Source organism: Dasypus novemcinctus, chromosome 11 (assembly GCF_030445035.2).
Source record: "Dasypus novemcinctus isolate mDasNov1 chromosome 11, mDasNov1.1.hap2, whole genome shotgun sequence".
NCBI lineage: Eukaryota > Metazoa > Chordata > Mammalia > Cingulata > Dasypodidae > Dasypus > Dasypus novemcinctus.
In genome coordinates, this window is record NC_080683.1 from 73,963,853 (window position 1) to 74,108,031 (window position 144,179).

General features: G+C 40.9%; 1 protein-coding gene and 1 long non-coding RNA gene across 5 annotated transcripts; one reads left to right on the forward strand and one right to left on the reverse strand.

Moving 5' to 3' along the window:
- Window positions 1–12,514: 12,514 nt before the first annotated feature.
- Window positions 12,515–98,245, reverse strand: FAXC (failed axon connections homolog, metaxin like GST domain containing). 4 transcript variants are annotated; one of them, XM_058307174.1, is made up of 7 exons: window positions 97,817–98,093; window positions 97,226–97,347; window positions 92,244–92,379; window positions 68,346–68,542; window positions 57,220–57,443; window positions 24,193–24,309; window positions 12,515–21,914 (listed from the first exon to the last, which is right to left on the reverse strand). In XM_058307174.1, the coding sequence occupies exons 2-7, from the start codon at window positions 97,330–97,332 to the stop codon at window positions 21,625–21,627; spliced, it is 1,071 nt and encodes a 356-aa protein (XP_058163157.1). In that variant the 5' UTR covers window positions 97,333–97,347; window positions 97,817–98,093; the 3' UTR covers window positions 12,515–21,624. The 4 variants fall into 4 exon arrangements, with proteins under 4 accessions (XP_058163157.1, XP_058163155.1, XP_058163156.1 ...); XM_058307173.2 differs by lacking the exon at window positions 97,817–98,093 and adding an exon at window positions 98,096–98,245 and having other exon boundaries at window positions 18,667–21,914; XM_058307172.2 differs by lacking the exon at window positions 97,817–98,093 and having other exon boundaries at window positions 13,093–21,914; window positions 97,226–97,614.
- Window positions 98,246–98,602: 357 nt separating this feature from the next.
- On the forward strand, window positions 98,603–104,118 carry LOC131280415 (uncharacterized). Its single transcript, XR_009187998.2, has 3 exons — window positions 98,603–99,676; window positions 100,291–100,364; window positions 102,779–104,118. It is a non-coding gene; the product is annotated as an uncharacterized lncRNA (long non-coding RNA).
- Window positions 104,119–144,179: the final 40,061 nt, after the last annotated feature.

Genomic DNA, 144,179 nt, shown 5'->3' on the forward strand with positions numbered 1-144,179 from the left:
AATGGCTTTAAAACAGCTTTCAATCTGATCCCATGAGTATTCACACTAGAAAGGTCTGTTTTAGGAGCATCCTGCATCTCCATATCATCATTGTTTCCATTCTAAGGCTGGTTCATGCAGCAATCAATCAATGGATTTATATTTTTCTTACCTGATTGACTGTCCTTGCACACAGCTTCCTATTAGTGATTCCAGGACATATCTGATACATCACTCATCTACCTAGACTCTCTTACAACCCCCCATTTTCTTGAGATGTGCTGTACCATGTGGTAGCCACTAATTATGTGTGTCTATTTAGATTTATATTTTAATTTAGTAAAATTAAAATCCCTCCTTTGCATTAACCACATTTCAAGTGATCAATAGCCCCATGTGGTTATTATATTGGACAGTGTAAAAATAGAACATTTCCAAAATCATAGATTGTTCTCTTGGATGGTGCTTCTCTCTGGGATATTGTTGAAAATCCTTGGCAAAACAAACCAGGCCCTTTACAGCCTGGTGCCACTTGCCTTCTTACTCTCCCCTCTGCCTTCTCCCTCTGAATATCCCCATTACATGGCCCCTGATCCCACCACTTTGGCTGATCTCTTTAGGATGTCTCCTTTCTACTTGCCACCCCCTCTACCTGGTGAATAACTATCCATCCAAGGATTAGGTTAAATATCACCTCCCCCTGCAGCATTCCATGATCCACTTTCCCCTATGGCACAACCATCAGGTTAGTTGGTCTCTGTTGACCAACCATAGCTGCTTAGTTTTTCATAGAATAAATATTTGTTAATCGTTTTAATAATATCTTTTGCTAATATATTTAAATATTTTCTTAGGTATAGTATCTTCAGAAAATTTATGAAAATATTATTTAAAAGAAAATAAATGCTAGCAGCCATGCTCCCACCCTAGTTTGAAACATAGCTCTCAGAGAAACACCTCTTCTATCTTCAGGGTCAGGGTGAAGTGGAAAAAAGACAACTGGACTTGGGAATTTCAAATCCCAGCTCTGCCTTAACTAGCTATGTGATCCCTGGCAAGAAATTAAGCCTCTCAATTTTTTAATTTATCAAATGAGAATCTGGATTTGGTGATCTCTAAGTTCTCTAAACAGGCAGCTAGGGGGAGAATGGCAGGCAACATAAGACGATGGAATTGGGGGCTCAGAACTCTCCCTCTTCCTTCTGAAGCTTCGGAAAGCAAATACTAAATCTCTGCTTATTCTTTCCTATTCATACCTAGCTGGATAACACCAAGGGTTGCTGCCTGAGCCAGCAGAATCACCAGGTTCTTACAGCCAAGTCAAGATTCACTGCTCAGAGCAACCTGCTTAGGGCTGAGATGCTCAGACTTGTTATGCTTGTGACTAACTTTCCAATGCTAGGATTAATGGAAGCAGTTAAAGGAGCTAAAACCTCAAAATAACACTGAACAAGTCACGTTAGCTCCCTTCCTTCTGCCCCCAAATCAACACATGGCAGCCCCCGGAAATCGTCAGGGCTTAGCTCAAATGTCATCTCAGAGAGGCATTCCCTGCCCACGCACCACCCCAGTCAGCCCCCTTCACATGACCCTGTTTTGTGCTCTTGCAGCACTTAATGCATCTGAAATTATTTTTCTTGTTTGTTTCCTTGTCTATTATATGTAAATTCTATCAGAGCAGGACTATCTCTGTTTAATTCACCCTGGTATTTCTAGCACAGAATAATGACTGGCACATGGTAGACATACAATAACTATTGGATGGATGGATGGATGGATGGATGGATGGATGGATGGATGGATGGATGGATGGATGGATAAGGTCAGCAATAATTATGGTAGAAATCATTCCTAGAGTATAAAAAACACTGTAAACCTTTCATTATGCCTTCGGTTGTCTTTCAGCCCTGTGGCTGTTTGAGAAATGCACTTTATTGCCCTGACTTTGCTTTCATATACTAATAAGGCTACATTCTCACATGTTCAAATAAACACATGCTCTTCCTTTGGCCTTCACTTTATATTAGCTGTATCTTTAGTAGCCATTCTTGGTAGTGGCTAGTTTACATTCCCCATCACAGGAGTTGGGGTCTGGTAATTCTGTGGCTGTGTAACAAACCCTGACCCAGAGCAGAGTAAAAAACAAGAGTGGGAGGGCAGAAACCAGGGTGGCTCCAGGGACCTCAATGGCATCCAAGCAGGATCAATCAGATTCTTTCTCCAAGAAGTTTTAAATTTAAAATGGAGGGACCCAGAGACCAAAAGTCACCAATCTCTAGAAAAAAATGTCATGAACCCACACTACCAAATTGCCCATTCTTGGGTTTGGTTGCCCCATTCTTCCTCTAACTTTGTGACACATGACAGAGTTCTTCCAATTGCTTCCTGTTGTGTGTAATCAAATGAACATTAACAGATACAATACAAGGTATTCTGTATTCAGCTCTGCAGCACATGACTTTTGATTAACATCTTGTCTGGCAGATATGGCTGTAGAATATGGACACTTGGTTCTAACAAAAATAAACATAGACATTGATCAAAGTTGCCATTCACCCATGGGAAGCACTGTAAGCCACGAGAACAGGGGAGAAAGCCACCAACCTACAGAGTCCAGATCACTGGGAAAATCATACAAAACCAAAATGATCAAATTTTACAGGAACAACTTTTGAGATGTAAATTAATGTTATAACCATCTACTTAATCACATAATAGAAGCAGGAAAAATCAGACTATTTGACAGCTTAAATGGAAGAGACTTAAAGCTTTCAGCTGAGTCTAATTTCAAGATGAGTCAACAAGTTACACTAAGAAATTTATAAAATTCCCAGATAATGATAATGACTGTACAGTCATTAATGATTGTAACTCTAGTGGACAGAAGTAGGATCAGTGGAAGAAAATTACAAGGAGTCAGATATTAATCAGAATTCTCCAGCAATACAATAATGCACCTAACCAAAAAGTGGGCTATCCTCCCTGGAAATATTCCCAAACAGGTAAAATACTTCCAGATATTTTAGAAAGTGCTCCTGCATTGGACAGGTCCAAGGTACTGATAGCATGTCAATCCTTTCAATACTAAGAAATGGTACTTCTTGGGCAGATCCTATCACTCACTGACCAAGTAAATTAACTTTTCTTGGGTTTTTAGGCCTCACCTATAAGCATCAGAGACTGCTGGATGATCTCAAGTTCCTTCACTTTGCAAAAGTCTGTAATGTACAATAGAGAGGAAACAGGGCATCTGAGGTGGAGGAAAAGTCAGCTCACAGAGCAGGGCAAAAGAGATAGAGGAGGAAAGGGTCATTTAGAAGAAGGAGATAGGTTGATGAAAGACTAGGGGGCATAAAAGTTTTCAAAGGGGAAGAAAAAGCATACACAGAGTCATGTAATAGGAAAGAAAAAGGAGGAAAATAAAAAGAGGAAAGAAAAAGGTGAAAAGAGAATTGAAAAGTTCTGCATTTCCCCAGCCTTCCCTAGATCTATTATTAGCTTCATCTCCACCTTCTTTATTGTTCAGCTATTTTGAAAAATTTCGACTGGTATTAATGTAAAGCATGTGGTTAATACTATAGTTTTACCACCCAATTCAATTTTATTACTGAAGGCGTCTTTTCCCAAACAAGGATTTCTCTGAGACCCATTGCATTTTCCCTTTATATTCATCACATATCAAGGGTTTCCAGGAGCCACTAAATTTCCCATTTATGCTGATGCTCCTGTTTGGTATGCTGAAGGTACTCCATCGCCATTCGTTATGAATGAGCTACAACAGTATTGCAACAGCGCTCAGCAAACAGCTCCTGACTTTCAGGTGTCATTACATGCAAGTTAAACTAAATGGATGAATTTTTAGCAGGAATAATGTAGTTCATGTTGACATTATTCACAGCTTTCCCAAAAAGACAGCTATTAATCAGACAACACTCGTGTGGCTCTCGGTATATAAATATTTGGGCGTCTGGCTAAACAGTGTCCTAACCTTTAAAAGGCATATAGACCATATGTTTTAAATAGGATCATCAGCATAAAGGGCAATTTAAGACAAATAAAAAGAAGAATTTCTTTGCACAGGAGTATGGATGGGGGGAGGGGAGGAAGGGGGGAAGGGAGGAGAGAGGGAGTGGAGGGAAGGGGGAAGAGAGGGGGAAATAAATAAATCTTAAAAAAAAAAAAAAGAACCAAATCACACAAATTTCTTGAGAGGCAGACTACGAAGGTAAGACCTCATGATATAGATGATGATGAGTCATCAAAGGTGTCTAAGCAGGAAATTATGACAAGAGGCAATAAGGACTCAGGTAACAATGTGAATAGAAAAGAAGGAACAAATATATAGGACATTCTGCCCTTCCTTTTTAATGCATACTGCGTTATGTGTTTACCAGTTTGTCAATCTTCCACTCAGAAATCCTCATTGGTTACCACACAAAACCCATATTCTTCCACTTGGCCTCCGCCATGCTCTACAGTCTTGCACAGATCCAATTTACTTATCTGCCACTTAACACCCGACAGGATCCTTCCACTCCATTCAACCAGGCAGTTCGTTGCATACACACACTTTGCTGGTAACAAACATTTATAGGACATCCATTTTGTGCTCAGAATTGCACTAGATGTGAAAATAGAAGAACGACAAAATGCAGGGTTACTCCAGAAGAGCCAAAGTCAAGTGGAACACCCCTTCCACTGCTTTTTACCTAAAGCCTACTCATTCATCCAAAAGTGCTTACTTCTTTCCCAGAGCCATCATTGATCCCTTCTGCCCACACTGGTCTCACTTACTCTGAATTCACCTACATGTATAATTTCTACTACTTGTTTTGGTATTTTAATTTTAGTTCATCATTTATCATTTTAACATGTCAAAAGTTGTAGCCTTTTTTTCCCCTACAAATTCAGTACTGAAAATCAATTTTTGTTCCTGGACACTGCCCTTGTAATTTGCAAATACTATCACCAGGAAGCAATAGTATGCCTTGGGCACAAGAGCACATGGCACCCAGACTTTAAAAAGCATGCATTTCTATGATTTGTCTATCTAAGTGTTGGATTAACCTTAAGCAAACACACAGGCATAATTAAAACACAAATCACTGTGAGTTCCTTGAATCATAATTTGGGAATAAATCCCCCACAGGCATACATATGCTACAGTTTACAGGATGTTAAACTGGGACTCTGCCCTCACCTTCAACTAATGCCAACTAACCCCACTCTCCACAGTGGGGCCTTGACCATGTAAGCATCCCTGGCAGAGATGGATGAGTTGAGTGAAGGGAAGAGGAAGTTCCCAGTCACCTCAAATTTAGGGAATGGGGCTCGGTGGGAAGCTTGGCACTTGCTCCCCATAGTCTACATTTCAGCTTAAAGAGAGACCAAGATAATGCCACCAACTTACAGAGATTTTGCCCAAGAGGACTTTGGAAGAGTGGTAGATTTCCAACAAGGGGCAGCAGCAAAGTCACAGGGGTTAGAGAGGAGAGGCATGGGAAATGCATCATGGGAACCGACAGCTGAGAGATTCCATTATTAGAGAGTGTATCAATCAGGGTTCTCTAAGGAAACAGAATCAATAGGGAATAGCTGTCGATAATAAGAGATTTATCAGAGTCTCTCACACAGCCGTGGGGATGCACAAGTCCAGGTTCCGCAGGCAGGCTGCAACCAGGAGCTCCGATGAAAGTCCAATGAAGATTCTTGACAAGTTCTGGGAGATGTTGGCTCTCCAAAGACGAGCTGCAAAATTCTCTCTCAGTCCTGTAATCACTTCCCCTTTTAAGGGATTCAACTGATTGGGTTAAGCATCACTTGTTGCTAATGGCAATCTCCCTGACTGATGTAATTATAACCAGCTATCTATGATTTACCACTGCAGTAAAGTCAATGGTGACTAAAGTCTATAAATGCCCTTGTATTACAGCTAGCACAGTGCTTGCTTGACCAAACAACTGGGCACAATTACCTGGCCGAGTTGACACATTAGCCTAACCATCACAGGAGGATGCCAAAGTGCCCACAAGAGTGTCATATTTGAACATCTGTAAATATCTACAACCATTTTGGTGGCAGTCAAATTTGACATGCCCTTAAACTCTTCTCTGTTCCTCTAACTCTAGAAGGGTCAGAAGCTGTGGCTAGCTAATGCATATATGGGGTGGGATGGGGAAAGGGATGTAAAAGAAGTTGAAAAAGGAAAGAAAATAAAAATACCATGCCCTCCTTCTGATGGAGATGCAAGCAAAGCAGACAAGCCACTTCAACATCAAATGTATCTCAGATTTTTTTTATTATTACCCTAGACTGAACATATTAATGGCAGAATGGCAGTGGTTTTGAGGGACTAAAGAGATCACTGGCATTTCTCTAAAAAAGCAGATCAACCATGGGACTTGCCTGAAATTTCACAACCATCAGGGTGGGGGAGGGGGGGCGGGGAATCAGCCCCACACAATAACTTTGCAGAAGCAGTTACAAAAAAAATAATAAGTTGCTTTTTAATTATATCTGGCATGTCTGCTTTTAGGGTATTAGTTACATTTTTATAAGACAGCATAGAAAAGAGGGGTGAATTCAAATTACTAATATCAGGAAAAAGCGGCAAGAGAGGAGGAAAAGGTTAAAGAAAAATTCATCTTCAACTACCAGAAATTTCTCCCTCTGTATATGTATACAGTGATCAGGCTGAGTATGTGTCAGTACTATAGCACAGAATGAATCATAAATCTCACTCTGCTTCCTATAGGATGCCAAAACAGATAGTTAAAAGAAATAAATTTCCAGGACCCCCAAGGAAAAAAACTATACACAGAATTTTAATATATGTAGTCTTATTAATAAGTTAAATATACAGTAATACCTAGAAACAGTATAACATAAAGAAACAAAATTGAATGTAGTTAACATTAAAGTCTCCAACATAAGAACTAATTGGGCAGTCCAAGAGTGTGGGGCTGGGAGAGAAACATGGCGGCAACTCTGGGTGGGATTTGGGATTCAGATCCATGGTATGTGTGTGTCAAGGAAACAGGAGCTATTTGAATTATAGGGCTATAATTCCATCGAGGGCTGCTGAGGACTGCATAAACCACTAGAGCCTACAGAAATCACTACCCCATATTTCAGTCACCTGAGGTTTGTACATGAGTAATTTACTGGCTGCCTTTGCACAGTATGTCACGTCAAACTTCAAACTCTGGACGTTTCTTTGCAATTTGATTTCTCTTTTACCTGAGAATCTGTCCATTCCTGTAACAAATCTTTATTGAGCATTTACTACATGTATCAAGCTGTGGGGAGAAGTGGATTGTGTAGTCCACTTTGGGCTACGAGCTGCTGCGTGCTTTAACTCCTTCATGTTATCCAACACCAGAAATCAGCCATCCTATAGCCACTGTCCTGCCTGTGCAGCAAATGCCTATCAGCAATACCAATAAAACAAATGTTTAACGAGGATGCAATCACAAGCATCTTCGGGTGGGATTCCCAGAGTACTCCATCCTCTGAGCAGTTTCCCAGGGCTTCATATGCAGGGAAAGGCTGTTACACAGTGATTTGGGAAGCTGCCTTTAAGGACAAAGGGGGTGACTTGGTTGTCATTAGGCTCATACCTCCAATCAGTCCATACCACCTGCTTCCAAGCCTCTAGCATTAAGTCACTGAGCAAAACCTTGTCCCTCCCTGCCATGGATGCCCTCCATGTCCTTTTTTTTCCCTTAAACTTTTTATTATGAAATAATTTCAAACTTACAGGGCAGATGTGAAAATAATATAAAATCCATACAGGGAAGCAGACTTGGCCCAGTGGATAAGGCATCCGTCTACCACATGGGAGGTCTGCAGTTCAAACCCCGGGCCTCCTTGACCCGTGTGGAGCTGACCCACGCGCAGTGCTGATGCGCGCAAGGCGTGCCGTGCTACGCAGGGGTGTCCCCCATGTAGGGGAGCCCAACGCACAAGGAGTGCGCCCCATAAGGAGAGCCGCCCAGCGCAAAAGAAATTTCAGCCTGCCCAGGAATGGTGCCACACACATGGAGAGCTGATGCAGCAAGATGACGCAACAAAAAGAGACACAGATCCCGTACCGCTGACAACAGCAGAAGCGGACAAAAAGAAGAACACGCAGCAAATGGACACAGAGAGTAGACAATCAGGGCAGTGGGGGAAGGGGAGAGAAATAAATTTTTAAAAAAATTTTTTTAATCTTAAAAAAAAAAAAAATCCATACAGAGAACTTCAACATATCCTCCCATACCCAGAATTGCCAATTTCATCATTTTGCCACATTTGCCATATAGTCTATCAACTATTTATATAGCCTTCAATGTCCATTTTAACCCTTTTAAGATACTTCTTTCCTTCCTTTATCCCTTCATTGCTAGAGTTATTTACCTGTATAAGATGCTGCTGGTGGTGAGAGGATCTTGGACAGTGTGAGTCATACCGGGAGGATGCAGCAGAGGCTTACACTTATTAGAACTCAGATCACAGGGTCTTTGGACCACCATTTCTTAGATATCTGGGCTTCTGAAAGTCTCTTATGTGTCTCCTCCTTTCGATGACCTCAGCACATCTTAGAGACGTTACGGCTTGGAAAAATTAGTTAGCGTTCAGTGCGATGCAAGGGGAACTCCGGAAACAGGCAAAGGGCCTGGAAGGTCGCTTCCAAGAGGTCCTCCCTGGCTTCTCCAGCTGGAAGACCCTCGCCCCCAGGGGGTTCAAAGCATCTTATCTATCCCTCCCTTGTCTTTTCCCTGTAGCTTGGGTCAGTGTCTGATTTCTCTTTCTATCCCTCACCATGGTGAAGAAATGAAACCGAACAAAGTATAGTACAAAGGCTCTCCTAAGTGTTCCTTCTCTCCTTGGGGAGATCTTGAGGTGAAATGAAGACATTCAGCAGGGAACTTAGAAAAAAAAATTAACTGCAGTCAACTGTTTATCTATGCAAATAGAAGATGCTCATAATTTTGTAAAAAACCAGCATCATTCTTTCAGCGATGGATTGTCTTTTGAAATAACATGGCAAATCTGTTTGGTAACCCTGTAGTATGGCGTATGGAGTGAGAAGGCCAGTGATGGGAAATATGGCAAGCAAGAGAGCAAGGCCCCAGGCTATGAAGAGCCCTGTATGCCTGGACTTTATCTTGAAAGACATGGAATAATATTAACAGCTTTTCCCTTTTTTAATAGCTTGGCAGTAAGGTAGAGATTTGATTTGTAGGAGATAGACCAGAAGTAAAGAATCCAGATAGAGAATAGCAGACACAGAAATTCAGGCTGAGCTGAGGCAGGAGCTATAAGATTTTAGAGGAGGAAAGAGATAAGTGTTTTCAGGAAGCAGAATCAACAGGACTGGGTGACCCTGTAATATGAAGGCAGAAAATGGGAGCCCTGGATGATTCCAGAGGTCTTGCTTAGACATTGAGTGGATTAGAAACACTGGGAAATAGCAGACCAGCAGAAATACAATTGAGTTTACTTCTGGATTTGTTGAGATATCAGAGGCAGTTTTCAGGAGGTTTTTTGATCTGTGGGTCTGCAGATGGGAAGCGAGGTCTGGGATGAGAGATGCAAATGCAGGTGTCATCTGTATATAGATGGTGGAGAGCAATGGGTAGGATGAGCTCCTCAAGGCAGGCCACCGCAGGCAGTTGGTGCCTAAGAACGCTGTCACTTAAAGGTATTCTCTCCTTTCTGTTTCTTAGTCATTGCCCCAAGAAGCTCTAAGGATCCATGGTGAATGAAATATGTGGAGTCACTAGCCAGGACCACCAGTAATAAACTGAATTGATCACAGATAGTCCACAAATCAGACAGACCACGTGACAGAAAATCAAAGCCTGTCCAAATATGGCCTGAGGTCTTGATGAGATGGGTTTGCATGCCTTCCGTAAAAAGTCCGCTGCATGACACAAATGTGACTAAGCAGAAGGTAAGTAAAATCATTCCAGGGTAGGCACAAGCACCTTCCAGTCTTCACAGGCTTTCCATTTAAGAGGTTGCATGGTACAATTGTGGAAGGTCTAGTATGATGTCGAGCTAATGGTGGATAGTGATACAAGACCAAGACTTGTACACCCAGACTCTCCGTCTAACCCCAGCTCCATTGTTCCCTTGTCATGAGACCCCAGGCAAGTTGCTTAACATCACTTTGCTCTTTAGTAAAATGGTGATGATGGTGGGGATGACAATGGTAATGATGATAATGGTGATAAGATGGTTGTGAGGATTAAATGAGTTAAATATACGTAGGGTGCTTAGAACACAGTGCTTGGCACATAGTAAATGACATGCAAAACGTAAGCTATTAATTGATTTGGTTAATAAACCCCTTTATAGCACTATAAGAATCAACAAATCAGTATTTATAGAGGTGTGATATTCAACGTCAGGGAAGGATGAAATGAGGTTTGAGTTGAAAGATAGCTTAAAGATTACCTCCCAGTCCCCTCATTTTATAAATGAAGACAGTGACATGCTTTCAGAGTTACTGACTCTGACAATATCTTAAAGACAATTCAGCATTATACAAATGCAACTTGCTAACTTCTGGTTTCCAGTTGTCACACCCATCCTCACAGCAAGAAAAAAGCTGAAAAACTGAAAGTCAACCATTCTTAGATTCAACAGGGAACTGAAGTCATAAGGCAAACCACCATCCTGAAAACCGGAGATCCCCTTCCAAATTTCCAATCCCACGTCACCTACTGGTACCTTAAATCCCATGAGGCTAAAACCAAACTCTACTCGCCCTACCCCCAAACCAGCTCTCCCTCCCACGCATTTCCTGTGGCTGACAGCAGCATCTTTGTGTGGTAAATCCAAAGACTCTCACCATTTCCTTATTCATTGGAACTGCTCTCTCCCTCCCCATTCCCACTACCCTCACCCCATATCACATCTCTAATTCACTCCAGACCACCAAAATCAGGTCGTTGCTCTGCTACAACCTCTTCTCTGACTAGTCCTGTCATTCAACAAATCTTATTTAAAAACTCTTTTCATCACGTTTATCCCCTGCTCAAAAACCCTCCTCACCCCCAAACGGATGACTTCTAGAAAGTCTGGCACCAGAGCCCATCTTCCTCCCTTCCCCAGTTCCTGATGCCTAGGCCACCAGCTATTCAGGACTATTCGATCTGCCCGAGTAGCTCTTAAAACTGCTGGCATCTTCCTTTGACAGTTCCAGCTAGAGATGGAGAAGAGTGGAGGGAAAAAAGCAGGTCTCCCAGAGTCAAGGCACTTGCGCACGCAGAGTTGGGGAATGGCCTAGGCCTGCCCCCGTTCACATACAGCTTCCATCTCTCTGCCTCCTCCCTTTCCAGGCTGCCTTGGATGCTTCTTTTAACATCCAGGTTTACTTGGATATGATGTTGAAGCACGAGCGATCCAGTGTGCTTACCCAGGCCAAACATAGCCCATGATCAGTAAACCCGGCCTCCTCTCCTAGCTGCTGCTCAACTATGCATCTCCCAGAACTCTATAATGAGAACATCTTCACTAAAACACACCAGGTACCTAATAGGCAGAGAGGGCAGCAGCTCTGCAGTAGTTACCAAGAGGAAGGAAGCTGTTTCTTTTTGTGTTTTCTAAAGTTCCTTTTTTATCCAAAGAAAACTCCTTTAACCTTGGCTGTTTCTAAAAGAAAAGACTGTTGTTTGTGGGAACCAACCCAGCTGGGTATCTACAAATGAAGCAGGCAGCTCCTGAGAGTGCAGGCAGAAAATTGTTCCACCTCTCTCCTCTGTCACATCTGACAGCCCGGCACATTAGAAAGGCAAACAACTCCCTTCCCTGTAATGGGTTCTAAAAGCAAAGAGAGCAAAGCTGCCCTAACAGGACCCTCACACATGCTCTAGATGGGGTCTGGAGCCCACTTAAGGCAGATGGAGATTTGTCCCAAAGCACTTCTGATTGGGTCTATGTTTATAAGCAGGACTGAAAAGTTACGATTATAGATAAGAGAGAAGATCTAAAAGGTATTTCTGGAAGGTAGGTTTAGGGGTTCTCTCATTTTCAACTTTAAAGATATTCCCATCGGTGGGGGGTGGGACTGGAATTTTGGATGTTACCTTTCTGTACTTGTTCTAAGTGTTGAGTATTTGAACATTAGCTGGCCAGATTTTCAGATAAGATTTTAAACATCTTGAATCTCTTTATATATCCTATTATTCTAAATTCATTGCCATACACCTATATATGGAGCATTTAGTAATAAGACTTGCATTTTCAAACTTCACTGTGAATCTCTGATCCCAAGACGTGACTTTGTCACATCACCCTAAGCAAATTTACCTCCCCAACTCTCTTTCTTCATCTGTAAAATAGGAATCATAATTACTTCACTAAAGAGGTATAAAAACTAATTGAGATCATATACAACAAAAATAGTCTCCCAATTATCTAAGAGTCTACCACTTAGTGTTTTAGATGCAAAATTTTCAGATTTTCCTTATGGCTATAAAGTCTAAACTTTCAAATATGCAAAAGAGAAGCGAACAGGAATAAAGTCATTCACTACAAGCTATTTCATATCCATTAGTTATCATTTATACATCAAATAATACATCATTAAGACCAAATATACAGAATCTCCACAATTATATACAGTAATCAACATAGTACACAATTCAAATCTATCTTACAATCAAGTGTACAAGTTTAAATATGGCTTTATAAACTACTAACAATAACTGTGCTAAAATAACATAGGTTTAGAAATCAACACTGGAATGACGCATCCACATCAAGGTCCTCATTCAGTAAGATGTCGTTTATCATGTTTGCAAAACAGATGGTACAGGTAAATGCTTCCAGGCAGTGTGCATCCATCGGCCCCCAAGCAGCTGAAATGTGGGTTCAAATTATGACAACATTGACCCTTCCTATCTCTGATACTTGAAAAGAAATCTATATCTGTTCTACATATTTGCAGACACCAACTTATTTTAAAAAAGGAAGAAAGACATACAATTAGAGAGAAGATGATGACCAGGAATGGTCAAAACATGCTTTTCTGAAAATCAGACTGGTTACAGATTAGTGCTGAAATTCTCAGGCAATACATCCTGTATTTGTATTATTTGGGGTTTTCCCCCCTTTCTCTTTTTCTTTTGCTTAAATCAGGGCATTGTGGAATCATTTAGGAACTTTCAAGGCATTCTAGAGCAAGAGATCCAGAAAACAGAATTAAAAAGAGCTTTATCATAAATGTGATATCAAATTGTTCACCCTTCTCTTACCCTAACCAAAAATGCCTGTTTTACATAAACATAAATATCTTAACCTAAAATCATGCTTCCATGCCTATTTTACATCTGCTTTGCCACAAATATTACACACACTCTCTCTCTAATCAATCGCAGCCTTCTAGGTTTTACTGCTAAGCACTTCTTGCCCCATTCTCTAAAGTGCATTGAGTATAGGAGAATATTCTTTTTAATTTTCTATGTTTGCTATGGTTTATCATGTACATAATATATCAGTACAGCAGTGTAGGTATATATGTGTGTGTCTATATGTCTGTGTTTAATTTGTAAATAAACACGCTGGGGGACATGCTCAGAAAACCTACCGATAGGGTAAATGAACAAAAAGTTTTAGAGGCCACTGCCTAAATAGGGATGCTTTGAGATGTCTCCAAACATTTAGAAGACTTCTCTAAAACAAAACATACATGACTTTCTAGATTTTTATATTTGTAAAATGGAAAGGATGCCCCACATTTTTGAGTAGCCAGAAAGAAGTTCTGAAATCCAAGGAGAACGTTGTAACTCAATATCCTGGGGCCAGCTAAACTAAGCTGCTCCTCCAAGCTCCTAAGCTCCAGGTGGGGCAGGTTGGGGCCACAGGCATAAAAATAAAATAAAGATAAACGTTACCCCAGTACTTCCTGCACTGGCCACTTGTACATCCATAGGCATTAGGTCCCTACATAGCTTACATTTGTTTTTAATGTACGAGCCTTTACTTTTTATTATTGTAGTAAAATGACAACACTTAGAAAACATTCTATGTATCTGAGAGAAAACAGAGCCATACCACGTGGCTGCTTGAATCCCCAATATCTGCTTTTTCACCCTCTCCTTCTCTCCTCCCACTCAGTGAAATTCTAATACCACCAAATAGAAGGACTCAGAGCCTCATTTTCCCAAACATCACCATAAAGAAACCATCAAGCTCACCAGTGTTTGAGCTGTCACCCTTCTGCATGATGCAGACGACTGTGGGAAGCATGTTTACAGTAAGCAGGATCCCAGGGGCTTCTCCCTGGAGGTAATCATCATTTTCACAGGAGTAATGCAAACATGTCACCCCCACTGAAGCAGAGAGCCCTGAAAAAATTTGAGCATTGTCTTTATTCTTATTGCCGCAAAACATTTTAAACATGATTTTTCAGAGGTAAAAAAAACACAACCATTTGGACATGGTTTGTGTTTTAATGTACCATATGTGATTCTTATGGCAGGGAAAAGCAAGTATGAGAGAAGAGTTCTAATATTGAACTATTAAAAGGAAAATCCATAGATTTAAAAAAAAAAAAAAAACAGAGGGGAGACTGTAAATATCCAGAGCATTCCTGTTTACTAGCGTTCCGACATCCAATATACAATTATATTATATTCCTGCTGCTACCTGTTGAACCACTGCTAATTAATATGACTATTCAAACAACTGGATTTTTTTTTTTAGTTTTTATTTTGGGTCATGTTTATTTTTAATGCCAAGCATAATATTAAAATGATACTAAGGAAGGCAAAAACTGTAAATATGACTAGTAAATGAAATCTACTCTATTTCAGTTTAAAAAAAAAAGATGGAGGTAGAGACTGAATTGGTCACATTTACTAACACTTTTCAAAATGTGCAGTTAATGGATTATCTCATAATATTTAAAGCTGTAATAAGGGATGGTAGCACTATAAGAAAAGTAGAAGAAATAAGGGCCATCAAGTTCATTGCTGAAATTAATTGTGTACAGAACAACAAAATATTATTTCAATCTTTTGCTCTTAGGTAACTTCTTGTTTGCCCACCAAAATAACCTGGAGTTTGAGGCTGGGTTAGACCACATTCATACATTACTAGTTTTATTATTGCACTGTAGGCCCTCTTTATTTGTGCACAAATTTGATAACTTTAGGGCAATACTTCTGAAATTTCAGCATCCTAGTGCATCATGGCTGAGCTAGTAACAGAAGTTTCAAAGAGCCTCGGTTTGGGGACAAATTCTTGCTACATCAAGAACCAGATGGTTGAGGAGGTCATACTCTCAGTCCCAGAACAGTGGAGGCACTTTCCTTTAAGCTATTTTCTCAGTGCCCACTGAAATTATCTCCAAGGGGCAAGACTAATATGTCATTGGTTCCAGCAATCTTATCTTAAAGATTAAGGGGCCTTAAATATCTTTATGATATTCTTTAAAGTCAGGGACCAATAACCTAAGTCTCTCATAAGGAATTCTAATGAGGAAAACATCATACACGTTTGCATCCACCACTGGCACCAGCCAGAGTCCAGCAGACAAAAGAACACTCTACCCACCACAAGAAACTTTTGAACTTTGCAAGTTTCATCCAGGCACTAGAAAGAACTGAGTAAGAGTCCTCCACTTCACAATCACACACAACTGACCGCTGGCCTTGTGAAAGATGGTGCCAGAGCTTAGCCTTTAGACTTAGAAGTATTTGTGGTGGAAAGCACTTTCACCAGTTCTTACTAGGCTTAAGCAGCACTACCCATAAAGTAGAACAAAGGATCCCTGGTCATAGTCAGAAGCAATAAAAATAACTACAGCCTGCCAAAAAAAAAAGAATGAAATAACCTGAGTTGTTCCCTATTGACACTATCAACAAAAGGCACATCCTTTTATCGAAAATATACACACACAATTTTGTTCAGTGGATGGATGGATGGATGGATGGATGGATGGATGGATGGATGGATGGATGGATGGATGGATGGATGGACGGATACAGGAAAACCTGATTGCATGGGTTTGAAGGGCAGACCAACACTGTATGGGAAATTCCATCTCTTCTCTCCCACCTTTTAGCCCCAGGCTGGCAGAAATGGTGGGGTTAGGGCTGAATTCACTAAAATGACTTTTGGGGTAGTTAAAAGATAAAATGACAACAACAACAAAACACTGTTACTTCCAAAATGCCAGACCTGTCAAAACAAAGGTATTTTCTCAAATAATGTTAGACAGCTCTTCTTCCTTCCTTCCCTTTCACAAAACACACACTCAACATGAATAATAATAGACATCACTTTTGCTTACAGATCTCATGCCAATTTTTCTCTCCTCTGCCTTCTTCTACTGGGGTCCACAGACCCCCTAAGGAAACCAGATCTCTTAAATTTCCTGAACTGAGATATAAAACTTCACATATTGTATTTTTCTGGGGTAGGGTAAGGATTTTCATTAGATTATCCATGGAGTCCCTGACACAAAAAAGTTAAAACTTCACTTTCTGAGCATACTTTTCCCAGGCAGTCTTCAAGGGTGGAAATGATGAATGCTGTAGTTATAAAGAAAGTCTACATGCAGTACTGATGAAACCAGGCCTTCAATGATAGGTATGATATGGGCCAGGGGTGAGGAGGGACAGGTCATTTCAGAAGCAGATAATGTTATGACCAGAGGCAAAGATATGAGGACACATGAAGCATTGGTAAAAAAAACAAGCTGGCTAGACTGGCTGGCTCCCATGGAGGAGCCGCAGGAGGCAGGTAAATTAAAGGTGCCCACCCAGAAGGGTCAGGGAGATTTGCAGAAAGATTCCTTGTGTGGTGATGGGTGGGATGGATCAGAGGGGTGGTCAAACATGTTGAGGAGGTTATTGCAGAAGTCTCAATAAAAGAGGAAGACAACATAAAATACCATGACTTTAAAATGCTGTTTGACCTAAAGTAAGGGGGAAATGGAAAGGAGAAATGAGTTTATATGGCTACGAGTTTCTAAAAAAGAGTCTGGAGGCTGGCAGAAGGTTTGCCCTCATGCACAACTGAGCAGAGTCAGAGAGACAGATAAAGCAGATACAACCCCCAGATATTGGTTCCTTTGAGGGCTAAAGAGACCCATGGGAGTTATGGTCATGGCCGATGGGGTTAACTACCAGGGCAGATGGCCCCTCTTTGGAAATGGTGTTTATGTGTGATGAATCTGGACTCAGATGGGATCTCCCTTCATAAGACTTTCATGCTAATGTGCTGGAGGTGCAGTTAATGTTGGGGTTTAAGATATATTTAGGGGATTTGAATCTCTGGACTGACAATGTGATAGCCAGATCCTGAGCCTCAACAGACTCCAGCACCTACAATCTGATTTATTGGACTTACCACACTCAGCTAAGATTGAGTTGAAGAAGGACAACCACCACACCATGGAGCCTAGAGTGATTACAACTGAAAATGGGAGGATTGCATCCAGCATCCAGGTGGAATCTGACCCTCCTCTTGACATAGAGGTGCAATGGACACAACCAATCCAATGTCCACATAGAAGAGGTGGCATTGGATTGGGAAAAGTGGACATAATGGACAAAGGGTATGGGGAAAGGCAGGAAGAGATGAGAGGTGGAGGCGTCTTCGGGACATGGAGCTGCCCTGGATGGTGCTTCAGAGGTAATCACCGGACATTGTAAATCCTCACAGGGCCCACTTGATGGAATAGAGGAGAGTATGGGCCATGATGTGAACCAATGTATATGAGGTGCAGAGGTGCCCAAAGATGTACTTACCAAATCCAATGGATGTGTCATGATGATGGGAACGAGTGTTGTTGGGGGGGGGGGAGGGGGGGGGTGGGGTTGAATGGGACCTCACATATATATTTTTAATGTAATATTATTACAAAGTCAATAAAAAATAAAAAAATTTTAAAAAAAATAAAAATAAAAGAGGAAGACAATAAATCAAAATGCCATGTCTGTTTCATCATTCTATAACACCCGTACAGATCCCAGGACTAAGCTCAGTAAACGATCACTGACTGAGTGAATGGGCAAGCGACATTTAAAAGATAAAGAAGAAAGAATGATGAGTCCTGGTGATTTGGATATCCATCTTGGTATCATTCACAGGGTCTTGCACAGAGTAAATAAGGAAGAAAAGTCTCTTGAATTAGTGTAGAGGGGCCTGAAGACAGAAGAGACAAGAGTAGAGAAGGATTCCAAGCACTCTCTGAGAAAAGCTAGGGATGTACTGGTTCAGTGAACACAGTATCATTTCTTAGCAAGCATGGGTTTTAAAAGGAAAACGAGGCAAGGAGGCATAATGGTAAAAACCATCTATGACCAGGTAAAAGACCTCATCTCTACATGCTGCCCTTCAAATAAATGTTACGTGACACCAAAGTCTAGGGCTGTCTTATAAGGAAGGGGGGCTTTGTAGAGCTAATCCTGGCCCAGCTATACATTTCTATGACTCTACACTCTCTCTCAAAGTAATCTATGCAAGACCTAAGGGGCTAAAACCCTAGTGATTCCTTTCCTTGCAGCCTACTTACTTTATCAAGACATTAAGTAATACCTAAGAATACACAGGCAGGGCCCACTTGAATGCTAGACTCCGGTCATACTCAAGTCCACCTTGTTCTCAGTCTGCGATCAGTTTTCTGGGAAGCCCATGGCCTTGGAAGTTCCTGTTCACAAAACACTATATTATACAAAATGGTAAGCTCTGACAGTATAGTTTATTTCTGCATAAATTTATATCATCCTTACATCCCCTCTGATGGCTCAGTGGAAGCAAAGCATACCATTGCAGCCCATTAATCTTGATGAGTTGGGGATGAGGTAGGGAGATAGATAGAAGGGCAGAATTTATTTTTACAACGAGAGGCAAAAAAAAAAAAAAACAAGTGGCCCATGGGTCTTTTTGTCTAACCAAAGCATCTGTTAACATTAAATATCATACTTTCTTAAGTGATTATTCTAGGGAAAAAAAAAACAAAACAGTATTTTTTGGACAAATGAGCCAGACAATCAAAATGGCCCCTAATCTCTTATTGTATTCTCTTATAAGTAGCACCTATTCCTCAAATTGGGGAACATGTCAAATCTGTATAGCTTAAAAATGAAGCATATAAATTTAAAGCCCTCCCTACAATGATGACATATTATCACCCACACCACCATCCTTATTTGTCTTGATCATTTTGTTTTCATAACCCACCTTGGAAGAGTAAAGCCTGGGTATATTCTAGGGTTCCTAGTCCAGTTTACACATACAAAATTTTGAGGACCCAGTCATAAACTCTCAGGCAAGTACCCAAGAATTTAGCTGGCAACGTCCTTTCAAACCACCTGCATGGGACTGTGAATTATTTTACAATTTCACTTTGAAGAGTGGCTCTCCATATTCTTGTTCTCCAAGTAATGCATATAGCTAGCAATCAATAAAAAATATAAGTGAATCTGCATATGTATAACCTAATCATCCTTAGAGCAAAAATACATCAAATTTGGTGCTATACAATAAGAAAAAGATGTTTGTAGGTAAAATTTCAAACACATCTCTTCCCAGCCCAGGGTAGGGAAAGGGCAACTCAGTCTTTGGAGAAATAGGTCCACAGTCCAGTGTTTATTATATTCACATTTTCAGACCTGGGGTTTTCCTAGTCATACAGAACAGCCACCATCTGACTTACAAGAGAGAGAGGAGGCAAACAATCCTTCTAAGCAACTCTGGAGACTTATGAAAACAGGCTTAATCCAGTCACATCTTACTACATTCTCATTAGGCATCAAACGGTCCTCTCAAATATGAACAGTTCTAATAAGATATAGACGACTGAGTTTTCTGAGGAAAAAGAATTTCTAACTTCGGGTATATTAAAATTTATTCCCAGTTACATATACCCTACATAGTAAACAGCTCCTTTACTTCCTTGTGAATCCACAACAGTCTTTTAGGATTGCTTTGCAAACGCTATATTCAAAGATAGGCTTTTTCAAGTAGAAGTACATGAGCTTCTCAGAAGTAGTTGCTGTCTTAAGAAGTGGCTCTTGAGTGAGTAATCCTTACCCAGCCAGTCAGTTGCAATAAGAAGCAAAGTAGTTTTGCTCACACTTGTAAGTATTAACACCAGCTTTCCCAGCCCAAACCCACAGCCATCACCCAGTATCTTCGCCCTGTATTGCCCTGAAAAATGGTCTAAGCCAACAAAAACTATGTCTTCAGAAACCAAGCACTTTAGCAAATACAGGTAACTGTGCCAGTTCATGTGCTCCATGGTGTGGAGCCCCCTTCAGAACATTACGTTTGTCCTCCACTGTTGCCCTCTTCCCACTGGGCAATGGCTGAACACACCAGAAAAGTTGCATCAGTAAAACTGCATAGAGTACTATCACTGCACAAAGTGCTTTGATACAGGTAACATGATCCTCCTCCTACTTCATCTTTTCAAAACCTCTTGCAAGGTTTTCAAAAAGATATTAGAAGTTGACAAGCTTCTGCTTACAAAAAATCGACCCAATACTTTCTCCTGCATTTCTTTCAAACCCACCATATTCCTGAGCTTTATCCCCTCCAAATAAGTCAAATAAGGGCAATATTAACACTCTGGAGTCAACAAAGGGCCACATTCTTCAGGCAAGGAAAGAAACACTTCTCTGCAAATACACGGCAGGACTGAAGACAGTTGGTTGCGGTTGATGACGTGTAAAAATACATCCAAGTCTCATTCAACAAAAGATTTCACTTCAAGCAAGATCACAAAGAGGAATGACAGAGTCCTAACTGTGCCTCTGTGTGTGTTTCACCCACTCTACTTTTGTGATTGGTTGCCTGCGGTTGCTGTTGCCTGGATATGGGATTCCTTTGCCCTTGAGTCTTCACCGGCATGAAGCACAACCAAGAACAAAATATGTTGACGTCACGCCACTTCCAAGAGGTTTAAAGCGCCTTACGAATGTGAACACATGAATCCTCACAACACCCCTGTGAGGTAGGTAGGTGGAGAGTATCATTATCCCCACTTTACAGGTGGGGGAAATGAGGCACACAGTAGTTAAGGGGCTTGCCCAGAATCACACAGCTAGCCACTGGCAGAGCTTAGAATAAAACTTATACTGATCGGCACCCAGCACGGGGCTTTGCACATAGCAGGTGTTCATTGAATATCTATGGATTTTATTTGACTTATATCTCAACATACAATATACACATATAAAGTACAAGCAGCCACCATAGAACATTTATCTCCTACATTTTTTTCCTGATGTTATCTCTCATTGCTTCGGAACCAGGTGACTAAAGGATGTTCATAGATCCATCTCACAGCTAAGCCCTCAGCTTGAAAAGGATCGACCCAAACATTATCTACTGACAAACCGCTCCTTCCTCTGCTCTACCATATGATACTGGTTTTCTAATGAAAACAAAAATGGGTTTCAGGAACCATGCTGACATTGTTTTGTTGTTCCCTGTGTGTTTTAAATGGAGCCGTCTGAGTGGTTCTGTGTCTGTTTTTACCAAAAAAAAAAAGAAAGAAGGCGGCTACAGTCCAGTGAGCGTGTCAAAACTGTGCCAAACACAAAGACCTCTTCCCAGCTCCAATGGTTTTCTACCTGGGAAACCGGACCCTGGGGAGTGGCAACTGGGACAGAAGAGGGTCAGCGAGGCTGGACGTCACTTGCACTGTTCGTGGTCTGTGTAGTCATCCATGTCCACATCAGAATCAAACAGCGAGTGCCCAGTGAAGTCTGTGTCCGGGGTTCGGGAAAAACTGTTCTCTGCTCCCTCATCTTCAAAGGTCTCTGTCCTTGAGTAAAAGCTGAAATCCAGCAGGGGTGTGTGGGTTTTGCTGCCTTCGCTGCTCTCCTCGGACTCGTAGATGGTGTTGTCATCATCGTGGTGCCACTCTGGCCAGAATTTCCTCCTTATCCTCTCACAGTACATGGCGAGGTTGATTAGCTCCCCTGCAGCGTGGTAAGGAAAGCAAAGGTTAGTTCTCAAAGGCAACAGCCACTCAGCTACCTGGGAAATTTGGAAGAATGGGGCAGGATTCTCAAGAAGTTAAAGTGTTTTTCCAGAGATACTGCCAAAATATGTAGACTTTCACATACAAAATGAGAAAGGTGAGGGGGAAAAGTTAAATTCAGTGAGTGGGCTGAATGAAATGGAGGAATCAGCCCCATGGTGAACTTCGGATGAGAAGCAGAGTACAGGTAGTTAATTAAAAATGGCAGATAAACTACCATTGTCTGGCTTTTGTAATGCATTTTACTGTCTTAGGTTTGCGTATCAGGAGAACTGGTGCTTAGTTAATTTAGATTCCATGAAAATACACCAGCTGTTGGTTGGATTAACTCATCATTCATTCCATAAATACTGGTAGAGTGATATTATGGGCTGGGTACTATGCCAAGTAGCTGAATGAAATTATGTTAGAATGAAAATTTTGCCCCAGATAATCCATGAAATGGGTAACTTGGAATTGTCTTTACGGATGAGTGTGCCTGCAAACACATTTAGTAAAACAGATATTTTTAAGTTTTTTTTAAAAGAAATTAAACAGCTGTATCCATGACTGGGTTCATGCTCAGTCTCAGGATTACTACCTTTTCATGTGAATCTAAGGACACTTTCATGAAGTCTCTAAAATATCCAGGCATTTGCCTAAAACAAGGCATACAGCATTTGGCTCTCAGGCCATAATGTCAAATGAAAAAGGAAGAGGATGAGTTTATGCCTTTGATCACCAGATGGCAGCATTGCTTATAGATATGTTGCCACTTTTTTATAGGACTTTATAACCCTAAGAATATTCCTTGAGTGTTAATATTTTTAAGTCCCTTATTATGCAAGTAATCCATGTTTATTGCAGAAAATTAGAAAATACAGATAATCAAAAAATTCTCTGTAACAGCATAATAGTTCATATTCTCCCAAAACTTGATACATTTTATATATATTACACATGGAGGATTTGCTACATATTCTGTTGCCTACCTACTTTTCCCTGCTCTTGGCATAGCAGTTTTGGACGTCACAGAATCTTCATGAAATCCCTGTGCAATATTAACATCTTTAAATGTATACACCTTAAAATCTGAGGTTATAGAACAGGATCTAATACACACAGGGTTGAAAGTCAGGATAAACCTCTTCTCCTTACTGACACAGACTTCAATTTTGTTCAAATCAAAACAATGATTTTTAGAAACCCCTTCAAAGAGATGACTTCAAACAGTTCCCATGCACCAATGCAGGGGAAGCTTCTCCCAGGGGTCCCTGCTGCCATGGATATCCCTCCACCCCAGTACACACACACACACACACACACACACACACACACACACCAAGATCTGGTCCCTTCACATCAGCTCAAGTTCAAATGATTTCCCCTGCCTGTTAGCTACCAGCTCCACTCCTATCCCCCCACCTATGTTCATCCCCAGCTCTTGCTCCATTCATCACCACTTCCTACCTTTTCCCATCTAGTCTCGAACTGTAATTCTGACAGCCCTTAAAGCCAAGATCACATGGCAATGACAGAAAGATTATGTTTCTTTGGTCAATGTGCACATGCAATAATATTATTAATAATACTTAGCATAGCACCAGACTTACAAAGCACTTGCTGACACTTTTCTCATTCTCACATAATCTTGAACCTTCCAAGCTCTACTACTCCCAATGCATCATCTACAGCCACCTTACTGGGCTAGGAGGAGGAAATACCTTGAACTTGAATGACACAGAATCACATGTGCATATATCTACATGTGAAATTATCCAAGACCAGTTCATACTCAGAAAGAACAACCAAGATGGGCAGGAAGTCCTTTGGCCCCAAGCCCCCTGGGACTCTGCAGCACTGAATATACTAAAGAAGTTGTGAGCTACCAATGGTTAAAGGAAATTAAGGAAACCAACAAATGAGGGTCCTAAGTGGAATTCAAGCCCTTATTTAATGATAAGTATTAAGTCCCACCATCTCAGAAGCTAGAAGAAAAGCCCTGGTGTAAAACATATTAGCATTGTTAAGAACATAGCCTGGGTAAGATGGTAGGCAGGAGGCCCAGTCTCCCCTCCACTCCCCATCTCTCCTGAGTGCAGAGAACGGACCTGAGTCTCAGACACCACAGCCTGCTATCTACATAAAGGTCAGCCAAGCTCACAGGCATTGGCCTGCAATTCTCCACTGTGTTTCCCCTCCCCATCCCAGTGATCCCCAGAACCTGTAGGGCTTGCCTTTGATCAGTCGCTCAGGTCTTGTCCCTGGTAAGGTCCACATTGCCTGTGCCAAGTGCCCAAAGATGGTGGCATCAAGAGTGGAAAGCTTGGGCCCCATGATGTACTTCTTATCACCTGCAGGAGATACAGCAGAGGTCACTGAGCTGGCGCACGCTACCCCAGAGGGTCACAATGGCATTCAAGACACTGACACCACACATGCTTTTTACTGCATTGTAAAGTTTTGCAGATGCATGCACCCCCTTTTTCCAAAAACAATTTTAAATGAAAGGAACAGATTAAACAATTCTGGTAGACATCAACCCATGTTACAGAAAACTGGTAAGTCACTGGGTATGTATTTATAGAAGCAGATGAAGGAGGGTGTTCATGGAAAAAAGGGAGAACTGATTACCAACCAACTTTTGTGGGAACCTCCTTGTCTCAAACCCTAGTAATTAAAGCTGACATGGTTGAGAACATTCAGAAGTTTGCTTAACCCATCTCTATGGTAAAACAAAGCACACCCAACCTAAGCACTTACATGATTACTTTCTTTGGGAAAAACACAAGAAACCTAAGCTACTTCAGAAGTTTGGCAGCAAGGTTTTCCAGGATGCCACCATGGTCCTGGCAAGGTTCTCATCACTGAGCAGTGGCTTCCACGGCAAAAGCTGAGCAAAGCAGACATGTCTGCAGGCATCTGAAGGCTAGAAAATCACAGGCCTCAGCCCTCTGGGATCCAGCTCCCATACAAGTCTCACCTGGCTGCTCCCATGTCTCCACTTCTGATGGAGCTTAGGCCTCGCCACCTAGACTAGTACGTGTGACCTATTAAAATTGCCCTAAGGATTTTCAGAACTTGGAATTGACCTGAATGACTGCAATGACAGATACAGGCCATTATATATCCTGCCATACCTATGGAATTGAGTGGAAGAGAGAGTAAACTACAATGTAAACTATAATCCATGCTTAGTGGCAATGCTCCAAATGTGTTCATCAATTGCAGTGAATGTACCACACTAATGAGGGAGGTTGTTGGTGTGGGGAAGGGTAGAGGGGGTGAGGGATGTGGGAATCCCTTATATTTTTTTATGTAACATTTTGTGTAATCTAAGTATATTTTAAAAATAAATTAAAAATACATATTTTTAAAAATTGCCCCAAGGTATCTTCCAGGCAACTGTCAGGCCCTGTCACATAACAGAGGGAGCACAGGTGAGGGTGGTTCAACCTGGTTCACACACTGGCACTGATATAGCACCACTGTTATTTGTCATGGGAACTTGGTTGTTACTTAACTTTCCAAAGCCTCAGTTTCTCACCTGGCAAATGGAGATGATATTAACAGTGACTCTTTCATAGGGGTATGGTACCTGTAAAGCACTTAACACTGTATCTGGGTATAGCCCAATAAATGTTAGCATTTATAATACAGCCCCTCCCTTCTTCCAGTCCATTCCATAACCCATCTGAAACTTAAATCACCTTCAAACACTCTTTTCATCATGTCACTCCCTTTCACACAAACACTCAATAGTTTCTAATAGGGTCTATGAAATACAGTCCAAGTTCAACTTGGAACTCAAGGTCTATTTTAATCTGCCTCCAGTCCACACTCCAGTGTTATCCCTCATTCCTCCTTCACTCTAGCAAAACTGGGAAACTTATTCTCCAGCACACCTTATTCTTCCTAATGCTATACCTTTGCACATGCTGTGCCCACCCATTTCCCTGCCCCCCACAACCTAGATGTGCTCCCCACTGCTCTCCACCTGATAAATCTTATGCATCCTTTGAGGTCCAGCTCAAGGCCTCCTTCAAAGCCTTCTCCATCTACTCGATCTGGTGGTAACAGGAGCTTTCGATTCATACAGACCTGTGCTCAAATCTCACACACAGACTTCAATTAAGGCATTTAATACCTATTAACCTAGGTTCCTGAACTATAAAATGGAAAGAATCACTATATTGAGAGGAATACCTACAGCAACTTGAGCAGAACACATAGCTGGTTCATCCTGCCTCTTCTCTCCTAGGTCTCCCCGAGGGGCACTTTTTCCAGATCTCTCTGCACTAGTTGTTTTTTCATTTGTGCCTGTCATCTTTCCAACTAAATGATAAGCTCCTTGAAGGTAAGGATCATGTCTTATATTTATTTAATAGACACTTGCATGGTGCTTACTACCTGCCAAGGCATGGTTCTACATGCCACAGTCTATGAATATTAGCCCATTTCACCATTCTCCTGATTCATTCATCAGATGACAGTATACAGGTAAGATAAGAGGGGGAAGGAATGGCTGGAAGAGGGAACAAGAGTTAACAAACCAAGGTGGCACGAAGTCAGAGTTAAAGAAACAAAAAGTCCTATCTACTGCATAAGCCAAAAATTAGCCTAAGATAAAACAATATCTGAACCTAACCAAACTGACTTTTCTGGTGAGGACAACCAAGTTGTCCATACTAGAGCCCTCAGGTATAGCCCATTGTCAACCAACTTCTCCATCATTAGAATCTCTCCATGGATCTAGGCCTATTACCCATATGGAAAAAATATTGCCTGGACAAAAGTAACACAGAAAAAAATGGTATCATTTGTTTACTCAAGAAGTCAGTTTCAATTTTCCTGCATGACAATGCACTAACAGATACAGGCTCTTATACATTTTGTCATAACCTAGAAAATTATGTGGGACAGAGGGTAAACTATAATGTAAACTATAGTCCAGAGTTAGTGTTCATCAATATGTACCACACTAATGAAGGATGTTAATGCGGGAAAGTGCAGGAGGGGAAGGGTGGGGTATATGGGAATCAACTATATTTTTTATGTAACATTTGTGTAATCTAAAGCTTCTTTTTAAAAAAAAATTAAAAATTAAAAAAAAGTTCCTTCTCAGTGGTGTGGGCCTGTTGCCTCCTTGCCTGAGCCACACCCCTGGGAACATTAAAGGAATGGGGGTGGGCAGGGGGACCTGCCGCCAGGCAGGAGGAGCGGGCCAGCCAGACGCCCAGACAGTCTTCCCTCCAGGATGGTGCCAGGGCTGAGCACATCACGGCTGGGTCATGGGGCAGAACACAAAGTAGAAAGCAGAGGAGGCATTAGCGCTATCTGAAATGTTTCAGGAAGAAGAAAAAAAGAAAATTAAGGATAGAGAAGAGCAGCAATGGCTTCCTGGTGCACACGCGCGCTCACACACACATACACCCCAGAAAAGGACAACACCGGCTTTGCTCAATTACTAACTAAGGGCTCTAAGGGAAATGCAAGAGTACTGTCTGTAAATTGTGGACTCCACTTTAGAATTCACAGACTTTAGGGGCAAGACGAAAAAACGTATGTGGATAAAAGACTCAGAGAACACAGAGAGAGCACATTGGACCTTAATAAAAAAGAAAAAAAAAATACATTTTAAATATTAGAATTTGAAGCCTCACATCAACTAGTACAAACTGCACCCAGAATTTTCCATTGACCCCAGAATATTAGACCTGAAAGGACACTGAGCTAGTGAGTGACAGAACCACTCTGAGAATGCCGGCCTGGATCGCCTGACTTCTGACCCAATGCTCTCTGCTCAGAGATAAAGACCTTGAGGCTCAGCAGGAGGGTGGAGCTGTGAAAGTTTATAAAGGGATGTAAAGAGAGAAAAACCTTAAGGGTTTTAAAATATATATATGGGTAGAGTTTATCATTTGTGGGCAATGTTAAGAGGCAGATACATAAATTATATTTGTATACACACACAGAGTTGTAAACTTAAAGGATAAAAAAAGTCCTCTGCTCTTAAGAAATACTCATGGTACTTATTAGTGGGAAGCATTTTTTAAATTTTTTATTTTGAAAATAAGAAGTGATGTGGTAACCTTCTCAGCCAATCACCCTAGGAGACACATGATGACTGATGTCAATCTTGGTCACCTGGTAAAATGGCACCTGCCAGTTTTCTCCCACTGCAAAATTACTATTTTTCCCCCTTGCAGCTAATAATCTAGGGGAGATACTTTGGTGCTGTGCAAATATTCTGTTTCTCCTCAAATGTGGCCCACTAATTTTAGCATCTATTACTGGATATTACCTGAAACAATTATTACTGTGGTTCTGCCAAATAGTGATTTTCTACTTCTCTCACTCCTTCTCCATTTATTGATTGGAATTCAATAGTCCTTTTACCCTCATTTACTAACTTATTCAATTATTTATTTATGTAAGTATGCTCTCATGGATATAATCCTAGGGGTTAAAATCCAATACTCTCAATGTTTTTACTTCGTTGCTCAAACTGTTCCAGTTTTGGCCTTTGGGAGCTTGGCAGGAAGCATTTTGAAAAGGGAAATTGAATTTAGACTTGACTCTATTAGTCAAAGAGGCTAAACCAAAGGTTTCAAGTCTGCAGTGCTCTCAGTTTTCACCAAGTGGTCCAGATCTCATGACAGGAGGGATTAAGAAAAAAAAAAAAAAATACAAAGGACACTCACTGAAGGGACCAACTTAGGTGGTGGTCATCTCGAGGTTTGTTTTCAGCAGCTGAACCACGCGCTGGCTGGTTTAGGGACAGAGAGAAGCAGCTTAGGGATATGTGAGCACCAGTAACTCTCTTGCTAGCCTCAGGGTTGGGAGCACAGACCTGGAAGATAAGAGACCAGGGCACATCCGACTCCAAGGGATGCTCCGGCAGAGGCCAGCTCCCAAGCAGCCAAGACACCTCCTGATATGAGGGTGAGTCCAGGTCCCAATGTGGCTGGGTGGCTTCAGGTGATTTCACAGACCTGAGGCTGGGTCTCCATGGGGCCATCAGGGAACAGGGACCCGTAAGCAACTACGAGGACAGTGACTAGCAGCCAGAGGGGAGCAGCCATGTGGAGCTGGGAAAGGAAAGCTTGCTAGCAGGAGCACAGGAGCCAGCTCTACTGAGGACTGGGAATAGTCCCTGGTCCGGGGGGTTCTAGGATGCCAGCCTACCCCTCCCAGTGGCAGCTTCACTCTGTGAGGAAGACCACGTTGTAGATTCATGAACCCCTGGGACACCTGAGGATGGCAAACTGAGTGGGGAGTAAGTAATCATGAATAACAAGGATGTCTGGGGGCCCTGAGGGATATTTGCTCTTTGCACTCCAGACTGGAACTCCCTTCAAGTTGACTTTATCATAGATAATTGATCAAAAACTTTCAGTGACTCCCATTAGCCTAAGGCTGTTTATCCTGACCTTGAAGTCTGATCTCTGGCCTTCCCAAGTTGCTCTCGACTTCCCTGTCATGGAAAGTGAAGCAGGAGACACCAGGACAAAACAAAGGTAAGAGTATAGGGAAGAGAACTGAGCATGTAGGCTAGGGGTGTCTACCTAACCCTCACCCCATTAGCACTGACTGTGGTGATGGCTGGAGGTGAAGGGTGAATGTGGGGCAAAGCCATGCAGCCCCGGGCGGGGAGAGTCGAGGTAGAAATGAATCAATATGGAGTCTGGGAAGACTGGCCAGAATCCAGACCTGAGGAGTCAGGCCAAACTGAAGGAACAAGCACACTGCAGAGTTGAAGCAAGCTAGGCTTGCAGAACCGGGAACCAAGGAAGTAGGACAGGACAAACAGAGAGCCATATGGATTTTAAAAGTGGGTAGTAGAGGGTGGGTTGCATTCCATTGCAAATGAGGAAATGCTCCTGATGCTAGGCTGCTTGCCAGGTACCTGACTTAAAGCCTACTCTGTGGGGAGGTCACATGAGAGCTGATGACACATGACACTCTCCAGGTCTAAACAGAGCAAGCTGAGGTCTCCCTCCTGTGAACCCTCACTTGGGTCAAAACCTGCCAGGTGCCTTTTGTTCATCCCATCCTCCCTGTCTGAAATCATCTCCACTTATCTAAGCCTAAACCGTCCTCTAAGACTCAGATCAAGTCCCACCTCCTCAACTCCATGAGGGCTTCCCATGCCGTGCTAGTGCTCAGGGCACCTCCCACTGCCCACTCCTCTGCTAAATCCAAGATACACCTTGCTTAGAGCAGGGCTAGTCAAAGAATGGGCCAGGGACCAGCACCAGCTGTATCACCTGAGAGTATGTTAGAAACACAAATTCTCAGGTAACATTTTTTAATAAGAATTTATGGGGGTGGGGCTACAAAATCTGTTTTAACAAGCTTTCAGTGCTTCTCAAACTTGAGAGGCATAAAAATCACCTGGAGACCCTGCAGTTCTTGAACTACACTTTGGATGTCGCTGTTACACGTGATTCTCAGGCACATTAAAGCTGGAAAAGCACTGGTCTAGAAGGGAGTCATCTACAAGGTTTTTTAAAACACAGATCGCTATGCCCCAAGGCACCCCGCAAGAGTTTCTGACCCAGTAGATATGGAGCAGGACCCAAGAATTTGCATTTACATTACTAATAATCTGCTTTTAACTACACTTTGAGAACCTATGGTCTAGATTGCTCTTTAGGTATAATATCTGCCTTCTTGTAGTCTTATTTATATGGATGTCCTATATCCTCACGTAGTTTTTAAGCTTCTTGAGGACAGTGACTTTCTGCTTTACTTCTCTGTCTATCTGGTACCTACCATGGTAGAAACCATTAATTAAGGTGATGGTGATATCTATTCATCATCAAATGCCAGCTCAGGAGGCTGGACTTAATTATATTTGATCTCTCTCAGTTCTTAGAATGAAGAGTTGCTGTAAATCTGAAAGACTTTTGCAAACTGGAAGGTTCTATTCTAGCATAAGGAATTATTTTATACTTATCACCAGTAATCAAAATGAGTAATTGCTTGTAGACAAAAGTGGTCCAACTTCTCTCCCAGTATATAAATCTCTTCTACCATTCCCCTACCATATCTTCCTCAAATGTAACCCCACTTGGGACTTCTCCAACATTCCCTGGGCAGGACAGACTATACTACAGTTAGAGAACTCCTCTCTTTGAGACAAAATACGTATCCTTAGAACTTCCACCAGTTCTTTCCTCTGGAGTCACACAAAGAATTCATGGCCATATTTATTCTACCATAGCACCCACTCTTAAGAAATAAATCTCCACTAATATACTTTTAAGTAAAAATCTATCACCTATTTTCACATTTATCATTGTTTATCACTATGGGATGGTGAACAGAACATTTATTTCAGAGCAGTGGAACTTCTGAATCGCATCTCCTTCCTCCCTTACTAATTCTGTTCCCAGTTTCACTGGTCACAGTAAGCTCCACTTCTGCTTTCCAAGTGCTATAAATGGCAGAAAAGAAAGATTGGCTCTGCTAGAAAAGATTAGTTCAAGAGAGAAATAGTCCAAAGATTTTCAAGGACTCATTTGTTTTTCCCATTAGAATAAGAGTGTTTAATCTACAGGGAGTTCCTTTAAAAGCAGATAATTCCAGTGACATCAATGTGGACACCATTTATACTTTCCATTTTCCATCTCTCTCCACTGTTAATTAAGAATTGAAAGAAAACTGAGAAACAAAAATTTGGGGTGCTTTATCCCATGAGCTCACAGTAGTCTTACCAGCCAAGCAGCAAAGCCCACTCACTTTAAGCTCTTTTCTTGCATGTGAACCCTCAGAGGGCAAAGGTACAGATAAAATAAAATCTACATCCTGTTCATGCTTCCACTTCTGATCAGAAATAATATGACAGGTCATTTCCCTTAAAGAGTCCTTGTTTGCATTGCCAGGGTGCTCCAAAATCACGAAAGAGCTCTTTCAGGGATGTAGGACAGAGTGCTATCTTATACCTAGGTTATGCATGGTCCTTACCAGTAAATCTCAGAATTAAAGTCACTGACTTTAACAACTTCTGACATCTACTAGTTGCACCAATTTCCTATGTTTTCCTAAAGCTCTCACTTTAGGAAAACATAAAAGGGAGGGATGGGGGAGGAACATCAGAAGTCCTTTAATCTGGCGGCAGACTTGACCCAGTGGTTAGAGCATCCATCTACCACATGGGAGGTCCATGGTTCAAACCCCGGGTCTCCTTGACCCATGTGGGGCTGGCCCATGTGCAGTTCTGATACACGCAGGGAGTGCCATGCCCCGCAGGGGTGTCCCCCGCATAGGGGAGCCCCACGTGCAAGGAGTGCACCCCATAAGGAGAGCCGCCCAGCGCAAAAGAAAGTTCAGCCTGCCCAGGAATGGTGCAGCACACACGGAGAGCTGACACAACAAGATGACGCAACAAAAAGAAACACAGATTTCCATGCCACTGACAACAACAGAAGCAGACAAAGAAGATGCAGCAAACAGACACAGAGAACAGACAATCAGGGTGGGGCAGGGCGGGGGTGGGGGGGAAGGGAGAGAAATAAATCTTTAAAAAAAAAAAAAAAAAGAAATCCTTTAATCCCTCCACAGATTTCACTCTAGAAAACAAGTAGCTACTCCTGAAATTTTCCGTAAAGATTCTCTGAAAGGGCACACAAGATTTTTTCTCAGCCTTTATAAACTATCTTGACACCTTCTTCACTGACCACCAGTAACAATCATTCTGTTCTTTCCTCTCAATCTTCTCTTAGCTGATTTCACCTCTTAACATTCCCTGTGGATGAGACCGGGAAATCAATCCTATGAATGTGTCTCGGCACCTTCAGAACTCCATACACTCAAAACATCCATAGACTTATACTGTAATTTTAGGGAACTTGGATGCCAGGTCTTGTATCAGTTGTGGATAAAACTTCACATATGGGAAATCTTAGTTAGGAAATTATACCACAGGAAGAGGGAAATGCCTGCTCAGACTCACTATTATTATAACTAATGGCATTAGACAGCAACTCCTGGAAGTCTTAAAGGCTCCTACCTACTGGTCTAACAGCCTTTGGGGGGTTACTGACTCACTGGTGATTGGCATTTTTTCCCTCTCTCTTCTTGAAGTGGACACAACACTGTTGCGTCTGAGTCTGGGTATATATACTATGCTGAAATGGTGAGGCTTGGGAGTTAACAGTTTTATGGGTCTCCCAAATTTCACTTTCCCAAATACACCTTCTACAGGTTAACAAAATACAGCAGTTTATCTTGCATTCTAGGATAGGTTTTCACCTTAATTTTATTTCCATTTGGCTGCCCAGGGTTTTGGCAATCAAAGGAAGCAGGTGTCCCCTTTTTTTCAATAAAGACTAGCTGTTAGCCCCCAAATTCTGGCTTGATTAAGGAAACAACATACCTAACAGAACTCAAAGTCATGCTGAAATTTAAGTTCAAATCCTTTTTTTTTTTTTTAAAGATTTATTTATTTATTTAATTCCGCCCCCCCTCCCCTGGTTGTCTGTTCTTGGTGTCTATTTGCTGCGTCTTGTTTCTTTGTCCGCTTCTGTTGTCGTCAGCGGCACAGGAAGTGTGGGCGACGCCATTCCTGGGCAGGCTGCTCTTTCTTTTCACGCTGGGCGGCTTTCCTCACAGGAGCACTCCTTGCGCGTGGGGCTCCCCCACGCGGGGGACACCCTTGCGTGGCACAGCACTCCTTGCGCACATCAGCACTGCGCATGGCCAGCTCCACACGGGTCAAGGAGGTCCGGGGTTTGAACCGCGGACCTCCCATATGGTAGACGGACGCCCTAACCACTGGGCCAAAGTCCGTTTCCCCAAATCCTTTTATTAGTAACTTATCCTTAAAAGAAGGGGGAGGTGGGGAAGCTGAATAGTAATAGATTCTACTGGGAGGTTTTGTGTTCAGTCATTAGGGCCATCAGGAATTCAACTCTGCAAGCAAGTTTCCACATTCCTGGAGGACCTATTTTCATTTTATAGAGCCCAGGTTTTGTCTTAAAATCCAGAATCTTCAACCACTTTAAAATACCAGAGCAATCACCAAAAATTATTCCCCCAGAACTGTTTAGAATCTGCTGAAAATGGTGGACCTTACTCAAATTAACTCAACAGGTCCAGGTCCCTTGGGATGATAACAAATTGCTATCTACTTCATCTTTTAAAAATAGGAATCTTATACCTTCTCAAATGATATACCCATCAGTATGTTGGACATTATGTCAAAATTCTGTGTGATGCTTCTTTTTAAGAGCAGCACTGATTTTTGAGCTCCAACTCTGTGGTCCTCACTGGCTATCATCCAGAAATGCTAGTTCCCTGCCACATACCCCTCCACAGAGCAGCTCACAACAGATAACCAGCTTCCATCAGAGAGAATGAGCACAGAAGAACAGGAAAGAGATGATGCCCAAGATGGAAGCAACAGTTTTTTGTAATCTAACCTCAGAAGGGATATCCTATTACCTCTCTCATATTCTATTTGGTAGAAGCAAACCAATAAGTCTAAACTACACTCAAGGGGAGTGGATTACACAAAATGACGAATGCCAGAACATACCAATCATTGGGGACCATCTTTGAGGTTGCCAACTACAAGAGGAAAATACCTTTTTTTCTCAGAGGTGCATTCAGAGTGTTTGGACATTAACTGCCATGATATCTGCAATTTAAAACACTTCCACAAAACCAATAGATGAAACAAATATGACAAAATGTTAACAACTATTAAATCTTGGCGATGGGTATAAAGATGTTCATTGTACTAGCCTTCTATTTTTCGGTGTGTTTGAAAACTCTCTCATAATGAAAAAGTCAAAACCTGCTCCTGTTCAACTAAGAATAGGTGAAGGAAAAAAAATTAGTATCAGCTATGCTATATCTTAAATTACAGCATTCGGCAGATACCCTCCAATGTTTAAATAGACAATGCCAGATAACCTTACACAAAAGATGAATGAATTCAACTACTTAGGGTTTATTTGGTACCTAGATGACCTGGCAGTCTTATCAGAATGGTTCTCTTATGATTTTGTCTAGACTCTTAATTCAGTAAAGATAGAAATCACACTAGACAATGAGCTCTACATGTGCCCCTGGACCATGTTCTCCCGAATCAACACAGTGCCCAGCACACAGTAGTTGTTCAATAAGTGTTTTGTTTTGTTTTTTACTGAATGGCAACTATCTCATAATACCTTGCTCTTAAATTTTTAAACCAAAGTTGTCCCTTCCAATACTAGGACTCTTTGGTCTAGAACTTTGGGGCTCAACCAAGAACTTGTATCAGTGCTTGAGTTAAGATGAAGTTCTTCAAGAACAACTATTATGGTCCCCACATTGATACAGCCCACTGTCCTGTAGAGGTAAGATGGCCTTCCAACCAGGTCGCATCTGGACTAGCCAGGATCTTAAGTTCTCATAACAATTCCAAGGCTGGACCACGTGGTATCTAACAAAATGAGAACACTCTTTAACAATCAATATGGAAAAGCTATACCTCTTATGTCATCAAAAAATTAGATACAAAATGGCTGACCTGGGATTTGCTAAAGCTTTCCCTGCCCCCCCCCCCGCCCCCAAAATCACTTTGATTAGAAAGTAGGTATAGGGAAACGGACTTTGGCCCAGTGGTTAGGGCGTCCGTCTACCATATGGGAGGTCCGCGGTTCAAACCCTGGGCCTCCTTGACCTGTGTGGAGCTGGCCATGCGCAGTGCTGATGCGCGCAAGGAGTGCCGTGCCACGCAAGGATGTCCCCCGCGTGGGGGAGCCCCACGCGCAAGGAGTGCGCCCGTGAGAAGAGCCGCCCAGCGTGAAAAGAAAGTGCAGCCTGCCCAGGAATGGCGCCGCCCACACTTCCCGTGCCGCTGACGACAACAGAAGCGGACAAAGAAACAAGACGCAGCAAATAGACACCAAGAACAGACAACCAGGGGAGGGGGGGAAATTAAATAAATAAATAAATCTTAAAAAAAAAAAAAAAAAAAAAAGAAAGTAGGTATAAAGTATGCCTGTGTTATAGCTATGGGGGAGTTATCAAAAATTCTAGGATCTCTAAGCTCTATATTAAATCTGATCAGCAAAAAAGATATATTAAAGTAGGTCCCCAAAGAAATGCCTTTGGTGCTGCAATTCAGGTTAAACCCTGAGTTTATATTAGGAAAAAAATTTCAAAATGTTTATATTCAAAAACACTCTCCCTAAGGGAATTTGCTCTGTAACTTCCATGGAAGCATCTCTTCCTAAAATTCAGTACCAAGAAAAAACTGTAGCAAATGAGGGGCCAGTATGTTTCCTTTTATTAGAAAATAAACATGAATTGACTCCTATCTATTTCATTTTTTATCTTGGTTGTCAAAAGTTCAAAATTAAATTGTGCCCAATTCAAGGAATTAACTCATCCCAACAACATGATGCTTTTCCTAATTGGTTTCTAAATTTTTTATATTGTTGAATACATTATATTGCCCTGTCTTATATGTATTTTAAAATTGTGAAATGCCTTAAATTCCTTTTGGAAGTTAATATTCATTCAGAAAATAATTTTTTAATGCCTACTATCTACCTGGCCTCTGCTAGGTTAAAGGAAGGCAAAACAAATCAATCAATCTATCAACAAATTCCTTTAAAATTAAAACATCCACAGACAATGTTGAGGAAAAGATGGAGGAGGAAGGGCTGTATGGGAAGAGCCAGAGAAGTACAATATAGTAATTCCATGATGGGGGTATGCATGAAATGAAGTAGAGGCACTAAGAAACACTCGGTGCAGGGAGCTCCACGGGGCAGGAAGAGGTTAGGAAGAACATTAAGAAAGTTCCTAAGTAAGCAAAAATAAGTCTTGAGAATCTGTCAAATTAAGCCAGCAAGGGAAACAGCCCTTGTTAGACATGAAGGTACAAGACAGTGTGGTGCAGACATCCAGGCCCACGGGTAATTTGATGTGGTAGGAGAAAAGGTGCTGATGGTGGAGAAGCAGGCCATGAGGGTGCAGGGGCAGAATTCAGGTTGGGAAGATAAAGACTTTGGATTTTAGCTTAAAAGAATTGGGAGTCTACAGCTCTGATTACATTTTAGATTAAGCACTCTAGAACTAGAGGATAAAAGTGGGAAGCCCTGGCAATAATCCAAACAAGAGCCCTTGAGTGTCTGTGCTAAGGCTGTAGAAGAAAGGATAGGAGGTCAAGGGATTTGAAGGGCAGCCTGGTGATGAGTTTCCCCAGGCATTGGGCTTTAGAGCCAGACTCCCAGGCTAGCCATGTGTACCCCTTTATAGCCGTGGTCTTGGGTAAGTGACTTAACTGCTATGGACTTATTTCTTCATCTAGAAAATGGGCATACTACTACTACTATGAATACCTATCCTCATATGGCTTTGGGTGTGAAGTAAATGAGTTCTAGTGAAACTGTTGTTCCGATTCATTTAATCCTCACCAAAACCATATGAGCACAGGTGTTGTTACTATTGTTCGATTCCTATGAGGATAATGCACCTTTACTCCTACCATATCAGATTACCTGTGGTGCCCTGAGGTATATACGGTACTGTTTTACACCTTCCTGCTTTCTCATAGGCTTTTTCCACTGCCAGGCTTAATAGGTAATACATATTGTACTACCATGTGCCTAAGAACACTGTGAGTCCTCAATAGCTCTTATCAATGCTATTTTGATAATAATACTGCAAGACACCACTCTGGTACAGTGATAAACAGACCTGATTAAGTGATTGCTCTCACAGAGCTTTTAGCATGTGGACAGTTAATAAACAAACCAATTAATAAATAAGAAAACATTAGATCTTGATGAATGCTATGCAGAGAATTAAAGTAAGGTGATGTGATAGAGGGTTACTGACAGCTGCTTTAGACTGGTGGTCAGGGAAGGCCTCTTGGTAGAAGAGATTTTTACACAAAAAGTACCAAGCAGTGTGAAGGTCTGGAGGAAGAGAACACCAAGCAGGGGAATCACCTAAGACAAATGCCTCAAAAACAAGCTTGGGATATTTATAAAACAGAAAGAAGCCCAATGTGGCAAATAGTGATGAGGGATGACCGTTAAGAAATGAGCTGGGAAAGGCAGACAGGACCCAGGGCATAGAAGATAAAGGAGAAGGAACTATCCAGAATGGCTTCGTGGCATCCACTGAATTTATGGTGGCTCTCACTGAGAGAGGACACCAGAGGGGATGCTGGCTTAGTAGAAGGTGATATGTTCTGTCTGGGGATGTGCTACCTTTGATGTGGCTGTGGAACATCTCAGTAACAATCTAGGAAGCAGCTAGGATTCAGGAGGGAGGGGAGATAAACATGTGGGAGTGTGCAATGTGAGATAAGAGGGTGGAATCCTGGAGACCATCAGCATCAAGGTACCTGAAAAAGAAGAGCCAGAAGGAAGGGTCAGAAAGACCCAATGAGTAAAATAAAGGCTAAAAAGTGTTCAGCAATAACTTCCAGCCACTACTTAGCTGATTTAGGTTCAAATCTAAGCTTCTCCATTTACTGCTGAGTGTCCTTGGGCAAGTTGCCTCTTTATGCTTAAGTTTCCTTATGGATAGGGCCACTGTGTGCAGTCAATGTGTTACGGTGCTCGTTAGTAGTTGTGATAGCAGTAGGTACACCCACCAACCACAAGCCAGGGATCACCTGAAATAATGAGATTAATTGCCGCCTCAGGGGAGCCTGGGAATCTGTACTGCTGAAATGGCAGATGAGGTCTCCAGGGAAAAAGAAGGTCTGAATCCTTTGTACTTCAATATACCCAGAAAATTCATTTCCATTGACATTAGAGCCAAAAGGGGGGTGAGGGTGGGAATCGGCTTTTAAATGGTTCTGGATATAAGACAACTTATCAAGAGCAACTTCAGGGAGTGGAAGTCAGGATGCAGAGGCTCAGGAGTAGATGAGGGTTAAGTGAAGAGTCTGACTGTGGCTACATTTAAAATAAACGTCTGTGTGAAGGCAAGGCAAGAGACAGGACAGCTGCTTGAGAAAACACAGAATGGGGGTGGTACTTTTTAAAGACACGAGAGACTCAGGTGGTAAGTAGAAGGAGCCAGTAAAGAGATAGGGTTGAAGACAGGAGAGAGGGAACTTGTACTCAAACCCCTGAAGAGGGGTGGGGTGGACCTAGTGAGAAGATGGAGGCTGGACTGAGCTGACAGGAGTGGTGCGGGATGAGGAAGGGGCAGGGTCTGGGTCAAGGGAGGCAGAGAATGGTTTCCATGATGACTCTCAGTCTAGGGTAGTAAATAGCAAAAGGGCTGCTCGTGAGGGGAGGGGGTGTGGGAAGATGGAGAAGAGAAGACACTTGAGGTCTGGAGAGCTGTTGGTGATCAAGTAGGGGCACAATGGCAGCCTGAGAGGCCATGTCAGGTCTTTCCAAGTCTGGAGTTGGCCAATGGGAGAAGGCAGCTCCATGGAGGGAGTAGAATTGGCCACAGGCTTGGGCCTCAAGGCTGTGAGGTGCTGGACATAGCACCCACACAGGCACACGGAGGCCTGTGGTGGGGTCAGGATTGATGTGAAGAAGACAACTATAAATCATTTGCCCACCCACATAAATCTTTAAAATTGCAAGGCAAGGGAAGCGGCTGTGACTCAATCAGTTGGGATCTCATCTACCTTATGGGAGGCCCTGAGTTCACGTCCCAGGGCCTCCTTGTGAAGGCAGGCTTGCCTGCATGCTGCCGAGAGCGGCCAGCCTGGTGCCATGGAAAACTGACTCAGCAAGGTGATACAACAAAAAAAGGAGACAAGCAAACAAACAAACAAACACAGAAGAACATGCAGTGAATGGACACAGAGAGCAGACAGCAAGCAAGCTGCAAGGGTGGGAATAAATAAATTAAAATAATAAATACAGACACAGAAGAACGTACAGCAAATGGACACAGAGAGCAGACAGCAAGCAAAAAGCGGCAAGAGGGGGATGAAAAATAAATTGCAAGGCAACTGATAAATATTTGTCTCAAACACCATGCTGGGATAATATCTATAAGATACTAATAGATCAATTATGTTTCAAAGAAAACCTCAAAATTTAATAGAAAAATGTACAAAGGATAGGAACAAATGATTCACAAAAGAAACAATAGAAAACTGTTTATTCTTAGAAGTGATTAAAGAATGACCAAATGAAGCAACCTTAAATATGTCAATACAGAGAAGATCAGAAATGAAACTACAGAAAAATACAAGGAAGAGACACAAGGAAATAGAAAATAGTGATTGAGTTAGGTGATAGAATGATGACTGTATAACCAAGAGTTAAGCATTAACAAATAATTATGGGGAAGCGGACTTGGCCCAGTGGTTAGGGCATCTGTCTACCACATGGGAGGTCTACGGTTCAAACCCCGGGCCTCCTTGACCCGTGTGGAGCTCGCCCAGGCGCAGTGCTGATGCGCACAAGAGTGCCCTGCCACGGAGGGGAGCCCCACGCGCAAGGAGTGCCCCCGTAAGGAGAGCCGCCCAGCACGACAGAAAGTGCAGCCTGCCCAGGAATGGCACCGCACACACACAGAGCTGACACAACAAGATGACGCAACAAAAAAAAGAAACACAGATTCCCGTGCCGCTGACAACAACGGAAGCAGACAAAGAAGAACACGTAGCAAATGGACACAGAGAACAGACAACTGGGGCGGGCAGGCAGGCAGGAGGGCAGAGGGGGAGGGAAGAGAAATAAAAATAAAATAAATTGATTTTTTTTAAAAAGTAGATGTTTAAAAAAAATGATTATGATTACTGAATCATTAAATAGATGCTTTTTTCCTTACTTTTCTAGTATATTACCGAATGGCAAAAATTTAACACCTGAAATGACTGAAACTCCCTCGATTAGCCTCACCCTTGTTTTCAGTTACTATCATGATGGTTATCCTAAACTGGTCTCGCCTTTGTTTTGTTTTTGTTTTGAGGTACGAAAAAATGGGACCTTGTATGTGGGAAGCCAGAGCTCAGTCACTGAGCCCACACAGGCTTCCCTGAGTTGGTTTTTTCGTTTGTTTTGCTTGTTGTTTGTTTCTATTTTTTCAGGAGGCACCAGATCCGAACCTGGGACCTCCCATGTGGGAGGGGGGAGCTCACCTGCTTGAGCCACATCCACTCCCTCACCTTGTTTATGGTTATTCCAAACTAGTCTCAGCCTTGTGTATACTTGCTTTTGCAATGGTAACCACTCCACCCTCCCCTGTTTGAATCCATAAAAACCCTAAACTCCTCAGATTCCGGGAGACAGATTTTGGCCCAATAGGCCCTCTGAGCTCCTTGCTATGCACTAGCAATAACCTCTCTCTTTGAAACTCCAGTGTCTCAGGAATTGGTCATTGGGAGCACATAGGGCAGAAAAACCCACCTTTGCTAGGTGACAGCAGATACCTAAATTCTTTTAAATTTTCTAAATGTTGGCTTATTGACTTTTTAATACAAGTTGAATAATTTAAATAAATTAAAATATGACGTTGGGTTCACCAAGGGCCAAACAAGTGACAACATATAAGGGTGGCATCGAGCCATCACTTCCCCATAACTCTTCCCCGAGTTAGGAAATCTAGTCAGTCAATTTCATCTAGGTTAATCACACAACAGAACACACACAGGGAGTGCTTCCATCTCTGGCAACACCAAGGACAGCACCAAGCCTTCTCATTCTGTACTCATCTCCAACACATACACATCTAAGGGATGTGCACTGAAAAAAATATTCTTTAAAAGCCTATACATGGTACTATCTTGTGGGTTTGTTTGTTTTTTTCAGTAACCATTCAAGAATTGGAATTCTGAAATAAATCAAAGTCAATTTTCCCAGAAAAGGAAGAAGTTTGAACCTCGTCCCCGCCCCCCAAGCTTAAAACAGAGTCTAGATTGCTTCTGTCAGAATATACCAACCAAATTTTTTTAATTAAATTTTTTTTTTAAGATTTATTTATTTATTTCTCTCCCCTTCTCCCCCCACCCTACGTCCCGGTTGTCTGTTCTCTGTGTCTATTTGCTGTCTGCTTCTGTTGTTGTCAGCGGCACAGAAATGTTTCTTTTAGTTGCGTCATCTTGTTGTGTCAGCTCTCCATGTGGGCAGCACCAATCTTAGGCAGGCTGCACTTTGTTTCGCACTGGGCAGCTCTCCTTATGGGGTGCACTCCTTGCGCGTGGGGCTCCCCTATGCAGGGGACACCCCTGCGTAGCAGGGCACTCCTTGCACGCATCAGCACTGCACATGAGCCAGCTCCACACGGGTCAAGGAGGCCCGGGGTTTGAACTGCGGACCTCCCATGTGGTAGATGGACGCTCTAACCACTGGGCCAAGTCTGCCGCCGGATTAAAGGACTTCTGATGTTCCTCCCCCATCCGTCCCTTTTATGTTTTCCTAAAGTGAGAGCTTTAGGAAACCACTGGGCCAAGTCTGCTTCCCCAAACCAATTTTATGTTGCTAAAAAAACCACAAAGATTTCTAGGAACTTAGTACTCATTAGGGTTTAATTTTATCCTGATGAAATTAATTTTTGTTTCCATGAATAATCAACATATTTTTACCAACTGGGATAGCAGCAATGAAAATGGGAAAAAAAAGTAAACACAACTCAAGGCTGCAATGGCCTAGTCCCCATAAGAATGCAAACACTTTAACAAAAGCAGGCCCAGCCCCACCAGTCCAGGGCTATTTAAGGATATCTGGACCCCCAGACCATCCATGCCTCCCTCCTCCCTTAGGTAGTGTGGAATGGAGAAGATGCATAAAAGAATATCTGCTCTTACAGTCTTGTCCATTAGCACACAATAAGCTATTTTTAGAATCATGACTAATATGTAAAGACCGTTCAGAGTAAATTACTTCCACTTCCTTCGGTGAGTACAAGACTCCAGTAGGAACTTGCAAAAACTTAGGCTCTCACCAGAATCCAACTGAGGTAAAAACAGAATTCATGGTTTCCAGGCCAAATTATTACTATTCTTAATTGTGATTTTAATAAACCACCAATGCAAGCAATAGAGATGTCATACTGGTACAAAAGAAAAGCACTGGCATTAGCTAAATGGCCTTAGACCAATTCCCTAGCCTTGGTGGGTGTTCTCATCTGTAAAATGAGACTGTAATATAACTAGGTCTCAGAGGTGCTAACAGACTAGAACATCTCTGAGATGCTATTTAGGGAAGAAGTTGTGGCTCAACTGATAGAGCAGCCACCTATCATATGGGTTCTATACCCAGGGTCTCCTGACTCAGTGCTGCCACGTGCAAGCCGTGCTGTGCCACGCAGAGGTGTCCCCCACGTAGGGGAGCCCCACACGCAAGGAGTGCACCCTGCACGAAAAAAATGCAGCTGGCCCAGGAGTGGCACTGCACACATGGAGAGCTGATGCAGCAAGATGACACAACAAAAAAGCCACAGTTTCCCAGTGCCACATGAGAAGAATGCAAGCAGACACTGAAGAATACACGGTGAATGGACACAGAGAACACACGATGGGGGAAGAGAGGAAAAATAAATAAAATATATCTTTAAAAAAAAAAAAAAGATGTTATTGAAAATGGTATCCAAAATTTGTCCAGACAAAAAAAAAATGCAGTCTACATATCGGGCTTTTAACATGGAAAGAAGGAAGAACCGAGCTAAGTATCATGCAGTCAGACCCAAGGGCCACCCCTCAACAAAACTGTGAGATAAGCCCAATTTGTTCTGAATATTGTTATCACCTCCCTGACAAAAGCCTAGAATTTTCTGTTCTTGCCCAAACCAAGACATAGGACCGTCAGGTGGCCCCTGCCATGCTGCTCGCCTGCCTGTGCTCTTCCTAGCACCCAGGCCCTTAGGATGTCTGCCCTGGCCGTATAATAACAGACAGGTTTGAATCATCTGCTGAGTTTTAAATTACACCTTTTTCCAGACCCCACTCCCCGAGACTCTGGACTAATTGGTCTGGCCTGGGGCCTGTGCAGCTGTGTTTTTAAAAGCCCTGGAGGTGGTTCTAATGCACAACCAGGGTTGAGAACCACTGCTCCGACAGGTCGCTGTACTTTGGAGAACATTAAGAAACACTGCTTTGAGGTTCCAAAATGTTCCTTTCAGTGTCTGTTTATTTTCTTCTTGTATCTGTGGGTTTTATCTTCTAGCTAGGTTGACAGCAGATGCTCAGTGTGCTAAAATGTCCATGGATGTAACCTGTTGTTCCTCCTTCTTTTCCACTGCCTTGTTCTGAAGTCCTTCCCCTGTCCCTTTCACTCAGTAGCGTGGTGTGTGGCTGCCGTGTTCAAAGTGGCTCCCAGCTGTGGCTTGAACATCTAATGTGGAGATGACCTAGGCATCTCCAGTGGGCCCATTTGGATGATATAATCAAACCAGGTAGGAAGAGTAGATAGTAAAATAGCCTCTTTTCAAGCACTCTTAGAAACAAAAGCAGTTTTGCTACTGCCCAAGTCAAAAGCCTTTAAGTAAAAATCACTTTGAATGAAGTGGAAGATGAGAAGAGAGGTTTATTGGAAATTAACAGCACTGAATTATATATGTGAATGTGGTTAAAAGGGGAAATTTTAGGTTGTATACAGGTTACTAGAATAAAATTTTTTTTTAAAACACAGGACCATACAATGCAGTGTTGCAATGAGAACTGAAGAGACTCCCAGAGACCATTTCTAGTTAAACATCTCGCCAACCATGAAAACAACCCTCCTTAGCTCGTGGTTATCCTATCTCATCCTGGGGAAATTGCAAGGAACAGTTCTCCAATCATATCACAAGCAAACGCCTCTGATTCTGGCCAGCTCTGATTTAAAGTTCTGCCTTAGACTGAGTGGTGATCTGTTGTCACCTCCCCACATCCACATCCCACTGTCCTCTCTATCCTCATCTCCTCTCCCCTATTACGCCTACCTGCACCAATACCTAAATCACTATCCACTTTCGGTATCCAAAAAAGGCTACAATATGACCCTTGCATCTTCCCTTTTCCAGACTATATCAATCCAAGTGTTCTCAAATCAAGTGAAATTATTTTGAGACAACCCACTTTTTCCACCACCCCCCTCTGGATACACATTAGTTTGACCATTTTCCTCTTAAACATGGATTCCAGAACTAAATATGCCACTCCTTTGTTCAGCAAACTTTGGTTGGATGTCAAATGTGTGCCACGCCCTCAGCAAGACCTGGCATAGGCCCAGTGGGGCACTGAGTCCAGCTGAGGAGACAGTCAAACCCAGTCATTGCAAGGCAGTACAGAGCGTTCTCTGAGAAAGAAAGTGAACACCAGGGGCCTGGAAGCATGGAACAGGTAAGCCTGACACACCTTGGGAAAGAGATTCAGAAAGGCTTCCTTGAGGAAACAACTTTTAAGCTGAGACAGCATGTTCTGTTTACAAAGACCAGGTTTTTATTAGCTTCTTTGGCAGCCCATCACAATGGGGACATACAAGGAGGTTAAAATAAACTAAATTGCATGATCTTGCAATGATGAAAACAGAACATTATACATTCTGTTAACACCTATTGAAGTGTATGGTGCAAAATGTAAACCATAATGTAAACCAGAGACCATAATTAGTAGCAATGCCCCAATATCTGTTCAATTGTAACAAATGTACCATACTCATGTAAGATGTTATTAAAAGGGGAAAATGTGAAAGGTAGAGGAGGTGGGGTATACAGAAATCCCCTATATTTTCTATGTGACTTTTCTGTAACCTAAAGCTTCTTTGAAAATAAAGTGGAAAAAATAAGACACTGAGGGAACATAAAGAAGAAACTGTCACTGTACATAAAAAGAGATCTTACAGTGATGAAAGACACAATGCAAACACTTTTTTTTTTAATATATATTTTTTTATTTTTACTTATTTATTTTTGGCCTTGTTTTAGGGGAGGTTTTGGCTTACAGAAGGGTCACAACTGTGGCAGGTAAGGATGACTGGTGTGGGGTGTTGATGGTGGGGGCAACTGTGGGGAGGGGTACAACTGGGGCATGCCTTTATGGAATATGAATCAGTTTAAGTGGTCATGGGGTGTTATTACCCACACAATAACCAAAAATATATTGAATTGCCATCCTGAGAAGTCCTGCTACATTCTCTAATAGAATAGCAAGAATCCCTAGAGTATATTGGCAGCACCTAGCAAAGGACAGACTAATAAACCAGGCCCATGATATTGATGCTTGTATACCTTGTTCTTGTGAAATTGAAACTCAGTCTAGTAATATATATTGCCTAAGAGTTACCTCCTGAAAGCCTCCTTTTTGCTCAAATGTGGCCTCTTTCTAAGCTAAACTCAGCATATAAATTCACTACCTTCCTGCCACCATGGGACATGACTCCCAGGGATTAGCCTCCCTGGCACCAAGGGATTATTACCAAGCACCAACTAGTGATGCATTTGGAAAAAGATCTTGACCAAAAGGGGTTAATATTAAATGTGAATGAGTTTTTGTGGTTAAGAGATTTCAAAGTGAGTTAGGCAGTCATTCCAGAGGTTATGCTTATGCACATTTCAGAAGGATCTCATTGACTGTAACAATAAACAGTGCCTCAAGCACTCCTGGGTGCTCTAGAGACATCTAGACACTATAGGCAGGGTGGACAACCCCAGGAATTTGGCACCTTAACTTTGAATATATGATAACATATCCCCCAAATATATCAGAGTTAGACTCATTTATAATTTTCCTACACATGATTCTTCTGCCCCTTTTATTTGAACCTATAATTAGAACTATACTCATTAAATATGTGTCCTGGAGACTTAAGTCTTTCAGCTGTTTAAATGCTAGTTGAGCCCGGAATCCCAGCAGCCAGCACCTACTCTATAGTTCATTGGACTCGCCCAGACAACCAACAAAAGGATGATGATGGACAATGACCATCCCCTAAAAAAAGAGAGTGTTTACAACGGAAAGCAAGACATTTCTACCCATCACTCCCATGGGATCTAAGCCACCTCTCAACGAGAAGCAGTGTGTGTTATCACCATCCCCAAATCCTCAAGACTGAGGAACAAACAAACATAAGGGAGAATGCAACTCTGGACTAAAGCAGACATTATTATTCTAGTAATAGAATAACTTGTAACATTGATATAAAGGCAGCGGTCACCAAAGGTTCTGAGGGGAGGGAGAGGGAAGAATAGTGTAACATGGAGCATTTCTGTGACATTGAATTCCAATGTCATGCATAATGTTCTGCATAACACTGCAATGACAGATACAAACCATTACACATTTTATCAAAACATAAAATTGGGTGTTGCAAAGTGTAAACCATAATGTAAACTATAGACCATCGTTAGTAGCAAGGCTTTAACATGTGTTCATCAATTGTAACAAATGTAGCACACTAATGAAAGATATTGTTAATGGGTAAAAGCAGGGGAAGGGGAAGAGTGGGGTAAACTGGAATTCCCTATATTTTCAGTGTAACTTTTATGTAATCTAAAACTTCTTTTAAAATAAAACAAACCTCTAAATTTTGTTTCATGTTTTTCAAGGAAGGAAGGAAGGAAGGAAGGAAGGAGGGAGGGAGGGAAGGAGGGAGGGAGGGAGGGAGGGAGGGAGGAAGGAAGGAAGGAAGGGAGGGAGGGAGGAAGGAAGGAAGGAAGGGAGGGAGGAAGGAAGGAAGGAAATCCACTCAGTCAAACATAGGGACAAAGTCCTGCTGCAGAGAAGAGCTAGATGAATCTCAAAACCTTGCTGAGTAAAAAAAGTCATGCATAAAAAAATGCATACTACTATGTTATTTCTTTTATGTGAAATTCCAGACAGACAAAACTAATCTAGAGTGACAAAAGAGGGGATAGGATTGACTATAAACATTTGGAGTATCTTCCTTCCTTCCTTCCTTTTGGAGACTGTAGAGTTGTCCTAAATGATATTGCAGGGTCAGATGTTGGACATTATATATCCTGCCATAACCCACTGAATGTACTGGGGGAAAGTGTGAACTACAGAGTGAACTATTATCCACATGGCGCAGCAGTGCTCCAAAATATATTCGCTGAGTGCAATGAGTGTGCCACAATGATGGGGGAGGTTGTTAGTGTGGGAGGAGTGGGGTGGGGGGATGAGGGGTACAGGGGAACCTCATGTTTTTTTTAATGTAACAATGTATATGATCTATTAACTTTAATAAAAATTTAAAAAACAAACCAAAACCAAAAAAAAACACAAAAGGCGGCCTTCGTCATATACTGCATCTCCAGTCAAGTATTTATCTTGCACAGATCTCAAACTCAGCATATCCAGAAATGAAATTCATAACTTTCCCTTTCTCCAGTGCTCTCCAACCCTATGAATGACTACTCTTGGTTATTCTTGATCTTTGCCCTCTCCCTCACCAGCCCCCCTACAAACACACATGTACATCAAATCAGTAAACCTTGTCAAGTCTGTCTCCTAAATACTCATCACTTTCTGCCCATATCCACCCCAAGGTTGTAGTCTAGACACCATCTGATCTTTCTTGGACTTCCACAGCCTCCTAACTGGCCTCCCCAAACTGCTCTTTGCCCCTCCAGCACTTTAAGTGCAAATCTGGTCATGCCATTTCCCTACTTGAAACCTTTCACGGCTTTACTGCTCTTAGAACAAAGTCCAAAGTTATTCAGGCAGCACATAGGCCCTTGCATGATCTGGTCCCCTGTCTCCCTCTACCTCAGGCCACTCTTCTGCCCTTGTACTATCTCCAACCACATGGGCCACCTCTTCATTCCTTGAATGCACCCAGCTGCTTTTCCCCTTAACAGGGTTTCTTAACCTTTTTTGTTCCACAGACCCCTTTGCCAGTCAGGTGAAAACCATGGACCGCTTACTAAATCCACACTACATTGTGTATTATTTAATAAATAACATCATACTACACCAACACATCCCCAGAAGAATAATGTTTTTCTGAATTTCGATTCAAGCTCATGGACCCTTTGTTAAGAACACCTACTTTAGGGCCTTCGCAGGTGATAGTCCTTCTATGTTCTGAGCTATTCCCCTTCTTAATCCACCCCTCCTCCCCACTCCACAGATATGCCTGCCTAACTCTCGCTTGTCTTTGAGTGCCCAGCTTGTATGTCACCTCCTTAGTGAAACCTTCTGTAATCTCACTGACCATGTTCGTTTCCCCTGCAAAAATGCCCTCATTGTACCTTGTATGTCTCCAGTGTGACACTTCTCACAAGTGTAGCTATTTTATAAGCTGTGCTTATTGATGATCTCTCCTTCAGGCAGGAGCTCTGAGAGCTCAGGGCTGTACTAACTCATTCACAAGCCTATTTCCAACCCCTCGTGAATGGCCGAGCACTCTGTTGAATACATATGCAGTTGACATAGCCATACAGTCCTAAGTCAAAGGAATTACCCTCTGTCTAAAATGTAATTTTTATAAGTATATGCTCCCTCCTAAGGTCTCTACCCATGAAAAATGGCTGAAAACATTCTTTGATAGGAAAAGGGTTATATGAGTCCCACCATGATCTCTGATCCTACCCCTCAAATGCATTTCACAAATTTAATAATTTTCCTCAGAAAATATGCCCACATCCACACATCCTGGCCTATAGGGTGCGCTGTCACTAAATGTGTGGACATTCATTCTTTCTTTCATTCATCCAACAGATATTTACTATCAAACATGCATAGCTGGATCTCATAACTGAAAGTGGATTTTTATGAGTCTTCTTCATTACAACCATGTCTCCCAAACCACTAACTCAAATCACTAGTTATTCATTTGCTTTTCCCATGAGATAACTGCTGTCTCACCACCAAGGGTTTATAAAAGTTCAACTAAAAGCAACAGTTTTCAGTAGCTTGTTCTGCCCCATCATGATCAGGTAAATGCACAGCTGCCTTGAGATGCCTTCATAACAGTTTATACAATTACCAACAACCCTATCCTGATGCCTGTAACCCCACCTTGATTCCTAGAGGTCAGCAAGATGGAGGCAAGAAACTTCAACCAACCCCCTCCCCATATAAGGGGTGGCCACTTTAACTTTCCTTAATAATTTTTAGATCTGGTCAACTTTATGAAAGTTATTTTTCAAAAGAATCAAAATGCAGTCTTGACTGTGACTGAGAGAAGTTTAAGAACCACAAGACAAAGAGTATGAAACCAAGAAAGGGTGTGGCAACAACCCATTTTTTGTTTTGTTTTCACACACTCATCAAAAATGGAGCACCCAACACTATTTCCTGCACATATCCCTCCCGCAGTCCAGTTCTTACAAAAGCCCATGTTTCTCCTTTGGATTCCAAGCTCACTGAGACCAATCCCTCTTCTCCCAGGATGCCCAAGGAAGGGAGTCTGCAATGCAACACCCTGCCTTTCAAAGATTTCTGATCTAGACTTCAAGGCATAATTGCAACTATCTCATCTTTACCTTATACTGGACACATATTCGCCCCTAAGTTTCCTGACTTTGTTATAGTGCATGTGCTTCCTGAACTACACCCCCACTTTGATCCATAGTGAGGTTTTCCAGTATGGAGGTATGGAGCCCCAAAAGCATGTCTGGTTAAGAAAGGCTGGAGATTTTCTATTACTAATCACAAAAGCTTTAACAAGGGGAGCAACTGTAGCTTAAGTGGTTAAGCACCTACTTCCAGTGTACGACATCCTAGATTCAATCCCCAGTACCTCCTAAAAAAAAAAAAAAAAAACCGAAAAACCAACTCTCATTGGGGAGCAGATGTAGCTCAATAGTTAAGCACTCGCTTTCCAAGTATGTGGCCCTGGGTTCAAGTCCCCGTACCTTCTTTTAAAAAAAAAATAGCTTTAACCATAATGCTCTTTAAGAATATTCTATATAACTAAGAACTAAGTGATCAGACAAATACTTCTGTACTTAAAAGATTTGATTTTTTAAAAATTCTACAGCAAAATACTATCGCTCTGAAAAACTATACCATGTTGTAATTATACATGCATAGGAGGGCAACAAAGCACACATATCGAGTAACTTGTTTTTACTGTCTTTGAAAGGAAGCATTACTTTATATCTCTTTACTCTTTATTAAATAGTCAAGCTCACATACTAATATTTGTAAAAATAACCAACAGATTTGGCTCTTATAAATGTGCTAACCCAATGTCAAAGAGAACTTTTAAAAAATAAAGACTCTCCCAACCACTTTCTGATTCAATAAAAAGCTTCAAACTGGCAAAAATTAAAAACAAGGTGGCGGACTTGGTCCAGTGGTTAGGGCATCCGTCTACCACATGGGAGGTCCGCAGTTCAAACCCCGGGCCTTCTTGACCCCTTTGGAGCTGGCCCATGCACAGTGCTGATGCGCGCAAGGAGTGCCCTGCCACACAGGGGTGTCCCCACGTAAGGGAGCCCCACACACAAGGAGCGCACCCCGTAAGGAGAGCCACCCAGCGCAAAAGAAAGTGCAGCCTGCCCGGGAATGGTGCTGCACACACGGAGAACTGACACAACAAGATGATGCAACAAAAAGAAGCACAGATTCCCGTGCCACTGACAACAACAGAAGCAGACAAAGAAGACGCAGCAAAAAGACACAGAGAACAGACAACCGGGATGCGGGGGAGGGAAAAGAAATAAATAAATAAATCTTTTTTTAAAAAGAAAAGTACATTCCATTTTTTTATCAGTCAAGTATAGTTGGCTGGAAACCAGCTTGTTTCTCTCACTTACATTTACAAATTCTACTTCATCATTTTCAGACCATTTCTCCTTAAATCTTGTGTACTTTAACCTAGAGTTTTAATACCTCTTTCTGGTGGGGAATAAGCTGGATAAAGAAGGGTACAATTTCAACTCACAAAGGTCAGGAAATCTAAATTAATCAGTAGCAAGCCATATTTAATTCTGTATTCAGCTTCCAGGAACAACAAAATAAAACATACTTTAAAATTACTTTGAAGACCACATTTTAACTTGCCAGTTAAAGGAAAAAGCAGTTCAACCTGACATAACACAACTTCTTCATTTTAAATCACAATACATGAAGAACTTCGTGGTAGTTGCAGGGTCAGAAAACAACAGAGATCTAGAGGCAGCCTCAATTTGAATTCATGCTCCTGTCACTGGTTGTAACAATGGGCAAGTCACTTAACCTTTTGTGCCTCAGTTTCCTTATCTGTCAAATGGGTAGTGTTACTTTGACTGTGCACTAGATTCCATCTTCTATTCTTGCTTTAGTCTCATATTTAGTGGCCACAGTTGGAGATCTCTGCTAACAATACAGACACAGTTACCCATTTTTTATTGTTATTGTCTTATTTTCCTTCTGCCTCAAGGTCATACCTGTGGGTGCAGGATTAATAATAGAACAAAATATAAGAGGTAGAAGACAAAGTAGGGTTTTGGCTGATGTATCTAACTTGTTTCAGTTTTTCCAGCACTGAATGTTATACCAGGCACATAGTGACCCACACATTGGGATGGGGAAGGTAGCATAGTATAGAATGTTTAATAATAGAATAAAATGTTTGCAGTATATTAAGGGGAAAAAGACAAGTTGGAAATAGTATATATATATACAATATACTTGATTTTAAATTATGCATAAAAATGATGGAACAAGATGTGTCAAAATGGTAACTGTGGTTAACTATAGGTTATAAGATTATAGTGATATATTTTCTTCCCCTATTCTTTCCTAAACCTTCCCAAATTTCTAAAATTAACTACTAAATTTAAAAATTAGAAAAGAATGTTTGCTCACAAAGTCTTTTTCCCCCAGGAAGCATTGTTCCTAATGAAGTTGTGTTAAATATAAATTCTGTGAAAGCGATAATTATAATAGCTAAAATTTATTTAGCATATATTGTGTGCCAGACAACCCTGTAACAAGTACTCCACATAAATTATCTCATTTAGACTTCCCAACTATATAATGTGGGTATTGTCTGCTCATTTTGTAGATAAAAAACCCAAGTGTCCTATCTGAAATCACACAGCTGGCAGGCGGTGGAGCCCAGGATATGAGCACAGAGATCTAGCCCCACCCCCACTGGGCTCTCTTGCCTGATCCACACTGCTCCCCACAAACCTAACCTCTTGGTTCTTGATTTTTATGTCTTCCATGCTCTTTATTGACTCTCGCCCATTTTGGGGGGGAGGAAGGAAATACTCAAAGTATCGCCTTCTTCCACATGGTGAACAGCAGGCACATATATATAGCATCTCTCCTTTAAACATGCACACAGGTCCGTTTTCATGGACCAGGGAAACAGAACCCTCACAGCACCATGAGCCTCTCCTTCCTAACACTTACGGCAGTTTTACATTTACATAGGCTTGCTATTCAATTGCTTACTATGGTCAGGCACTATTCTGAGCACCTTACATGTATGAATTTTTTTTTTTATGAGATACTGGGGATTAAACCTGGGACCTCATGCATGGGAAAGCAGGTGCTCAACCACTAAGCTACATCCGCTCCCAAGTATATTAATTTTAGTCTCATTGTTATTGTCACCACTTTACACTTATAAAAACTGAGGCCCACAGAAGTTGAGAAACTTGGCCAAGGTCACAGAGACAAGTGATGGAGCTGGAGTTTGACCTTATCCCAGAGTCATCACTTATGAATGAATGAATGAACAAATGAACCAATCTCTGTTTCCCAAAAACATCTTACTATCTCTTATTAGAATTGTCTTCCTATAAATGCTGAATATTTCTTACAAATCATATTTCTAATATTTTCTTTTTATTGCTATTGGGAATGGGATTTTTTAAATTATATTTTCTAACTTGTTATTTGGGGTACTTAAGAAAACTGCAGGCCATATATGATAGCTCTGTAAACTTTGTAACCTTACTGAACTCTCTCATTAACTGTAATAACTCTTCAATTGATTTTCTTCCTTATTTCAGCTACATAATTTCCTAATTTCTATGAAAAATAATTTTACTTCTCCTTCCCAATATGAAAATATTGTCTTTTTCTTTTCTTTTTTTATTTATTTATTTATTTATTTAATTCCCCTCCCCTCCCCCGGTTGTCTGTTTTCTGTGTCTTTTTGCTGCGTCTTGTTTCTTTGTCCGCTTCTGTTGTCGTCAGCGGCACGGGAAGTGTGGGCGGCGCCATTCCTCGGCAGGCTGCTCCCTCCTTCGTGCTGGGCGGCTCTCCTTATGGGTGCACTCCTTGTGCGTGGGCTCCCCTACACGGGGGACACCCCTGTGTGGCAGGGCACTCCTTGCGCGCATCAGCACTGCGCATGGGCCAGCTCCACACGGGTCAAGGAGGCCCGGGGCTTGAACCACGGACCTCCCATGTGGTAGATGGACGCCCTAACCACTGGGCCAAAGTCCGTTTCCCTTTTTCTTATCTTGCCCAACTACATTGATAGGGCCGCCCAAAACTACATTAAATACTAGTGTTAGCAGGCATCCTTATCTTGTATTTTATCTTACTAGGGTTACCCTTAGTGACTCATCATGAAGTACGACCCTGGCTATTGATTTATCATCACGTTAAGGAACCAGTCTTTGGTCCTATTTTACTAAGAATTTCTATCAGGAGTGGATACTGGATTTCATCATTAAATGCCTTTTCAGCACAGAGATAACTATGATTTTCTTCCTTGTTGTTAATAATAAATATTAATGTATTTTTATATCATCAGACCATAAAATTTTCTATTCAAATCCTACTTAGACCAGCTATAGGTATTTTTTTTAAACACCACAAGAAAAATTAACTCATTTTTTAATTTAAATTTGATTTTACCTTTTACTTTAATTTAATTATAATTATTAAGCCACACGCATAGATATTCATTCCGTCTTCACCGTCTCTTTGCCCCCTCCACCCAGCCCCAATCCATCCCCCACGACACCATTTCTAAACTGCAAATATGGCGACTTCGCGCCTTTGCTCATAAATCTTCAACACTGCGATGTGGTCTGTATGACAGAGTAAACATTTCATACATGATAATTACCACCCTTTATGATATGGCCCCAAACCACCTTTTAATCGTCGTTTTCAACCACGATCCTGAAGCACCCCCTTGCTCATGATCTGCCTGGAAGAGCGTCCATTATTTTCCTCATGGGGACAAGTGTTTTAATCTCTCAGGCCAACACAAGTGCATCTCCTCGGTGGACTCTCTTCAGCCCTCCTCCCATTTCTCTGTCCCCACTGAGTCCCCAGAGACCTGAGCACAGGCCTCTGGCACGGACCTGCCACAAGTCAGCTTGTACAATGACAGCACGGGGCGGAAAAGTTCTGTGAAGAGTCAGATGGCAAATATTTCAGGCTTTCTGGGCCTACATTCAGTCTCTGTCACATTTTTTTTTCAATGTTTTAATAGTGTAAAAAGCATTTTTAGCCCACAGGCCATACAAAAACAGATCTGACAAGCCATGAGACACAAGTTGCCGATCCCTTCATAGGGTCATCCCTCCCACAAGGCCAGAAGCTATTTGAGGGAACTGAGTTTTGTATTCCCCAGTTCTTGGCACATAGAAGGTATTCAAATTATTATAAAGTCAACAGAACTGAAATAGCAGTAATTAATTTAGCCTGATGAGTTAAATACATACCAGGACAATTTCCCCCAAATCTTAAGTTATCTCGAAAAAAAAAAAAAATCAATTTTGGATTTTGCATCTCTTACTCATCTGGGCTTAAAAGTAAGCCAAATCCCAGGTGTGGGAGTGGGGGTGTTTTTGCCTCATTTAGTAAGAAAAACTACAATGTTCAGCCAAAGAGATTCCCCAAATGCAGGAAAAATGTCCTTCCTCTTGGAGAGTTCAGACCTAGACTGCTCCCTGGGATCCATATAACTTTAGCCAACTCCTACTTTTCGAGCAGCCCACTCAGCTTCTCATCTCAGAAAACCATCTAGACTTTTGATGCAGCTTTAAATCCTAGCCAGGTTTCCAGCCTAGCCACCAGCAATTCATTCATCTCCCAACCCACTACAACTGGGGAAAAAGCATTTTCTAAGTTGTTGAGAAATGTTAGCAATTATCATTATCGTTCTTCTGGTCCTCTTCCCCAGTTCTGCTCCACCCAACCAGGAATGCCCCAGAAAGGTGATACTTGCCCCTCCCTGGTTAGGAAACTCTAAGTTGTTAAAAGATGAGTGGCACTTTACTGGCATAATCTGTGTCATGACTTCAGGGGCTCAGCTCCTTGTCCCAGCTTGCTGGGACTCCCAGCTGCAGCCAGTGGTAAGGAAGAGGAGGAAGCCAGGAGCAGACATAGCCACAGGTAAGGAAGAGTTGACCTAGCGTGGGCCTGATTTCTGAGGCTAGGAGTCAGTCCAAAGCCTTCAAAGGAATGAGGTGAAAAAAAGACCAGTTCCACTCATTTCTATATCAAGCAGGTCCATGGGGACCCAGTGGAGCAAAATAATGGAAGTTCCAGATAGTGTCAACTCTTCAAGTCAAATAGTGCCTTTGAGTATCAGCGTCTCTCTCTCTCTCAAACTTAACTCTACGTCGATGGGTAAACAGTCCCATCTCCTGAGCAGATGTGCTCAGGAGCAGCCTTTTAACCTTAACCTGCATTTAAGGAGAAGAGCTTCCTTGCCTAAACCATTCTTTCCTCACAGAAATGCTGGAGCACTTCCATCTAGGTATTGAGGCTGCACCCTGTTTCACACGCACTTCACCTGGGGCCTTGCCACACCACAACAGTCACACTCCAGCTGTTGAGGAAAGAGGCTCATGCTCATGGAAATTAGCGGCTCTTGTTAACTGGTGGGACTACAACCTACCCTGGAGGCAAGGAAGTTAATCAAAATAAAACTGTATAAACAAATTGCTAAGTGAAAGAAGCCAGTCTGAAAAGGCTACAGACCATTCAACTCAAACCATAGACACCTTAGAAGAGGCAAAACACCAAAAATAGATCAGTGGTTGCCAAGGGTACAGGGGGAGAGAAGGAGGGATGAAGAGATGGAACACAAGGCTTTTTTAGGGCACTGAAATTATTCTGCATGATACCATAATGGTGGATACATGACATTATACATTTGTCAAAACTCACATAATTGTACAACAGAGAGTAAACTCTCATGTAAACTATGGACTTTAGTTAATAATAATAATACATCACTTCTAGCTAATGATTTGTAACATATGTACCACACTAATGCAAGAGGATAATAATGGGGACACTGTGTAGGGGAGAGGGGGGAACATAGGAACTCTCTGTACTTTCTCTGCAATTTTCCATAAACCTAAAACTGCTCTAAAAAGTGAAGTCTGTTTTAAAAATTAAAAATAAATCTTTAAATGGTATCAACTAACATTGCTTTGCTAATCATGCAAAAAGTTATGCTATAAAATATAGAATAGAAGGTGTAGTACATTACCCAAAAGCCCTGCTAAAGACCGCATGTCCTTCTCCATCAGCATGTAAATCTCTTCCTCTGAGAAGCGGCCAATGCCGTGGCCGTGCATCTCGCGTTTCACAATTCCTTTCGTTATGTGGCACACGACCCACCTCAGCAGGTTACTGAAGGGACCACCACCACTAAGAGAGAGCATCTTCCGGGTCTCATTGAGATTGTCCACCCACTGGCAATAAGCTAACGTCCTGGAATTGTGTGGAAACAAGTTACGACTATGCATCAGATACATATCACCTCCACAGAGTCATTTTCAAATAAGTCATTCAGAACTTAGTGCATTCTAGAGCAGCTGAACCATGCCAGCTTACAGGAGCAACCGCATGGCCAATATTACAGCAGACGCTAGACAACGCCTAGACTGAAGGGGCCATAGGAGAAACAGTGAAAACCCCAAGTAAAAAGGCAACAAACCTCTCCTCTCTGGTACCCTCCCCCTCGGCCTCCTCCCCATCTCCCACCTCCCAATGCCATGCTTCTGCTTTCTCTTATGAACCCCACTGCAAACAAACAGAAACCTCCTGAAAAAGTCTTGGAGTCAAGAGAATGAGCGCTTGTGAGGTAAGGAAGGAGGCAGGAGGGACTGGGTGCTGGCATCATTTTCCTTCTTGACCAAAGTGAAGGATACACAGGTATATGCTTTGTATTTAATCAAGGCACACACTTTTATTTTGTATACTTGTGTATGCATTTTCCTACTTCACAATATAAAAGATTGTTTTTTAAAAAAATGCTTTACCATTTTTTGAAAGAGAATTAAGGCATGGGTATACCTGTCCATGTTGATTATAAATTATAAAAATTATAAATATTATGTACATGATTCACTCTCCAGAAAGTCAACTCTCTGTTTCAGTTTATTCTCAAGGACTCAAAAGTGACTGCAATTACCAAAGGAACTCGGCTGAATTCATTTTTCCTATCTGGGTGGTGCATGTGGCAAACTCATCCGTCCGGGCGCTCCCATTTCATATGCACGGTCTGTTTCATAGGTTAAGAGCTAGTCACTACCCGTGTGTCTTCTTTCGGCCACAATACCAGTGATCGGCCACAATATCAGGCCTTTGCTGATTTTGTCCTCCAAATCAATGCAAGTGCAAGAATGGTTTTATGGCTAATAGTGTTGGTAGATAAAACTTAAAAGGGTTTCTCACTGAAGGCTGAGAAGAATGTAGCTGTGCGAGTCCAAGCATGAACTATTTTAGCTTTTCCACATATGAGCAATAAAAGATGTACTTGTGGTCATCTCTACTCCTGGTGCTGGTTGACAGTGGTGCTGACCACTTCAAAAAAATCAGAAGAGCAAAAGCAGAGTTGAAAACGGAGAACACAAGGGATGACAGTGAAATTTCAGCTACAATAACATTATTTTCTGCCTCAAGAGAAAAAAAGGCACTGAAAATTTGATCATTATATAGTTCCATTCTTTTGAGGGTTTGCTCCTCTAAAAAATGAAAATGAGAAAGAGACAATGTCTCTGAAATTTTTGAAGTATTCCTGAAAAGCCCTACAAGCAATTCAATATACTCTCTGTATTATGACCATAACCCTCATCATATTTACTTTTTAAAGAACGCCTACAAATTTTGTTAGGAAAGCTTATAAGTCTCTCAATAAAAGTATTGAGGAGTCAAGAACACGGATTGCTGAAAAGAGAAAAAATTCCTTGTAATGTTGACTAATTAATGTGTACAGTCAGACCATCCAAAGATTTTTTTTTTCTTTTTTAAGAAGGAACCAAGGCTTGAACCTGGGACCTTATACCTGCAAAGCAGGCACTCAACCACTGAGCTACACCAGCTCGCTCCAATGACCTTTTGATATACAAAATCTCACACTTATTTTAGTAAATTCTATATAAATATACAAACTAGATGTTTTTCTACATGATCTTTTCCTTACACCTGCAGTAATTAAAGTGGCAATTTTCACATTTCATTAAACTAATTAAGCACTTCCATTCTAATTGTACTAGATTTAAATTCACAATAAGAGAGTTACACCATCCTTGATTACTTTGGAAGTGAGTGGTCTGAGAGTAAACTAAAGTAAATACGAAAGTAACAATAGCCCCAGGAAACAGTGACAGCATACAAATGAGGAATACGGTAGCTCTATGCTAACAGGTTGACGTGAAAAAAATGCATTCTTTGTAGAAGAATTACCCAGGTTTTATCATAAGCATAAGTGATCTTAAAGGACAAGCAGAAGTTTACCAGGTATAGCAGAGGGAGAAGGTGTGTGCATGAAGAGCATTTGCTGGTTGATGAACTGCAAAAACTTCAGGGAGGGATGGGAGGGATCCAGAGAGTAAGTGAGGTTGCTGATGAGAGATGAGATTGGAAGAGTGGTCAAGGATCACAGAAGGAGGGGCCTGATGCGAAGGGTGCTGAACTTTATTCCTAAAGCAAAGGGTAACCACTAAAAGGTTTTAAGTCGACAAGAAACAATCTAAATTATGGTAGTGTGAAGGAATGGTGGTAGGAAGACTGGCAAACATCCAGAAATGATGACAATTAAGGAAATCACGGAGGGGATAATGAAGAGAAAAGATAGGAAAAATATTTAGGTAGAAGAAGCAGCTTCTTTTGGCCAACAGATATAAAGGATCGGTATAAAGTATAGGCTGGTGGTTGGATGATAACCAATATTGTAAAACACCAGGTAGAAGAAATCTGGGTGATAAAAGATGAGTTAACCTGTTGCATTTGAATTGATTGTGGATCCCCAAGTGAAGATGTCCAGAAGGCTGAAAATTCAGAAGATAGGTTTAGATTTGAGATAGAGAACTGGTGGCCAGGGGCACCTCAGAGTTAGTTCTGAAGCTGTGAGAGGAGATGGGATTATATAAGGAAGCTTTTAGGGTGACAAGTGACGTAGGAGCCACCACCATCATGCAAGACAGAAGACAGGGCTAGAAGAGGCAGCTGGGAAAGAAGTAGGGGTACCTCGTTCTCTGAGACAGACAGAAGGAGATGATAGAAAGCTGTGAAGGGCTCCAGGGAGTTTCCAGAGTTCCTCTCTGATGACTTCAATATCCTCTGAAGAACAGGAAATGAGATCATGTTTAGACAGTGAGGATGTGGCAATGAATGGGTAGCATTTTAGAGAAATAATAACGGTTTGAAGTAGCAGGTGGGGATGGGAGAGAGAGCTCCTCTGGAGCATACAGCTTGGTAGGGAAGAGACCCCATCAGTGCAATGGTAGAAGTTTCTCTACCTGTATTAGCAGGTCAAATGTAGGACATAGAAGATAGTTAAGAATTTTGCAGCCAGAAATAACCTCTGACACTGTCAGGTCTTCTCTTCTCTTTCCTTCCCTCCTCTTGATTTCCCTTCCTATCTTTCCTTCCATGTACCCAAGACCGTAGACCAGTGTCAGGGAAAAGAAGCAAATGAGGTCCAGGCAGGCTCTCAAGGGCCAAGCCCAGTGACATGTGTATGTGTCAGTGCTAGGAAGGAGAAGCATTCACTTTCTCTTTTCTTCCACTCTAAACTTCAATTACAAAGAAAATAGGTGCTTCATGGATTCCAAAACCAATTCCTACAGGTAAAACAGCATCACACATCCTTGCACATCACCATAACCAAGTATTCACCTCCTCTCATAACATGAAAACCCCACCCACATCAGGGGAGGGTTCTACCCCCAAAACTCCCTGAAACCATTCATCCAAGCACTAATAGCCTCCTTGCTGCAAAATCCAAATAAACCTTCTCTATTTATCTTTCTTGGCCTCCCTGCAGCATCTGACATGACTGGCCTCCTTCTTGGAACTCTTCCTCAGCTTATGTCTCTCCTGCTTCTCCTCCTACCACTCACATGTTCCCAAGACTTCTATCCTCATTATTTCTTTTGCCTCCACACTCATGAGGCAATCTAATTCATGCCCTGTGAAAAACAGACAACTCAAAAATCCACTTACCATCAGGAATGGCAAAATCAATGCTAAAATTGGGCCTATCCTCTTAGCCTCCTTCAAACCTGCTTTACCTCACCCAAGCCAAAATCCCAGGAGTTAATTTTCACTGCCCCTCTCCCTCACTCCTTTGACAGCCAGCCACCCTGTGGATTTGCCCTTTCTCCAAGCCCTCTAACACTGTAGCTCAGCCTTTCATCATTTCTCAACTGTGAGGTCAGCAGCCTCCCAGGAATTCTCTTGACAATCACTCAGGGCCGCCCAAAAACCTACTTGCTCCAAGACAACCACCAAAAGCTTCTTAAAACACACATCCAGTCATACCACGCTGCTACTTAGGCTCCTTTCTTAACACCCCACAGCTCCTTAGCAAGACGCACACAAACCACTGCCCCACCTGGTCTGACTCCTACAGTCCAGAACCATCTCCCAGAACTGCCCTTGGGGAACTTTATGTACCTGTCTTACAGAATTACAAGCACTTCCCCAAATGCCTCTTTCTTATCTCTAAACTTTTGCAGATGCAGCTCCCTCTGCCTGGTCATCTTAATCTTCCCCTCATCTCTACCCCTCATCTCTGCAGGGGCTGGCTGCCTTTCCTTGCTTCTTCAAACTCTCGCCCAGCACTGACTGTCATGAAGGCTTGTTATCTCTCCTCCAGTCTGTGAGTCACTGACAGGGACAGCGTCTTATTTGCCTGGCTTCCCCGACATCCAGCACGGTACCTGGCCCCTAACAGTCATTCATTAACTTTGCTGAAAGAATGAATTATTGATTGAATGAGAAAAGGCTCACTCTGAGCCAGCTACTGCTAAGTAGTGTTTCTAAGGGATGACATGTATTTAAATAGAAAAATGGAAAGAGAGAAGTGCCTATGAAGACTGAAGAAGGGGGATGCCACTCTTCTCTTCTGGAAGCCAGAAATCTTTACTTTCCACTCAGAAGAGGCTCACTGTACAGGAAATCATGAATTATTAACTAGAGAGGCCAGGGAGAGCCAATGCAGAAAATAAGGGTTGGCTAAGTAGTTAAAATCATTTGTCATTCTGAAAGCCTATTTCAGGAAGTTGAAATACTCATTTCCCTTATAACAACTTATGTATCTGATCTCTTCTGCAAAATGGGGTCAAAGATTTTTTTTATAGATTGAGTCAGAACAGAATAAACTCTGCTCAAACATTTTTAAAGAAGATCAGGAAGAGAGACAATGAATGCCACCCCCTGATCTTTTAATGAAGGTATCTCTTGTTATAACCTACTATATCTGGACTACAGTAGAAATAAATATTAATATGTGGACTAGCGCAGTAAACTACTATTTGATGAATGGGTCTCAGTTCGTGGTTTTACAAATCATGAGAATGCCTTTCTCCATGTCAAGCCATATCCTCGTTCTGTTTTCCTTGTATTTTAAATTCTCAAGGGTGTAAGAGCAAATGTTGCTGCAATTTCACTAAGTTTCACAAGCATTACGTTGGTCCCTTCAAACAAGAGCCTCACTACATCTAGGGCTGGGGAAAAAGAAAAAAGGAATAAAGGGGGAACACATTAATTGAATCGTAATCCAGGAGAGTTTCCTGGCTTTTAGAAAAAATCTTGGATAAGTCATTTTATAAAAGCACCCCACCTCCTCCATTCACCAAAACTGCACCAAAAGCCACACTTGAAATTTAGAAATTATGATCCTCTCAATGCAAATTTGAATTCATTGTTCTAAAGCCTATACTTTAGGGGTAAAAATGTTATGACTAGTTGGTATGGCAAAGGCACTCATACACTTCCCTATGGGGTTGGAAGATCATTAAGACATTCATCGATGTCCACGAGGGTGTGCATATCACATGAAAGAAGCCATACTGTATGTTATCTAATAACTATTTCATTCCAGCAATTTGATTCTGTGCCTATCTGACTTCCCTTTATACCTACTTCCCTGCATTGGATCTAACTTCAGCACTCAGTGGAAAAAAGTGGATGAAAAACTGCCTCCTTCATCTTTAATAATAGCTTTTATAATACAAGTGGGACATAAACGTATGGATTTCTATTGCTCAAGAAAAATCACTTTTTAGCAGCTGAGTGTGCCTATTTGAACAGACCTTTTTGGGATTACATGATATTACATAATAATGCCAGCTTTCCATTGACTTTGCTTTTCAGAAAACCATACCTGAAGTGGAATATTTTTAAGGTTTTGGGCCAAAATAAACATATCTGAAAACTCCATATAACTGAATCAATGAGTCAAACATGGCAGGTTTATTGGATTTCCTCTTCCACCTCTGTGAGTAGACACAGCCCTGGAGCTTATTGTGTCAACCTCAGTAATGAACAAAATTTAACAAGATCTCACAGAAAGCCCGTACCTGTAATATTTTCTTACATGATCTGCTCCTTGGCTGGGCCACCAGTTTCCACAGGTGCATGCTTTGTGTGTGGTTCTCTGGGACCAGAAAAGGGAAAGGCAGAGGGGACCCTGTGGGAAGTATCTAGAAGATTCTCTGCTCGAGGCTTTTACTTTCTAGGTGGAAGGGGATCTTTTCTTCTTTGGGGTTTTGGAGGTCTCAGAAAGCCTCTTCAGGGTTTCCCCAAAGCAAAAAAAAAGTTGACTGAAGGCTTGGGAAACTTATAAAACCTTCTGCTACCTAGGATTTAAGGGAACTGGGGGATTCAAGAGTGTTATTTTGATATTTGCATTTTAGTAGAGACCTGCCTCCCAACTACACTAGTTCTTCCTCAAATTAACTCTTAAGTAAACACAAATAAGAAATAATAGCTAACCCAAAAAATGTATTTTTTTTAATTAAAATTTGAATTAAGGAAATAAGATTACCCTTAGAAGGAGCTATGTATGACTCAAGCAGCTTCCCAATCACTTGGGGAATTGTGGTGGGCAGAATGAAGATTGTTCCCTACCAGGGAACCACCTCCCACCTCTTTCCAGACCCTTTCGCCCTGCTCCTCCCCCCAACATGCCAGCTATATTAGTTTCCTGGCTGCTGAAACAAGTACCATACAGTGGGTTGGCTTAAACAACAGGAATATATTAGTTCATGGTTTTGAGCCAAAATTGAGATGCCAGCAAGGTGATGCTTTCTCCCCAAAGACTGGCATTCTGGGACTGGCTGCTAGAGATCTTTGGTCCTTGGCTTTTATATCACATGGCAATGCACGTGACCATGTTTTCTTTCACTTTGGATTTCAATGACTTCCAGCTTCTGGCTACTCTCTATTGGCTTCCTCTTCTGTATCCAATGTCCTTTGCCTAAAAGGACTTCAGCCATATTGAATTTGGGCCCACCCTCATTCAGTTTGGGTACACCTTAACTAACAATATCTTCAAAGGTCCTATTTGCAAATGGGTTCACACCCACAGGCCCAGGTGTTGGGACCTGAACATGCCTTTTGTGGGGGACACAATTCAATTCCCCAACAGTCTTCCCTCTGGATTCCAAAAGACATCCCCACATGCAAAATACATTCTGTCCATCACAACATCCAAAAGCCTTTTAGAACAATGATAAGTACAAAGTTTCATCAAAATTAGTTATGGGTGTTGTCCATTCTAGAGCAAAACTCTTTGTCTGATGGATTTGTGAAACCTAGAAAACAAATTATCTGCTTCCAGTACACAATGGAAGGACAGGTCTAGGACAAGCATTACCATTGTGAAAGGGAGAAACTGGAAGGAAAATAGGGGTCACAGGTCCCAAACAAGTCCAAAAGCCAGCAGGAAAAACTCCATTAGATATCAAGGCCTGAGCGTCTGGATTGATGTTTTGTCCTCCAGGCTAGCTAGAGAGGCAGCCCCATCCTTTCCAAGTGCTTTGTGCAGCAGCTATGCTCTCCCTGAACACTGGGGTGTAGGCGTCACCATCTCCAAGCACTGGGGTGGCACTCTTCCTGAACAATGGGCACAAGGCCCACCCCCTCCAAGTACACGGGCAGACCTGCCCTTTCCACACACGTGGGTGGGCCCACACTCTTGCCAGGAGGTCCAGACCTCAGCTTCCATTGTTTTGCCCTTGAAGTCATTCTTCCTTCAATTTGCCCTTCTCTGTTCCTTTTAGTCCAGGCTGGTAGTGGGTTTGCTCATACAAATTTTGCAAAAACCTTGTCAGCTTTGCATGCAGTTCAAGTAGGTCCAAAGCATCAGACAATAGAACTTTCCAGAGATCCTTCCTGGAATGGCATTTCCAATCCTGACTCCCACTGAAAGGGCTCACTGGATCCATATTTAACCATACGCTCTCTAGCAAAATGTTTTTCAGTTAAATCCTTACATGGAACTCTGTTCTCTGAAGACTCACTTACCAGAAGTCAGGGAGGTACCTGGATAGAGTCATTTTTTGGCCCAAGTCTCGGGGCACATTATTTGAACAGGCGACAACTTTTCAAGTATTCAATTGCTGGGTTCTTTGTGCTTAAGAGTTCAGTTCTCAGCTTATCCCTTTCCTCTCACATTTTACTATAAGATGCAAGAAGTAACGAGGCTGCACCTTCCACAGAAAGCTTGGAAACTTCCTTAGTTAAATATCCAAGTTAACTGCTTTCAAATTCTGCCTTGATATCAGAACACAATTCCGCCAAGTTCTCTGCCACTTTATAACAACTGCCTTTCTTCCAATTTCCAACAACACATTCATCATTTCCTTCTAAGTCCTCATCAGAAGTACCTTCAATGTCCATATTTCTACCAACAATCTCTTCAAAGCAATCTAGGCTTTTCTATCAAGTGCCTCACAATTCCTCCTCTACTCATTACCCAATTCCAAAGCTGTTTCCACATTTTTAGGTATTTGTCATAGCAGCACCCCACCTTCTAGTAACAAAAACTCTATGAGTTTCCCACTTGCTAAAACAAATACCTTACAAAGGGAAGGCTTAGGCAATAGGAATTTAGTAGTGTATAGTTTTGAGGCTAGAAATCCAAAACTGAGGCATCAGCAAGGCAATGTTTTCTCCCCAAAGACTGTGGCAATCTGGAGCCAGATACAGGTGATCCATGGTTCTTGGCTTTTTCTGTCACATGGCAATTACAGCGCCACATCCTCTCCTTTCTCTTCCAGGGTCCATTGATATCCAGCTTCTGGCTACTCCCCATGGCTTCCTCTTCCCCTGTTCAATTTCCTTTGCTTATAAGGACTTCAGCCATATTGGATTAAGGCCACCCTCATTCAGTTTGGGCACACCTTAACTACTAATGTCTTCAAATGTCCTATTTACAAATGGATTCACACCCACAGGACCAGGGGTTGGTGCCTGCACATGCCTTTTGTGGGGGATGTGATTCAATCTCCAACGCATTACCTTGAATACTAGCTCGAGGCTAGGACAGGAGGCAGGGCTGGAGGGAGGCAAAAGATGTACTGCTACCAGGGAATAAATATATACAAGAACATGCACACCCAGAATAAGAAGTAGTGATGGGTGGTACTTTGGAATCCTGCTGAACCAAAGACTTTCTAACTAGAATATAAATTTCCTGAACCACTGTAGAAATCAAAGACCTGTAACCAAAGTACCAACTAAAACTTAAAGAGTTTTGCTCCTTTTTCAGGTGGTTGACAAAGCAAAAGCTCTTCGTATCAGTGGGCCCATCAATCAATTGATTTGGAGGGCCAGCTTCATCTGGGGAAAGCACAGAAGGTCAGGTGGCTGTGCTGGGTCTTCATATCCCTCCATCTTTGCAAAGCTAGGACTGAGGCCTGGCAAGCAAGTAAAATGGGCTCTGCCCACAGCTCCCAGGAGCTGAGCATATCACCTGCAGGTGTTCATCTTGGTCCACCCTGCAGTGGACCCAGGTTCATCTCGGGAATGCTGAGTCTGTGACCAATCCTTCATTGATCTGTACCTCTGTCCCACCCTCTCCCTAGTAGCCTACTTGCTCCCTCTCCCTTCACCTCTGAAATGAGTTGGGGAGGTAGGGAGCCTGCTTCAGGTCAGCCCTGGAATAAACTGGGCAAGAGCCAAAAATAGAAAGAGGCTGCAAAAACAAGAGACAGAAATAGCAAGTTTCCCATTTAGAAAGAGCTGAACAGATGAAACAGAGAGATGATGGGGAAGAACCTTCTACAATCAACCCCATACTGAGTGTACCTCCTGGGAGGAGGAGGCTCCAGACAGCATCGGACTCAGAAGTAACAATTAATGCCCAAAAAAGAGTGGACTTAACAATTCTTCATTAAATCTTCAGATCAAGATAGAGTTTGTAGAAATCAGGGAGAAATTTCCTCTCATCTATTGAGGCATAGTGAAAGGTACTGAAATTCCAGAAAATGGATGAAAGAAAAGGAAAAGGCCCACAGGACAATTTGTAAAGCAAAAAGAACCATGTCTGCTTAACCCACAGGGTGTCAGAGCCAGCACCACGCCTCATGCACAAGTGGCAAAACTCATCAACACAATGTGTGTGTGCCTGAAAGTTAGGGAAAACCAACTCAGAGTGAGGCCATCAGGACAAAGGCCCTCTAGAAATGTTCCTGGAATATAGAGAAGCTCTTGTTACCTAAGAAAAACTGATGGCAATCTTATAAAGTATAACAATTTATTTCACCTAGGAATTCTACCCTGATGTAGTTTTCTATTCCCTCCTTCTACTGGGTATCTGACTAAAATTATTTCAATTCAGCAGGCTATATTTGTATATAGCCCTAGACTCAGTCAACTGAAATATCACCCTCACCTCACTGAGTTCCAGTCCAGATGTGGGGTCAGCACATTACAGCCCATAGGCTAAGAAGTCTGTGCATTTTTATGTGATGGGGAAAAAAATCGAAAAAATAATATTCTATATTACGCTAAATTCAAATTTCAGGACCCACAGTAGCGTTTCATTAGAACTCAGTCATGTTAATTCATTTATATATTGTTTTTTGTTGCTTCTGCACTACAGTGGCAAACTTGAGTAGCTGTGACAGAGATTTATGGCCCACAAAGCCTAAAAATACTTACTGACTAGACTTTACAGAAAATGTTCTTCCACATTGGTCTAGATACCTCAAAATTTAAGTCATAACTTTTACCCCTGAGTAAGTCAGATTTCTCATCCCAAATTGTTAACATAGACAACTTTTCAAAAGCTAGGGGGAGTGTCTGAAAAGCGAAAGAAAACTTGGGGTTTACTGGGAAAAGCTGGGGCCAGGCCTCCTCAGCCCCCAGGGGACTCACCAGTAGAAGTGCTCCTCCACCATCTTGGTCACCGCTCTGGAGACAGCTCTTTCATGAGGACCAAGGTTTTTGTTTAAATTCACTCCAAGTTTCTCTTCCAGAAAGTCAATTATGAATTCTGTGCCAGAAACTTTTTCATTATTGTATTCAATCCAAGGCATTTTCCCTTGAGCAGACAGTTTTCCACCGAAATAGTTCTAGCAGAGTAAATTTTAAAGAGAAAAACAGCATTGTATTTAAATTTCTCCACATGATTAACAGAAACAAACATTACTGAAGTTCCAACCTTATATTTGATAGTGACTATGCTATTCAAGTAACTGGATTTAACCCATCAATGCTTTAAGAGAACAAATAGTAACTCTAGAAAAAGAAATTATTTATCTCACATGAAGTTACCTTTTTATTCCCAAAGATTAAAACATGTTTAGGGAAAACAAAAACCAAAAAAACCTCTCTCAGCCCCCACAGGGAGCTGGTGAAATTATCCTGGTAATAGCCAGTCTAGTTACAATATACTAACAATCCAAGAACGCAAGAAGTGAAAATAAACCATAAGTGGTCCCAGAAATTCCAGCCCTTAGGTCCCAGAAATTTAACAGGCTGCATGGTTGCATCTGATGTGTGCACCCTGTTAAAATGCAGATTCATGGGTCCCAGCATAAACCTCTGAATCAAATCCTGAGGATGGTTCCCAGAAAGCTGTGTTTTTCACAAGCTCCCCTTTGATTCATATACATGCTAGAAGCTCATGGTGTGCCAGGGGACATTAATCCCAGAATGGGGTAGAGGCGGGGAGCTTACTTTATTAACACTCAGAATTACAGAGTGGCCTCTGCTGTCTACTGAGAAGAAGAATCAAGATCTCAGCTACACTGATGGAAAGGATTTTGAGGTAATGATTCCATTGACGTCAACGTTTCTCTCAGGAAATCTGGATTTTTTAGAGCTGATGTGAATCAGTTCTTTTGTTGGTCTAACGAAGCCTAAATGAACCAGATTATTACAAACTCTTCCTCATACTTCAGGTAAGGAGTTTGGGCACTGGTGGATAAAGGTGAGCAGTGGCTCCTGTAGAGGAACTGGAACTCTAAAACACAATGGTAGGGATGTAAAGTGGAACAACTTTGAAACAGTTAGTCTGTTTCAGCCATTTCACTCCTAGGTATTTGACCAAGAGAAAAGAAAGCATGTGTGCATGCAAAGACTTACATATGGACGTGCATAGAATGTTTACTGGCAATAGTTAAAAATGGGATACTAGTCAATGGCCATCAAGAGGAGAGTAAATAAAGTGTGATATAGTCCTGCTCAGCAACAAAAAAGGAATGAACTTTTGCTGCACACAACAATGAAGATGAATCTCAAAATAATTTTGCTCAGCAAAATGAGCCAAACAAGAAGAATACATACTATAGGATCCCATTTATATAAACTACAGGAAACGAAAACTAATCAATAGTCACAGAAAACCCAGCAGAGACTGCCTGGAGTGGAAGGACAGGAGGTAGGGATTACCAAGAAGCACAAGGAAATTTTCTGTGGTAATGGATAGCCTGATAGTTGTGATGGGTTCATGAGGATATACATATGTCAAAACTTATCAAACTGTACATTTAAATATGTGCAGTTGCTTGTCAATTATATGTGAATAAAACTGTTTTTAAAAAAGATAGTATGTGGTGATACATGGGGAAATTACAACTAATATAATGTATGGTATATTGTAATATTTTTGTAACAATGGCAAAGAAGATACTGTATCAATTCTAAAGGTCAACAATAGGGGGCGTGGCAGTTTGATATTATTTACGAATTCCAAAAGAGATACTATGTTTGCAAATTGGTCTGTTCCTCTGTTCGTGGTATCCTTTGATTGTATTAGATTCAGCTGAGGCATCTGATTAAATTATGTTAAGATTAGGGCTTTGATTTAACCACTTCGTTAGCATGTGATATCAGCACTGAGTTCCAGCCCCCTTCGGCTGATAAAAAACAAACTATCACACACAGAAGAGAGAGTGCTTCATAGACACAGCCCGGAAAGAGAGATGAGATGATTGTCTACAGCTGACCTTATGAAGAGAGCAGAGCAGTTGAGCCCAAAAGGAAATGAGCTTTATGCCAGCCTATAGCTGAGATCAGAAGAAGCTGGGACCATGGAGCCTTAAGAGGAAGGAGGAAGTCTGAACCCTCGCAGACATTGTCCGCCATCTTGCATCAATATGTGGTAACTGACTTTTGGTAAGAAAGTACCTCTTATGGTACATTGAGTTGACTCTTTAGGACCTGGTAACTCTAAGCTTTTACCCAAATGAATATCCTTTATAAAAGCCAACAGAGTTCTGGTACTTTGCATCAGCACCCCTCTGGCTGACTAATTTAGGGGGTAAAGGGGGTATGGAAGAATTTGGATTATACAAAGCATAGGATTATAAAGCACATTAAATTCTGTGGTAGATGATGGACTGGGGTTACAGAACAAACATGAAAACATTCTCTCATGAACTATAACAAATACATAACACTAATACAGCATGTTAGTAATCTGATGGGTTTGGGGGAATGTGCACCAAATGTAAGATAAATGCTATAGTTAGTAGTACTATTTTGGCAATACTCTTTCATCATCTCTAACAATTGTTCCACAACAATTCAAGGTATCAGTGGTGGGGTGATGTATGGGAGTCCTGTATCCTATGCATGTTTGTTTTATAAATTCACAACTTTTACTTGATAGTTATTGTTTACGTGCAGATTCATGAATGCATGATATGCTTCAATAAAAAATTTTAAATGAAAAAAAGATAGCATTAGATAACATTTTAAATACATGAGTCCTCTACATATTTAAATTGTTTCTCTAGAGCAGAGGATAAGTAAACTTTTTTTCCATAAAGGGCCAGAGAGTAAATATTCTAGGCTTTGCCAGCTGTACAGTGTCTGCTGCATTTTCTCAACTCTACAGCTGTAGCATGAGAGCAGCCACAGATAATACATAAATGAATGAGCAGGGTTTGCTCCAATAAAAAGTTATAGACTCTGAAATTTTAATTTCATATCATATAAAATATTATTCTTCTTTTGACTTTTTCCAACTATTTAAAGCTGTAAAAATCATTCTTCATTCACAAGCTTGATTTTGCCCCCAAGCCATACTTTGCTGAAACCTGTTCTAAAGGCACCCATTTATCCTCCTTGCAGTCTAGAGAAACAAAATTAAAATTAACTACCATTTGGATCAAATCCTGGACAAGAAGATACCTCTTTGCAAAGACATATTATGGAAGAAAAAAAAATCTGAGAGAGGTCCCCTTCTAGGAGCTCTGGGGTCAAATTCTGCTTTTACGCTTAAAACCCTCAAATTTGTCAAGAAATGTGGAAAAAATGACTTTTTTTGTAGAGAACCACTGGGATTAGGAGAGGTGACTATTATTCTAGTTTTTCTTGCTTAGATCATGCCAAGCTTTGTGTGTGCCTACCCCAGAAGCCAAAGAGTACATCTATTTTTTCTTCCAGTGGTATAATTACATTCACACAAGTAGTACATCTGACCACAAGGGAAGAAAACATAGAATGTTGCACAGTGTCTAAGACAAGCCTCTGAGCTTCCCTGTTGTTTGGTGAATGTACTAAAGCATGCATGATCCTTGAAGTGGCCTCAAGGAAGGTAACAAGGACTGTATATCATCCCTCTTAAAGGCAGCTATCCATCTGTCCCCAGAGAACTAAGCTTGGGCCTAGTGGAAAGTTCTGGCTTCTCAGACTTTTGAGGCAGCATCACCTCTTTGGAAGGCTGAAAAGTAAGCAGGTCCTAAATAAATGCTGCTTGTAACTGTTTTGGGGAGAGAACACTGGGGACTTTGGTCTCTGCCTCTTGGGCCTGATACTTTTTCTCATTGTTTATTCTAAAGAATGAAAGTGGATCTAGCCTAGCGGCCTACAGTTAACCATAGGGCCTTTGGGTGATTTAGAAAATGGAACCTCCTCTGGGTAGACACAGACCATACCAGAGTTCATAGCTTCGCAAGTAGGACTGGGTGTAAATTTCATCCTCACCCCTTGCCAGGCCACTGTTGTGCAGTGAGCAGCCTGCACAACCATACGTGACAGCACTAGACATGTTAATCAGGAAAAATGTCAGGCACTTCTAAAAGTTGCTAGTACATATGAAATTCTTGTAATTTGTATACTAAAGATGCAAATTTACCATTTAACATAGCACCTGTTTCAGATTTCTCTTAATAAGACATATATCCTCTTCTGGACTCATACCACTTTCAGATGCAATCCATCCTCCACACTGACGTAAGAGGGAATTGTTTGCAATGCAAATCAAATACACAAACTATGCTGCTCAAAATTATCCAATGGCTTTAATGGACCTAGTCTAACTCCCTCCACATACAGCAATCCACACCCAGTCCCTGCCCACCTGCCCAGCCTCGTCAGTTCTCAGGCCCCTCTGGTCTCCCATCTCCAAGGCGGAGCCCAGCCATGTCAAGTCTTCCCTCCTTCCTGATCTGCACATTCTTCACCTTTTACAGGAATCCCATCCCCCACCCTCTACAGCATTCTCTCTATCCCAGAAAACTCAGTTTAAATTTCACCTTTTTAGTGAACTATTTTTCCCAGGGCAAACCAGTATCTTCCCGTCCTCCCTGATTCCACTGCACAGTGTATATTCTCTTTACAGAATAACTCTTTCTTTACACATCTGCCTTTCTTCCAGACAACCCTCTCCCCTAGGTACTTAGCACATTTTTACATAGATAAGTTTTTGAAATGGCAGTCTCAAAAATTAGTAATGAACTCTTATGGAAATGAAAGCTCTAGTATGTTTTTATTGTCAAAGAGGTTATTTTGCTTTTACTAGTAAAAAAGCAGAAGGCAACATTTTAGATACACCATGATTATATCTAAGTAAAACAGATGAATTGAAAAAATATTAAAAGAGAGAAACACAAAAATGTCAGGACCAACTGGCAAAACGATGGGTGAGATTCGGGTATCTTTGCTTTCTCACAATTTTCAGTTTACTGAATGTGCTTATATGTATATATATTTATTTAAAATACTTAATTTTCCATAACTTCCTTAAATATATTCAACAACTGGCCTATTATTAGTAAAGCAATTCGAGTCTGACTAGCCCACTGGGGGTAGTTTCTGAAAGTAATTTTGAGAAGAAAGATGAAGGTGGGAAGCGGTTGTGGCTCAACTGATAGAGCATCTGCCTACTATATGGAGGGTCCAGGGTTCGACACTCAGGGCCTCCTGACCTGTGTGGTGAGCTGGCCCACGTGCAGTGCTGCCGCACGCAAGGAGTGCCGTGCCACGCAGGGGTGTCCACACGCAAGGAGTGCTCCATGCAAGGAGAGCCGTCCCACGTGAAAAAAGTGCAGCCCACCCAGCGGTGATGCCGCACACACGGAGAGCTGACGCAGCAAGATGAGACAAGAAGAGACACAGATTCCCAGTGCCGCCCGACAAGAATGCAAGTGGACACAGAAGAACACACAGCAAATGGACACAGAGAGCAGACAACAGGGAGGGAGGAGGGCAGAAAGGGGAGAGAAAATAAGTAAATCTTTAAAAAAAAAAAAGATAGAAAGATGAAGGTAAATCCTCTATACTATTTCCAAGCTGATGTTTCCCCTGTAAGTCTGTGCAGGTGGGAAAATGCCAACGCTTATTAAATTACTAGCACAGTGGTGAAAACCATGGCCTTTGGAGTTAAAAATCTGGCTCTGTCATGTATTCACTTGTGACCTTGGGCCTAAACTTGTCCTCTCTGGGCCTAATTTTCTCATCGATGGAATGGATATAACAGTTGTGAGAAATAAATGAGAAAATGTGCATCGAGAGTTTGACCAAGTGCCTGCATCAGGGTATCACCATCACCATCACCATTCTGACGTGGAGAATTTGAGACCCTCAGAGAGAACCCAGGTCTTGGAACTCTGCTGTACTAACCAAACTGCACAGCTAAATGAATACCCCAACAGAGTCACTGCACCCTTGCAGCCATCTGGAGGGTGCTCCCACTGGCTAAATTTGGGATAATTTAAGCAGCTTTTGTGAAGTAGAAGACATTGAAAGAAAAATCCACACAACCACCATGTTGTACAGTTTAGAAGAAGAATGGTTTTTTGTGTTTTTGGGGGATGCATGCTAAAGTTTTGAGGAGCAAACTATCGTGATGCATTCAACTTACTTTCAAATGGTTAAAAAAAAAAGTTCATAAATGTTTCTATAAAGAGAGATAAAGCAAAAAGATAAAGCAATTGTTACCAATTGGCAAAGCTAGACAAAGGGCAAATGGGTATTCACTGTACAAGTCTGTAGCTCAGAAAAATTTCAAAACAAAAAGATGGGAGGAGGAGATAAGATCAACAAATTAACAGAACATCAAAAGTTAGGGCTCAGAGTCAAAGCAGAGAGTTCCACCAGCACCATTTTCTTTCTCTTTTTCTTTCTCTCATTTAAAAATTATTATTATATGAAATGCATGCTTCTTACACAACCAGTCATGTCAGCTGATGTAGCAGATGTCTTTATGTATGTCCAGAGAATTATGCGGAAGGATGATCTAAAATACCAGGGATGATTATCTCTAGATAGTAGGATGGTGGCGATTTTTACTTTCCACTTATACTCCATTGTAGTGTTTGAAATTTTTACAATTTTCTTATAAATAATCAGAAAAAAACAATAAAGCTGTTTTGCTTTTGAAAAAGAATTAACAATATATATAAGACCTCCCTGTACATTTTCTAACTTCCTGTGACTTTATGATAATTATAAAATAAAAAGGTTTTTAAATGAGCTACCAACATTAATATCTTGATTTTAAGATAATTAACCATGTCTAAGACATTGAGCTTCTTAAAAACAGTCTTGTGAGTTCCTACCAAAGGTCATCAAATATTTATCCCACTCTAACTCTTTCTTAGGTTAAAAAAATTACAAAACCTTCACATATAAGCTTGTAATCTTAGGAACATTTTAATGTATTTTAAAAGGCACAGAGCAAAGAAAGTTTGGAAGGCAGAGCTCCCTGTGTCTAAGACCAAATATCTCTCTACCGAAATGCTCCACCAGCACCTCTCAGATATCACATGCATCAGCACAAACCCGCACTGATGGCATTCGGGGCCCAGGGCACTCTGGGCAAGCATAAAGTACCTCTTTCCAAACCACAGAAGCATTTTCCTTTTACGTAACATCTCTGCCACACCCTGGACATCCCCTCCATTTTTCTCCATAGCAAACTTACAGAAGATAAAACAGCACTAGAAGATTAAAAAAAAAAAACAAACAGGGAGCGGATGTAGCTTAAGTGGTTGAGTGCCTGCCTGCCATGTATGAGGTCCCAGGTTCAAACATGGGTACCTCTCCTAAAAACAAAACAAACAAAACATCCAGCTCTCATTGGGGAGCACATGTAGCTCAGTGGTTGAGCACCTGCTTCCAATGGACGAGGTCCTGGGTTCAATCCCCAGTTCCTCCTTAAATAAAAAAAGTACTTATAAGAAATAATTATTTTGGAAGGAAGTAAACTCTCCCCTTCTAGAAGGCTCTGTAATAGCTTCAGGCTTCATAACAAGGCATGTGTCCTGCTGCCTCAGTTATACTAACTAAAAGCAACCACTCTGAAACATGAACAAAGGTAGTTAGACCGCTGGTAAAGACAAGTCTGCAGCAGTCAGCGCTTGATGACTTGAAGGAAAGAAAAAAGGACAGAACAATCTGGCAGTTGCTGCAGCTATTGCAAAAAGCGGGATTACTTCATCAAGGGTGGGGAGTGCAGAAAGCAGAGACTGCAGAGACAAAATTCAGGGTTTGGGCCCTAGTGGCCTCGAAGCTGACATGGCTAAAGCAGACAATCTGGCTGACAGTGAAAATGGAATAGACAGGGGGCTGCTGCAGAGCCACCTCTTCCTTCCATCTGAGCCCCTCATCGACACACTCCTTCAGATGCTAACAGCCAACACCAGGTTGAACCGTGATCTTCCAAACAGGAGCCAACGCATTTGGATCACTCAAGCTTTGTCTGTTTTCACTGCTACTCTTTCCTCCAGGGATAGCTTACAATACCCTGCATAATTTTCTCTCTGCTTCTCTCTTGGGACTCAGACCGAGCACTCCAGGTCCTAGTCATAAAGAACCTCTTTCTGTCTCCCAAAATCCCCATGCCCTCCCTGACTCACCCACCCAAAGTCTGGGCTGGGTGCCCTTCTACCACATTCCCAGCAGACCTCGAAAATAGCACTTACCAAGCTGAAAGTATGGAATCAGTCTCATCCCAGCACTGCCTTGGAAGGATCCCTGCTGGCCCTATTCCCTCTTTCAGACAAAAACAAACTCAGAAAGCACCTCCTGGGAATTCAGGCATCAAAGTGTACTATCACTTTGAAGGCAGCCCAAAAGCATGGCTGGATACAGCACCCTCCCCCTCCAACCTCCCAGATGGTCTGTCACAACCTTGGGAGGCTCCTCCTCCCAACACAGCTGCTCCAAAAGAGCTCAAAGGTTAACTGGTGGCCAGAGGAGTCATCTGGAGGAATGGTAGCAAACAGGAGGGTCCACAGTGGTTGGGGGATGCCTAAGGCTTACCTTTTTCCTTTTCTTAAATTCCATCAGAGGAACATAAACCAAGGCCTGGGCTTTACCCCTTGCCCAATGTGGGAAACAAAGGCATGTTGTTTCCATAATAGCAAGTTACTTCCTTGACAACTGGGTCATGCTGTCCCTAGAGGTGCACGTAGATGTAACATCCTGACGGAACCAGGACTTGATAGCAAGGATGTAACATCCTGGCAGAACCAGGACTTGATAGCACAGAATGACATGGGCAACAATTTATGAGTATACTTGTTTCAATAATATAATAGAACATTGTGAGCTTTGGTTTCTATCTAATCCACTCTATTATTTAGAATGAGCTAATGGTAAGAGTTATCTAGAATAGTTCCTGCTAGTGGTAATAGTTATCTAGGAAAGTTCCTGCTTCTCACGACCTATTGGGGTATATAAGCAAGCCCCTGAGACTAATAAATTTGTCTGATGAGCTTGAGAAATCAATGCTCTCAGATCCCCTGATCGCAATCTCTCTTTATCTTTCATTCCCGATACCCTTCGGGTCTGCGACTCCATCATCTGGCGCCAACATGGGGCCCAAAGTAGTGACTGCAGCAGAGATTCTTCCATGGCAGTATCGGGAATGCAGAAACTGAAAACCTTCCAGAAAGGTTGAGGCGTCCATCGAAAGGTGACTCGAGTCTGACAATACAGTGGTAAGAATCTTAATTAATTTTGTTTTCTGCTAGCATCAGGGTATGGGTAACCAACCAGACATCTGGAAGAATATTCACAGGTACTAAAAACTCTTTTAAATACTGTTGGAGTCTCGGTAAAAACTGCTGATTTACTTGAACTTTTTGCTCTAGTACAAAAACACTGGTATTGGTTTCAGCTGCAAGGGGGAAATCTTTTGAATCTGAAACAGTGGAAACAGGTAATGAAGGCACTACAAAGAGTATATCAAAGAGGGGAATCCATTCCTTTATCTGTGTGGGTTTTGTGCCAGCAAATTGCTGTCACCTTAGATCCTTTACAGTCAGATGCTTTACCCTATATTAATAAGATAATTGTCCCCAACTCCATTCCTCAAACACGTTTAATGCCCTATTTATTGCACAGATTTCAATGAGGGGATCCGGAGGCCATGCAATTATTATCAGCTTTTCTGGTTATATTATGACCAACTCTATCAGATGCTAATAATCCTCAGGGAGGTATTGAGTTCCACCTTGAACCAATACCTTTTAAACTACTAAAAGATTTAAAACAGGTAAAAATACTAAATAAAGTCCTTGTTAGTGAAATCAGGCTTGTAAGAAAACTCTCTGTTAAAATGTAAACTAAGTTAAGGAAACTATTTTGGCAGCAACTCTGCAAACCCCCTGCTGTCTACATGACAATGCAGCTGTGGGCTAGCGGGGGTTAACAGAGTTAAGCCACTGGAAAAAGAAAAACATGGCAACATTGGTGTTCTGCTTTGTTTCCATGCTAATTCTGATTGGGCCTATTTAACCAAGATAATAAAATTAGTACAAATTTTTCATCAAGGTTTAAAAAGGAATTTTCAGTTTTAAATCAGTAGTTTACTCCTGAACTTCAAGTCTCAGTATAGTCTTATAGAGTAGTAATCCAACAATGTGTGTTAATGGTCTGTCTAAACTGCTAAATAAGAGCTTAGCTACATTTCTGCTGCTCAAGTTATCTTAACTGATTGCTGATAACTAATAAAAATGTTTCCAAGTACAAGCTTGCATGTTACAGGCAACATGGATTCCAGAAGAAATCTTAAAAAGTAAAATCTAAAATGTGATATAATGGAGAACTTAAAAACAGCTATACCAAGAAAGTAAAAATTATGAGTTAATTGCAAACTGTATGTTTCTGTTAATGTGTTGTAATTGTTCTGTGTTTGTCTGTTTGTTCAATGTCAGTGTATATTCTGATACCTCCAGACGGCAATATAAATTAGTAAAAATTTTACAAAGAGCTCTATAAATGGCCAAAATTACATAAGCGCTTATATTAATACTTAAGTTTAAATGTTAATAAAATATCTACAATGATAAAAATTTTAAGTCTTGATTAACAAAATTACTGTAAGTCTTTTCATAAAAAGTTGTTCTTGCCTAGATTGAAGTGAACAGTTTATTTTTCTTTACAGGATAAAATGAAAGATGTAAAACTTAAATGAATATTAAAGAAGGTTAAAAGTTTGTGGAAATGCTAACTGAAATTTAATAAGTTTTTTCTAAAAAGTGTGTTTTGTCCTAAAGTAGGATGGCTAATTTTCATAAACTCTTGGAACTTAAATACATGTAGCAAGTTTTAGAAGGTATTGTGGTAATTTTAAGTAAGGAAATGTGTTCTGTGAAGGTAAAATTTGTCTTAAAATAATATAATTATAGTCTATATGGTTATAAATAATTATAAGGAATTTAACAAAGCATTGTTTAAAGTGTTTAAATGGCTAATTCCAAAAAGTCATTATTAAACAAACCTGAATTAATAATAATAATAAAAATAATAAAAGGTAATTTTATAACAGGAAAACTTGGCAGCAGCCAGCCTCCCCTGACACCTTGCTTCTAGGAGACTGTTTCTAATATTGCATGCTACTAAGTATTTGAAGTAAAGAAAAGTTCATTATTTTAACAAGCTTGTTTAGTGTTGATGGTAATTGTATGTTGTAAGACGTTTGCTTGGAAACAGTTTCCAAAATTGTTTTGGTAACTTATGTATGTAGAATGTATAAAATATGTTTTTATTATTAAGAAAACAGAAAATAATTTTGTCCTAAAATAAAATGATTGGTTATTAAAGAAGAGTAAAATGTGGGACAAATCTGAATAAATACAAAAAGTGCAAAAGGTTCATGGAAAAGGAATTTTTATGGTTAAAGTTAAATAAGATTTGATGGGCCTATCTATAAAGTTTTTTTTAAAAATTTTTAGTATCAATTAGTATACTAATGCAAAGTTAAAATTTTGTTCCTTCTCAAAGTCTTTCAAGTCACTGGTCTGTTTTGGTAGAGGTTTTTGTCCTGAGTGATCAGTATACAAAGAAAGTCTGTTTTATCAAAATAGCTTCTTGTGCTTTAACCTTATCATTTCTTCAGTGTTCAAAAAAGAAAAGGTCTTATCTCCTTTAAAGGAACATAATGTTCAAAACTGCTTTCTCAAAACCAAATCCTGAAAAGTAGCCTTTTATTCCAAACTAATTATAAGAGATTTGTTCTTTTACCTTGAAAGAAAAATTAAAGCAATAGTTAAGTTCATTTAATATGTTATAAGTTGAATAGGTGTTTAAAAGTGTTATAAAATTAACAAGTTTTTTTTCTTTAACCCTCTGTTAATTAAAGTTGTATGAGTAAAAGGTTCCTATGAATGCTTAAGAGTGTATAAGGTTACCAATATTTCAGCATAATATTAAAGAGAAGTACAATGTGGTTAATTATGGTTTTAATTATTATAAAAGAGTATGTGTCATAGAAACAACCTCTTATCATAGATTAAAATAACAACACTGTAGTATGCAGCAATCCCAAACACTGCTAGTTGGTTGTAAGAAGTTAATGTCCAGCTGGGTTGCTATCACTTTGTTTTAAAATTTGCTAAAACTTTCTTTAGTGTCTTCTTAAACAAGTCAAGCCAGCTGCATTCCTCTATCTGTAAAAAACCCAACAATAGACTTTTGCAGTGCTTTTCAGGGCTATGTGCATAGCCCAACCATCAACGCACAGAGCTTTCAGCCGTCATTAAGGTTTTACAAATGTTTCAAAAACCCTTGAATATTGTCTCTGACTCGGAATATGTGTGTTTAACTGTAGGTCATATTGAAACAGCTCATATTTTTATTACTGGTGAATTGTCTCAACTTTTTGCCAACCTTCAAGCCCTCATTTGGCAAAGAAATCAGCCCATATATATTACTCATATCCGGTCTCATTCTTCCCTTCCTGGTCCTCTAGCCACCCAAAATACAAGAGCTGATTTATTAGCAGGATGTTTGCAAGATGCCAGTAAATATCATGCACTGACTCACATTAATACTAAGGGACTTATACATTTCCTCAATTAACAAAACATCAAGCTCAAGGAATTATTCGCACCTGTCCTACCTGTGGACCCTTAACTACAGTGCCTTTTTAAGCTGGGACTAATCCCAGAGGCCTGGCTCCTAATCAACTGTGGCAGATGGATGTTACTCACATACCATCATTCGGTAAACTACGATATGTCCACTTTTGCATTGATACTTACTCTCATTTTTTGTGGGCTACTGCACAACGTGGTGAACGTTTTCATCATGTTCGTTCCCATTTATGGTCTGCTTTTGCTGTGATGGGATGCCCCTTGAAAATTAAAACTGATAATGGTCCTTCTTACATCAGTAAGTCTTTTGCTTGTTTTTGTTCTATGTATGCTATAGAGCATGTTACTGGTATTCCTTATAATCCTACAGGTCAAGCCATAGTTGAACACAGCCATCATACCCTAAAAACTATGCTTCTAAAACAAAAAGGGGGAGATGATGATATTATAACACCAAAAGATCAATTGGCAAAAGCTTTATTTACTTTAAATTTTCTTAATGTTTATAATTCATTGACACCTGCAGAATGTCACTTTGGAAAATGTCAAACATCTACAGTGGACATTAGAAATAAAGACCAACCAATATTCTGGAAAGATATTTTAACTAATGAATGGAAAAAAGGCAGGATTAAAGTATGGGGGCGAGTTTATGCTCTTATCATTTCAGAAAATGGAGAACAAATTTGGCTACCTGCGAAGAGAATTAAACCTCGAAATGAAGAGACAGGGTCTCCTACAACTTCTGATGATGGTGATGGTAAGTAATGAGGAAGCTGCAGGTAATTACACTTATTGGGCCTATATACCTAACCCCCCATTACTTAGAGTGTTAACCTGGAAAGATCCATTCTTTCCTATTTATCTGAATAAGACCCATATATTCCCTGGACCAACTGATGATCGGTTACCAATTAAACCCCATGAAGAAGGACAAAGAATCTATAATCTCATATTACCATTTGATCATTGACTCTTATGCATTGGTAACCATCCTTCCTGTATGTATGTTAGAAATCAGACCATGATTATCTTCAAAAATAATAATACTCAGTCTATTGTGACTTTATTTCCCTCTTACAATTTTATAATGACCAAAAATCCTTCTTATGATTGTCCACAAAAAGAAAGTAGGGATAAAGAAGGATGGCAAGAGTGCCATATGGGAAGAGGATCTGTCATTTTTAATAATTCCTATGGAATAGTGTGGGAGAGTGCCCCAATGGGGAGACCCTCTCCACATAATGGCAGATTTATTTGGTATGGTCTAAATAGTAAAGGATAGCAAATTAGTAATATGCAATATACTTTTCATGAATCCCTTGATTTGGATGAAAAAATAATATTTACCAAAAATAATAGTATTTGGAAATATAAAGGGAAATGGATCCCTTCTCCATGGTGTAACATTACATCTATACATAAACAGAAGAATTTGTGGAAAATTTTTCTAGGAATAGCTCCTATTATAGAATGGATTGGGAATAATAGTAAGAATGGTCAATATCTGCATTTAGATCAAATTCATCATTTTCAATCGTGTGTAAGAGATCCTTATATGTTTGTGATCGGAAAATTAACCATAACTGAGAATGCTCTATTTTATAAAAAGTGGGGCCTTGCATACTTGTTTGTCTGAGAACATTTTACAGAATGCAGATTTCATTACGATGGCTCGAAGGCGGTGGGGAGTGTGGATCCCAGTGCAACTGAACCGAATTTGGCAATCGTCACCTGAGAGTCAACTGCTGTTCCATATGGCTCAAGAAATCCTGAAGCGCTCGAAGCGATTTGTGGGACTGATAATAGCTGGCATATTAGGACTGATTGGTGTCACTGCAGCTGCTACTACAGCTACAGTGGCCTTGCATGAGACGGTGCAGACCCAACAATATGTGCATGATTGGCATAAGAATGCTAGTGACTTATGGCATAGTCAAGAATATATTGATGGAGAATTAAACAGTAGAGTTAATGATTTTGAATCAGCAGTTTTACATCTTGGAGATCAAGTATATAACTTAAATCTACTTAGGGGAATGAAATGTGATTGGAATGAAAGTAACTTTTGTATTACTCCACTTGCTTAAAATAATTCTATGTTTGATTGGGAAAAGATTAAAAATCATTTGAAAGGTCATAAAGGTAATATGTCATAAAAATAGAAGAATTACAGAAAAAAGATATTAGAAATGTCTCATAATCAAATTTATGTAGCTGAAGATAAGGATATCTTTAATGATTTGATTTCTCATTTCAATAAGTTTAATCCAGTAAATTGGTGGAAGTCTCAACATTTTTTGTCAGCATTAGGAATAGGACTTTGTGTGCTAATCTTGTTGCTGATTATTGTTGCTTGCCTGGGATGAGAAGTATGCCGAAGACTGCACCATGTTGATGCGATGGGACAAGCTAATAATTTGATACTTGCAAAACATCTGATATAGTTCCCCATGGTCAGAGTGCTTGGCTGGTAGTCAATGATGGGTAAGACTCTCAGAGGAGGGCAACCTAAGACAGGCACAACCACCCTGACTAAAACAAAAAGGGGGAAATGTGGGAAACAAAGGCATGTTGTTTCCATAATAGCAAGTTACTTCCTTGACAACGGGGTATGCTGTCCCTAGAGGTGCACATGCAGGGAGAAGTAACATCCTGACAGAACCAGGACTTGATAGCACGGATGTAACAACCTGGCAGAACCAGGACTTGATAGCACAGGACCACATGGGCAAGAAGATTCATGAGTATACTTGTTTCAATAACATAATATAACATTGTGAGCTTTGGTTTCTATCTAATCCACTCTATTATTTAGAATGAGCTAATGGTAAGAGTTGTCTAGAATAGTTCCTGCTAGTGGTAATAGTTATCTAGGAAAGTTCCTGCTTCTCATGACCTATTGGGGTATATAAGCAAGCCCCTGAGACTAATAAATTTGTCTGATGAGCTTGAGAAATCAATGCTCTCAGATCCCCTGATCCCAATCTCTCTTTATCTTTCATTCCCAATACCCTTCAGGTTCGCAACTCCGACAGCCCAGTACAAATTCTCAGGCAGGGAAACTGATAGCCCTGGAAAACAGTTGCCCTCACACAGGTATAACTAGATACCTAAGGAGCCACTACCATTATAAGAGAAGAACAACAGACTGAATATATATGACATGAAAGAAATTTTGGGACACTAAAATTTTAATTAGCATTATAAATATCATTCAAAAGACAAAAGAAGAGACCAGAAATACAAGCCAAGTAGAAATATTAAGAAGAAAATTATAAATGTTGAAATAAAGAACATAATAGATGAGCTAAATAGCACAATGGATACAAGAAAACAGATCAAGGCAATGGAAAGTCAGAGAGAGGATTTCTCACAGAAAGAAGCAGAAAAGAAATAAGGTTTGGAGGTCAGAAACATGGAAAATAAAAGCAAAAGGACTAGTGGCTAGATAATAGGGAATAGAAAAGAAGAGGTGGAGAGCAAACAAGAAGAGGAAATACATGAAGAAAATTAGTAATACCGCAGAATGCTAAGCGTATGACAACATGGATGAACCTGGAGGACATCACATTGAGTGCATCAAGACAGATTCAAAAGGACAAATACTGTATGATTGCATTACTCTGAAATAAATATATTGTGTAAAATATTGTATGATTCAATTTATATAAAGTGTAAATATATATCAATGTGTAAAGACAAAATTAGATAAGTGGTTGTGTAGGGCTGGGGAAGGCATGCTAAGGGGGTATGGAATTTTTCTTTTTAGAGTAATGAAATGGTTCAAAAATTTTTTGTGGTGATGAATGCACAACATTGTGATTATATTAAAACCCTTTGATTATTAAAAAAGAGAGAGAAAGAGAGAAAGAGATGAAAGACCTCAAATTAAAAGAGATTATAGGGAAGTGGACTTGGCCCAATGGATAGGGCATCCGTCTACCACATGGGACCCGTGTGGAGCTGGCCCACATGCAGTGCTGATGCACACAAGGAGTGCCGTGCCACGCAGGGGTGTCCAACACAGAGGAGAGCCCCATGCGCAAGGAGTGCACCCTATAAGAAGAGCCACCCAGCGCTAAAGAAAGTTCAGCCTGCCCAAGAATGGCACCACACACACAGAGAACTGACGCAGCAAGATGACAGAACAAAAAGAGACACAGATTCTGGTGCCAATGACAACAACAGAAGCAGACAAAGAAGAACATGCAGCAAATGGACACAGAGAACAGACAACTGGCGGGGGGGGGATGGAAGGGGAGAGATATCAAAAAAAAAGAGAGAGATTATAAAGAACAAACAGGATCCATAAATGTACACTCAAGGCACATTATAGTGAAATTTAATAATATTAGGATTAAAAGCAAATTCTAAAAACTTCCAGAGAGAAAGTGAAAGAACAAGAATCAAATTAACATCAGATTTTTCAGTAACAAACCAGATACAAAAAGCAAAGGAGGAGTGCATAGTAACATGGCAGCTTCCTTCCATCCAGATTAGACTGCAGCTCTAGCCCAGGCCCCAGTGCCACCTCTGACAGGGAGGAAACTGCAGGGATCTGTGCCAATCTCTCTGGGAAATTGCCAGCCAAGCGAGGGAGGTCGGTCCTACTCTGGTGGTGCAAGCCGCCCCAGGAGCAGTTCTGTGGCTGGAATTGGCAGCTCCATTTCCCAAAAACAGAGGAGGAGGAGACAGTCAGCTACAGATTTCAGGTACTAATTGGTAGACTTGGATGGCTAAGGAATAAGCCTAGGAACAGCTGGGGTGTGAATTAGTCCCAGCTGCCATTTTGACTCCACCCCCAGCCTGAGGGGAGGCCAACCTGACCAAATATCACAGTGATGGTAGGAACCAATTTCTTTCACCCAGATCAGCCTGCAGCCCTAGCCCAGGCTTCAGTCCCACCTCTGGCAGGGAACAGACTGGCTAGCTCAGCACCAATCTATCTAGGTAACTGAGGGTACCTTTGGCTGGCACAAACTGAATAAGTGGAAGTCTACTGGGGCAACTGTGGTCATCTTGGACACACACTGCATAGATTGCTGCCCACCCCTGAAGCTCCATCCCAGCCCCAGACAGGGGAGAAAAGAGCATGAAGCTTCATCAGTCTCTCAGGCCTACACGACCTGGATTATTCCCCACAACTGTGACTCTGTCCCTACCTCTGGGAAAGGGGAAAGTTGGGAGAAGCTTCATCTATCCCTGGGGCAATGAGGGCAGCTTGAGCCTCCACAGTTTATAGCACCAATTACATCCTTGGCTCCTACGGTACAACCAGCAAGGGAGAAAGGGCAGGAAGCCCTAAACTAAAGAGAAAAAATGCACCCAGAATAAATACTTTAGTAATCCAGATGCCAAGACACCAACCAAAAATTACAATCCACACCAAGAAAACAGGAACATATGGCCTGGTTAAGGAATAAGATAAGCCTCCATAGATGTTCAAATAAATCTCCTTAATAAATTCAATTAGATGGCTAAAGAGATTAAGGATATTAAGAAGACACTGGATGAGCACAAAGAAGAATTTGAAAGCATGCATACAAAAACAGCAGATCTTATGGGAATGAAAGGCGCAATAAATGAAATTAAGAAAACATTGGAATCATATAATAGCAGATTTGAGGAGGAAGAAGAAAGGATTGGTAAACTTGAAAAAATGGCCTCTGAGAGTGAACATACAAAAGAACGGATGAAGAAAAGAATGGAAAAAATTGAACAAGGTCTAAGGAATGAAATGACAGCCAGGATGTACAAACATACGTGTCATGGGTGTCCCGGAAGGAGAAGAGAAGGGAAAAGGGGCAGAAGGAATATCTAAAGAAATAATGGTAGAAAATTTCCCAACCCTACTGAAGGACATAGATATCCATGTCCAAGAAGCACAACATACTCCCATCTGAAAAAAAACAAATAGACGAACTCCAAGACACATACTAATCAGAATATCAAATGCCAAAGACAAAGAGAATTCTGAGAACAGCAAGAGAAAAGCAATGCATAACATATAAGGGATACCCAATAAGATTAAGTGCTGATTTCTTACAAGAAACCATGGAGAAGACAGTGGTCTGATATATTTAAGATATTATGAGAGAAAAACTTCCAGCCAAGAATTTTATATCCAGCAAGATTGTCTTTCAAAAATGAGGATAAGATTAGAAAATTTACAGATAAACAGAAACAGAGAATTTCTAAGCAAGAGCCCAGGTTTTCAGGAAATACTAAAGGGTGTACTAGAGCCTGAAAAGACAGGAGAGGCCTGGAAGAGAGTCTAGAAATGAAGATTATATCAATAAAAGTAACTGAAAGTATCAAGAGTGGTGAAAATAAAATATGACAGATAAAACTCAAATAGTCAGGAATAAACTTAACCAATGATGTAAAGCACATGTATTCAGAAAACTGCAACCCAATGTTAAAAGAAATCAAAAAAGTCCTAAATAACTGAAAGAACATGCCATGCTCATGGATTGGAAGACTAAATATCATTAAGATGTAAATTCTACTCAAATTGATATACAGATTCAATGCAACCCTGATAAAAATTCCAGCAGCATTAAAAAAAAAATTGAAAACACAATTATCAAATTTATTTGGAAGGGTAAGGGGTCTTGAATAGCCAGAAACATCTTAAAAGGAAAAGCGAACCCTCATCTCTGGACTTTAAATCATACTACCAAGTCATATAGCGGTAAAAACAGCATGGTACTGGCATAAAGACAGATACATAGACCAATGGAACCAAACTGATGGCTCAGAAACAGACCCTCACATGTATGGTCAAGTGATTTTTGACTAGCCTGTCAAACCCATGCAGCTCAGACAGAACAGTCCATTCAGCAAAATGGTACTGAAAAAAGTGGATATCTATAGCCAAAGAAGGAAAAAGGACCTCTATCTCACACCTTATCCAAAGATTAACTCAGAATGGATGAAAAACCTAAAAATAAAAGTAAGAACCATAAAACTTTTAGAAGAAACTGTAGTAAAATATCTTCAAGACCTGGTGGTAGGTGGTGGATTCTTAATGGAGATAGGAGAAGGACTGAGATGGACTACTGATATTTAATGTATGTTTTTAATAAGCTTTACTTTAAAAGTATGGAAATGTATAGAATGGATGGTAAAAATAGTAATAGCTAGTTTATAAATAGGGATGTGGCTGAAAATGGTAGGGATGTAAATGCCAATTGACAGAATGCTAGAAAATAATCTAGGAACTGAATAGTACAGTAAACAAAGAGGTGGATGAGAATTGTAGTTGATGGTACAAATGCAAGAATGTCCTTTGTGAGCTAGAGCAAATGTATATCACTACTGCAGGGTGTTGGGAACACATGGGAAAAATACAACTGGAATGACCTGTGGACTGTGGTTAGCAGTAATAGTATAATATTCTTGCATCTATGCCAAAGATGTATTACTGTGTTGATAATGGGGCAGTATGGAAAAATGTGAGCCAAATGTATACTATGGACATGGTAACAATCAGATGATATTATCTTATCTGTAACAAATGTTCCACCATAGTGTGGTATGTTGATAGAGGGGTGTTGCTTGGGAATTTTGCATATGTGCATGATTGTTTTATAAGTTTACAACTTCTGTCGTAAAAAATATATTTAAAAAATAATAATAGGGTGGGTTGGGGGAAAAACACATCAAATATAAGATGAGAACTATAATTAGTAGTAAGATTTTGACAATATTCTTTCATAATTTGTAACAAACATCTCATGACAATGCAAGGTGTTGGTGGAGGGTTGATGTAGGGGACCCCTGTACGATGTTATGCATATTTGCTTTGTAAGTTCACAACTTTTACCGTACACTTAATTGTTTATGTATGTTCATATACAAATGGCAAAAAGATAATAATAATAGGGAGGGTTGGGGGAAATACTCTGGTTAGTAGTAATATTTTGACAATCCTCTTTAATCATTAGTTAAAAAGGTTAACAACAATGTAAGGTGTTGGTGGTAGGGTGAGTTAAGAGAGTCTTGTATGAAGTTACATGTGTTTGCTTTGTAAGTTCACAAGTATTACTATACACTTACTATTTATGTATGTTTGTGTGTGGATGATATATTTCAAAAAATTAATTTTTAAAAAAGCAATGGAACAATATTTTTAATGTACTGAAGGGAAAAGAACTTCAAACTTAGAATTTTCAAATGTGAGGGCATAATGAAGATATTCTCAGGCATGCAAAGGCACTGAAGATTGCACTGAAGAACGCAAAGGTGCTCTCTCTGAAAATACTCATCAAGGAAATAGTCAAAAAGAAAAATAAATCCTAGAGCATAAGATATATGGCAAACAGCAGCAGAACTGGGATGGGGACTGGAAGAAAGGGAGAAACCCAAGAAATCTAAGAAACTGCTAAAGTTCTTGTTTAGAGGATAAGTATAGAATTTGATACATTTAAGAAAGAATAGGAGAAAATAAACACAAATACAAGTTTTAAGATCAAGCAAGAAAATGAAAACAGAATGTATAGTTTATAAATTTAAAGAAAAAATTACAAGGAAAAAAATTTTTCTCTCTCCATTTGAAAGCAGAAATGAGAATAAATTTAAAGTACAGTAAGGAGAACATATAAAATAAGTTATTAGATATGTCATAATAAAAGCAATTACAATAAATGTAAATGAGTTAAACTCACCAATTAAAGGACTCTCAGACTGGATAAAAGTAATATACTGCCTAGGCAAGACAAATATAAAAAAACAGAGACCACCATAAAACAAACTACAGAATGGTTGAAAAATGAAAGGACAGAGAAAGCTATCCTAACCAAATATGAACTAAAAGAAAGCTAGAGAAGCAATCATAACATCTGATAAAATAGAATTAAGGGATTTTTTAAAAATCATAAGGATCAAAGTATGATGCTACCTACTGGGAAAAAAGACAATAGAATATAAGATATAATCTTTTGTATGATATGCAGCTAAAAACATAAACTGAAATATATAAACACTCATATAAACCAGAACTGAAGAATGGTAAGAACAAGAGATAAATCAATAAATACACTTGGATATTTTAATGTACTTCTTTCAGAAACTGCTAGAACAGGTAGACAGGAAAAAATAAGTAGAGCTATGAAAGGTATAAATAACATACATGTCACGCAAGTAGATATATAGAGAAAGCTCTACACCCAGAGAACATATAACTTTTTCAACGTTTATAAAAATTAACCACACACTAGGGTAAAGCCACAGTAAATTCCAAGGAATCAATATCATAGGGACTATCTTCTCTGACCATAATACTAGAAATCAATAACAAAATGAAAGCTTTTTTTAAAATTCTATATGGCAGAACTCAGCTAAAAAGAAAAACATGGGAATTTCTTAAAAACACATAGAAATGAATGACAATGAAAACACAACAGGTCAAATTTGTGAGACATGGTATGACAGTTTGAGATTATTTTTGTGTATCCCAAAAAGAGAAAGATTATGTTGTAAACTAATCTATTCCTCAGGGGGAGATACCCTTTGATAATATCCAGTTCAGTGAGGGGCCTGATTAAGTTTACCTGATAAAAATCAATTTAGGACTTCTGATTGGGCTAAGTCAGTTAGGTTTAATTCAGGTTGAGTCCCTGCCCCCTGGGTGGGCTGATATAAACAGACACTACTCAAGAAGACACCTGGGAAGAGAGACCTCTTGTCATTTTTGATCCTGGGGCCCCTGTAAGAGATAAGCCATTTGCCTGATAGCTTACAGCTGACCTTGGGAAGAGACTCAAGACTGATACAGGAAGCCCTGAGAGACAAGCTCTAGGCCAGCCTATAGCTGAGATCACAAGAAGCTGGGCCCATGGAGTCTCAGAGGAAGAGGAAGCCCAGGAAGGAGAGACCAGGCAGAGATCAGTGACCATCTTGCTTCAACACATGGCAACTGATTTTGGTGAGAAAGCAACCTTGAATTGGACTTTTTAGGGCCTTGTAACAGTAAGCTTTTATCCCAAATAAATAAATTTAATGAAAGTCAATAGATTTCTGGTACTTTGCATAGCACTCCTTTGGCAAACTAATATACATGGCTAAAGCAATACTTAGAGAGAAATATATACCTTTAAATATATTTCTCTATTCACACTTAAATGCTGAAATGAACAGCATTTTCCTGAAAGTCTCTCAAAGTCAGAATGTGGAGCACTATGGAAAGGCTCTCACAGTATCTACAACTCTCTTTCCACCATCTTGGAGCCTGTGGCGACTGCACATCATGTAAATGTTATGGCAAACTTATATTTCCCCATACTCTATCTATATGAAATGTCTCTATCAAAAAGGACTTTGCCCAACATGCTTAAGAAACTAGAGAAAGCACCGTGGAAGAGTTGCATTGCAAGATTTTAAACGGAATTTTTGTTTTGTCTTAAGGCCTGCTGGGAACAGGATTCTAAAACGGCAAATATGTCCGGAAGGCTGTGGTCCAAAGCCACTTTTGCTGGCTATAAGTGGGGGCCCCGGAACCAGAGGGAGCACACAGCCCTTCTTAAAATTGAAGGTGTTTATGCCCGAGATGAAACTGAATTCTATTTGGGCAAGATATGTGCTAATGTGTACAAAGCAAAAAACAACACAGTGACTCCTGGCAGCAAACCTAAAAAAAAAGAGTAATCTGGGGAAAGGCAACTCATGCTCATGGAAAAATAGTGGCATGGTTCGAGCTAAGTTCCAAAGCAACCTTCCAGCTAAGGCCACTGGACACTGAATCCATGTGATGCTGTACCCCTCAAGGATTTAAACTTATTGAAAAGTAAATAAATAAAATTGAGGATTAAAAAATAAATAAAACAAAACAATATCTACAACTCCATATGCAGTGGCCTGCTGGGCCCTCTGCCCCATGATTCATGAGAGACAAAATATAATGCTGTCAGTGGCAATGGCACATCCACCCTCATTTACAGCCACCCAGTAGACCCAACCAAAATCATAACCAAAGCATACTCTACATCAAGGAAAAATGACAAGGCCCTGAATCCCTCAAAAGTGACGTACCCTTTTGAGCCAACATTAAACTGGATGTAGAAATCAACAGACCCTTGAATCAAGCACCTCCATCATACTAAGGACTGGGCACTGCTAATTTCATACCCTACCCTCTTTCCACAGTTTTGAGATTAAATACTTCTCCCTCTAACCAATACTGCTGTCACAAGATTAAAACATGTTTGCACACAAGTACCTGATAAGGTAAATCTGCCATCCTTAAATAAGTTTCCAATTTCAAACAGAAAGGAGATAAACTGGGAACACCATTGTTAGGTCTTGCAAACTGATGCAAAATAATAGCATCTTTGGAGTCGATTTCTTGCTGTTTCCTGTCAAAACCAAAACAGAAATAAAGAACAAGCCATGGGTTATACATTTATTTCCCTTAGTTCCTGAGAAAACCCTGGGCCATAGCTCCTCAATGAACAAGCAGATATTTGTTACAGGAGCTTACCTCAAATCTTAGCCAAAACTCAAAGATTACAAACTCTGATATTACCGTGACCCCAAGGACTCAGAATTAACTACATATCACCCTTTCTGTTATCTTCTCATCTATGGGCAGATGAGTATTTTCTGGGACAGGTCCACCTCTTCTCCACCAGCTACACTTACTATGTGGCAGGCATTGTTTTGAGAGCTTCACAGGTATTATCTCATTTAATTCTGACAATGACCTAATTCAGTAAGTACTGTTATTATCCACATTTTATAGATGAGGAAACTGAGGAATGGAGGGTTAACTTGCCCAAAGTCACAGTGATAGTAAATGGCAGAATGTAGACTGAACCTATGTTACAGCCTGTGTTCGTGACCACTAGACCATACCATGAAATTATCTAATCACCCAGAGGAGCAAGACAAAACAGTGCAGATTTGCTCTGGGAAGTTCTGCAGGGAATCCACAACTCTGCTGCCTTCTGACATCTTAGCCTGGACCTCTCCTCCTTCCTCACCCGGAACCTGACGGCAGTACTGATTCTGCATTGATTACTGTGAGGATTAAACAAGGAAAGCCATCGAGCATTATATTAATGTGGAGTGGTGAAATTTATTCCCACCCAAAGAGATAGAGTCTTAACCCCTTAAACTACCAAAAGGTCATTTCATCAACTTATACACCCACTCCTATATTCCTCCAGAATCTTTTGCAATCTCCAGCTTTCATTTTACCTAAACATTTCCCGTGAAATAAATCTCCACTTCCTTTTGGTATTTCTTGAGCCTCTAGTTCCCTCATATCATTCCCAGTGTAATTCCACACCCACTTCTAACCAAGCAAGGATAAGCTCTGTGTATTATCATCATTTACTGAAGCTCATTTACTGAAGTATCTTCATTTTGTAAAAGAAACTTTTGGGGAAGTTTACCACCTAAATGCCTTTTTAACTTTAAGAGTTGAAATTTGAAAATATTGTTCCTCTTAGTCAAAGGAATAAAAATATTGCTGCTTTCTAGCAATATTCACTATAAAAAGATTTTCATTGAGATGTTAATGTGTAGATCAGATATTACAAATCAAGAAACTGCTTAGACTATACTCCTACAGAACAAATTATTGATTTGACAATTACCTGAATTTGTTAAGTCAAATAATTCAAGTCACAAAGTAGTATTTTTATGTAAGTTATCCAGGCAAAACTTTAAGCCCCTGCTCCACTCTCCAGAAGGACCTAATTTTAACTGTCAATTTGGCCATGTCATTAAAATGAATGTGATGTGAAAAGCACATACCAATGACTTTATATACATCACATATATTAACTTATGCAATTCTGACAAAAATAGTATACAGTGGTCATTTTTATTGTAGTTTAAATTTAGTATGTCATACTTTACTTACATTTTACAGTAGACAGGAAAGTGAAGTTCAGAGAGTTTAAATAACTTGCCAAGGAATACTGACTTAAAGTCTAAAACTCCAATTTCCAAGCCTTTAAGACTTAATCTATATCAAATTGGCCAATTCTTCAGTTATTTTTATTAACATAGCCAAGTTGGCTCACACCATGCAAGCCTGCAGGACTTTCTGATGAAAGTTTCTAAAAGCTAATGATGGCTAACTTTTACTGAATGCTCACTATATGTTGAACCCTGGTCTAAGCACTTCACATTTGTTAACTCATTTAATCAACTGTATGAAAAAGGCTATTTATCATCCCCATGTTTTACAAGAAAGGAAACCAAGTAACCAAGAAGTTTACCATTGTATCCAAGGTTACATGGTTGGTTAAAGTCAGAGTCTGGATTTGAACCCAGACAACCTGGCTCCAGAGCCCTCCCTTCACACATAAGAAACCTCTCTCTAGCTTCAGATCAGAAGATGAGGTGAGTTGTCAAAATGGCCTTAAAATAAAGTATATATAAGAAAACACCATAGAGCATCAAGACTAGCTCCTACTCACGTTGGTACAAACATCATAGAAGACCTTGCCTCTGTTTATGGCTGATTAGCCATTAGTTTATAAAGACTTGACATTGACTCATGTGATGCTTTAATTCCTTAACAAAGTTTTCTAGGGCAGGCTGAGCCCATGTGCCAAAAGGGCAGATCAGCTACTAAGAATGAAGTCATTACTTAGTCATTCAATTTACAAACAACAAATTTCCAAATGCCTGATTAAATCTAACATAGATACAAGGCTATCTCCACCCAGGGACAATAGAGGGCTAGACAATGTTCGTTTAAAAATAATGTGGTGGAAAAACAATGATAAAGTCAATGATATACCCTTGGTCATATTCATTAATTAAACTTTCTAAATAATTCTCACCTGTCAACTTTACTCTCCACACTGGAAGCATAGTGATAGTTTGAGGGTAAGTCTACACAGTAGAAAATCCAAGTAAGGTGGTAAAGAGTTTGCAACTGCCAGCGAATTCAGACAGTGCAGCCACTTCAAAGTGTATTTTCCACCCCACATATTTCAGGTTTTGTTTTGTTTTTTCACCTTAACTACAAAGGTAACTAAAACTTAGATTTTTCCTCAAATGGAGGATCCTCTCATGTAACCTCTGAAACCTCAGCCATCCACCCTCTTCATTGTCATTTTGCCCTCATTTCTCTGTGTCCCTGGGATTTGTAGGAAACTCAGCCTCTCCCCCAGTGCCCGTCTCCCCTGAGCAATGCCCCAACAGACTGCTTTTCTCGGCCACTTCCCCCAGCAAGACATTTGAGAATTGGTACGTGCTAGGAGGCAGTGGGAACAAGCGCAGGCTTTGCGGACACACCTTCCCAGATTTGGATTCTACCACTCTCACATACCATGTGATCTCAGGTAAGGTATTTAACCTCCCTCAGCCTCAATTTCCTGATCTATAAGATGAGGATCATGCCTCATGGAATGCATGTAAAGCACTTACAAGCATTGTTCCTACTAAGCGCTCAAAAATAGGCAGTCACTTTTATCATTTACATCATAACAGGGTTTCCCTGTTCTAGTTAAACATTTGTATAGAAGCAAAAGTATATAAGCCAAGGACTTATCCAAATGATTTGCCTTAACCTAAGTAAGTGTCCTATGCTGAGGTTTGTAGTCCCCTAAGTGAGAAGAAGGTATCTGTGGGCAGAGGGTTCTTCCGTGTCCAGTGACCACCCCTACCAGGGTGTTGTCCCCTCCCAGGGTGAGTTTTATGTTCCCGTTATTTCTGCAAGGTCACTGAGGCAATGTTTTAGACTCAATCTGGTCAAACTCTGCCTTTGCTTCTTCCACAAAGTGGAAATTTGGTGGGCTCGGAAGCTTCAAAAAGCTTTGAACTGAAATATAACTGAGAAATGCCTGGGTTACCATTAAAATTACTGCACGTGTGTTTTAGTTGTTTAGTTCTTTTAGTCTGAAACCTAACTTGAAACAGAGTTCTAGCCTAAATATAAAATCTAGAGAGATCATTCAATTTGCAAATGTTTTATTTAGTTCAACTAGATTCAAGGCACTGTGCTAGGTGAGAGAAACAAACAGGTAATAATCAGCTTAAAATAAAACTTCTCAATTACAGAGAAATCATATGGAAACCAATATATTTCTTCAAACTTAAAAGATTTCCCAACCTCTCAAGGACTGGAAATATTCAGAATACCTAAATACGTTGCCACAAGGCCGGGCTGGAATCCCTGCAGGTCTGTTAGAGGTCACCTATCGCTGCCTTTGCTTATAGCTTATTGTGCAGGATTCCCCCACTGGAAAAAGGCACTGTGGACACATCTCTTGCTCTGAGAAAATAACTGGCCAAAAGGCTGTTCAAAACTGCTCGGCTTCTGGTAATCTTCCAGTGACAGAGGGTTCAAGATCAGGGAAATTTTAACCTTAAATTGATGTATAACAATTAGCCCAAGAACTCTCCCAATAACCTATAGTATTACCTTACTGAACGGTCTCATGTCTGGTTGAATGTACAACAGCAGGGGCCTCCATTTTCTGTATTTCCCAATCAATCCTGTAAACATTCTGCTGCAGCAGATGCAACTGTTTACAGCACTGGGGGACTCCTTGCTATGTGAAACACGCCCCTGTGCTAAACCTGTCCTCAGAGCTACTGCTCACACAACAATACATTTAAATCTGAACATGGCGATTAGCTTTAAATACCAAATAACCTGATAACCAAGTTAACATACCAAAACTGCACATCACTACACTGGACACACATACTCAACAGGGACCCAGAGCTTACTGGGGCTTTTGCAATTTCAGCCTCCTGATGTTGACATTTGGGGAAAGACAGTGGAGAATTCATCTTTCCGTAAAAAATGAAGATAATATTCCCGCATTATTACCTATAAACAAATAAGGCATTTCAAGAAAGCGGGTTTTGTATTTCTACGAGGCTTAATTCTATCGTTGAACACACGTTGCACTAGGGATTTTACTAAAGACATTCCATAATAGACCATTTTGCTCGATAATGACTAGTGATCCAGAGCGTTCTTGCTTATAGCACCGAAAGGTTGGCAGACAAATGTTTTCCCTCCCAACACCAGTTAATTCTCCTGTCAACTCTAAAACTGCCCCTCACGGCCTGATGACCACGGACTGCCTCTGGGGATAGGTATAGGTAGGACGCGTGGGCATTTGGACGGAGTGACCGAGGGGCTGGCACGCGACCCCCGTCGCGCCAGCCCTGCCCTGGCCGGTGTCCCTCTCCGGGCCCCTGCGTGGGGCCCTCTCTCCCGCTCACCTAATGACCAGGAGTTCGTGGAGCAGATACGCAGCTGCGGCCAGCAAAGCTCCCCCGGTCAAGTAAAGGGTTTTCTTCCACCAGGGATCGGAGCCCAGCCCTGCCATGATCCCACCGTAATCCTGCAAAGGGAAAGCGATGATGTCCCCATAAAAGGAGAAGGGCTCCTCGGACCCGGCCCACCAGCCGAAGAAGGAGACGCTCTGGTTCCAGCTCAGATCCACCACGCACGGCCTGGACGAGGCAAAGCCAACCCCCCAGTGCATGCTGCGCGGCTGGCTGCGGGCGCCCCTCCCAGGGCCCGCGCCGCCCGCATGGGAAGGGGTCGGCGCGGCCCGGCGCGAGCTCAGCTACGCGCGGAGGGCGCGGGCGGCGGCGGCGTCGGAGGAGGCGGCGGCGGCACAGGCAGGGCGCAAGCCGCGGGCGACGGGCCTGGCCGGCGGGGCCCCGGGACCCTGGGCGGCTGGGGCGGCCGCCGGCTCCTCCCGCAGCGGCCTCTCCGCGCCGCTCTTTGTGTCGGCGCCTGGAGAAGGCCGCGTGATGTCATTGCTCCCCAGGGCAGGGAAACAGAGGCGGGATAAAGTCACCTACCCCGCGCCCTGTCCCCGCCCCGCATCTCCGCGGCCCGGCGGCCTCCGCCCCGGCCGGAGCTGCAGGGCTTTGGGGCGCCTGGCAGCCTCCGCGCCTCCAGGCGGCACGCCCGGGAACGAGCCGCAGGGCGAGGGCCACGGCTGCGGAGGTGGCTGGAAATGCGGCTGCCGGGACGAGAAGGTGGCCGTCCCAGGCCCGGATCTCGGGCCGCCGCGCCCTCAGGCCCGCCCTCCGCTTTCGCTCCCGCAGGTCCTAGTGCGGGGAGCGCGCAAGACTCACCTGGAGCTGCGCGGAGATGCGGGAAAGGAACGCCACCCGGCGGGGGCGGGGGACCGGGGCTCGGATTAAGGTTGGGAATTAGGTTGTTCTTGGTCGTCAAGAAAGCGCTGTGTAGTTACATAGTTCATAAAAACACCCATTGCGTTACACAATGACCTGGGTCTTGGTCATGTGCTCATGAAGAGAGATCTGGTTTGAAAGTTACAACAAAAATGTTCTCTAGCTAGGAAGGTTACCCACCGACATACCCCTTGGGAAGTATTAGGGAACTCCCTGATCCACACATTTATTTTAAAGTGGTTTTATGAGTTCTTTTTGGTGCAGAAAATCTATAAAACATTGTGTTGTGTGTGTGTGTGTTGAGGGTTGTTTTTTTTTTTTATTTCATTTTTTAAAAAGTCATTAGGATCATGTTTCAAAGAAGTTTGCAATGTATGCACAAATTTTAATAAGCATGCATAGCTTAAAATTCAGTTTGCGTTAATAGAAATTTTTAAAAATTAAAGTCGTTTTGGGTTTCATCACTCTTAAGGTGAAAAGATGTAATAACCTTCAAAACTTTGAGAAAGCAGAGCTTGGAGGGAATGGGACTCCCCCTTTCTCTCTACTTCCCCGACCCCGCCAGCCTCCTAGAACATGCAGTGAGTGTGGTTGTATTGTTGATAAAATAGAAGCGAGTCCTCTATGTATGCCAGCCCCAACTAGATTAGGTGGAAGAGCTAGCCTGGGCTGGAGCCCAAGCCCCAGCTGCTGCTGAGGGACCCCGGGTACCACTGGGAATGCAATTTATGTGACCTCTCAGGAAGAAGTAGTGTGTGTGGTTGGAAGTGAGTCTTCTAGGAGCACCTTGGGAGGGGTGAAACCCAAGGGCCTGCTGGAGTGACAGAAGTGATCCTGTAAGAAAGAAATCTTCTTCTGGAAGAAAATAAGGCTCACCCAATTGTGGAGAAGAAAAAATTTATTCTCAATCTTGCAAGAAGGGCACACAACCAGAAAACGTGGCTGGCGCCGAACAAAGAAGAATGGCACCATTTATACCCCTAAGCCTAGCACACAAGCCCTTCCTCTGTTTCTCCATAGATTGGGTACTTCAGAGGTTACAACCTAGCCGAGAAGATTTAACTTTCCCCTGCAAAAGATGCGTTTCCGCCATCACATTCCAACCATTTTAGTTTTTACCTGCTCCCCTTTGCCAAATAAGGAATGGAATTTAGTGCTGAATTGGTATTGACTTAGCTCTTTCATGGGCATCTTTTTTACTGCCTATAGGACAGTTTCCTTTGTTCCTGTTTAATCCAGGAGTGGGAGACTGAGGTAGTAGGCTGCCAGGTTACATTAACTAATATTTTCTTCCTTTATGTGAAAACTAAAATAATCTTCATTTCTTACAATCCCCAGACCGCCTTCCAGGGAAAGAGGGGTCCAGAGGCCGCTGGGCCTTGTCCAAGGGAAGCAGAGTGGGCGAGCTTGAGATCAGAGCTGAAATGCTCCCAGCCTGGAGGAGACAAGGAGGGCTGGCACCACTGATGCTCCATTCTCCTGCTAAGCCCTTCCCCATGAAACATTTAGTCTTTCTTCTAAGTAAATGTTAAGCCGATATATTTTTTTAAAGATTTATTTATTTCTCTCCCCACCCCCACCCCCCAGTTGTCTGTTCTCTGTGTCTATTTGCTGCATCTTCTTTGTCTGCTTCTGTTGTTGTCAGCAGCATGGGAATCTGTGTTTCTTTTTGTTGCATCATCTTGTTGTGTCAGCTCTCCGTGTGTGCGGCACCATTCCCGGGCAGGCTGCACTTTCTTTCGTGCTGGGCAGCTGTCCTTACGGGGCACACTCCTTGCGCGTGGGGCTCCCCTACACGGGGACGCATGCCACGGCACTCCATGCGTGCATCAGCACTGCGCATGGGCCAGCTCCACAGGGGTCAAGGAGGCCTGGGGTTTGAACCACAGACTTCCCATGTGGTAGACGGAAGCCCTAACCACTGTGCCAACTTCGCTTCCCAAGCCAATATTTTAAAAACATCAGTTTGGTATTGGATACAGAATTACTTGCCTGAGTGTCTAAGCGGCACAATATGGAGGGCAGAAGGGAAAATCAAACTTGGTGAGCACTGTGCCCAGAAAACAAAGTCAGAAATTAGATGAAATTTAACATTTTGATCCCAGAAAATCACTTACTGCATTTCACTCTCACAGGCCCCAGGTCTGCAGACAAGGACCCCTGAGAGCCCAGGACTGAATGATGCCACTGGCCCATTGCTGCATCCTGGGTGAGTAGCAGAGACTTGCTGGTCTTTGGTTCAAATATGGTTTAAATTTTCAGAGATACACTGCAGCAAACATCTTTGAAAGGCAGGTGGAGGTAAAAGAACATCCTACAAGAGAAGCTAAACCATAATCTTCAGCCATTCTGATATAGGTTAAATTTTAGTTTTCAGACCCATAGTTTAGAAGACAGTAGATTATTATAACTAGGGTCTATTTTAAAGATAAAAGGAGTCAGTTAGACCCTGAGGAGTCAGTAGACCTAAGAGTTGAGCCAAAATTTAGTATCAGAAAATCAAAACAAAGCTTTGGGGAACAAGGAAAGCAGTTGCCACTGTGAAGGTCAGCGCGATAAAAGCCTTAGTCAACTCTTCATCTGAGGTCGAACTGAGTCCTAAAGGGAAGTGCTGCTCCATGAAGGGGTACAATCCAGCCACAGAGAGGGAGGATGCTAAGACTAAGAGGTGGGGCCACAGCCCCAGAGGAGTGACCTGCACTGAGTCGGAGGGAAACTGGGCTGGGCTAACAAGAGAAACCAGGGAGACTGACTCTTCTAAGAATGGCTCCTCCAAGTTCCCTGAGCAATACTAGATCCCAAGTTCACTCCTCTCCACCCACCACCCTGCCCCAGCAGGTTGAAGGCTTAGAAGCTGAGTGTGTCTGTGTGCAGCTCTCCTCCATGGGCCCCTTCAGCTGGTGAAATGGGGTGAAGACTTCAGGAACCATTGTGGACTTCCTTACTCCACCCTTCCCAGTACTAGCACCAGTTTTGGCAACCTTGTTATCATAACCACAGGCATTAGCTCCAAGCTAGAAGCAATTTATTATTTTTCTTTTTCAAAGACTTTTTTTAAACCCATTTTAATTGAGGTATTACAAAGAGGAAAAGGAATGGGACTAGTATTTATTGAGCACCTGCTTAATTAGTACTATATATCATTCAGTAACTGTTCAAAACATCCTGTACTAGATATGCATTATATCACCATTTTACAAATAAGTAAGCCTGGGCCCTGAGAGGGCAATTAACAAGTTCACTTCCCAGAGCTAGGTAAGACTAGAGCCAAGATTCACAGTCAAGCATATCTCCTGGCAGAGGCCCTGTGCGATTTCCACTTAGCACATTTGTGTCTCCCACACCAAATGTCAGCCAGGAGTACTGTTCATGGTATTGCTTCTTTTAGGCTAGCAGTCTGTGGCTCCAACCTGAACTGTGTCGAAATCAAGCAGATACAAAGCCTCAAATGCCTGCCAATTATATTGTCTCCTTTTGAGAAAAGTGACTTGAGACAGTTCCTTATGCACAGGTTGCTATGCCCTGTACCACATGACTCAGCAGCTTGGCTGTGATGATTGGACAAGGGACAACCAGATCAGTGCTTCCTAAACTTTGTTTTTTTTGTTGTTGTTTTTTTTAAATTATTTATTTATTAATTTCTCTCCCCACCCCCACCCCCTCTCACCCCGGTTGTCTGTTCTCTGTGTCTATTTGCTGCGTCTTCTTCTTTGTCCACTTCTGTTGTTGTCAGTGGTATGGGAATCTGTGTTTCTTTTCATTGCGTCATCTTGTTGTGTCATCTCTCCATGTGTGCGGCTCCATTCCTGGGCAGGCTGCACTTTCTTTCACGCTGGGCGGCTCTCCTTATGGGGCTCACTCCTTGCGCATGGGGCTCCCGTACACGGGGGACACCCCTGTGTGGCATGGCACTCCTTGTGCACATCAGCACTGCGCATGGGCCAGCTCCACACGGGTCAAGGAGGCCCGGGGTTTGAACCGTGGACCTCCCATGTAGTAGACGGGCGCCCTAACCACTGGGCCAAGTCCACTGCCATTGCTTCCTAAACTTTGAAGTCCATGTGTACCACCTTGGGCTCTGCTGTGATCATCAGACAAGGGTTCACTCGATCAGTGCTTCTCAAACGTTATTGTGCATATTAATCACTAAGGATCCTGTTAAAATGCTCTGGTGAGGGGCTCTGGCGAGGGGCCCCCGATTCTGCATTTCTACCAAAATGTCCAGGTGACACCAGACCATACTTTGAGTAGCAGTGATCTAGACCACTGGCTGAGGAGGAAGATCAAGAATTCTGCCCAGTAGGGTCACCCCGTGTTGCATGGTTCCTAATCCACCAATCAAGTCACCATTCTTGTGAATCTGGACACTAGGCAGATAAAAGTGTTGGGGCAGCAATAGGATGAGAAATAGGAAAAAAAATGAAATCAGACTCTGAGAAAGCAATTAGAACAGAGAGTAATGTATAACCTTTCTGAGAGGTTGATCAGATGCCCAAGTGCCAGGAGCTGAGGGAAGAAATGACAGGGCAGGAGAGGTGTGGCAGTGGGATGGGGGAGAGGAGGTAATTTATCTAGTCTGTTTCCCTGCCTGGGAGATGAACAATATCATGTGGCCTTTTCCAGGTACCCACAAAAAGGGCATAAACTAACAAGCTACTTTGCAAAGGAGGGGCAAAGAAAGAGAGGCCCTTACAACAAACTGAAAAGAAGAGAGGAGGGAAACCAGGTGAGGCTGCCAAAGCCAAGGGAAGAGGCTGTTTCAAGAAACTTGATATATCCTGCCTTAACCCACTGAATGTACTGGGGAGAGTGTGAACTACAGGGTAAACTATTATCCATATGGTGCAGCAGTGCTCCAAAATGTGTTCACCGAGTGCAATGAGTGTGCCACAGTGATGGAGGAGGTTGTTGGTGTGGGAGGAGTGGGGTGAGAGGGTGGGGGGTATACGGGAACCTTGTATATTTTTTTAATGTAACATTTTTTTGTGTGATGTATATATCTTCAAAAAAATACAATTTACAAAAATGATGGGGTTAGGGGGGTAGGGAGCAGGGTATATGGGAACCTCCTATATGTTTTTTTTATGTTTTTTAATATAACATTCTTTGTGATCTATTAACTTTAATTTTAAAAAGTAAAAAAAAAAAGTACAGGCACAACATAATGTTTGTAACTAGCAGAGCTATTATATGGGTATGACAGTGGTTGAAAGGGAATGACTAAGGTTATGTAAATTACTAGAAGGAAAGCTTAAAAGTGTAACATGGGACTGTATAGCATAGTAAAGCCTCATGTAAAACATGAATTTGGGTAATATTGCATATATAAGACTGCTTTTCTTTGAAACTGAGCAAATGTAATTTAAGTTAATGTTATATGTTAATATGGGGGGGGAGGGGACACGCTCAGTGAAAGAAACCAGACACAAAGTGCTACATACTGTATGTATGATGCCATTTATATAAAATGTAAACATAAATCAATTTATAAAGATGGAAGTAGATTAGTGGTTATGTAGGGCTGGGGAAGGATAGAGGGATTGAGAGGTGATTGCTAAAGGTATAGTGTTTTTGTTTTTAAAGTAATGCAGTTGTTCTAAAATTTTTGTGGTGATGAATGCACAACACTGTGATTATTGATTGTACACTTTAGATAGATGATATGGTATGTGAATATATCTCATTAAAACTCCTCTTATAAAGAAAAAAGAAAGAGAAAAGAAAAGAACAAGCAGGATGAGATTAACAGTGTCATATATTCCAAAAATGTCAAGTAAAATAAATTTAGTCAGCAGGTTAAACATTACTGACCTTGGCAAATGGGCACACTCAAGTGTCAAGAGAACAGAAAGGACTGAAAAATGAAGGTTAAAACAGTAAGTGCAGATAAAACTTCCAAGGAATTTGACTGTGCAAGAAGAAAGTAAAAGTGATGGTTGGAGGAGAAATAAATATTCCTTGATTAAAAAGGTGATTGTGATTTATTTTTATTATTGGTATGTGTACAAAGTACAAAATTCAGAAGCTTCAAAGCAAGAATACCGTGTAAAATGAATCTTTATGCCAGGGAAGCAGATGTGGCTCAAGTGATCAGGCTTCTGCCTGCTATATGGGAGGACCCGGTTCTATCCCCGGGGCCTCCTGGTTAAAAAAAAACATGCCCACATGGAAGCCACGTGCCTGAGTGAGTGCCTGCACAGTGAGCCAGTGCCCATGCTAGTGAGCCACACAACAAGATGCTGACACAATAAAAGAGAGACAAAGGGGAGATTCAAGGTGAGGCACAACAGAAACCAGGAACTGAGGTGGCGCAATTGACAGGGAACCTCTCTCCGCATCATAGGTCCCCAGGTTTGAATCCTGGTGAATCCTAGAGGAGAAAGATGAGAAGAGAAGACAAAAAGAGAAGCAAATACAGAAGATCACACAGTGAATGAACACAGACCACAAAAACAGCAAGGTGGGGGAGGGGGGAGAGGAGTGGTCCTAAACCGTTGTAAAGAGGTCCTCAAAACGCCTAGTTTGAGTGTGTCCTCAGTTTCTTGCTGGGGCCCTAAATGCCACAGTCAGTCCCCCAGCTGCTTAGTTTCCCTCCCAGAGACAAATATATTTGCCTCATACATGGGAAGCAGGCGCTTAACCACTGAGCTCCATCTTCTCTGCAATGAGAGTTGGGTTTTTTTCATATACTTTTAGGAGGTACTGGGGATCGAATCTGGGACCTCATACATGGGAAACAGGTGCTCAATCAACTGAGCTACATCTCCTTCCCTGATTCTTTTTTTTTTTTCAGTTTCATACAATTACATTATAAGGATGTATTTAATTTATATAACTGGCTAACTATTTTATTTTATTTATTTCTCCCCATCCCCTCATTGTTTGCACTTGCTGTGTCTGTCCATCTTCCTTGTTTCTTTAGGAGGCACCGAGAATTGAACCTGGGACCTCCAATGTGGTAGGGGAGCACTAATTGCTTGAGTCACCTCTGTTCCCTGCTTTGTTGTGTCTCTCATGTTTTTCTTCTTGTGTCTCTTATTGCGTCATCATGTTGCATCAGCTTGCTGCACCTACCCATCGCGCCAGCTTGGTGTCTTCCTTAGGAGGAACCAGGAACCAAACCAGGGACCTCCCATGTAGTAGGCCCAATCTGTTGAGTCACATCCGCTTCCCTAGCTCCCTATTAATCATCACAAATAGCTTTGTACATAGGTTATATAACTGTTATATATGTATGTATGTGTGCCAAAAGGTAGAATTGCTGAGGCTATACATTGTAGTTTTGATAGTTACTGGCATATTGTCCTCCACAGAGGTCAATTTACACTCTCAGAAGGTTTTTAAATTTTTTTAATTAGAGAAATTGTAGGTTTACAGAAAAATCATGTAAAAAAAACAAAGCATTTCAATATAGCCCTGCCCTATTATTAACATTTTATTATTTTATTATTATTATTAACACTGCATAAGTGTGGTGCACTTGTTATAATTCATGAAAGAACATTTTATAATTATGCTATAAACTATAGTCCATAGTTCACAATAGGGTTCACTGGGCTGTACAGTCCATGTTTTATCATTTATTTTTTATTCACTTAGCATATATACAACTTAAAATTTCCCCTTTAATCACATACACATATATAATTCATTGCCGTTAATTACACCCACAATGTTATGCTACAGTTACCACCATTCCTTTCCAAAATTTTACAATCAATCCAAATAGAAATTCTATATAAATTAGGCATTAATGATCAATTTTCTACCTCCAACCCAGCCCCTGGTAATTTATATTCTAGATTCTACTAATAAGTCTACGAGTTTTCTTATTCTAATTATTTCATATCAGTGAGATCATATAATATTTATTCTTTTGCATCTGGCTCATTTTACTCAACATGATGTCTTCAGGGTTCATCCATGTTGTCACATGACCCACAATTTCATTCCTTTTTACAGCTGAATAATATTCCATTATATGTATAGACCACATTTTATTTATTCATTCACCAGTTGATGGACACTTGGGTTGCTTCCATCTTTGCAATTGTGAATAATGCCATCATGAACATTGATATGAAAATATCTGTTTGATTCCCTGCTTTCAATTCTTTTGGGTGTATACCTAGTAGAGGGATTGTTGGGTCATGTGTATTTCTATACTTAGCTTTCTGAGGAACTGCTAAACTGTCTTTGACAGCAGCTGCACCATTTTACATTCCCACCAACAACGAACGAGTGTTCCCATTTCTCCACATCCTTTCCAACATTTGTAATTTTCTGGGTTGCTTTTATTTTTAAATGGTGGCCTTTCTGGTGATGGGGAAAGGGTTATTTGTCTTAATTTCCCTGACAGTTTGTGATGTTTAGCATCCTTTCGTATGTTTTTTAACCATTTGTATATCTTCTTTGGAGAAATGTTTTTTAACTGGATTGTTTGTTTTTATTGTTCAGTTGAAGGATTTCTTTATATATAGTGGATATTAAACCCTGATCAAACATGTGCTCTCCAAATATTTTCTCCCATTGATTAGGTTGTCTTTTCACTTTCATGATAAAGTCCTTTGATACATAAAAATTTTTAGTTTTGATGAGGCCCCATTTATCTATTTTTTTTCTTTTGTGGCTTGTGCTTTGGATGTAAAGTCTAAGAAACCATTACCTAACACAAGATCCTGAAGATGCTTCTCTACATTTTCTTCTAGGAGTTTTATAGTCCTGATTTTTATATTTAGGTCCTTGATCCATTTTTGACTTGATTTTGTAGATGGTATGAGATAGGGGTTTACCTTCATTCTTTTGCACATGGATATCCAGTTCTCCCAGCACCATTTGCTGAACAAACTATATTTCCCAATTGAGTGGAAGTGGCAGTCTTGTCAAAACTCAATTGGCCATAGCTGTGAGAATCTATTTCTGAACACTCTATCCAATTCCATTGGTTTATATGTTTATCCTTATACCAGCACCATGCTCTTTTGACCACTGTTGCTTTGTAATAAGCTTTAAAGTCAGGAAGTGTGAGTCCTCCAACTTTGTTCTTTTTGGCCATTCAGGGTCCTTTACCTTTCCAAATAAATTTGATAATTGATGTTTCCATTTCTTCAAAGTAGGCTATTGGAATTTTTGTTGTTGTTCTCTCCCCTTCCTCACCCCCCACGCCCAGTTGTCTGTTGTCTGTGTTCATTTGCTGTGTGTTCTTCTGTGTCCGCTTGCATTCTTGTCAGCGGCACCAGGAATCTGTGTCTCTTTTTGTTGCATCATCTTGCTGCGTCACTTCTCCGTGTGTGCAGCGCCACTCCTGGGAAGGCTGCACTTTTTTCACTCTGGGTGGCTCTTCTTATGGGGTGCACTCCTTGTGTGTGGAGCTCCCTTACGGGGACGCCCCTGCATGGCACAGCACTCCTTGTGTGCATCAACTCTGCACATGGGCCAGGTCATCACACAGGTCAGGAGGCCCTGGTTTGAACCCTGACCTCCCATGTGGTAGGCAGATGCTCTATCCGTTGAGCCAAATCCACTTCCCAGGCTATTGGAATTTTGATTGGGATTGCATTGAGTCAGTAAATTGTTTGGAGTACAATTGACATCTTAACAGTATTTAGTCTTCCAATCAATGAGCATGGAGTGTCCTTCCATTTATTGAGAACTTCTTTGATTTCTTTTAGCAAAGTCTCAGTAGTTTTTAAAGTCTATTTTCTCCTACATACCCTTACAATACATTATATTCTTTCTTTTTTTTTTTAGATTTTTATTTATTTATTTCTCCCCCTTCCCTCCATTGTCTGCTCTCTGGGTCCATTTGCTGTATGTTCTTCTGTGTCTGCTTGTATTCTCATTAGGTGACTCTGGAGACTGATCCTAGGACCTTCTGGAGTGGGAGAGAGGTGATCATTCTCTTGCACCACCTCAGCTCCCTAATCTGCTGCATCTCTTATTATCTGTCCTCTGTGTCTCTTTTTGTTGCATCATCTTTCTGCACCAGCTCTCTACATGGGCCAGCACTCTGTATGGGCCAGCTTACCACACAGGCCAGCTTGCCTTCACCAGGAGGCCCTGGGTATTGAAACCTGGACCTCCTATACGGTAGATTGGAGCCCAATTGCTTGAGCCACATACACTTCCCCATTATATTCTTAAACATTTTGATCTTTCCTAATTTGACAAGTGAAAAAGCAATGTCTCATTGTAGTTTTAAATTTGAGTTTCTCTTATATGTGCGATTGAGTGCATTCTTTGAAAGATGCATGTGTTTTTACTTTTCTGCAAACTGTCCATTTTTATTGGGTTATTGGTATTTTTATTATTGGTTTATATGAGTTCTTCTCTGAAAAAATAATTTTTGACTGTGAATTGTTTCACAAATATTTTTCCCAGTTTTATCATTTCTCAATTTTTTCTCCTTTGGCTTCTTGATATTCTATTACAGCTTTAGACAGGTCCTCTTCTCTGAATTGAATGTTCACATCTATGACTTCAGATCTTCTTAGGTGACCTCAAATGCTTAGGTGTGACTGTGAAAATAAAAATGTCTGGAGATTTGATGCATTGCTAATGAGGTAGGACATGGACCATCCACATGGACATTGAAGTTACTCAGAAAGATGGGAAGACTTAGTGAGTGGAAAGAACAAAGACCCTTGATTGAGGGGAGTGACTAGAAGGGGAAGATGACAATAGAGGAGGAGTAAAGGCAGTAGAGCTGGACCTGAGGTTCAGCAAAACATTAGCTTTTATACAAGCGAAGAGTAAGTGAAAAGGATATGGACCTCATCTTCCAACTCCAAGTATCACAGAAAATGTGAAACTGCCTCTTAGAAGGACTCCAGGGGAAACAATATCCTCAGAGAGCCAGGTTTCAGTTAAGGTAGGACAGGAAGGGGACTTCAAAACTTGAGAAGAGAGGGCAATTGGTCAATCATGAAATGGGGCTTATAGAGATCATAGCAGGAGAGTATAGAAGACAGGAGCAGTACGAGGTGGAGTCAGTGAAAACAAATCCAAAGAAGCTTCTTAAGAAGAGATTATAGGAAAGGATCAGCATGGGGTATCTAATTCCTGAGCAGCGACAAGGGATAGCAGCAATATAAGGAGGGATGGGCTTAGCAAGCCACAAGGATGATAGAACAATTCAGTCCTAGCTGGTCCCAGGAGTCAACCTGGGGAGTCCTCTGGGGAGTCACCTGGACCTGAACTGATTGTTCTCAGAGGAAGGTCTCACTACAGAAGAATAGAGACATCTGCTTCTAGACGGGTTAGCTTCAGCCTCTTTAGGGGAGATTCTGGATTCAAAGCTGCCAGGTCTGTGTGTCCTTGGGCAGGCAAGCAGGAGGCTGAGAGGACAAAGGCTTGACACTGTGCGTTGGGCCTGGGTGTGGCCCTGTATTGTGTGTGAGGGTGGATGGGAGAAGGGGGTGAATGAGCTTCCTGGGTATTCCACTCCATTAAAGCAGTTCCCATGGGTTCTCTAGCAACATGATGGCAGAGTATCTCTTATTCAACCATCCATTCATCCATCCATCCATTTACCTAATAATCTAGCTATTTATCTATATTTAAAACTGGTGATCCTTTTTTAAATTTAAATTTTATTTTTTTAAAACTTTGTGGTAACATATATACAACACATTTTTCATTTTAACCATTTTCAGTAAGCAACTCAGTAGTGCTAATTACATTCACAGAGTTGTACTAACATCAACACTATCAGTTACCAAAACTTTTCAATCATCCTTAAGAGAAACTCTACACCCATTAGACATTACAGCAATCCTTTATTGAGTTGAAGCTCTTAACATTACATAAATCTGACTGTTAATTAATCCAGTTTGGCCTTCTACCATCCCATTCTGACAAAAACTAAAGTCCAAAACCAGAATTTCAGGATGTTTCTCCAATTAAATATCAAAATAATGATGAAAAAGAAGCAATTTTAATCATCTCTCAGTTTTTGTCTTTCATGACTTTATGTTCACATTTATAAAATATAGAGGATAGAGTAATCATATTTTTCTTTTTCTAACTTTGTCAAGTAAAGACTACGTTTCCCCACAACAATATTTTGGAGCAATGATTTTTAACTGTTTGGGGGCCAGGAACCCTTTTGAGACTCTAATGAAAGTTCTCGGACTTTCTCAACCCATACAATTTTGCTTCCTATTTTGCGGGAAATACTGAACCTGTTTCAGAATCAGGAAGGGAATGGGGATTTGGTCATGTGAGTGACTTCTACATCCAATACGTCCTGTCTGTCAACAAGAAAGAAGGGTTCAAATCTAGCTGAAGTGGAAACATCTCGGGTCCATATTTATCTTGTAACTCTCCACCCCTACTCTGCCGCCACATCATCTTGAGAACATATTTTTTTCCTCTGGTTTCAACTAGTGCCTTTTAGCTCCTAGACAGTGGTTCATTTATTTTCACTCATCTTTTTCTCGTGGGGATACAAGAGGTTTACTGATCATATGATAAGGTTTTTTTGTTTGTTTGACTTTCATGCAAACCCTCACTGCATGTCATTTGCATCTCATTAGTAATGGTCAAGTAAGTATCTCACTTCTAATTTATAAAAGCAACTATGCATTGGCTGTATTAACACTTACTTTCATTTGATCTTGTTTCCATATTTATTTCTATGTTGACATTTTCTTAGATTTTTAGATTTTTCAATTTCTGTGGTCTACAATGATAGAAATATATTTTATGGAGCTCTGAAACTTGCCAGCCCAGTTTTCAAAAATATTTCGAGTAATTATGACATGGCACTGTGCCTGGTTACCGAGCAGTCTCTCTAAATCGCTACATAATGCTTCTCAGTGTTGTGTGTATTCTTAGCTCTAAGAGAGCAGAGCCAATAGTCCAGAGTCAAGGTTTCGTGAAGCTCTGTTTAATATAAATGTTTTCTGTGCATTTTTTTTTCTACCTGGTTGTGTCATAGTCTTTTTCTTCAGTGCACCTTTCCACACCGTGCAGGTCTGAGATGTCTTTTTCTTTTTTTACCAGGAGGTCCTGGGAATCAAACCAGGGTCCTCCATATGGTAAACAGGAGCTCAATTGCTTGAGCCACAGCTGCTTCCCATGATGTAAGTGTTTTTCAATATGCTACCTTGCATACAGAAAACTAAAAAATGTGCTAATAATCCAGTTACATTACCACTGTGACCCTATGATGGCATGGATGCTGGCCACCAGTATAGAAGTGGGATAGGACATACTGGGTTCAGAACCTGGCTCCACCTTACCAAATGTGGGACCCTGAACACATCACTTAACATCTCTGTGTAATGGAGCTAACAATAGTACTTTATGGGCCTGTCATGAGAATTAAATGAGATACTGCATTCATAGCACTCAGCATAAGGCTGGGCACTCCATAAATACAAAGGATTATGGTAAGTGGCCAAAACTACTATGAATTTTAATAAAAGCAATATGAGACAGAATTGTACATTAGTTAATGTAGACTTTTTGTTGGGTCAATTTAAAAATCACAATTTCACTATCATTTTCTGCTAAGCATTTATTTTGAAAATTTTTAATTTCAGAAAAGTCAAAAGAATAGTACTCTTCACCTAGATTCACCAATTGTTAACATTTTGCTTCATTTACTTTCTCTGTATGTATACACAAGCATGAACACTACTCATAGAAACCTAAAAAATACAGCTTTTCTTGAGGTTCCAAAATTTTTTAATCTGTCTTTATCTAACTAATCTCATTTTTCCCTTAGCCTTTTCTAAGAATGTGGCCTGTTCCTATTTTTTTTTAACCCTTTGAAAGTAAGTTGCTGATATCTTACTTTTCAGCATGCAATTCCTAAGAATAAGGAAACTTTCCTTCGAAAACCTGTGATCATCACCCATAAGAAAATTCATAATAATTCCATAATGTTATCTCATATCCAATCCATATTCCCTAATTGTCTCAAAAATACCTTTGATAGTTGTTTTGCTAATGAATCCAGAATCCAATCAAGGTTCTTGCACTGGTCACTTTTGATTTATATCACATCCTCCATTCCCCCCACCTCCAATACCTGCTCTAATTTTCCCTCCTTGCATTGATTTTGAAGAATTAATGTCAGTTATCTTATAAAATTTCTCATGTTTTGTATTTGTCCAACACATCCTTGTGGTGTCTTTTAGTTTGCTCCCCATTCCTCTGTATTGCTGGAAACTTAAGCCTAGAAGCTTCCAATACTTTGGGGTATATACCTAGTAGTGGGATTGCCAAGTCATATAGTAATTCTATACTTAACTCTCCAAGAAACCTCCAAACTGTCTTCGACAGCCACTGCATCATTTTATATTCCCACCAACAATGAATGAGTATTCCTGTATCGCTGCATCCTCTCCAATACTTATTTTCATTTTTTAAAAAGTAGCAGCCATTTTAGTGGGTATGAAATGGTATCTAATTGTAGTTTTCATTTGCATTTCTCTTATGGATAATGATGTGGAGCATCTTTTCATGTGCTTTCCGGTCAGTTGTATTTATCTTCTTTGAAGACATGCCTGTTCAAGACTTCTGCCCACTTTTTAATGGGGTTGTTTGTCTTTTTGTTATTAAGTTGAAGGATTTCTTTATATATGCAGTACTGGATAGTAATCCTTTTCAGATAGATTTATGGTTCCCAAATATTTTCTTCCACTGAGTAGATTGTATTTTTCACTTTCATGACTGTATTACTCAGTCAAAGGGGTGCTGATGCAAAGTACCAGAAGTCTGTTGACTTTTATAAAGGATATTTATTTGGGAGTAGAAGCTTAAAGTCACAAGGCCCTAAAGAGACAAACAAAAGGTACAATCAGAGGTACTTTCTCACCCAAAGTCACTGGCCACATGTTGGAGCAAGATGGCAGGCAATGTCTGCAAGGGTTCAGCTTTCCTTCTCCTTCCTAAGGCTCCATCATCCCAGTCACTTCCAGTTTCATTTATAGCCTGGATAAGATTCATGACTCTCTCCTGGGTGCGTTTCTTTCCTGGCTCAGCTGCAGCTGTGGGCAATTAGGCTCATCTCTCTTCCTGGGTCCTCTTCTGTATCTACAGAGCTGTCTCTAGTCCTCTGTGTTCTTCTCCTGTGTGTTTACTTCCCTGGGCTCCAGCATCAAAACTCCAACTCTCTCTGCCGTGTGGTTTTCTCTGTGAGTCCTTGCCCACCAAGGGGGTGGGGACTCAATGTCCTACTGACATGACTGAATCAAAACCCCAATCTTAATTTAATCAAGTAAAAGTGAAACCTCTGAACTTTATAAAATCTAATACTCCTAGAGGAACACTCCAGTTTACAAACATAATCCAATATCTATTTTTGGAATTCATAAACAATACCAAACTGCTACAATGGCAAAGTCCTTTGATGTATGAAAGTTTTTAATTTTGATGATGCCCCATTTATCTATTTTTTTTCTTTTGTAGCTTGTGCTTTGGGTGTAAAGTCTAGGAAACTATCACCTAACACAAGATCCTGAAGATGCTTCCCTGTATTTTCTTCTAGGAGTTTTGGAGTTCTGATTCTTATATTTAGGTCCTTGATCCATTTTTTAGTTAATTTTTGTTGATAGTGTGAGATAGGGATTCACCTTCATTCTTTTGCACATGGATATCCAGTTCTCCCAGCACATTTGTGGAACAGACTATTCTTTCCCAATTGAGAGGACTTGGGAGCCTTGTCAAAAATCAGTTGTGGTTGAGCACCACTTTCCACATAGGAGGTCCCAGATTCAAACTCCAGCCCTGGTACCTCAAAAAAAAAAAAAATTAAATAAATTGGCAATAGCCTTGAAGCTCTGTTTCTGAACTCTTTGCTAGATTCCATTGGTCTATATCTATCCTTGTGCCAGAACCATGAGCTTTTTCAAAAACAAATCAATTTTATTAATATATATTAATAAAGCACACAATCCATCCTAAGTGTGCAATCAGTGATATTTGGTATAATCACATACTTGTACATTCCTCATTTCAATCATTATAACACTTTCATTATTTTAATAATAATAATGATAATAATAGACAGACAAAAAATTCCTCTCCTCTCAATCTCACTATACTCTCCCTGCTGTATATAGCTTTTATTTCTGGCTAATCTTGTATATTTTTTAAAATTTTAAAGCAGTATTATTGAGATATATTCACATACTATACAATCTATCCAAAGTGTATAATCAACAGTTTTTAGTAAAATCACAATGTTGAGCATTCACCACAACAAAATATTTTAGAACCATTTCATTACTACAAAAACAAAAACTCCACACCCCTTAGCAATCACCTCTCACTCCCTCTATCCTTCCCCAGCCCTACAAAACCACTAATCTAATTCCATCTATATAAATTAATATATATTTACATTTTATATAAATGGAATCATATATATGTAGTACTTTGTATCTGGTTTCTTTCACTTAGCATAGTGTTGTTTTTTTAACCTGGTATTAACATCTTGTAACAGTAACACACATTTGATCAGTTTCAAAGAAAACCAGTCTTATATAAGCAATATTACCCATATTCATATTTCACATGAGGTTTTACTATGCTATACAATCCCATGTTATATTAGCTTTTCCTTCTAGTAATTTACATGTCCTTAGACTTTCCCTTTCAACCACTGTTATATTCTTATAATACCACTGTTAGTTACAAACATTATGTTCTGCTTTCACCTTTTCTATTCAGTTCCAAAGATTAACACACATCCTTTTTCCCAATTCTGCACAAGTTAACAGTCAGCTTTCCATTCTCTAACTTCATTCTTTTTTTCTGGTGGCCCATATTCAAGTTATTAACTCCATGAGAACATGCAATCTATTTAGTTCATAATAATCACACAGTGTTTTTCCTTTTGTGTCTGTCTTGCTTCACTCAACATAATGTCCTCCAGATTCATCCATGTTGTCATATGTTTCACAACTTCATTTCTTCTTACAGCTGCATAAAATTTCATCATTGTATGTACCACAATTTGTTTACCCATTCATCAATTGTTGGATACCTGGGTTGTTTCCACCTTTTGGCAATTGTGAATAATGCTGCTATGAACATCAGTGTGCACATGTCTGTTATTGTCACTGCTCTCAGTTCTTCTGGGTATATAGCCAGTAGTGGTATTGTTAGGTCATGTGGCAAGTCTATATTCAACTTATTTAGGAACTGCCAAGCAGTCCTCTACAGTGGCTGCACCATTCTGCATTCCCACCCTGTGAATAAGTTCCTATCTTCCATATTCTTTCCAACACTTGTAGTTTTCTGTCTTTTTAATAGGGGCCATTCTAATAGGTGTAAAATGATATCTCATTGTAGTTTTGCATTTCCATAATCTCTAGTGATGCTGAACATTTTTTTCATGTATTTTCTACCATTTGTATTTCTACTTTGGACAAATGTCTGTTAAGGCTTTTGCCCATTTTTTTAATTGGGTCATTTGTCTTTTTATTGTTGAGTTGTAGTATCTCTTTATATATCATGGACATTAAACCCTTATCAGATATGTGGTTTCCAACTACTTTCTCCCATTAAGTCAACTGCCTTTTCACCCTCTTGACAAAGCCCATTAAGGTGCAAAAGTGTTTAATTTTGAAGAGGTCCCATTTATTTTTTCTTTTATTGCTCATGTTTTAGGTGTAAGGTCCAAGAAACCACCAAATACCACCAGATCTTGAAGATGTTTCCCTACATTTTCTTCTAGGAATTTTATGGTCCTGGCTTTGATATTTAGGTTTTGATCCATTTTGTGTTCATTCTTTTGTAAGGACTGAGTGAAGGTGACTCTTCCATTTTGGTTATGAATATCCAGTTCTCCCAGCACCGTTTGTTGAGAGACTGTTTTGTCCTATTAAAATGAACTTGGCAGTTTTATTGTAAACCAGTTGGCAATAGAGGTGAGAGTTTATTTCTGGACTTTCAATGCTATTCCACTGATCAATGTTTCTATCTCTATGCCAAGACCATGGTGTTTTGACCACTGTAGCTGTGTAATATGTTTCAAGATCAGGCAGTGAAATTCCTCCCACATTGCTCTACAGTTTTTAGAATGCTTTTGACTATTCAGGTGCACTTTCCCTTCCAAATAAATTTGGTAATTGCCTTTTCTATTTCTGTAAAGTATGCTGTTGGAACTTTGTTGGTATTGCATCAAATTTATAAATTAGTTTGGGCAGGATTGACATCTTCACGATATTTAGTCTTCCAACCCATGAACACGGAAAGTCTTTCCATTTGTTTTAGGTCTTCATTGATTTCTTTTAACATTGTTTAGTCGATTTGTGAATATAGGTCCTTTACTTCCTTGGTAAAATTGATTCCTAGGTATCTGAGTCTTTTTGTTGTTATTGTAAATGGAATTTTTCACTGATTTCCTCCTCAGGTTGTACAAGACTAGTTGTATTAGTCAAGGTTCTCTAGGGAAACAGAATCAACAGGAGATATCTGTAAATAGTATAAGATTTTATACAATTCACTCATGTGACCGTGGGAATACACAAGTCCAAATTCTGCGGGCAGGCTGCAAGCCAGGGGTTCCGATGAAGATCCTTGATGAGTTCTCCAGAGATGTTGGCTCTCCCAAGTCAAGCTGGAATATTCTCCCTGAATGCTGAAATCACTTCCCCTCTTAAGGCATTCAGTTGATTGGATAAAACATCATTCATTGCTGACAGCAATCTCCTTGGTTGATTGTAGATGTAATCAGCTATCTGTGCAATAAATTCACTGGTGACTGAAGTCCGTAAACTTCCTTATATTACAATTAGCCCAGTGCTTGCTTGACCAAACAACTGGCCACAATTACCTGGCTGAGTTGACACATTAGCCTAACCATCACACTAGTGAACAGAAACATTATTCATTTTTGCCTGTTGACCTTTTACCTCTCCCCTTGGTCAAACTCATTTATTAGTTCAAGTAGCTCTGTCATACATATTTCAGAATTTTCTAAATATAAGATCATGTCATCTGCAAATAGCAAGAGTTTTACTTCATCTTTTCCTATTTGGATGTCTTTTTTTTTGTCTAATTGCTCTAGCTAGAACTTTTGGCACAATGTTGAATAACAGTGGTGACAGTGGGCATCCTTGTCTTGTTCCCGATCTTAGAGGGAAAACTTTCAACCTTTCTCCAAAGAGTGCAATGTTGCCTATGCGTTTTTTATATATGCCCTTTATCATATTGCGGAAGTTTCCTTCTATTCCTGTCTTTCAAAGTGGTTTTATCAAGAAAGGATGCTGGATTTTGTCAACTGCCTTTTCTACAGCGATTGAGATGATCATGTGTTTTTTTCCCCTTAAATTTGTTAATGTGATGTAGTTTGTTAATTGATTTTCTTGTGTTGAACCACCTTTGCATACCAGGAATAAATTCCACTTGGTCATGATGTATAAGCCCTTTGATATGCTGTTGGATTCTATTTGTAGATATTTTGTTAAGAATTTTTGCATTTATGTTCATTAAAGAGATTGGTCTATAATTTTCTGTTCTTGTAGTATCTTACCTAGCTTTGGTATTTGAGTGATGTTCACTTCATAAAATATGCTGGGTAATTTTCCCTCCTCTTCAGTTTTTTGAAAGAGTTTAAACTGGATTGGTGTTAATTCTTCTTGAAATGCTTGCTAGAATTCACCTTTTAAGCTATCTGGTCCTGGACTTGTCTTTGTTGAGGGATATTTGATGACTGGTTCAATCTCTTTATATGTGATTGGTTTGTTGATTTCTTGTATTTCTTGTAGCATCAGTGTAGATTGTTTGTGCATGTCTAGGAATTTGTCCATTTCATTTAGGTTGTCTAATTTATTGCCAAACAGTTTCTCATAAATCTTCTTATGATCATTTTTATTTCTGAGAGCTCAGTCATAACTTGCTCCCCTTTCATTTCTGATTTTATTTATTTGCATCTTCTCTCTTTTTTCCTTTGTTAGTCTAAGAACTTGTCGATTTTATTGCGTTTCTCAAAGAACCAGCTTTTGGTTTTGTTGATTTTCTCTACTTTTTTTTTTTGCTTGCGTGTACTCTCAATTTCTTTTATTTCTGCTCTAATCTTTTATAATTTCTTCCATTCTGCTTCCTTTGGGAATGGTTTGCTCTTCTTTTTCTAGTTTCTCCAGTTGTTCAGTTAGATCTTTGATATTAGCTCCTTATCCTTCTCCTTCTCTTTTCAGGAGGTATTGGAAATTGAGCCCAGGACCTCGTACATGGGAAGCAGGTGCTCAACCACTGAGCTACATCTACTCCCCTCTTTCTTCCTTTTTTTTTTTTTTTTTTTTTTTTTTTTTTTTTTAAAGATTTATTTTTATTTCTTTAATTCCCCTCCCCTCCCCCGGTTGTCTGTTTTCTGTGTCTTTTTGCTGCGTCTTGTTTCTTGTTTCTTTGTCCGCTTCTGTTGTCGTCAGCGGCACGGGAAGTGTGGGCGGCGCCATTCCTCGGCAGGCTGCTCCCTCCTTCGCGCTGGGCGGCTCTCCTTATGGGTGTACTCCTTGCGCGTGGGGCTCCCCTACGCGGGGGACACCCTGCGTGGCGCGGCACTCCTTGCGCGCATCAGCACTGCGCATGGCCAGCTCCACACGGGTCAAGGAGGCCCGGGGCTTGAACCGCGGGCCTCCCATGTGGTAGACGGACGCCCTAACCACTGGGCCAAAGTCCGTTTTCCTCTTCCTTTTTAATATGGAGTTTAGGGCTATAACTTTCCCTCTTAGCACTGCCTTTGCTGTATCCCATAAAGTTTGATAATTGTGTTCTAGTTTTCATTCATCTCAATATATTTACTAATTTCACTTACAATTTCTTTTTTGACCCACTGATTGTTTAGGAGTGTGTTGTTCAACCTCCACACATTTGCGAATTTTTCCCCTTTCCCATCTATTTATTTCTTATTTATTCCCCCCCCCCCCCCCAGCTGTCTGCTCTCTGCATCCATTCGCTGTGTGTTCCTCCGTGTCCGCTTCCATTCTTGCCAGGGAATCTGTGTCTCTTTTTGTTGCATCATCTTGCTGCATCAGCTCTCCGTGTGTGTGGCACCACTCCTGGGCAGGCTGGACTTTCCTTTGCGCTGGGCAGCTATCCTTATGGGGCGCACTCCTTGCGCATGGGGCTCCCCTACACGGGGGACACCCCTGCGTGCCACAGCACTCCTTGAGCGCATCAGCACTGAGCATGGGCCAGTTGCACATGAGTCAGGGAGGTCCTGGGTTTGAACTGCAGACCTCCCATGTGGTAGGCAGATGCTCTATCCATTGAGCCAAGTCTGTTTCCCTTTCCCATCTATTTTTCATTTCTGTTTTCATTCCATTATAATCTGAGAAGGTGCTTTGGATAATTTCAATCATTTTATATTTATTGAGACCTGCCTTCTCTATCCTGGAGAAAGATCCGTGAGCACTTGAGAAGAATGTATAAACCACTGATTTGGGAATCAATGTTTTCTATATGTCTGTGAGGTCTAAACAATCATATTGTTGAAGTTCTCTGTTTCCTTGTTGATCTTTTGTCTAGTTGTTTTATCTAATGATGTGAGTGGTGTGTTGATGTCGCCAACTATTATTTTAGAAATGTTTATTTCTCCCTACAGTTTTGCCAGAGATTGCCTCATGTATTTTTGGGGCACTCTAATTAGGTGCTTAGATATTTATGACTGTTATTTCTTCCTGGTGGATTATCCCTTTTATTAATATATAATGGCCTTGTGTATATCTTATAACTTTTTTGCATTTAAAGTCTATTTTGTACAATATTAGTATAGCTACCCCTGCTCTTATTTGGTTACTATTTGCATGGAGTATCTTTATCCAACCTTTCAATTTCTGCTGGTTTCTAACCCAGGGTCTAAGGTGAGTCTCTTGTAGGCAGCATATGAATGGCTCATGTTTTTTTTAATCCATTCTGTCAGCCTATTTTACTTTTGATTGGGAAGTTTAATCCATTCATGTTCAATGATATTGTTGTAAATGCATTGTTTACTTCCACCATTTTATTCTTTGGCTTTCATATGTCATATCTTATTTTTGTCTGCCTTTTTACTCTTTTGGTTATGTTTTCTGCTATTCATGCCTTCTACACTCTCCTTCAAGCCCCTCTCTCCTGTGTTTTTCTTTTGGGCTGTAAGGCTACCTTTAATATTTCCTGCAAAGGTGGATTCTTTTTTATGAACACTCCTAGTTTCTGTTTGTTTGTATATATTTTAACATCACCGTCACATTTTGAAGGACAACTTAGCTGAATAAAGAATTCTTGGCTAACGCTTTTTCTCTTTCAGTATCCTAATTGTATCATATCACTGTGTTCTTGCTCCTATGGTTTCTGATGAGAAATCTTCACTAGGTCTTACTAGGCCTCCCTGTATATGATGATTTGCTTCTCCCTTGATGCTCTCAGAATTTTCTCTTTATCTTTGACATTCTGAGTAGTATGTGTCTTGGAGTAGGTCTATTTGGATTTATTCTGTGCTTCTTGGATATGTAAGTTCATTTCTTTCATGAGAGTTTGAAAATATTTGGCCATTATTTCCTCAAATACTCCTTCTGGCCCTTTTTCCTTTTCTTCTCCTTCTGGAACTCTGTCCCCTGCTCCCACCCTGCTTTTCGCTTCCTTGTACTTTACCCGCCTGTTCTTCGAAATCTCTCTGTATTATGGCCCTTCTCAGCAGCAGCTTATGCTGCTGCCTCCCTCCGCCCCTCCTCCCAGCCACTGTTATCTCCCCCCTCCCAGCCAATCGCTGTTCTCCCCGCCTCATTTCAACCGCCCTCATCCCGTATCCGCCCCGGCACAACCTCTGAAACAACCCCCCCTGCCATCAATGGCTTACGCCCTAAACCGCAGGTCCGCCCTTGCCTCTGCAGCCAATCCTCAGCTGCCCCGCGGACATGCCCCTCCCACAACCTCCCCGCCCCCACGAGACTATAAAACCCCATGTACTTCCCTAATAAAATCAGACCTGCGCATAGACCTCGTCTCCGTGGTTTTTCTTCCATCGAACCGCGCGTCCCCACCAAGCCTTGAGCCGCCCGCTGCCGCCCCAGTCCGGCCGTGGGCTCGGCCCGACTCCCGGCAGCGACCCGCCCGCGCGGCAGCGACCCGCCCGCGGTACCGCAGCGGCGGCCACAGAACTCCCATGACATGTATGTTGTGTTTTGTGTTCTTGACTATGCTGCAGAAATGAATTTCAAGAGCACACTGGTTGAGTTAGGCCAGCAATTTTTAGGGTAGGGAGGGAAGAGAAATGGGAGAAAATGACAGATCATGGGTCCCAGGTAGAGAGGAAGGGGCTGAAAATGATAACGCAGGCTGATTTACAGGCTACAATTTCCCATTATAGATTATAAATGCCCAGGTTTTACTTGTGTGTTGATCCATGCAGGGGAACATGGCGAGAGCAGGGCACAGAGGGCAGGAACGGGGCAGGACCAGCACTGGGACTGGCACTGGGACAGGGCAAAGGCAAGAGAGCAAAAGATCTTGTTGCTTGCTTTTTATTTTTTATTTATTTATTTATTTATAAAGATTTATTTATTTCTCTCTCCTACCCCCCCCCCATTTGTCTGCTCTCTGTGCCAATTCGCTGTGTGTTCTTCTGTGACAGCTCCTATCCTTATTAGCAGCACCAGGAATCTGTGTTTCTTTTTATTGCATCATCTTGCTATGTCCGCTCTCCATGTGTGTGGCGCCATTCCTGGGCAGGCTGCACTTTCTTTCACGCTGGACGGCTCTCCTTACGGGGCGCACTCCTTGCGTGTGGGGCTCCTACGTGGGGGACACCCCTGCGTGGCAGGGCACTCCTTGTGTGCATCAGCACTGCGCATGGGCCAGCTGCACATGGATGAAGGAGGCCCAGGGTTTGAACTGCAGATCTCCCATGTGGTAGACAGACGCCTTAACCACTGGGCCAAGTCTGCTTCCTGGCGCTTGCTTTTTAAATCATTAATTATCCCACCCCTTTGCTAATGGCAGGGGAGGAGTTGCAACTGTTTGCTGTTTTGATTGATTACCCCACCCATCAATCCCCCAGGGGGGTCCAATTATAAAGGCCTTGGGAAATATCCGGGGCTTCTCCTGGCTTCCAGAGGAAATCTTGCTCTGAATGGCAGAATCTTGGGGAGGGTCCTCCAGCAGCCATCTTGGGGGTTATTGATGTCCACGTGGACTCTGCCAGGTTCCAGATCCATCTACTGATTCCCTATCTTACTAGCCCAGCTTTATTATCATTCAATGATTTTTTCCTTCTTTTCTCTCTTTAATTTCAGTGGCTCTGTCCCCTTATTCTTTCTTCTATCTTTTGAGTCACCAGTTGTATGCCTCATTGATTATTTGCCTCAAATCCTGTGTCTCATTTAGGTCTTTGATATATTCCTTTGCTTGGACCATTTCTCCCATTTTCTTAGTATGGCTTGTAATTTTTGCTAATGTCTAGGCATCTGGTTCTGGTGGTAAGTTTACTCTGTTGCTCAGCTTGTCTCTTTTGTAGGGATTTAGTGGTGGGAGACTGTTTTATTGCAGTTCTTTGATTCTTGGTTCAACCTTTTCTGGGTCTTAAGGATTGTCCCTGTTAGTTGCTCAAATCTTGCCCTGGACCCTCTAATGGGTTGCAGACCCGCTTCCAAGGGCCTTGGGGAAGGAGGCTGTAAGGGCAGGAAAAAGCCTGTCTTTCTTATTTACTTTTAATTCCCTCACATGCACTTTCTGAGGTGGCCAGCAGATGGCGTTCTTCAACAGGCCTCTCAGGTCAAAGCCTGGTGGGAGTGTATTTGCTGCAACAGTCACTGGATCATTTTGACAAGGGTTCCTACCTGAAAGCTCCCAGCCTGGCAAATCAAACTTTCTCAGAGATAGTTCTCCAATCTTTGCTGGCAGCCCACTCTCTTTTCCTGGGTAGGAAATAATTCCACTTCTCTCTCCGTCCTCAACAACCAGTCCTGGTAAGGAGAGATGGCGTTTGAGAAGGTTGGATCTTTGTAGTCCCATGCCAGCTCCCAGGACAAACAATGGCACAGTTCCACCTGGCCTGGAAGTCCTTGTGGACACAGCAGACCACGTATGTGGGTTAAAAGATGAATCGGCTTTAGGCTGCATCCCTCTCTCTCCTGTTTCCTGGGGAGGTGGATCCCTGTGGCCCCCTTTTTCTGTAGCTACAGGCCCAAGGCCTGAGAATTCAAAGCTCTCTGTTTGTATGGTGGGAGAGGGGCACCATCCGCAGCTGTGGTCTACCCAGGGTCTTAATGTCGAGGTTCCTTTCCTGGGCCTCTCTCTCTTCTGGGTAGCGTCCAGCCTTTCCCTGGTGTCCTACACCCTAGAACTTTTCTTTCCCAGGCCATTTCTACCTGTCCTCTAGCTATTTTTCTGTGAGTGGAGGAAGTCTTTCTAATCTGCCATCTTTAGAGGTCCCCTTTTATTTCTTTTTCTTGCCCAGCTGCTCTCATTGGAACTTCCAGCCCAATGTTGATTAACGAAGGTGACAATGGGCATCCTGGTCTTGTTTCTGATTTTGAATTTCAAAGGAAAGCTTTCAGTCTTTCACCATTGAGTATGATGTTAGCTGTGGGTTTTTCCTTCTACTCCTAGTGTTCTAAGTGTTTTTATCAAGCAAGGTTACTGGGTTTTGTCAGATGCCTTTTCTGTATCAATGTAGTTATTTTGTGTTTTTTCCCTGTGTTTTGTTAATGTGGTGCATTATATTAATTGATTTTCTTATGTTGAACCACCCTTACATGCATAACCCATTTGATCATGGTTATAATTCTTTTAAAGTGCTGTTGGATTAGATTTGCAAATAGTTTGTTGAGGATTATTGTGTTTATATTCGTAAGAGAAATTGGCTTTGGTATTAGAGTGATGTTGGCCTCATTGAATGAGTTAGGTAGTGTTCCCTCCTCTTCAATTTTTTGAAAGCATTTGAGCAGGATTCATTGTTATTACTGTAAAGCAGTAGTTAGCCTTTTTGATGGTATTTAAATGTCATTTCTTTCCTTCCTTCCTGCTTTCAATCTTTCTCTCTCTCCTTCCTTCTTGTCTCTCCTTTTCTTTGCTGCAACCTCCTTTTCTGTATAGTAGATTTTTTGTGATATATAAGACTGATCCCTTCCTCAGAAGTCAGATTGATTTTTGTTTCTGGATATTTTTAAAATACTTTCTCTGTGGGACCCTGGGATTTATATTGTACAATCTACATCTATAACCTACTAATTTGAAAAGATACCAATTTAGCTTCAATAGCATACACTTTCTCTGCTCCCATATCCCTCCATTTGGCCTCTTTATGTTGCTTTTGTCCCACTTCACCACTTTATATTTTGGATTCTATTATCAGGAAATATGCCTTTTTCTTGTTCATTTGAATTGTGTCTCTCATAGGAATTAAAGAGTAGAGTTGTATATTGAGGACACAGTACTATTGCATTTTACATTTACCCTTTTAGTTATCCCTAGTGATAACCTTCATTTCTTTACACTACTCCAAGCCACTCTCTCCTGTCTTTTCCATTCTGTGGGCAGAGCTCCATTTAGTAATTCATGTTGATGAGCTCTGTTTCTGTTTATCTGTAATTATTTTATAGTTCCCCTCATTTTTGAAGGACAGTTTTTGCCAGATAAAGAATTTGGGGCTGTTAGTTTTTCTCTTTCAGTACCTTAAATATACCATAACACTTCCTTTTTGTCTCTGTGGTTTCTGATGAGAAATTGGTCTTATTGAGGATCCCTTGTATGTAACAAACCATTTTTCTCTTGCTGCTTTCAGAATTATCTCTTTATCTTTAGCATTTGACATTCTGATTAGTATGTGTCTCAGAGTAGATCTATTAGTATTTATTCTGTTTGGAGTGTGTTGTGCTTCTTGGACATGTATATTTATGTCCTTTATATGGGTTGGGAAATTTGGGGCCATTATTTCCTCAGATATTCTTTCTGCCTCATCTCTCTTCTCTTCTCCTTCTGGGACACCCATGACATATATGCATGCATGCTTCATGCTGTCATTCACAATCCTACATGTAGCAGTTTGATATGGTTATGAATTCCAAAAATAAACATTGGATTATGTTTGTAATCTGGTCTGTACCTGGTGTGATAAAGTTATGATTAGGACTTTGACTGGGTCATATCATTGGGGCATTGAGTCTCTACCCCTTGCTGGGTGGGGACTCACAGATAAAACACATGGCAAAGGACAGATCTGAGGGTTTTTTGTGTTTTTTTTAAGATTTATTTTTATTTATTTACCCACCCCACCCCCGCTGCCTGCTTGCTGTCTGCTCTCTGTGTCCGTTCACTGCTCGTTCTTTGTGTGCTTATCTCCCTTTGTTGTGTCATCTTGCTGTGCCAGCTCTCTGCAGGTGTGGGCTGTCAGCCCTCTGTAACCGTCAATTCTCTGTGAATACAGGCTACCTTGCCTTCACAAGGCAACCCAGGGCCTCCCATATGGTAGACAGGAGCCCAATCGGTTGAGCCACATCCGCTTCTCAGAGTTGAGGGTTTTTGATGTTGGAGTTTGATGCTGAAGCCTTAAGCTGGAGGCCTGGGAAGAGAGGAATGCACGAAGCCTGAACCCCACAGATGTCGGCAGCCATCTTACTCCAACACATGAAAATAGACTTTGGTGAGGGAAGTAACTTATGCTTTATGGCCTGGTAATTATAAGCACCTACTCCAAATAAATACCTTTTATAAAAGCCAAAAGATTTCTGGTATTTTGCATCAGCATCCCTTTGGCTGACTAATAATACACTGAGACACTGCTCTGTTTTTTCTATTCATTTCTCTATCTGTTCTTCTGACTATATGGTTTTGATTATCCTTTCTTCTAGTTCACTGATTTTTTTCCTTCTGCCTATTCAGATCTGCTGATACATGCCTCTAGTGTATTTTTAATCTCTACTATTGTGCCTTTTATCCCCATATTTTGTTATGTTTCTTTTTATACTTTCAAATTTTGCTTTATGCTCATACATTGTCTTCTTAATATCCTTTATCTCTATATGCATGTTTTCCTTCATCTCCGTGAATTGATTTTGGAGAATTGTTTGAACTTCTTTGACTAGTTGTTCTAAATTCTGCATCTCCTCTGAGATTTTAATTTGTTCTCATGACTGAGCTGTATCTTCCTGCTTCTTAGTATGGCTTGTAATTTTGTGCTAATATATAGGCATTTGATTATCTTAATGAGGTAGCTGAAGGCCAGTATCCTCCACTTGTCTAGGGTTTTATTTTTGATTGGCTTTGTGTTTAGGTTCTTCTTTGATGCTTGGTCCAACTTATTTCTGGACTTTTAAAATAGCCCGGGTTTAACTGATTAGATTTTCTCAGCTCCTCTTCTTTTGATTCTTGCTTTGGATATGCTGTACAATTTTTTTTTAAGATTGGGCTTTTTATGTAATTGTTTCACTTCCAGGAGAAAGCTTCCTTTCCTCTGTTCCTTCTCCAGAAATTTTTATATGTTCTGTTTGTTTTTATGCAGAATTTTCTCCCCAGTTCTTATGGTTTGTTTAAATTGTCTCACTCACTCACTGCCCTGTTTTCCTTATACTTTTCAGTTCTGGGACCCTCCTATGTTTCAGCAGTTCAGTTTAAATGCCCCACACATTTTCATTCCCCTTTTTGAGGTTTTTCTGCCTCCAGGTTCCTTTCTGTTAGGGTATGCCTCTCTGGGGAGCCAGATGGGGTCAATCCAAAAGGGTGAGTCCCTCCAGAAAAATCTGTTTTACATTTAGAAGGTTCAGTTAAGAGTAACTGGACTGAGTTAGTGCAACACTTGGCAGCCACTGCAGTCTCTCTCTTCCCTCCCCCACCCCTACCCTGGAGTCCCATTTGTATGTAGCACTCCTCAGCAATTTGTGTTACAAATTGAGTTACTGTGGACTCAGGTCCCTGTGTCTGAATATGTGTAGTTTCTTCTCCTTCTCGGACTCCCATAATGCATATATTGGTGCACTTGATGGTGTCCCATACCTGTCCTAAGCTATTTTTGCTTTTAATATTTCCTTTTTTTCTTTCTGCTCCTCAGCCTGACCATTTCAAGTGTCCTGTCTTCTAGTTCACTGATTCTTTCTTCTGCCAGCTCCAGTCTGCTCTTGAAACCCTCCTGGGCATTTTTCATTTTAGTTTTTGTGGTCTTCAATTCCAGTACTTCTGTTTGGTTCCTTTTTAAAATTTCTGTCTCTTTACCTAGATTCTCATATTGTTCATTCACTGTTGTCCTGGTATCCTTTAGTTCTTTCTCTGTGTTTTCCTTCATCTCCTTGAGCATTTTAAGGTCATTTTTTAGTTTTTGTCTGGTATGTCTACATTCTCTTCTTTATTGGTATTATCTGGGTTTTTATTCTTTTCCTTTGGATGGCCATCATTTCTTGGTTCTTTGTTTGTCTGTACACTTTTGTTGCACACTGTACATTTTAATATTTTAAAATGTTAACTCTGGGATTTACTGGGAGGTGCTTCCTGGTTTTGTTACTAGCTGGTGATAAGACACAGATTTTCTTGAAATTCAGCTCCCCCATCAGGAAGGTCTGCCCAAGGTGAATATACTGCACAGGGTTTTCCCTGTCTATCTGGTCCTTTGTCTGTCCTGGGATATTACTGGCTAGTTGTTTTTGAGTTTTCCTGTTTAAAAGAGTTTTGTTGTTTCCTCTGTTTCCCAGGACAGACCTCCCTCTCCTAGGTATTTAAAGCTGACAGGCCTTTGTCTCAGACTGTCCAACTTTATAGTTTTTTACATTCCATTCTTTGTCTCATGCTCCTTTTGCTTGTTTTTCTCTGGAAGGGAATCCTTGAAGGAGGGTCACACCCTGGTGAGAACTTTTCCAAGTTGGTCTTTCCCAGCCAAAGCAGGGCCAGGGCACAAAAGGGGCATATACCAGCTCCAAATGGCCTGTGGAAGGGATCAGGAACAGTGCCAAAATTTCTTCAATTGCTCTCTTACATTGCACTTTCCTGGTCTGCCCAGTAAATACAACCCTTCAGCTAATTTTCTTCCATAGGCCTGAGGAAGCCTTGCATCTTTAAATCTCCACCACCTCTGCCCCTGTCCAGGAAGGATTGAAACAATAGCTGCCTTCATAGCTGGGACCCAGTAACCTGAACTTGCTAATGAAAAGCCATGATCAGGGATTGGCCATGTTCACTCCTGTTCTTGAGGGAGAGGATTTTTATGTCCCTCTCTGTCACCAGCCACTAGCCAAGGATTAGACCCCATGAAGGCCTGCCCTGAGACTGAGGGATAGGTACCAGTAGCTGCTATGTGGAGAGAGCAATTTACTCTTCTTTACTACAGTTTATCAGCTTCTTCCTCTTGCTTTTCCCCTGATGCCATGCAGTGTTCTTCTGGCCTCTGGAGTTTCAAAATAGTTGTTCATGCAGTTCCTGCCTGTTTAATAGTTGTTTTGGCAGAAGGACTGGAGCTCCCTACCCTGCCATCTTCTGCAAAAGTCAATAAGTTTTGTTCAGGTTAGTTATCTCATTTCTTCTCACTAAGTGGTAATGCTGGCTCTAAGCCTGGATGTTTTGGCAATGTAGTTTGGCTGTGTGACAGAAAACATCAGTAGTCTAAACAAGCTGTTTCTCTCTCTCTCTCCCTCCCTCTCTCTCTCTTTCTCCATGTTATTAGGTTCCTCTATCTTGTTCCTCCAACTCAAAGACCCAGATGACTGCTTCAGCTCAAGTCATCATGTCCCTTTTTCAGCCAGTTGAAAGGAGGAAAGAAAAGGAAAAGATTACTCTTTTCTATTTATGGACACATCCTGGAAGTTACACATACCATTTCTACTTACATCTCATTGGCCATACCTAAGTTACGTGATCATACCTAACTGCAGAAAGGTTGAGAAATGCAGCTGAAAATAGGGAGTTCTATTTCTGCAGAAGGGAAGAATAGATTTAGGGAACATCCAGTAGCCCTAACCGTGTCTTTTTATAGAGGGAAGAGGTCAAGAGGGTCACTGAGAAGTAGTTAGCGGGGAACAAAAAAAAGGAGGCTTGTCAGGCATTGAGGATGGCATGGGTGAATGTTCAGAAACATGAAAATAGGTCATATTCCTAGAAAAAGATAAGGGGAAATTGAGAATAGGTAAAGACATGCAGATTAAATACATTTAGAATCACAAGAGAAGTTATATTTATTTATTTGGGCTTCTGTGAAGGTGGTAGTCCCAAAGAGAAGAAAAGGTAAGCAAACTACTATTTAAAAACCACCTGTTGGATATCCAGATTACTTGACGTTATTGGAATGTCAAGTATTTCATTCATTCATTTATTCAATCCACATATGTATTTCAAATGCTAGGCACTGAGCTGGGTCAGGAGATACAATAGTCCGCAAAACAAAACAATGATCCCAGCCCACATGATACCTATATGAGATAGAATCTAATCAATTATTTATACACAGAAAATCTAAACCAGCAGTAATAATAAATTCTATGAAAGAGAGAGGTATGATTTAATGCTAGAAAGGATTTTTTTCCCTAGAAAAGGGGGCCAGAGAAACATTCCCTGGGAGGTAATGCTTGGGTTCAGTTGTGAAGGAAAAGTGGAAAGAACTAAGTGAAGGTTAGGGATGAGGGCAGGTTCCTTGTTATCAGAGAGTTTGAATGTTCTTGAGAGCAGTGGGAGAACTGAGAGATTGCTCCCAGAGCTCTAGTGCAGAATGTGACAGTGCAGAACATTACCTGGATGTGCTACCTGTAATGTAAGAAAGAAGAAGAAATGAAAAAATAGACATGTACCTGTTCTTTAGTACAAACATACAAGCACACAAATATATACACAGGATAAACCAGAAAAATAAGGAGATTGATTCCTGTCTTACTTTCCCTGCTGCTAAAACAAATACCATACAGTGGGTTACCTTAAACAACAGGAATTTATCTGCTCACAGATTCGAGGCTGGGAGAAGTCCAAAATCGAGGTGTGAGCAATGCACATGACAACGTCCTCTCCTTTCTCTTCCAGATTCCAGACTTCCAGCTTCTACTCCTCCGTGGTGGCTTTCTCCCTATGGTCTTCTCTATAAGGCCTCCAGTAATGGGATTAAGGTCCATCCTGATTCAGTTGCCCACACCTTAATTAAAAATAGCATCTTAAAAGGTCCTGTTTACCATGGATCCACACCCACCAGAATGTGGACCAAGAACAAGAACATCTCTAAACTAGGGTACACAATTCAATCCACCAGTTAACAACAGTGAGTAAGTAGGTAGGAATTGGAAAGAATGTGGGGAGGGGGAAATGGGAACAGGGTGGACTGGATATGGGAGAGTGACATGTCTCTGAAAATAACTTTTTGTATAGTTCTGACTTTTAGAATGATGTTAGTGTCACACATTCCAAAAGTAAATAATTAAAAGCAACCAAGATGTAGGGAGAGGGTGACCCAAAATGGCATACAAACAACAAATGAATTGAACCCTATTAAAATGAATAATAGAACCAGATTGAGGTGAATGGGCAAGAAAAAAAAACTAACCCAAGTAACTTTAGAAATTTTAACTCTCTATATATGCTAAGGCTAAATAAAGTAAATTTGTTTTTCATAGGTGCATGGATTAACTTTTGAGAAACCAATGAGTATTCTAGGATTGAGCAAATAAGTAAATATATTGTGGATAATGAGAACCAGTTTTCTATTGTCAGAGAAAGGGGTTCAAATAAAGAAAGGAGGAATGTCAGAATAAATCCTGTGATGTTGAATTAGAATAAGAGGTGTCTGTATGAACTCATGGTTCATTTACACACACACACACTCACAGATATTGAAATAAATATAAATGTGTGCATATATAGCATTCATATATTTCCTAGCTCTGTTTGCTGAGAGGATCCAGCAATCGTTAAAAGCATATTTATAATAGGGAGGTGAGGATGGTCAACCACCACACCAGGGAACCAAAAGAGTCTACAACTGAAAGCAGAAGTGCATCCATCAGCCATGTGAGATTTAAACCCCCTCTCAATTTAGAGGTGGAGTGGACATCACCATCCCAGGGTCCACAGGATGGAGGAATAAAATATGGATTAGAATGACACCTTCTAAAGAAGAGAGACAAACAACAAGCAAACACTGAGCAAAAACAATGAGCAGACAATTAGCAAACAACAAGCAAACAGCGAGCAAAAACAATGAGTAGGCAGTGAGCAAAAACAAACCAGCAGGGAGTGGCTGTGGCTCAAGCAGTTGGGTACCTGCCTCCCACACGGGAGATCCTGGATTTGGTTCCCAGTGCCTCTTAAAGAAGAAACAAATGGACAACGAGCAGACAATGAGCAAAAACAAGCCAAAAAACAACAAGCAATGAGCAAACAAACAAGAAAGCCATCTGAGAGGGGGAATATATTTAGTCCCCAAATCTTGGTTTCTCAACATTCCCCTGTAAAAGGAATTGGTGCTCCTTAGATTCCAGGAAAAATACAAATTGAGCCTGGAACATCTTGAGGTGCCAGAAAGAAAGGAATTGCTGAAAAAATTATGAGGACATGTTGAAAGGACACAGGAGGGGTTTCCAGTTGCCAAATCTGGGACAAGTTGAGTGATAAAACAATAGTAATGGGTTATAAGCCATAAAAGATAACAAATATCCATGAGTCCATACTGATATAAATAAATTAGTAAATGGGAGAAGGGACAGTTCTTGCTTACAATAGATTTATATTAATAAATATGGAATGAATGATAAAAGAAGAAAATCACCAGTAGACAAATACCACAATTATATCTGTTTCAAGCAAAAATGACCAATGGATAATAAAATTAGTAGGCAAAAATATGAAAAACTTATTTTCATAGTATTTTGCTAGAGGAGACTTATTCATTACAAAGGCGGAAATAGTAACTTTAGAGTGATGAAATCTGACAGACATCACCTTAACCACATGGTCAAAGTTCACATCAGGGAAGCAGACTTGGCACAGTGGTTAGGGCGTCTGTCTACCACATGAGAGGTCCACAGTTCAAACCCTGGGTCTCCTTGACCCATGTGGAGCTGGCCCACGTGCAGTGCTGATGCACGCAAGGAGTGCCGTGCCATGCAGGGGTATCCTCCGCATAGGGGAGCCCCACGCACAAGGAGTGCACCCCGTAAGGAGAGCCACCCAGTGCAAAAGGAAGTGCAGCCTGCCTAAGAATGACCCCGCACACGCAGAGAGCTGACACAACAAGATGACGCAACAAAAAGAAACACAGATTCCTGTGCCGCTGACAAAAACAGAAGCGGACAAAGAAGACGCAGCAAATAGAACAGACAACTGGGGTGGGGGGAGAGAAATAAATGAATAAATCTTAAAAACAACAACAACAAAAAAGACCCATGGCCTTTAAAAAAAAAAAAGTTCACATCAACAGTAATACGACATGGTGACATGTTGGAGATTTGGGCCCGAAGGGTATCGGGAATGAAAAAAGGAGAATGAAAGAAAAAGAAAGAAAGAGAGCGCTGGGATCACGGGGCCTGCAAGTAGAGACTCATCAGACAACTTTATTGTTCACAAGGGCCTCTCTATATACCCCAGTCCACGTGAGAACAAGCAGCAACATGAGGTTAACCATCAGCATTACTCAGAGCCTAAGGGATTCAAAAAATCCCATCTCAAGGTACAAAGTCTAAGTGTTCTATTTACCACAAAATGTATGTGCTCATCTTTTCCCTCAGCCTTTAACAGCTTCATCCTGTTTGCCAGGAACTCCCAACTACCGCATTCCCTAGGCTGCAGGCGTAGCCATGGAAACAGCACTTCTCTCCTTGTGAGACCACTGTGCCTCAGTTTCCAACAGTGACATCCTGTGGCTCCTGATAGAGTGCACTAAGAAGGGCATATCACCTCTGTGGTACTCTTGCCAAAAACACATTACCTGAATTTACTCATAAGAAACCTCAGGAAAAAAAGCCAAGTTGAAGTATATTCAAAATAACTGTTCAATGCTCTTCAAAGACATCAATGTCATGAATAACAAACACAGACAAAACCTGTCTTAAAGGAGACTAAGAAGACATAACAGCCAATGCAAAATCGAATCTTGATTCCAAAGGGCATCAGTGCAATAATTAACAATGTTTAAATAAGGTATGAAGATAGTATTGTATAAAAGTTAACTTCCTCGGTTTTGTATTTGCACTATCATTAGAGATGTTAAAATTTGGGGAAGCTGGGTGAAGGATATATGGAAACTCTTTAGATGATTTTTGCAACTTTTTTGTAAGTCTGAAATTATTTCAAAATGTAGAATTTGAATTAATGCAAAAGATTTATAATGAACTGTGCTGTTATTAAATTCCAGAATACTTGTCAAAAAACAAGGTTTGAGAAGTAGCGGGGGCCAGATCAAGTGGGGTTGGGTGGCTATGTTGAGAGATTTAAGCCTTTTAATCTTAGGGACAATGAGAAACCACTGAAAGATTTTTTTTTCTTTTTTTTTTTAGGAGGTACCGGGGATTGAACCCAGGACCTTGTACATGGGAAGCAAGCACTCAGTCCCTGAAGTACATCCGCTCCCCAAAGAGTTGGGTTTTTTTTGTTTGTTTGTTTTTTTGTTTAGGAAGTACTGGGGATCAAACCTGGGACCTCGTACGTGGGAAGCAGACACTCAACCACTTGAACTACACCCAATCCCCGAAGGATTTTGAGAAAAGTTGGAGAGTGGCATCAGTATATCAATGAGTGTTCCCTCAAGAAATGTGTTACATTTAAATTAAGATAATTTGAGGAGGATTTATATACACAGAGACTACAAAAGCATGGCTATGGGGGAACCATGTAACCAAAGCCAATAGATGACCTTGAAGAAAAAGAGCTGTTGGAACATATATCCTGCCCTCAATTTCCTTCCTTCCCCAGATCTCCTGTAGAGGTTCCCCTTTCGGCCAAATACAACCAGAAGCTAAAAGGTATGAGAATTCATTGATTGACGTATTGCAAACAGATCAGTTTCTTAGAGTAGAGAGCAGTTTAAGATGGGTGATGAGTAGACCTGGAAGAATATGGTGGATTAAAGATGGATGCAAATGTTTTGTCACTTTTCCCATTGAGAAGTGGGGCTGATTCCCTTCTTCTTAAACCTAGCCTGGCTTAGAGACTCAGTAAATGCTGTGTAATTTCCAAGGCCGGGTGTTAAGCCTTGTAGCTCTGCTCTGATCTTTTGGAACATTTGCTTCTCTGGATGCTCCCTCTCAGAACAAAACTACCATGATGTGAGAAGTCCAAACCCATGGAGAAGCCACATGTAGTGCTCCAGTGCTCAACCCCAGCTGAACTCCCAGATGCCAGCAAGCATCAGCTGCCAGCCATATGAGTGAGCATCTGAGGCATCCAGTGCAGTTGAGCTGACCTCTAACTGCAACCATCTTAGAGACCCCAAATGAGAACCACCCAGCTGCACACTTACCAAACTCCTAAACTACAAAGTCATGTGCAAAAAGGGTTATTTTAAGCTCTTAAGTTCTGGGGTAAGCTGTTAGACAGCAATAGATAACCCAAACAAAGAAAAACCAGAAGTGATCCAGCATAGGAGCATGTGGAAGCAACCTGATCTTACCTGCATTTTAAAATGATCACTCTGGCTGCTATGTGGAGAATGCATTTGGATATAAGTCTGAGTTCTATAGGAAGTGAATTAGTGGGCTACTGAGATGTGCTCCAGAAAAAGAAATAATGATAACTTAGATTAAGCTGGTGGTGAAATGAAAAGAAAAGAGGAGGCAGGGCAAGATGGCGCCTGAATGAGTGCACCTTATGGTCTCTCCTGCGGAAGAGGCGGCCGAGTGGGGTTGGAGTCTTGCCGGAACGGGCTGTCTTGGGGGCTTGCAGGGCAGAGGATGTGTGGACATCGATTTGGAGAGAAAGTGGCAGAGGTGGTGCTTGCTAAAGGTAGAACTGCGGTTTACAAGTACAGAGGTCAGAAGCTGTGGAGTGGCGGGACCCTTCCCCCTGGGGCTGGCGGCCACGTTGTTTCCTGAGATCTGTTGGTTGTGTGGTGGCATTCCTGGGCCTCAGATGTGTGGTCCCCAGTCAGTGTCCCCTGAGCCCCCATAGCCTGTATTCCATGGACCTGCATGCCCTGGGTCTGCAGAGTCCCAGACTTCCCTTTCTCAAGTCCAGCGCTCCCGGAGGTCCGGGATTGCCTTAGCCCAACGGTTTTGGACTGACCCCGTGGATGGGAGGGATTCACTGGGGGGTGCAGTAGTGAAGCCTGGCTAGTGTGGGTTCAGTTTTCTGGTGTTCCCCCCTCCCCCCCCCCCGTTTTTTTTTTCTTTTCTTTTTTTCTTTTCTTGCGCTTGAAGGAGCATACCGGCTGGCTTGGGGGAGTCTGGGAAGAGAGGAGTGGCGAATCTGCTGAGAAAGCCTGACTCACCTAAATACCCTGGGAGAGGAAACTTGGCCTGGGAGAAGGTGGAGTCAGAAAATCAACAAGCTCTCTCATAGCACATCTAAAGGAGAGGTACTGTAGGAGCTGCTTTCCAAGCCTCCAATAGCATACTTAGGGGTCCTGGTGAAGTGTGGGTGCTCTCTCTCTCTGGAAATTAAGAGTCATTGTTTTCTGTTCAACAAGGAGCTGATTCAACAAGGACCCACTTGAATCTCCTACCAGACCTCTCAGGCAGCTTTCCTGCTACTTGGGAGAGAGGGAAGTGAGGAAGGGAGAAAAGGGAACATTAGATCCCTAAGTGTTTTATTTAACTACTCCTTGCTTGAAACTTACCCTAGTATTTGGTTGGTTTTTCCTTCCTCTTTATCCCCCCAAGGCCCTTTTTTCTTTCTTTCTCTTTTTCTTTTTCCTGCTTACTTCCCCGCTCCCTTTTGTCCCTTTTTTCCTCTTTCTTTCTTTCTCTGCTTTCTTATTCTTCTTACATTAGGTGCTACAGGGAGAGAGCTTCACATTTGCTGTATTTCCTCATCCTCCATTTACTCTTCTCTGTGTATATTGATTTTGGCCACCAACACTATTCCCTTTTCTCTGCATCTTTCTATCCTCCATCATTGATTGTTTCTCTTACATTACACCTCTCTTTGCCCCCCTATTTTTTGACTTTTTATTACTAATACCTTTGTTCTGTTTTCTGCCGTATATTCACTCTTTATATTATTATCCTCTCTTTTCTCTTTCCCTCTCTCCTGAACACAAAGGCCTTTTAATTCACACTGTATTCCTCACCATATTCAGATTTTTACATACTCTCCTTTTCTTACTGTTATAACTCTACATACCTTACATGAGTCTAATATCCATTCTTCTATATCTCACATGGTTCCTATGTTAATATTTACTATCAACACTACTATTATTCATTTTCTTTTCTTACTCCTTTTGCTTTCTCTGGCCCTAATATTTTCCTTCAAGTGAACCTAGCCAACAACAAGGAAATAGAATAAGACAAAGAGAAGACTAACACGCACACAAAAACAACTAATTAAACTCCGAACTAGACAAAGAAGCTAAGCAACTGACTAAACCTGTCAAGATAAAACGATGACCAGACAGCAACAAAAAACTACAAACCAAACCAATAATCAGTAAAACATGCCCCAATCCAATGAACAAACTAAAAACCAGGAAGAGGAGCAGAACATCAAACAAGTAATTAAAGATCTCAAAACATATATTAGGGACCAATTTGATGACGTGAAGGAAGAGATTAAGAATATGAAGAAAACAATTGAAGAGAATACAGAAGAAATTGCAATCATACACAAAAATATAATGGATATGATAGTGATGAACAGCACAATTTAAGAAATCAAAAATACACTCTCAGCAAATAACAGTAGACTTGAAGAGGCAGAGGAGAGATTAAGTGATGTGGAAGACAGTATATCTGAAATCAAATGGATAGTAGAACTGGTCGATAAAAAGATAGAAAAAATCCAGCAGAGGCTTAGGGACCTGAATGACAATGCAAAACATGCAAACATGTATATTATAGGCATCCCAGAAGGACAAGAGAAGGGAAAGGGTACAGAAGGGTGTTGGAGGAAATAATGGCTGAAAAATTCCCAAACCTATTAAGGGAGATAGATGTACATGTCCAGGAAGCACAACGCACCCCAAACAGCATAAATCCCAACAGGCCGACCCCAAGACATATACTTGTCAAGTTATCCAATGCTCAAGACAAAGAGAAAATTCTAAAAGCAGCAAGAGAAAATGAGAACCATCACATGCAGAGGAGGCTCCATAAGATTAAGTGCTGATTTCTCATCTGAACCATGGAGGCAAGAAGACAGTGGTATGACATAGTCAAGGTACTAAAAGAAAAAAATTTCCAACCAAGTATACTCTATCCAGCAAAGTTAGCATTCAAAATTGATGGAGAGTTCAAAACATTCACAGATAAACAGAAATTAAGAGAGTATGCCAAAAAGAATCCTGCCTTTCAAGAAATAGTAAAGGGAGTTCTGCAGGAAGAAAGAAAAAAACAAGAAAGACAGAGATGGAGGAGAGTGTAAGAGCAACTAAAAAGACAAAAACAGAAAAAGAAAATCAAACAGAATATGACAAACACCAATCCAAAGAAAATATGGCTAATATAAGTAATTCCTTGAAAGTAATAACACTGAATGTCAATGGATTAAACTCACTTATCAAGAGACTGAGACTGGAAGGTTGGATAAGGAAATATGACCCATCTATATGCTCTCTGCAAGAAACACATCTTAGACCCAGGGATTCAAGGAGGTTGAAAGTGAATGGCTGGAAAACAATCTTACAAGCAAACAATAACCAAAAAAGGGCAGGAGTAGCTATATTAATATCAGACAAAATAGACTTTAAATGCAAAACAATTGTGAGAGACAAAGATGGACACTACATATTAGTGAAAGGGATAATCTTTCAAGAAGAAAGAACAATCATAAACATTTATGCTCCTAACAAGGGTGCCTCCAAATACGTGAGGCAAACACTGGAAAAACAGTGAAGGAATAGATGCCACTACAATTATAGTCGGGGACTTTAATACACCACTGTCAACTTTGGACAGAACATCTTGAAAGAGAATCAATAAAGAAACAAAGACTTTGAACAATATATTAGAGGAGCTGGACCTAATAGACATATACAGAACATTACACCCAAATACAGCAGGATATACATTCTTCTCAAGTGCACATGGATCATTCTCCAAGATAGGCCACATGCTAGGTCACAAAGAAAGTCTCAATGAATTCAGAAAGATTGAAATCATACAAAATAATTTCTCTGACCACAGTGGAATGAAGCTGGAAATCTGCAAGGGCCAGAGACCCAGATCTGGCACCAAGATATGGTAACTGAACAACACACTCTTAGAAAAACAGTGGGTCAAGGAGGAAATCTCAAAAGAAATTAATAACTACGTTGAAACTAATGAAAATGATAACACAACATATCCAAACTTATGGGATGCAGCAAAAGCAGTACTGAAAGGGAAATTTATAGCCAAAAATGCATACATCAAAAAAGAAGAAAGAGCTAAAGTTGAAGAACTAAATGCACACTTAAAGGAATTAGTTAAAAAACAACAAACTAACCCCAAAGGAAGAAGAAAGAAAGAAATAACAAAGATCAGAGCAGAACTAAATGAAATAGAAAAAAAGAAAGCACTTGAAAAAATAAAACCAAGAGCTGGTTCTTTGAGAAAATCAGTAAAATTGACAAACCCTTAGCTAGATTAACAAAGAAAAAAAGAGAGAAGATGCAAATACACAAAATAAGAAATGAGAAAGGAGATATCACCAGTGATCTCACAGAAATAGACTATCATAAGAGGATACTTTGAAAAACTATATTCCAACAAAAACAACAATTTAGAGGAAATGGACAAATTCCTAGAAACACATAAGCAGCCTGACAAAAGAAGAAGTTGATGATCTCAACAAACCAATCATAAGTAAAGAGACAGAATTAGTCATTAAAAACCTTCCAACTAAAAAGAGCCCCAGGCCAGATGGCTTCACAGGTGAATTCTACCAAACATTTCAGAAAGAAATAACACCAATTTTGCTTAAACTCTTCCAAAAAATTGAAATAGAAGGAACATTCTCTAATTCATTTTATGATGCCAACATTACCCTAATACCAAAGCCAAACAAAGACACCACAGGAAAGGAAAATCACAGATCAATCTCTCTAATGAACCTAGATGTGAAAATCCTCAAGAAAATACTTGCTAATCATATTCAACAACACATTAAACAAATTATACATCATGACCAAGTGGGCTTCAATCCTGGTATTCAAGGATGGTTCAACATAAGAAAATCAATTAATGTAATACACCACACAAAGAGATTGCAGGAAAAAAAATCACATGCTCATATCTATAGATGCAGAAAAAGCATTTGAAAAAATACAGCACCCTTTCTTGATAAAGACACTGCAAAAGATTGGAATAGAAGGAAACTTTCTGAATATGATAAAGAGTATATATGAAAAACCCACCGCTAACATCATTTACAATGGTGAAATCCTAAAATCTTTCCCTCTAAGATCAGGAACAAGACAAGGATGTCCGCTATCACCCCTCCTATTTAACATAGTCTTAGAAGTACTTGCTCAAGCACTGAGGCAAGAACCAGACATAAAAGACATCCAAATTGGAAAGACAGAAGTCAAAATTTCACTATTTGCAGTTGATATGATCCTATACATAGAAAACCCTGAGAAGTCTACAACAAAGCTTCTATAACTTATAAATGAGTTCAGTAAAGTCGCAGGTTACAAGATAAATGCACAAAAATCAGTAGCATTTCTGTACACCAATAATGAGCAAGCTCAGGAGGAAATCAGGAATCAAATACCATTTGCAATAGTATATAAAAATATCAAATACCTAGGAATAAATTTAAAGAGATAAAAGACTTGTACACAGAAAACTACACAACACTGTTCAAGGAAATCAAAGAAGACCTGAATAAATGGAAGAATATTCCCTGTTCATGGATTGGAAGACTAAATATTATTAAGATGTCTACCCCACCAAAACTGATCTACAGATTCAAGGCAATCCCAATAAAAATCAACACATCATTCTTTAATGAACTAGAGAAACTAACTGTGAAATTTATTTGGAAAGGAAAGTGGCCCTGAATAGCCAAAGACATATTGAAAAAGAAAAATGAAATTGGAGGAATCACACTACCTGATTTCAAAACATACTACAAAGCTACAGTAGTGAAAATGGCATGGTATTGGCACAAGGATAAACACATTGACCAGTGGAACTAAATTGAGAGTTCTGATATAGATCCTCATATATACAGCCATATGACAAGGCCAGCCATTTGACAGGCCACCAAACCCTTTCAACTGGGAGAGAATGGCCTCTTCAATGAATGGTGCCTGGAATAGTGGATATCCATATGTAAAAGAATGAAAGAGGATTACCAATTTACACCTTATACAAAAATCAACTCAAGATGCATCAATGACATAAATATAAGACCCAAGACCATAAAGACCTTGGAAAGCAAAGTAAGGAAGCATATACAGGACCTTGTAATAGCAAACGGCTTCATGAACTTCACACCAAAGGCACGAGCCACAAAAGAACAAATAGATAAATGGGACTTCCTCTAAATTAAGGCCTTCTGCACCTCAAAGGAGTTTGTCAGGAAAGTGAAAAGAGAGCCTACACAATGGGGGAAAGTATTTGGTAACTATATATCTGATAGGAGACATATCTTGCATATATAAAGAATTCCTATATCTTGAAGTAAAAAGACAAACAGCCCATTTGAAAAATGGTAAAAAGATTTGAACAGACACTTCTCCAAAGATAATATACAAATGGCTAAAAAACACATGAAAAAATGCTAAAAATCCCTAGCTGTTAGGGAAATGCAAATCAAAACTACAATGAGATACCATCTTACTCCCATAAGACTGGCAGCTATCAAAAAATCAGAAGACTACAATAGTTGGAGAGGATGTGGAGAAATGGTAACACTCACCCACTGCTGGTAACACTGCAGAATGGATCCAGCCATTCTGGAGAACAGTTTGGCAGTTTCTCAAAAAACTAGCTATAGATTTGCCATATGACCCAGCAATTCCACTGCTGGGTATATACCCAGAGGATCTGAAAAGGACACAAACTGATATATGCACACCAATGTTCATAGCAGCACTATTCACTATTGCCAAAAGTTGGAATCAACCCAAATGCCCGTCAACAGATGAATAAATAAAATGTTGTATATACATACAATGGAATACTATTCAGTTATAAGAACAAATATAGTACAAACACACCTGATAACATGGATGAATCTCGAGAACCTTATGTTGACTGAAGCAACCCAGGCATTGAAGGATAAATACTATATGACCTCTCTGATATGAAGTAAGTAAACCAAGCTGTCTCAGAGAGCTAGAGACTGTATGATAAACTTTAAGGTAGTTGGAGGGTAAAGGGAGGTTGTGAGCTGACAGCTACTTGGGTGAAATCTATGATAAGCGTGAGGTAAATGTTTGTACAGGGAAGGGATAAAATGGGGACATAGGGATAACTTTGGGTGGGGCTGCGTGGGCTTTAAGGGTACTAGGGATGGGAGGATGGGTCAGATTGACCAAGAAATTGGGGAGAGGGTGAGGGGAACATTTGATCATGGGAGATTGTCAGGTATGTGGTTGAAATTGTGGTGCAGAGAAAACTCTTTAGAGAATGTAATATGGAAGGTTGCCTGGTTGGGATGCTTAAGGGGGGGCATCTGACACAGGGCAAGCTTCTAGGGAGTGTGTGAGTGCTCATTTTGTCATAGTGGAGTATATCATTGGGTGGAGACCCATACAATGAGAGTGAAGGTATACCCACATCCTGGGGAGGACTGATGTTCTCAAACAGAGGGAATTGTATCTCTTGAGAAAATCCGTGGCTCCCAGTAGGTTAAGGCAGTTAAGTCTGTCAAGCCCTCAACATTTTTGCAGGTATCTATGAATATGGTCCCTCAAGTAATGAAGATTGATTGTCATGGTGGTCCCTGAGGGGAGGGGGAAAGAGGTGTAGAATACATGGAATCAGGGTAACTGTGAGGCAATGGAAGTGTTCCACAGGATCATGCCTTGATGGATATAGGTCGTGTTAAATTACACCAAAAATGTATAAACGTCTATAGACTAAAATGTAAACCATAATGTAAAACATAAGATAACTAAAAATTTAGAAAATTATATAGTCTAAAATATAAACCATGATGTAAACCCAAATGGAACCATATTTGAAAGCTATCATTTCAATATCTGTACATTAGCTGCAGCAAATATACTATGAACATGTAAAAAGATCACTGTTGGGGAAGGGACAAAGGACTTGATGTTGGATATGTGGGAGTACCATATATTGTATATGTGAATTACTGTGACCTAAAACTTATGTCAAGAGAAACTTGATAATCAGGAAAAAAAAAAAAAAAAAGAAAGAAAGGAGGTAGACACTGAGGAAGAAATGGAAGAAATTGTATTGCCACCGTACATACAGGGCAACACCTGTAGCAACGATGAAAGGCAAAATGTCAAAAATAAAGCTTTTTCATTTTTTCATTTCTTTGATACCCCAATTTATTTTTCCTTTATTTAATTTTTCTAAATCTCTATGTATTCTATATCTAACCTTTAAACCCATCACTATATTCCATTTTTCTATTAATGGAACCTGACAATATATTGGGCTTCCTTTTTGAAGAAGTTTTGGACTACAGAGAGGTTCAACTATGGGGGAGGAGCACTTGTGTGGGGTGTCATTAGCGTGGGGCATATGGTTGGGAGGGAGTTCTCCAGGGCATATATACAGGGTACATAGAAAGGTTTGGATATTTTCAGTGGTTTCAGTTGGAAACGACAGATGAGAGAGTGCTGAATTCCTGACCAGGGGGGCTCTATCACACTCCCCAATGGAACAACAACAATCCCCCAAGTGCAATGGCAAAGACCAATAAAGATGGAAGGTCCAACGATGAGCCCTTGATACTGATGGCTCTGCTTATGAGCCTGTGCGCCTGAACTAGGTCTATAGCTGTGGGGTGCCTAAGATTTACCTCCTGAGAGCCTCCATGTTGCTCAAATGTGGCCACTCTCTAAGCCAAACTCAGCATGTAGATGCATTGCCTTGCCCCCAGTGTGGGACATGACTCCCGAGGATGAGCCTCCGTGGCACCAAGGAATTACTACCAAGCACTAGCTGATGATGTAACTACAAAAAGACCATGAACAAAGAGGTCAAATCAGACTGGCAGAATATCTCAGCCTACATGTAATATCAGGTGTTAAAAACTGCCTTTTGACTTTGGGTAAAAAAGGGGGAAATGGAAAGGACAAGTGAGTTTATATGGCTAAGAGTCTCCAAAAAACAGACGGGAGGTCATCAGGGGGTGATGCTTATGCATGCCTTAGCAGGGTACCAGAGACAGCCAAGGTAGATAGAAACCCAGGTGCTGGTTCTCCTGAGGGCTGCAGCAACCCACAGGTTCTATGGTTAAGGCAGATGGCTCTGGAGTTCGGGGCCATGTCCGTTGGCCCTACTTTGGAGTTTGTGTTCCTGAGTGTAATGGAGTTGGATTCAGATATAATCTTTCTACACATGCCTCTTCTGTTACTTTTACTAGACCTGTGGTTGGCATTTGGGTTGGTGTATACTCAGGAGACCTGAAACTCTGAACTTTCCATGTGACGGCCAGGCCCTGGGCCTCAGCAGACTTGCAGCTTCTACCCTCTGGTTTATTGGACTTACCCTGGCCATCTGACAGGGAGGTGAAGAGGGTCAACACCACACCAGGGAGCTAAGAGTGCCTACAGCTGCAAGCAGGAGAATTGCATCCATCATCCATGTGGAATCTAAACTCCCTCTTATAGCCATCCCAGGTCCACAAGACAGAAGAATAGAGTATGGATTAGAGTGCACTTACTGGTGTTCTGCTGGAGAACTACTGTGATTAGTAAGGGAAGAAATGTTAGTAGTGATGTGGAGAGGGTGGCCACGGTGGCTGCTGATGGTCGGGAGAAGGAAGAAGAGATATGGTGTGGGGGCATTTTCAGGATTTGGAGTTGTCCTAGGTGGACCCTCCAGGTTCTATGGAAGTTTAGCATGTGTGT

What these genes read in the sequence shown, in the direction of transcription:
- FAXC (XM_058307172.2), bottom strand. Translation starts at nt 97,491, where the DNA reads ATGCACTGGGGGGTTGGCTTTGCCTCGTCCAGGCCGTGCGTGGTGGAT. An exon ending in GTGGAGGAGCACTTCTACTG is followed by an intron (nt 57,444 to 68,345) that starts GTGAGTCCCCTG and finishes ACACAATTCCAG; the next exon opens with GACGTTAGCTTATTGCCAGT. An exon ending in ACCTGAGCGACTGATCAAAG is followed by an intron (nt 21,915 to 24,192) that starts GCAAGCCCTACA and finishes ACCACGCTGCAG; the next exon opens with GGGAGCTAATCAACCTCGCC.